General features: G+C 40.5%; 1 protein-coding gene across 3 annotated transcripts; it reads right to left on the bottom strand.

Moving 5' to 3' along the window:
* Positions 1-15,338: 15,338 nt before the first annotated feature.
* On the bottom strand, positions 15,339-80,536 carry LOC140465868 (zinc finger protein 652-like). Of its 3 annotated transcripts, none has more exons than XM_072561736.1 (7): positions 80,423-80,536; positions 79,858-79,971; positions 46,146-47,347; positions 34,497-34,644; positions 20,160-20,275; positions 18,563-18,707; positions 15,339-16,473 (listed from the first exon to the last, which is right to left on the bottom strand). In XM_072561736.1, the coding sequence occupies exons 3-7, from the start codon at positions 47,274-47,276 to the stop codon at positions 15,995-15,997; spliced, it is 2,019 nt and encodes a 672-aa protein (XP_072417837.1). In that variant the 5' UTR covers positions 47,277-47,347; positions 79,858-79,971; positions 80,423-80,536; the 3' UTR covers positions 15,339-15,994. The 3 variants fall into 3 exon arrangements, with proteins under 3 accessions (XP_072417837.1, XP_072417838.1, XP_072417839.1); XM_072561737.1 differs by having other exon boundaries at positions 80,482-80,498; XM_072561738.1 differs by lacking the exon at positions 79,858-79,971 and having other exon boundaries at positions 80,423-80,534.
* Between the last annotated feature and the right edge of the window lie 39,510 nt (positions 80,537-120,046).

The following is a 120,046-nucleotide window of genomic DNA, read 5'->3' as shown; positions in this document are numbered from 1 at the left end:
TGGCCCACAAGTAAAGCAGATATAATCATGTAACCTTAGGAAGTCTACAGCACTCACCTCAGAGCACTTACTGTGAAATAGAAGATCGGAGCCAGCAGCAGTTATGAAGTTGGTATATCATTAAAAACTCTTTTGCACCTTATTGAATAACTTTTTAAAAAACAAGTAGTTTACAAAGCAAGACAAATGTATACATTTAAGAGTTATCGGTAACTCTACTGATTTCCATAAATTGCAGTCTGTGGGTGCGCTTTTAAAATTGTACATTCTAGAAAAGTGCATAATCACTGATCACATAGGTTTTCATGTTATTCTGAACAAATGCGGAATTTGAAAGTTGTTGTCAATTTCAGTGATTGCTAACAATTTTGTCATTGCAATGATCAAATATGGGCCAGTGAATTATTGAATCACTGACACATTCTGGGGTTGGAGCTGTGTAGGGGATGGGACCAAAGGAAACGTTTTGATGGCTTGTTTGCCTGCAAGATCCTTTGGCTCAGGTTTTGGTTTCCAGGTGATTCTCTCCACAATAATATCTTGCACATCACACCAGACAAACAATTAAATTACATTATACAAAAGAAATATAAATTTGTACAGTCATGTTATTGTTCTTGTTATATTTGAATATGCTTTAACAGATCCACCTCTAAATAATACTTAACACTTATTACCTGACATTTAAGGTCCTGTCTTGCTATTTTTGTTATTAATTTGGTTGTTAATCAAATATTTGATTATTGGATGTGTTATCATGACAATGCTTTACAACTGAGCGATAACAGCTTACTTGCCAAGAACACTGAACCCTTTCTCTTTAATTTATACAGGCAAAACTTGAGAAAACATCTAGTGACCTAAATGGCCTTTTAGTCTGGTTTGGTTTTAAACCTTCTCTGTGGAACTGGGGGTTCTGATCCACTTCTGACTGATAGGATGAAGATTTCCTTTTTGTTCCAACGGCTATTAATAATAAATTACAGAAGGTTCAGCAGCATTTACCTATTGGCCATTGAGTTGAGAACATAAAACCGCTCATTGTAGGGAGCTAAGTAGGTCAATTTACAGAGAATGCTAAAGTGGGTAGGATGAAAGGGGCTATCGAATGCAATGAAACTACAGTTCTGAGAACAGAGAGTTCATATTGTTGGTCAGCATAAAGGACTACTTACTGTATAAAAATATGACAAATCCCAATCAGTGCGTGCAATTGACCTTAAAACACTGCATAAAAAACAGAATGTAAAATAAATTTTAACGCTGACTTTTAATAAATCTCATGGATGAACTGATGTACATCTAGTACAGGCTCTTTACAAACATTTTATTCAATTGACTTTTCTTCAATCTTTCAAATTTTAAGCCAGTACAAACACTGGATTCACCAGAATTAAATGGGAAGCATGAGCTATGCACCACCAGTCAAAAATACTTTTCACCAAAATCTATGATTAGTACAAAGCTTTTTTTAAAACACTTTCATGCAATAATAGACACTACTGAACACAAATATATATTGAAATATAATATCAATGTGATTAAATTTCTCAAGTTCAGTTCATTGCCATAAATGGTAGGGATTCTTCCATGAATCAAGTTTTACTTCCTACTAAAATTGACAAGTAATCCATTATACTAAAAGGGGAAACGTCATAAGTTTAATCAGCAATATCTTGAGAAATGTTAAATACAGTAACATATTCCAGTGCAAATAAGCTACACGTAACATTGCTTTTGTGAATATAAAAACAAATAAAGGGTTGCATAAAGTTGCATTATTTTGCCTGATGTATTTCACTCTAAAAACACACAGTTCTGAATTTTACACAAACATTGGCTAAGTGCCAACGTCAGCAAGTTTCGTGGAAGATTTCTCTCCTTGATCACGTGAGTTGTCTCACATGATTTTCCACAGCTCACTTCATTAGCCATGCACAACACCTTTATGGCACCAAGCAAACATCGTCTTTTGCTCATTGATGGTGGAGGTATATGTCAGTTAAGGTCCCAGCTAGTTAAGTTATGCTTTCTTAGAACCCTAAGGGAATGTTGTCCAGTCTGGCTTGTTTCACTTTTTCCTCCTGTTCAATGATTTAATATTCCTCCTCAGCTGTTTGGGAATATGCAGCATAGTGGCTCAGTGGTTAGCACTGCTGCCTCACAGCGCCAGGGACCCGGGTTCAATTCCAGCCTCGGGTGACTGTCTGTGTGGAGTCTGCACATTCTCCCTGTGTCTGCGTGGGTTTCCTCTGGGTGCACTGGTTTCCTCCCACAGTCCAAAGGTGTGCAGGTTAGGTGAATTGGTCATGCTAAATTGCCCATAGAGTTAGGTGCATTAGTTAGGGGGGAATGGATCTGGGTGGATTACTCTTCGGAGGATCGGTGTGGACTAGTTGGACCGAAGGGCCTGTTTCCACACTGTAGGGAATCTAATCTAATCATGCAGCAAGACCCAGATGCGCAAGTGATGAGCTGGAAGCAACTGAGTACTCATCCTTCCATGTCAGGCATTATCACAATCTAAGTGAAAAGACCACTCCCTCTGTGACTCCCACGTCAGGTCCACACCCCCCCACCAACCCAACCTCCACTCCCGGCACCTTCCCCTGCAACCTCAAGAAATGCAAAACTTGTGCCCACACCTCTTCCCTCCAAGGCCCCAAGGGATCCTTCCATATCCGTCACAAATACACCTCACCTCCACACACATCATTTACTGCATCCGCTGCACCCGATGTGGCCTCCTCTACATTGGGGAGACAGGCCGCCTACATGCGGAGCGTTTCAGAGAACACCTCTGAGACACCCGGACCAACCAACCCAACCGCCCCGTGGCTGAACACTTTAACTCCCCCTCCCACTCCGCCAAGGACATACAGGTCCTTGGCCTCCTCTATCGCCAGACCATGGCAACACGACGGCTGGAGGAAGAGCGCCTCATCTTCCGCCTAGGAACCCTCCAACCACAAGGGATGAACTCAGATTTCTCCAGTTTCTTCATTTCCCCTCCCCCCACCTTGTCTCAGTCCCAACCCTCAGACTCAGCACCGCCTTCTTGACCTGCAATCTTCTTCCTGACCTCTCCACCCCACCCCCTCTCCGGCTTATCTCCCTCACCTTAACCTCCTTCCACCTATCGCATTCCCAACGCCCCTCCCTCAAGTCCCTCCTCCCTACCTTTTATCTTAGCCTGCTTGGCACACCCTCATTCCTGAAGAAGGGCTTATGCCCGAAACGTCGATTCTCCCGCTCCTTGGATGCTGCCTGACCTGCTGCGCTTTTCCAGCAACACATTTTTCAGCTATTATCACAACCTAGTTTATCATTGATGTGTGGGAAGAATAGGGAAATATATATCAATAAGATGAGATTAGGTACGAATGGTATGCAAATACATGCATCTTGGTGCACACTAGTGACATTGTCATCTCAGTATTCAATACGTAGTTGCAGAATCAGACTTTTTGAGTTGAGAATCTCATTTCTGCTGCTCTCATTATATTTTCCTAATTGGCACACCTGTTGTTCAGTGGCTGAAGGATTTCACTCACAACTTCTAAGTAATTTGTTTTGAAAAGTCATTTTGAAAACTGAGTATTTAATGTCCCAAATACATGTTTTGGATGCAAAATGCACAAAAGTATAGGTTTAAATTGCATTTCTTTAGGATATCTTGATCTCTGTAAAGTAATTCACTTTAATCCTGCAGGTTTTCAATTTTAATTTGAAATGCTCTTGCACATAGAGTCATAGATTCATAGAGATGCACTTCATGGAAACAGACCCTTAGGTCCAAGCCTCCAGGGTGGAGAGATAAATGGGGGGGTGGCGCTGGGGAGAAGGTAGCAAAGAGTACAATAGGTGAATGGGGATGGGATGGAGGTGATAGGTCAAAGAAGAGGGTGGAGCGGATAGGTGGGAAGGGAGATTAGCAGGTAGGACAGGTCATGAGGACAGTGCTGAGCTGGAAGGTTGGAACTGAGATAAGGTGGGGGGAGGGGAAATGAGGAAACTGGTGAAGTCCACATTGATGCCTTGGGATTGAAGTTGAGGCGTTCTTCCTCCAGGCTTCGGGTGGTGAGGGAGCAGCGGTGTGGAGACCCAGGACCTGCATGTCCTCGGCAGAGTGGGAGGGGGAGTTGAAATGTTGGGCCACGGGGCAGTGGGGTTGATTGATGCAGGTGTCTCAGAGATGTTCCCTGAAGCGCTCTGCGAGAAGATGTCCAATCTCCCCAATGTAGAGGGGACCGCATTGGGAGCAACGGATACAATAAGTGACATTGGTGGATGTGCAGGTAAAACTTTGATGGATGTGGAAGGGTCCTTTGGAGCCTTGGATGGTGGTGAGGGAGGAGGTGTGGGTGCAGGTTTTGCAATTCCTGTGGTGGCAGGGAAGGTGCCAGGATGGGAGGGTGGTTTGTAGGGGGGGGGGGGGGGATGTGGACCTGACCAGGTAGTCACGGAGGGAATGATCTTTGCGGAAAGCGGAAGGGTTGGGGACGGAAATATATCTCTGGTGGTGGGGTCCGTTTGGAGGTGGCAGAAATGTCGGTGGTTGATATGGTTAATGCGAAGGTTGGTAGGGTGGAAAGTGAGGACCAAGGGGGGGTTCTGTCCTTGTTACGGTTGGAGGGGTGCGGTTTGAGAGCGGAGGTATGGGATGTGGATGAGATGTGTTGGAGGGCATCTTCAAACACAAGAGAAGGGAAATTGCGATCTCCAAAGAAGGAGGTCATCTGGTGTGTTCTGTGGTGGAACTGGTCCTCCTGGGAGCAGATACGGTGGAGGCAGAGGAATTGGGAATACGGGATGGCATTTTTGCAGGAGGTAGGGTAGGAAGAGTTGTAATCCAGGTAGCTGTGGGAGTCGGTGGGTTTGTAAAAAATGTCAGTGTCAAGTCAGTCGCCATTAATGGAGATGGAGAGGTCCAGGAAGGGGAGGGAGGTGTCAGGGATGGTCCAGGTGAATTTAAGGTCGGGGTGGAATGTGTTGGTGAAGTTGGTGAACTGCTCAACCTCTTCGTGGGAGCACAAGGTGGCGCCAATGCAGTCATCAATGTAGCGGAGGAAGAGGTGGGGCGTGGTGACAGTGTAACTATGGAAGACGGACTTTTTCCACAGGATTTTCATTACTAATTAATTTCACAAAACAAACTATGTGGTTGGGGTCATGAAGTAGCGGCAACAACGATGAACTAATAACTCAGAAGCCCAGTTTAACGGTTTGGGGACATGGGCTCAAACCTCACCATAGCAGCTGATGGCATTTAATTTCAATGAATAAACCTATAATATGAAGCTAGTCTCAATAATGGTAACCATGAAACTATCAATTGTCATTAAGACCCATTGTCCACTAATGTCCTTTTCAGAAAGAAATCTGCCATACACGTGGTTTCAGAACCATAATAAAATGTTTGACTCTTATATGCCATTTGCATTGTCCTCGCAAGCCACCCAATTCGAGGGCAATTAAAGATGGACAACAAACACTGCCTTTATCAGTGATGCCCACATCTTTAATAATTTCTTTAGAAAGCCACCATTAAACAGTTGACAACTTTACTGGTATTATTGAAAGTAGACATCTCATCTCTTGCTGTTCTAGTTTGGAATCCTCCCAAATTAATTGTCGAGGTCAAACAGATTCTCCAGTCTCGTATTTGAACACCCCAGGTTATACCCTCATGAATCTTTGTCAATTCCATATTATTGGAAATGGACAGCAGAGTTTATGTTTACAGCAGTTTTATGTCAACCAATTCAACATACAGGAACGATACACATCGATCTTTTCAGTTTTAAAATCTATGAGAAAGTGAAGACTGCAGATGCTGGAGATCAGAGTCTAGAGTGTGTTGCTGGTAAAGCACAGCAGGTCAGGCAGCATCTGAGGAGCAGGAGAATTGATGTTTCAGGCATAAGCCCTTCATCAGGACCCGAAACGTCGATTTTCCTGCTCCTCAGATGCTGCCTGACCTGCTATGCTTTTCCAGCAACACACTCTCGACACTTATAAGAGAAATCTCATTACTTCCTCAATCTGACCAGCAGAAAATTATTTGAAGATACAAAATTTTAACTTTATTCTAGAAATTGATTGCGTACAAAGTGGATAATTTTTATTACTAGAGTAATAATCCAACAAATGAGAATTCTAGTTCTGGAATAGTTTGAATATTTGAATTCATTTTCAAAAATGATATAAAAAAGAATTCACACATATCAATATATATCATACAACTGTTAAATTGATGTAAAAACCAACTAGTACACAAACGTTCTTTGGGGAAGGAAGTCTGACAACTGTGTCCAATCTGTTTGGTGGAACCGAAGCCATGTACAAATATGTTTGACGTTTAAATGCCCTAAAGAGTGACCAAGTAGGACAATTCATTAAATTCTAACAGTATGTCAAGGTAGTCAAGGATAATGAGAGATAAAATGGTCAGCAACATAGCTTGTGATGCAGTGGTAGTGTCCCTAGCTCTGAGTCAGGAGGCCTGCATTCAAGTCCTACCTGCTCCAGAAATACATAACAACATCTTTGATCAGGTTGATTTGAGAATAAACAAAGAATGGGATGCATTGCCTAACTCCCAAAAATGGATTTTAAGTGTGAGAGGGTTGTTAGGATGGGAAACCAGAATTCAAATTATGAGGCTTTGTTACAAACAAATTTTTTTTTTCATTTCGTATTGGGCAACTACAGAAGACTGTCCAGCAAAGAACATGAGCAGGGTAGGCATTCTCACTTAGGGGTTGCCACTGGTTAGATCCCAGTGATATTTGGTAATAGTACATCAGCTATACCATACTGTAACTTCACATATATACATAACTACATATTAGCTCATAAAGCAGTTAACCATTATCATGGTGCATCCTTTGATCAAGCTTCCTTACCTGTATGCATTGTGGCATCACTTGGTTCTTAAATTGTTTTAGCTATATTTCACAGAAGAGGAATAGAGAGATGTGAATTGAGTTTACTACTAAATAAAATTATGATTTTCATTGAGTAATAAAGTTATGTTCCAAAAGGTGTTTAAACTGTGAGTAAAAAACATTGCAAGAAATCTGGAAGAGGTCTTAGACCAACAAGCTCAACGTAAAATCAAAGTAGATTATTAATTGATTAGTACTTTGGAGCCATTGATTACAGCAAAATTTGAGAGTCATAGTTGCTGTGAGACAAATTTAAGTCTACAAAAAGGTGAGCATGAAGACACAATAATTAGGTTGTATACTAGTTACTGATGGACCGGAAAGACAAAAAGATGTTGGTAATCTGAAAGGAAAAATGAACACCTTGGCCATATTCAGTATGCGTGGAAACAGGAGCAAAGCTAACATTTCAGGTCAATGAAATACCTTCACAGATCTAACAGAAAACCCACAAAGATTGAATCTTTAGAGCTGTACAATAATCTCCAAAACAAGGAGGATTATCCACTTTGGTCAATAGCTTTACATCAAAACTTTGTTCAGAGATGCAGAGTATTCCCAAATATAGGGCATCATGAATAGATTTGTTTCCATAACCTTAGCTTACAAATGTACCACAGAAAATGTTGCATTACTCCTTGATGAAGGGATGATCCTTTAGAATTGAGATGAGGAGGAATTTCTTCAGCCAGAAGGTGGTGAATCTGTGGAACTCATTGCCACAGTAGGCTGTGGATGCCAAGTTATTCAGTGTTTTTAAGATGGAGATTGATTGGTCCTTGAGTAGTAGGGAGATCATGGGTTACTGGGAGAAGGCAGGAGAATAGGGTTGAGAAACATATCAGCCATGATTGAATGGTGTGAGACAAAAAAACTGCAGATGCTGGAATCCAAGATAGACAAACAGGAGGCCGGAAAAACACAGCAAGGCAGGCAGCATCAGGAGGTGAAGTCAATATTTGGGGTGTGACCTTTCTTCAGGACTGGGGGTAGATGTAAGGGGAGCTGCAGACAAAGGGGTGGGGGTCAGGGTGGTGAGTTGGAGATAGGTGAACACGAGTAGGGTGTATAATCTGATTGGTCGATGGGAGGAATGGATGGGAGAAGGAGGGGCAGGTAAGGAAGTCAGGTGATAGAGAGGTTATTTGAAATTGGAGAACTCAGTGTTGAGTCCTCCAGGCTGTTGGCTGCCCAGGCAGATCAGGTGTTGTTCTTCCAATTTGGCCAAGGATGGTCGTGTTGGAAAGCGAGTGGGGAGAATTAAAATGGGTGGTGACTGGGATGTCAGGTTGGCCCATGGGCCCGGCTGAGATGCTTGGCGAAATGTTGTGGTCTTCTCGACATTAGGGATACCAAACGCATCTGGTGGTCCCGATGTGGTCGTCTCTACATTGGGGTGCCCAAACATAAACTAAGGGAACTGAGCATCTCAACTGGGGCCAACCTGGCCTTCCAGTCACCACCCAACTTAATTCCCCTTCCCACTCCCTTTCTGACATAACCATCCTTGGCCTCCTCCACTGCCATAACAAATCAGACCTCAAATTGGAAGAGCAATGCCTCATCTTCCGCCTGGGCAGCCTACAGCTTGGAGGACTCAACACTGAGTTCTCCTTCAAATGATCTCATGTCCTATCACCAGCCTTCCCACACCCTCCTCCTCCATTCCATTCCTCTCATTGACCCATTCTCTCAGCCACCAACCAGATGTTTTTCTCCTATTAACCAAATAAGTATCCTCTATCTGTGTTCACCTCTTCTTTCCTCACCATCTTGCAATCCTCACTCCCTTTATCTGCAGCTCCCATTACACCAACACCCTGATCTGAAGAAGGGTTACACCAAAACATTAACTTCTCCACCTCCTGACGACTGAATGGTGGATCAGACTTGATGGAGCAAATGGCCTAAATCTGTTCCTTTATCTGGTGGGGGCCTGCAATCAGCAGAATCTCTCAATGGAGGCAACCAAGATCTTGATTCTGTCATGTTGATGTCATTATCATTAGATGCACTTACTTCAAGCTATTGAGATGAGGCAGTGAGTGAGAATCTGCTTGCAAGATAGGGGTGACACAGTGGTTAGCACTTCTGCCTCACAGCACCAGGGACCCGCATTTGATTTCAGCCTTGGGTGACTGCCTGTGTGAAGTTTGCATGCTCTCCCTGTGTATGTGTGGGTTCCCTTTTGGTGCTCCAGTTTCCTCCCATAATCCAAAGATGAGCAGGTTAGGTGAGTTTGACATGTTAAACTGCCCATAGTGTTTAGCGATGTGTAGAATAGGTCCAATAGTCAGGGGATAAATGTAGAGTAATAGGGTAGCTGAATGGGTCTAGGTTGGTGACTCTTCAGAGGGTTGGTGTGGACTTAAGAGTCATAGAGATGTACAGCATAGAAACAGAGCCTTTGGTCCAACCCGTCCATGCTGACCAGATATCCCAACCCAATCAGTCCCACCTGCCAGCACCCAGCCCATATCCCTCCAAACCCTTCCTATTCATATACCCATCCAAATGCCTCTTAAATGTTACAATTGTACCAGCCGCCACCACTTCCTCTGGCAGCTCATTCCATACACATACCACTCTTAGTGTGAAAAGAATTACCCCATAGGTCTCTTTTATACCTTCCCCCTCTCATCCTAAACCTATGCCCTCTAGTTCTGGACTCCCTGACCCCAGGGAAATGACTTTGCCTATTTATCCTATCCATGTCCCTCATAATTTTGTAAACCACTATAAGGTCACCCCTCAGCCTCCGACGCTCCATAGAAAACAGCCCCAGCCTGTTCAGCCTCTCCCTATAGCTCAAATCCTCCAACTCTGGCATCATCCTTGTAAATCTTTTCTGAACCCTTTCAAGTTTCACAACATCTTTCCAACAGGAAGGAGACCAGAACTGCATACAATATTCCAACAGTGGCCTAACCAATGTCCAGTACAGCCACAACATGACCTCCCAACTCCTGTACTCAATACTCTGACCAATTAAGAAAAGCATACCAAACGCCTTCTTCACTAACCTATCTACCTGTGACTCCACTTTCAAGGAGCTATGAACCTGCACTCCAAGGTCTCTTTGTTCAGCAACACTCCCTATGACCTTATCATTAAGTGTATAAGCCCTGCTAAGATTTCCTTTCCCAAAATGTAGCACCTCACATTTGTCTGAATTAAACTCCATCTGCCACTTCTCAGCCCATTGGCCCATGTGGTCCAGATCTTGTTGTAATCTGAGGTAACCCTCTTCGCTGTCCACGACACCTCCAATTTTGGTGTCATCTGCAAACTTACTAACTGTACCTCTTATGTTCGCATCCAAATCATTTATGTAAATGACAAAAAGTAGAGGACCCAGCATCAATCCTTGTGTCACTCCACTGGTCACAGGCCTCCAGTCTGAAAAACAACCCTCCACCACCACCCTGTCTTCTACCTTTGAGCCAGTTCTGTATCCAAATGGCTAGTTCTCCCCGTATTCCGTGAGATCTAACCTTGCGAATCAGTCTCCCATGGGGAACCTTGGTGAATGCCTTACTGAAGTCCATATAGATCATAACTACCGCTCTGCCCTCATCAATCCTCTTTGCTACCTCCTCAAAAAACTCAATCAAGTTTGTGAGACATGATTTCCCATGCACAAAGCCATGTTAGCTATCCCTAATCAGCCCTTGCCTTTCCAAATACACATACATCCTGTCCCTCAGGATTCCCTCCAACAACTTGCCCAACACCGACGTCAGGCTCACTGGTCTATAGCTCCCTGGCTTGTCTTTACCATCCTTCTTAAAACAGTGGCACCACGTTTGCCAACCTCCACTCTTCTGGCACCTCACCTGTGACTATTGGTGATACAAATATCTCAGCAAGAGGCCCAGCAATCACTTCTCTAGCTTCCTACAGAGTTCTACAGTACATCTGATCAGGTCCTGGGGATTTATCCAGCACTTCTCTGTAATATGGACATTTTGTAAGATGTCACCATCTATTTTCCTACAGTCTATATCTTCCATATCCTCTTCCACAGTAAATACTGATGCAAAATACTCATGTAATATCTCCCCCATTTTCACCAGCTCCACAAAAAGGCTGCCTTGCTGATCTTTGAGAGGCCCTATTCTCTCCTTAGTTACCCTTTTGTCCTTAATGTATTTGTAAAAACTCTTTGGATTCTCCTTAATTCTATTTACCAAAGCTATCTCATGTCCCCGTTTTGTCTTCCTGATTTTCCTCTTAAATATACACCTACTTCTTTTGTACTCTTGATAAGGACTCACTCGATCTATCCTGTCTATACCTTACATATGCTTCCTTCATTTTCTTAACTAAACCCGCAATTTATTTTATCATCCAGCATTCCCTATATCTACCAGCCTTTCCTTTCACCCTGACAGGAATATACTTTTTCTGGATTCTCGTTATCTCATTTCTGAAGGCTTCCCATTTTCCAGCCGTCCCTTTACCCATGAACATCTGCCTCCAATCAGCTTTCGAAAGTTCTTGCCGAATACCATCAAAATTGGCCTTTCTCCAATTTAGAACTTCAATTTTAGATCTGGTCTTATCCTTTTCCATCATTATTTTAAATCTAATAGAATTTTGGTTGCTGGCCCCAAAGTGCTCCCCCACTGACAGCTTAGTCACCTGCCCTGCCTTATTTCCCATGAGTAGGTCAAGTTTTGCACCTTCTCTAGTGGGTACATCCACATACTGAATCAGAAAATTGTCTTATACACACTTAACACTATGGCAGTCCCAGTCGATGTTTGGAAAGTTAAAATCTCCTACCATAACCACCCTATTATTCTTACAGATAGCTGAGATCTCCTTAGAAGTTTGTTTCTCAATTTCCCTCTGACTATTAGGGGGTCTATAATACAATCCCAATAAGGTGATCATCCCTTTCATATTTCTCAGTTCCACCCAAATAACCTCCTTGGATGTATTTCCAGGAATGTCCTCCCTCAGCACAGCTGTAATGCTATCCCTTAACAAATATGCCACTCCCCCCTCCTCTCTTGCCTCCCTTTCTATCCTTCCTGTAGCATTTGTATCCTGGAACATTAAGCTAGCAGTCCTACCCATCCCTGAGCCATGTTTCTGTAATTGCTATGATATCCCAGTCCCATGTTCCTAACCATGCCCTGAGTTCATCTGCCTTCCCTGTTAGACCTTTTGCATTGAAATAAATGCAGTTTATTAGTCCTACCTTGTCCCTGCCTGCCCTCACTGTTTGATAGAGCTGCATTTGCTGATATGAGCACACGCACACTATGCGCTACTTCCATTCATGCATACACGTTTAAATGGGCCCTCCACACTGGTGAATTGTCTTTCACTATCATGTTTCTCAGTGCATTTGCAATGCAGCCTTTGCATATGACATTATCAACGTTAAGGTGATAACGTACAGGGTATACATGTGCATTTCCAGTATAAGTGGCTTTAAGAACCAGTCTCAGATTCATCACTTTTCTCACTATCTCCACAGGTTCCCCCCCCCATCACCTTACTAGTTTAAATCCTCCTGAGCAGCTCCAGCAAATGTCCCTGCCAGTATGTTATTCCCTTTCCAATTTAGGTGCAATGCGTCCTTCTTGTACAGGATACTTCTATCCCAAAAGAGATCCCAATGATTCAAAAATGCGAATCCTTCTCCCAAACACCAGCTCCTCAGCCATGCATTCATCTGCTTTATCCTTCTATTCCTGCCCTCACTAGCTAGTAGCACCAGGAGTAATCCAGATATTACTACTCTCGAGGACCTTTTTTTTAAAACTCTGCCTAACTCTGTAATCGCCCTTCAGAATCTCAACCTTTTCCCTTCATATGTCATTGGCTCCAATGTGGACAATGACCTCTTACTGGCCCCTCTCCCCTGTGAGAACATTCTGCGCCCTCTGAGGCATCCTTGATCCTGGCACCAGGGAAGCAACACACCATTCTGATTTTTCATGCTGGCCACAGAAATGTCTGTCTGTACCTCAGATTAGAGAATCGCCTAACACAATTGATCTATTGGAACCCGAAGTACCCCTTGTTGCATTAGAGCCAGTCTCAATACTAGAAATTTGGCTGTTCGTGCTACGTTCCCCTGAGAATCCATCACCCTCTACATTTTCTGAAACAGCATACCTGTTTGAAATGGGTAGATCCAAAAAAAAAATTCCTGCCCGAGGTGTCTACCTCTCTTACCTTTCCTGGAGTTAACCCATCTATGTGACTGTATCGGAGACTTTGCCCCCTTCCTATATCCATCACATACTGTTGCTGTTGCAAATTCCTCATTGCTTCCAACTGTCTCTCCAGCTAACCCATTCGATCTGATAAGATTCACAAGGCCTGTTTGAACACTGTAGCGATTCCATGAATAACTAGGTTTCACAAAAATCAAAACAAAAAGCACTTTCCTTTCCCTTATTTTTGATTTCAACCATCGGACTTCTTATCGCATCTGAAACATTTTTAAAATGATCCCATCAAAAACTGAAATATGGGCCAATATGGAAAAATCTCCCATTAGAAAAACATTTGTTGTTTAAATCTGGTTGTGGTTTGTCCTTCTATTGAAATAGCTCTGAATACAGACAACAAAATTGGCAATCAGACTAAATTAAATGAATTTTCTCTTCTGGAGCAACTATTAAAGTTCACCTTCTACAAACCTGAAAATGAGCATCTTGTGTTTAAAGGCAGATCAGACTACAGCCTGATACAAAACCAGTTTTCCTAAAGACCCATTTAGCTTTAGGGAGGCAGTGAAACAACTGCAAGAAATACTAGAAAACAACTATTTTAAATTTTGAATAAAGTAGAATCTTAGAATAAAAAAAAAGATCAAACGTGCCTTTGTCAGCTCTTTGGTAGAGCTATCTCATTTGGCTGCATTTGCTGATATGAGCACACGCACACAGTGCGCTACTTTCATTCATGTATGCACATTTAAATGGGCCCTCCACGCTGGTGAATTGTCTTTCACTATCATGCTTCTCAGTGCATTTGCAATGCAGCCTTTGCATATAATATTATCAAAGTTTTTAAGGTGATAACATACAGGGCGTACATGTGCACTTCCAGTATAAGTGGCTTTAAGAACTCACCACTCTCAGTGCCTTTCTATTCTTTGAAGTAGCTGATTAGAGGTAAAGATCTAAAGAGATGTTTGGAGAGGAATTAACTAGCTGTATTTAGGGATAGTGAAAGTGATTGGGGTGTTCATCCCATTTCACAAAATCTTTGCAATTTAGTTATGATATAGCAAAGGATCCATTTCTGACCAGCAACCACAATTTTATCATTTTGAGATACACAGAATTAAATTTACCTGAGTAACTCTGCTCCAAGTGGGGCTGTAGGAAAATCTGAGCAAATGTTTATGAATAAATACATGCTACACCAATTCAAAAACATCAAGAGCAGAAGGTTCATCATTACATAAACATTATTGCTTTCTATCTACCCGGAAAGAAATTTATAATAGGTAAAAACAATGACTGCAGATTTTGGAAACCAGATTCTGGATTAGAGTGGTGCTGGAAAAGCACAGCAGTTCAGGCAGCATCCGAGGAGCAGGAAAATCGATGTTGCAGGCAAAAGCCCTTCATCAGAAATTTATAATATTCTTGTTAAAACTAAAGACAACATTTTCTTCCATGTTTTCAGTCCAGAAACAGATGGCTTAAGTGCCAAGGCACTGCAGCCACAATCAGTGTTTAAACACTCAAATGGTGCATGTCCCTATCATTGGAAAGAAATTAGGAACTCAGGAATGGAAGAAGTTATTGTAAATAGGGAAATGTACACAGACTGGATTTCAAAAAAAAAATTTAAGGAGCAGAGGAGAACGTGATTAATGCTATTTCTTTAACAGGAAGAAATGGTTTGTAATGAAGCAAGACTGAATTAGTTTGATTTGGAAGCATTGGAGCAGATATTGGCAGATATAGTATAATGTTAAAATAATGTTATTTAGATGGCTGTTGATGTCTTCAATTTGAAGTAACGTTTTAAAAAAGTATTAACTTCTCAATATTGAACATCTGTAGCGGATTTAAGTATTTTGTGAATTATATTATAACTACTTAAAAGCTTGGTCCACATTTTCTCAAAATGAAAATTTATGTATTCACATTTGTTTTCCTTTGTAGATTGGAGGCATACAAATTTGGACCCTTGTGACAAAAAGTTAGTGACCTTAAAATGCATCAAATTATCTTTCTTACAATTTCTTTTGCATAAAAGCCGGTGTTCTTGAATTACAGATATGAAAGTCGAAGAATGCAGAGGTATGTATCATGACTCATCTGTAATTGTGCACACTTTTACACTCAAAAAGGTTATCGTCTCCGCAGAATGTTTGGAATAAATGTGCTCAGTATTTGTAAAACTGAATTTTATGTATAATACAGCTACAAGAACAAAAATATAATTATTACAATAATGACATACATTTATCTCTTAGAATTATTTCTACATATTCTACACAGACATTTAAAAACTTTAAGTCAAGGGAAAGACATGTATTGACAGGATTTTTTCATAATGCTTTATCCGGACAGGTTAGGCTAGAACATGATCTAGTCTCAACTACTAGCTTCAGAAAAATTTTTGCACAGTGATAATATGTAATGCTCTCATGTTTCGTAAGAGAACGTAATTATTTAATTTAGTAGATTAAATTTCTCCAGAATATCTTAATGCAATAGAAACTGTACTTTAATGCAAAAGGAATAGTCTAACATTTAAAAAAGCATATCTTATCAACAGATATGAAGTGACAAAACTGGATACATCTGAGTTTTCTTAAAAAATGATAAAAACCTTAGTTCATTGTACACAGACAGCTTAATTGTCTTACACAATAGATTAGATAAAAATTGTTTTGCTAGTTCTACAACTGCAATAAGTACGTGGATGTTTAGTAAAATAATATTTGTAGTTCACAATGATTGCTCAGTCTTTGCTTTGCCGTTTAGTGCACAGTTAAATTGGAATATTGCCAAACAGTCGGCACAGCTTAAACGTCAAGTAGAAATATCCATGTTTCAATGATGATGGCTTCCACCTGCTACAGTGTTTTTTTCAGAAATGTGGTGCAGGAAAGTGCTTTCATTTTGGCATCTATGGTTCACGGCTTCAGCATTAAAAAGGGTAGGTGGCGGTGGAAGATGTGCAACAGCTGGAATTGAAAGCGTATGATGGGGAGGATGAAGATGCAGATGGGAAAGAGGGTGTGGCATTGGTCGAGGGGGAAATGAGCTATGGGAGCTTATAGTGACTGGTGGAGGAGAAGAAGAAGAAGTCGGTTTGGTTGTGACAGATGCAGTAGGTGGGAAGTTGACAGGGCTGCTGACCCGGAAACATTTCTGTTTGTGAGCTTTCAACATGTTGGAGAACCGGAATCGTTGACCACAAACATCACAGGGGTATGGTTTCTCCCCAGTGTGGGTTCTACGATGGCGCTTCATGTTTGGTCGGCTTGTGAAACTTTTGCCACAGATTTCACAGATAAATGGCTTTTCCCCTGAAAAGATAAATATAAAATAAGTTTGGTTACAAAAAGGAAGAAACATATGAATTTTGATCTTGTAAAATACATTTTGAAATATGTGTGTAGTATACTGTTTCCAATAACAAAATAAAAAACTCACTTGAATGGATGTCAGGCTATAAAAAGGATTACAGTAGCACATTTAACAGTTAAAAATCAGAACTAAAAAAAAATGGTTGTCTCAGCAGATTATATATTGCAACAAGCACTTGGGGTTTAGAAACATTGTAAACCGTACAGTGTTGCTTTGAACTTAAAATGGATTACCTCTACTCCATAGCATATATTTAAATTAAAAGTCTACAGGATTCTGAAAAAAATCACATGCTACAGTCTTCAAATTAAAATGCCTAATTATTGGGACTGATATTATTTGTATTGACAACTCTTTCCTAACGCAAGAGAGATTAATCAGGAAATATAATTTGCAATAACACCAGTTTATATTTTAAAGGGCTAGATACCATCATTACAAAACCTGTAAATAAAAAAGGCAAATGGTTGCCACAACAACATAGACTGGAAGCCCAGATTGGCGTCACTCTACCATATATGTGTTAATTCACCATTTGATACATTGCGGAGAGACACTGGTCACAAGCAACAATTACTTTAATATGAAATTGAAAAATGCACAAGTGTTTAAAAGGGACATTTTATGACCACAGAAGAACAAGGTTATATGTCGACTGACTTTTAAAATAATATTTAATACAATGGGATCTAATTTTACTTCTGTTCTCAAACTGGATTGTCACAAAATGTATTTGTTTGCTGTGAATAGAACATAACCGCATTTTTAAGCTTATTGACATTGGAATTTATTACAGAAGCAGATTTTGAATTTTAAAAATGTTATATCTAGCCAGTATGTGCATTTAAAGAAAAATGTAATTCTGTGCTGAAATGTGCTGCATTTTTTACAGCAACGTTTTTTGCAAAAAATCAAATTATGATATTAAATAATGACACATGCCTAGAATTTGGTGATTATTGGTTCCTCACAAGCTGTTAAAGCATCAATAAGAAATGCTAGCATCTGAATTTTCAGATATATGTGGCACTTTTGGAGTAGTATTCAAAACCGTTGAAAGTGATCAATACTGTATTGAAGATGGTGAGATTTTATGTCCAGTTTTTAAACAGTTGTGAATTAAATTGTATTTCTTTACTCAAAGCCATTTGTCTCTATTACAGATCTATTCAGCTAACAAATAACATATGCTGAAAATCAAAACACTCCCTAATCAATTCACAGAAAATCTGTAGAAATGCCACCCAACTTGAAATGAAAAACAGCTTGTAGACTGTCATAATGGAAAATATAAGTCATTATATTTTCTGACAACTCATTTGATCTTTCCAAGATTGTTTTCTTGTGGCCCATAACCTTCAGCTCTCAAAATAAAATTTCTTGCACTGATATTTTTTCGTGTCCCAAGATGAGCAAACTTCACAGACAAAAAATAGCTACAGTATTGGGTTTAAGTTTCCCACCAGGAAAATAATTTTTTGTTTGCAATGCATTTTAGTCACAATGCATGATCAGGTACTATTTATGTCCAAATATATAGAATTTTAACTCTCAAAATCAGATTTTATTTTGCCAGCTCTGGTTCCTGATAACATCTACAGTGCAAGGATGATATTAGCCAGAATACAGTCTATGCAACAAAATAACATTCCACTTCATGACACAAATTGTGGGTCATCTTTCCAAAGTAGTTATGAGTTGGATTTCTCCAAATAAATCCACTTTGGCAAGATGATACACAATTTGTGTCATGAAGTGGCATGTTATTTTGTTGTACAACAGGTTTAATTGGAAGCACCAGCTTTCAGAGTGCTGATCCTTCATCAGGTGGTTGTGCATAGTCTATATTCTGGCTAATATCACATTGGACTGTAGATGTGCTCTAACCTTATCTTGCCAAAGTGGTTATGTTTGGGAAAAATCCAGCTCACCTACCGAAAAAACTCATGCTTCATCGTATATTGCAAATTTCAATTAACCACATAAAATTAAGAATATAAATATCTAACAGCAGTATCATGTTCTTACCAGTGTGAGTTTTCATATGCTCATCAAAATACTGCTTCATGTTGAAGTCCTTGCCACACCACTGGCACATGAACTGTTTATGACCAATATGAATACTCATGTGAGAGCGAAGTTGGTACTTGTACTGAAATCGTTCATCACAATTCTGAAAGATGATTAATCTACTTAATTTTTCAATATCTGGATTATCGGTTATACATTGCAAGTTTAATGGTTGCTTCAAGAGTGATAACGTTCTGATGTAAACAGTGCAACATTTAGAAAGTGACAAATCATTTTAAGCAAAATCCGCTTCATGCAAATTACCACTTCAAAATGATATTAAAAAACATTTAATCATTTTAAAGCCCAACTTATTTTAGTTATCCATTTATGCATCTTTAACGAACAGATAGTTTGCTATTAGCACATTAGCCTCATTTTCTTGGTTGATCGAATACAGAAACAACTCATCTTAATTAGGTCACGATCACTTCTCACTAGGTCCAAGAACAACAACAACAGATCGACCATCCAACCATGAACAGATATTGCAGGAAAGAAATTGTTCATGATGCTTGAAATAATTCCTCACATTACTGTTCATTTTAGCTGTAATTCTGTGAGGAGAACTGATCCTAATGAAATTGAATATACTACCTATTTTTGTTTCAGGATCAATTTCTAGTATTCTATTCAATTATGGTTAAGTACACGCAGCTTCTTTAATTCTTTTAGATTGCTTCATAAGTATTATGCACATGTGCACTGTGACCTAAAAACTAGTTGCAATGCACAATATCCAGCTATATTAATAACCATTTGAGTTGGAGTTGCCCTTCTAATTTATCTGTGCTTTAGCAACCTATTGCCTTGTTGGCAGACTAATCAGCGATCCATATTATTTCATATGAATTATTCATAACCTTGATTACTTTTTAAAAATAAAAGCATAAATTAGTAAATGGTCTCAATACAATATAAATTACCTTTAAATAAAATAAAGTTCCTAATACATTCTTAATTTGAATTGCTAAAAGGGTCTCACTAGCAAGCATATGTGGTTGGATTTCAGTGTATCTTGTACTGAGAATCTCTGGTTTTAGTTGTAACTCTCCAGCAAGATAAAAGTGAGGACTTTCATTTGATAATCACATGTTGTTATTATGTGAATACATTTCATAGCCAGCGATTGGTGTTAAACAGAATTCAAAGTTATTTTGATCACAGAATTAAACTTACTTATTTATATATATCAAATGGTGAAACAGGCTAAAATATGGAAGTGCATCAGTGAGTGCTTCTGTCACAGGCAGCAAATCTGATTCAATCAGTAAACAAATTTATAATTTTGAAAGAAATATCTTTCCACAGGTTTCAGAATGTCTGCTCAGACACAATTTTCATGTTATGTTTAGACTGCAGTTCAAAAAACAAATATGATTAGGTATCAATTTGTGATATTATAATTGCAAATACAAAAAACCTAATTAGAAACAAAAACAGAAATTGCTGGAAAAACTCAGCAGGTCTGGCAGCATTTGTGGACAGACAGCAGAGTTAACACTTTGGCTTGATTGACCCTTGCTCAGAATTCACAGCTAACATAATTACTTACCTCGCATTTGAAAGGCTTTTCTCCTGAATGCTGAAGAGAGTGAACCTTCAATGACATACTACGCTTGAAAGACTTCCCGCATGTTTCACAGGTGAATGGCATATCTTTTGTATGGGCTGAAACAACAAATGTCCAAATGCTACAGAACAAAATTTATTGGAACCTTTGTATCATTACAGCAGTACGCATTCTTTTTCTATGTAAAAAAAACTCAATATTGCAAATAGTGTAAAATCTACAGGATCTCCTAAATTAAACATGGGTTAAAAGGTTTTCACTGTCATAAATCTTCAATTCAGCATAAAGTCTTTATATTATGACAAGTTACCATGATTATAGCCATGATTAAAATTATTTATTATCTACATTTAGTACGCAATTTTTAGGTATCTCAGTTGCAGCTATTTTGAGCAGAACCTGAGAAAAGCATTTATTTTAAGTTATTTTTAAATCAACCTGTTTGAACATCTTATGACACAGCTGTGGCATGCGAGCATGAACCTAGACCTTGTAATGCAGAGGATGAGACATTGCCACTGTGCCAGAAGACTCCTGTAGCATTGCATTGCTGAATATTAAATATCTACAAATGTAACCATTCTGTACATCTGGAGTCAATCCAATTTGAAATTACTTACTTAAATAAAGATACAGGGGAAGCTAAAAATTTTCTAATAGGAACATATCAACAAGAGTAAACATTCAACTTTTTTAACCTGCTCTGCCATTCCATCACACCATGACTGATCATCTACCTCAACACTATTTTCTTGCAGCATCCCATCTGCCTTGATATTATTAATCTCCTCTATCTCGAACACACACAATGATTGAGCTTCCAGCCAACCACAGCCTTCGGGGTACAGAAGTCCAAAGATTCACCACCCTCAATGAGAAATTCCTCAACCATGATTTCAAAGGCCTATCACTTATTTTTACATTAGTCCCCAGCTATAAACTCAAATAGGGACAAATGTGTCCACATTCACTCTGTCAGGCCCCTATGAAACCATTGTATGTTTCAATTAGATCACCTGTCATTCTTGGAAACTTTAAAGAACTTAGGCTAAGGTTCCTCAATCTTGCCTCTTAAGACTATCTTTCTGTCCTGGAGATTAGTTTTGTGAACTTCCATTGCACTCCCTCAAATGGGACATATATCCTTCCTTTAAAAAAGGGGACCAAAGCTGTACAGAATACTTTACGTGAAGTTTCGCCAAGATTAGCTGCAATTGCAGCTTTACTTCTACTGAAATCCCCTTGTAATAAAGGCCAGCAATACTGCTGCACCAGCAAGCAAGCTATCTGTGACTCAAGAAGGATCCTCAAGGACACTTTCTGACACAACCTTCCCAGTAAAGAAATGTTCTGGGTTTTTTTCCCTACCAACAATGAACAACTTTACACTCAGCACGTGCCATCTGTCATGTTCTTGCCCTTTTACATAGTCTATCCAAGTCTGCTTGAAGCCTCTTTGCATTTTTCTCACATTAAAGCATAATTTGATGGATATCAATATAGATTCAGTATTCTGCCTTTTTTAGAATAACAGAACATAAGAAACAGGAACAGAAGTGGAGCATTTGAGCCCTTGAGCCTAATGCACCATTCAAGATGATATTGACAGTTCTGACTAGCTTGAAGTCGACATTTTTGTCTGCCTGTCGTGGTCCTCAACTCTTACAAGTTAATAATCTGTCTAATTTATATTTGAATACACTTAATTACCAGGCCTCCACTACTCTCTGGAGTAAAGAATTCCAATGATTCAGCCTATTCTCCCAATGAAACTGTTCCACCTGAAGAAATAAGTAGTAACTGCCCCATTAAAAGAAAAGGTGAAACAGATCAGAGAAGAGAAAATTCTGTTTAGCTGAGATGACAGAGCAAAGAAGCAAAGCCATGAAAGGAATAATTGGATCATAGGAAACAATACACATTCAGTACCACTGACTAGGAAGAGGAAACATTCAAGGGTTTTCGGATCTGAAAGTGAATGAGCTAAAGGCTCTGCTCAAAAACTAAAAATGTTATTTCAGGTACAGGTCCAGAAAAGGATTACGTTCAAAAACTGACAGATACTATAGAAATTCTGATTTTAGTGGCAGTACTTTCACATAAATGGAGTACAACTACTGCCAGAGGTGCAAAGAACTATTCAACGGTCAGTGTTTGACTGCAGGTGCAAATGTTCAAACAACTATTTGTGCACTATTTACAGTTGTTTATATGTTCCTACTAGGGAATCCATTCACAACAAACATTAATTCTACAGCACTAATGGCTCTAATATATGCCAAAATCACCTGCTTTTGAAAGATGCATTCAATGCATTGTTATTTTTGGACAAGCAATTTTAAGAAGTTAATTACATCTAATCCTTATTACAGAGAAGGGTTTTGGGCATGGTCTCCTCCAGATTAAACTGCATTTAGGGAAGTAAAGTTAGCGGAGTTAGCTGGATGGCTGGTTTGCAATGCAGATGCTAAGAACAGATTCAAAACTCACCACCATCTGTCCCTCTTTAAATGAGGAGGACGGGAAAAGAGAAGAGATTGCATATAGAGCTGACCTTGGAGTACACGGCAAGGCATATAACAAGGATCAAGTGATTTCAAATGCTCTGTGTTAGACCCAACATCTGCAATTGTTTTAACATTAGCTTAAGTAGACAATTCTGTCCTTTAAGAATATTAAATAAATTCTCAAAATGTAGACCATTGACCATAGAACATAGCCCAGAGCAGAGAACACTATCCTGTATTTTTGTTGTACTGAGTCAAGATCAAACCATGCACACACTTTGGAAGTACCTAGCAGGGGTTGTGAACGATGTTCTCTTAGATTATAACAATTATTCTAAAGACCATGTAGGATTGTCAAAACAACCTCTTTATTTAGCTTTATACTCTGTCAAATATTCTTTGCATAGTCAATGAATGCCAGTGCCACCATACTGGCCTATTTCAAGAGTCACACATGCTTAATCTATCAAGGATAGCTGTCTATAATTCCGATATGTCAGGTACGATGTGGACAGAATACAAATGTAAAACTGTTTATTTCATTTATGCAAGTTCAGTAGGAAGGGTTCCAATCCAAAGTTTAAAGACACTAGAAATAGCACGTTGAACTTTTGGTGTCATTGATCTCGACTAAGTCATTGTATTTGTAATTTTCATCCAATAATACAATTCTTTGACCCACCTGCATCCACCTATTTCCTTCTCACCTACCTTCCCCCCAGCCCCACTCCCCTACTTATCTCTCATTCCCCTTCACCCCCACATTCCTGAAGGGCTTATGCCCAAAACATCAACTCTCCTACTTCTCTGATGCTGCCTGACCTGTAGTTTTTCCAGTGCCACCCTTTTCGACTCCAATTTAAACATCGGTCAATCTTGCACCAAATTAACATCACAGAGATCTTGTCCCAAATCATCCAAGGTTGGATGAGACGTTCTAAGGTAGGTACTGGGATCTTTTCTAGTTATTGGATTGACCCAGTTCTCCCAATCATATTCATTTGGTTCTCAGTGATTCAGCCAGCTGAAGGGTTTTATTCAAAGAATTACAGTAATCACTAAGTGGGTTCCCAGCCATATTATCTGTACAGAATGACATAATTGGCTTGTTTACTGTAATGCTTCTCTACAGATGTCAGGAAGTCATGCCAATGAAAATGGTAAGGGTGAGAATTATATCTTTCATTTGCTTTCTGTTTGCCGAAGAATTGTAAAACTCAGGATTGAGGTGTTTTTAGTATTTATAATAACTCAAAAGTATGTAGGAACAGATCTAAGAGATTGCTGTAATGTGCGAAAGACAAGGCAGAACTGGGGGGAGATATACACAAGGAGGCAGAAATTATTTTTTCTCATAGTTCATTGAATAAAGAGTGCACATTTTGGATGCTCAGGAGAGGTTATGGCCTATTGGCTAGACTATTAATTCAAAGGCCTAGGTAATGTTCTGGAGACCTAGGCTTAAATCCACAATTGTAGATGATGAAATGGGAATTCAATAAAAATCTGGAATTAAGAGGCTATTGATGACCATGAAATCATTGTTGATTGGATTTTTTGACAATTGAGGTTCATTGATGCCCTCTTCGGAAACGTGCCGGCCTGACCTCGTCTGATATGTGTGACTCTTGACTCAAGACAACATGGTTGCCTTTTTAACTGGGATGGACAATAAACACTAGTCTACACTAGTCAAGCCAATGCATGAATCAAAAAAAAAGTTAGTCTGATTGTACAAAGAAAAAAAAAGACAGTAGCATAGTTAGATTAGATTACTTACAGTGTGGAAACAGGCCCTTCGGCCCAACAAGTCCACACCGACCCGCCAAAGCGCAACCCACCCAGACCCATTCCCCTACATTTACCCCTTCATCTAAAACTACGGGCAATTTAGCATGGCCAATTCACCTAACCTGCACATTTTTGGACTGTGGGAGGAAACCCACGCAGACACAGGGAGAATGTGCAAACTCCACACAGTCAGTCGCCTGAGGCGGGAATTGAACCCGGGTCTCTGGTGCTGTGAGGCAGCATTGATAACCACTGTGCCACCCACGGAGAAAACAATACTGTTTCTGCCTGATTATTACACAAATATTTGCATTTGGAAATCAGAAAGTAAAGATCCTTGCTTGAATGTGAATATTTATCTATAACATTCATTTAAACTCAACATAAGAGCTAGAAATTAAGTGTAACAAGCTAATACGACAGCCACAGAACGAGAGAATGAATGAAATCCCCGAGTTGTAGGCTCGCAGTTAATATAGCAGTTTTAATACAAAACAAATCACGTTTTCAAGGAAAGTACCAATTCAAAGTGGCTGTGGAAAACCCTACCTAGACTAAAAGCGTGTTGGAAATCAAGTCTCTGATGATAGAGAAACTGGAGATTCAGTGCAAGTCCTGGGCTTGGCTAATAAAGTGGTTCAACAATGGAAAGGAGGGGTTGGGTTGGAGAGGGACTTCTGAGTAGAGTGTAACCCAGGCTTAATAAATTAACATCTCTTTGTTGCATAAATTAACTTAAGCCTCGTCACCAAAGCCCAGACCTGTCAAAAGGCAAGGGATACCAAACTGTTAATTTAGTTTAATTTATTTGTTGTGGATGCACAGGGGAGATGCTGTTCAAGTAACCCCAAGAGAAAACATTTGCAGGGTACAGAAGGCAAGGGAGTGGTATCAATAGATTTGCTCTTGCACAGAACTGGCAGATAGGAGTGTCATAATGGCCAATTCTATTCTATTGCTACATTGTATACTCAGGCTACAGGATGCAAAGGCACAGCATACCAGCTATAGAAGATCTGGTCACAGAGTCCTGCTCTGTCCTAGCTGACACGGATCATCTCCAGTGTTGATAGTATTAAGTTCATCCAGCAGATAGTGACCGATGTATCTTACACTTACTGCAGCCTTATACACAATAGACTTTGAGGATTAGCAGTTGAATGAATTACTGCAGAGCACTCAATGTTTTCTCTGCTCTTGTACCTATGTCTGATTAGAATTACATATCCAGTCAATGGTGACCCACAAAATGATTTTTGTAAAATATTTTTTCTTGAAAGAGATTTTTTAAATATTACAACAAATTCAAAACAATACAAAAAGAGAACAAAGTAAAAAAACCCAACCCTCCCTCATGTACAAATGTATTTAAAAACTATTTAACTAAATAAATAATAATCAAACTGATAAATAGTAATAACTAAGATCACCCAAACAAAACACTTTCAGTCACAGTTCTTCCTCCCTCGATATTGGACTTAAAGCACAATCATTATGGCTATATAAAAGCCCTTATTAGCGTGGCAGATAAATCCGTGTCCAGGTAGTCCAAAAAGGGCAGTCAGGTCTTACAGAAATTCAGTTTTGTGGTGTACCATACTGGTGAGGAAATCCAAGGAGATATGCTCCATAACAATCTTCCGCCAACCTGACAGGCCCAGGGGATTTTTGGATGACCAACCTGACAAGATATTCTTTGTGTAGAAAGTGAGGATGTTGAAAAGTTTGTTCTTATGCACATCTACAGGGAACACACTGGGCTGGCCAAGAAGAGGAGAGATTGAGTCCTTCTCCACCCTCACATCCAAAATTGCACCCGCCACAGCACTCCAGTATGTTTGAAGCCTACCACAGACAATGGGTAAGAGTGCCCATACCAACCTTGCACTTGGGACACTTTGAAGATACCCTGATTTAGATTTTGACAAACTGTCTGGTGCCAAGGGGACCCTGTGGAGAATCTTCAACTGTAAAGCATGGGTCCTATTGCAAACTGATATCTTTCTTGCATTTTCCCAGATATCTTCCCATGCCTCAGAGGAGACCTTCACGCCTAGCGCTCTCTCTCTCCCACACCTTATAGAGTCGATCAACCTCATCTGAGGGGGCACACCCCAGCTGATGATATAAAGTGCTGACAGAAAGTGTACTCTTAGCAATGAGCACCCTCCTCTCTGTCGGATTTGTTGGGAGCAGTCAAAATGTAGTCATTATTTAAAATCCCTAACTTGAAACAAAAAAATGAAAGAGGTCCCTATTAGATAGCTCTTATTTCCGTGCTAACTGATCAAAGGACATCATTGTGTCTCCCTCAAATATACTGCTCATGCAAGACACCTCTAGCTGCCCAATGTTTAAACCCTGAATCTATCATCCCCAGTTGAAAGTCTGGCATACCCATTATAGGCGTAAGAGAAGATGTTTTGCCAATATTGCCTTCTCTCTGCCGAATTACCCTCCATGCTTTAACAGTGTTGATAGCTATTGGGTTTATGGCAATATTCCCAACTGTCCTCATTTTGTCCAAAAACAGCAAACTAGTAAGGGGGCACCCTGCCAAATGTTTTGATGTCTAACCATATCGAAAGAGGGTCTCCGCAAGCCCACTCACTCACCTCAGATAAAAGCGAACTTAGTTGATAGCTTTTAATGGGTGAGAGGTCCACTCCCCCCAATCTGTGAGGCAATTGCAGTTTGGCCAATTTAATAAGAGACTGCTTACGATGCCAAATAAAAGAACTCAACCAGTTGTTCAGTCTCCCGAATGTTTGCTTATCAAAAATCAGGGGGAACATCTGTATAGGGTACAACAAATGGGGGGAGAATATTCATCTGACCCAACCACAAGACTGGAAGCACCTCCCATCTTTGAAGCTCTTGTTTGATTTTGTCAAATAATTGAACAAAATTAGCTTTGAAAAGCCAATCCAGAACTGGAGTACTGAATATGCCCAAATACACAAAACTCCCGTGACTACTTAAATGGGAAATCGATATTCTTGTAAGAGCACCCATTGGCATAGCCTCTGATTTTGCAAAATTAATCTTGTACCCCAAAAAGGCGTCAATTGTACTGATGCATTGTATTAGGCGAGGCATCAAAACTTCTGGATTTGACAAAATAAAGACGACATCGTCCACGTACAACAAAATCTTATGTAACTTTGACTCCACTTCTGGAGCTGATATATTGGGGTCCCTATGAATGGCCTCTGCCAATGGTTCAATCACCAATGTAAAAAGCAGTGGCATGAGAGGACAGCCCTGCTGGCTGCCCCTAAAAATGTTAAAATTGCTTTATTGCTCCCCATTGGTGATGACTGCAGCGAGAGGATCACTGCAGAGAACCTTTACCCATTCTATAACGACTTCATCCAAGCCAAACCACTCCAGAACATAAAAAAGGTACAGCCACTCAACTCTCAAATGCCATCTCAACATCTAGAGAAATCACCAATCCCCGTATTGACTGTTGTTGACATGCTTGAATTACATTAAGCAGCCTTCTAACATTATTGGAGGATCTGCAGCCCTTTATGAAGCCTGTCTGGTCCTCTTTAACAATAGAAGGTAATACAGACCTCCAGCCTTAACGCAAAGTCTTAGAGGGGATTTTAAAGTCCACAATTAAGAGTGAAATGGGCCTGATTGAAGCACAGTCCTCCAGGACCCTCCCTTTAAGAGTAAGTGAAATATTCTCTTCTCAGAGTTGGCAGTATACAATCATGGCTGTATGAATCACTGAACATGTTGAGCATCAGGCCTGACAATGTGTTTATAAATTCCTTCTAGAATTTGCTGGGAAGGCCATCAGGACCGGGCGCCTTTCCACTCTGAAGCTGCTTCACAGCCTCCTGCATGTCTTGCTCTGATAAGAGGGCATTGAGAAAAGACTCTCATTTGGGGATTACACCCGGGAACTCCAGATCCATGAAAAAGGATTGCATTTTGGCCCGCCCCTCCTCACAACCCTCCGATTGATATAACTTAAGAGTAAAATCTCTGGAATGCCACATTCATCTTTTTTGAGTCACATGTAAAAGGTTCCCAGATCCTTCCCCAATTGTTGTAATGGCTTGAGGGGCGCTCCTGTTCCTGCTGAGATATGCTAAGTATTTGCCTGGCCTGTCACCATGCTCACATAATCTTTGTTTTGCAGAAGTAAGCTCCTTCTTTGCTGTCTGCGTGAACATAGAACAATACAGCGCAGTACAGGCCCTTCGGCCCTCGATGCTGCGCCAACCGAAGCCTACCTAACCTACACTAGCCCAATAACCTCCATATGCTTATCCAATGCCCGCTTGAATGACTTGAAAGTCCACCACTGATACTGGCAGGGCATTCCATGAACTCACAACCTGCTGAGTAAAGAATCTACCCCTAACATCTGTCCTATACCAACCTCCCCTTAATTTAAAGCTGTGTCCTCTAGTAACAGCTGACTCCATACGCGGAAAAAGGTTCTCAGGGTCAACCCTATCTAAACCCCTAATCATCTTGTACACCTCTATCAAATTGCCCCAAACCTTCTTTTCTCCAATGAGAACAGCCCCAAGTGCCTCAGCCTCTCCTCATACGATCTTCCTACCATACCAGGCAACATCCTGGTAAACCGTCTCTGCATCCGTTCCAGTGCCTCCACATCCTTCCTATAGTATGGCGACCAAAACTGTACACAATACTCCAGATGAGGCCGCACCAGAGTCTTATACAACTGCAACATGACCTCAGGACTCTGGAACTCAATTACTCTACCAATAAAGCCCAGTACGCCATATGCCTTCTTCACAGCACTATTTCCCTAGGTGGCAACTTTCAGAGATCTGTGTACATGGACACCAAGATCCCTCTGCTCTTCCACACTACCAAGTAGCCTACCATTAGCCCAGTAATCCATCTTCTTGTTACTCCTACCAAAGTGAATGACTTCACACTTAGCTACATTGAACTCCATTTGCCACCTTTCTGCCCAGCTCTGCAACTTATCTATATCCCGCTGTAACCTGCCACATCCTTCTTCACTGTCCACCACTCCACCGACTTTCGTATCATCCGCAAACTTGCTCACCCAGCATTCAAGCCCCTCCTCCAGGTCATTTATAAAAATGACAAACAGCAATGGTCCCAAAACAGATCCTTGTGGAACACCGCTAGTAACTGCACTCCAAGATGAACCTTTACCATCAACTACTACCCTCTGTCTCCTTCCAGCCAGCCAATTCCTAATCCAAACCTCTAATGCACCCTCAATGCCATACCTCCGTAATTTTTGCAGTAGCCTACCATGGGGTACCTTATCGAACGCCTTGCCAAAATCCATATACACCACATCTACTGCTTTACCCTCGTCCACTTCCTTAGTCACCTTCTCAAAGAATTCAATAAGGTTTGTGAGGCACGACCTGCCCTTCACAAAACCATGCTGACTATCCTTGATCACATTATTCCTATCCAGATGTTCATAAATCCTATCCCTTACAATTCTCTCTAAGACTTTGCCCACAACAGAAGTGAGACTTACTGGCCTATAGTTACTAGGGCTGTCCCTACGCCCCTTCTTGAACAAGGGGACCACATTCGCTATCCTCCAGTCCTCTGGCACTATTCCTGTAGACAACGACGACATAAAAATCAAGGTCAATGGGTCTGCAATCTCCTCCCTTGCTTCCCAGAGAATCCTAGGATAAATGCTATCAGGTCCAGGGGACTTATCTATTTTCACCCTTTCCAGAATTTCCAACACCTCTTCCCTACATACCTCAAAGCCATCCATTCTAATTAATTCTGACTCAATATTCACATCAGCAACAACGTCCTGTTCCTGAGTGAATACTGACAAAAAGTATTGATTTAGTGTCTCTCCAATCTCCTCTGCCTCCAAGCACAACTTCCCACTACTATCCTTGACTGGACCGATACCTACCCTAGTCATCCTTTTATTCCTGACATACCTATAGAAAGCCTTAGGGTTTTCCCTAATCCTACCAACCAAGGACTTTTCATGTCCCCTTCTCGCTGCTCTTTGCTCTCTCTTCAGATCCTTCCTGGCTACCTTATAACTCTCAATCGCCCCAAATGAACCTTCACGCCTCATCTTTACATAGGCCACCCTCTTCCCTTTTACAAGGGATTCCTTATTAAACCACGGCTCCCTCAAGACCCTTTCCTCCCTGCCAGGTACATACTTATCAAGGACACCCATTAGCTGTTCCTTGAACAAGCTCCACATATCATTTGTGTCCTTCCCTTGAAGCCTATTGTTCCAATCCACACATCCTAAGTCATGCCTCACCGCATCATAATTTCCCTGCCCCCAGCTATAACTCCTGCCCTGCAGTGCGCACTTATCCCTCTCCATCACTAGAGTAAAAGTCACCGAGTTGTGGTCACTGTCCCCGAAGTGCTCACCTACCTCCAAGTCTCACACCTGGCCTGGTTCATTACCTAGAATGAAATCCAGTACGGCCTCACCTCTTGTTGGCCTGTCTACATATTGTGTCAGGAAACCCTCCTGCACACATTGGACAAACACCGACCCATCTAACGAACTTGAGCTGTAGCTTTCCCAGTCAATATCAGGAAAGTTAAAGACCCCATAACAACCACCCTATTACTTTCGCTCTTCTCCTGAATCATCCTTGCAATACTTTCCGCTATGTTCTTCGGACTATTAGGAGGCCTGTAGAAAACTCCTAACAGGGTGACCTCACCTTTCCTATTCCTAACCTCAGCCCAAACTACCTCAGATGGCAAGTCTTCCTCCATCGTCCTTTCCACCGCTGTAATACTATCCTTGACAAGCAATGCCACACCTCCCCTTCTTTTACCCCCACCTCTGACCCTACTAAAACATTTAAACCCTGGAACCTGCAATAGCCATTCCTGTCCCTGCTCTACCCACGTCTCTAATGGCCACAACATCGAAGTCCCAGGTACCAACCCACGCTGCAAGTTCACCTACCTTATTTCTTACACTTCTGGCATTGAAGTATACACACTTCAAGCCACCTTCCTGTGAGCACAGAATTCCATGCAGATCGCTGTGCCTTCATCCTCTGTAGCTTGACCGAGTGCCTGTCAAAGCAAGCCTTCTCGGCTGCCTTCAACTGTGCTTCGAGATGACGTTGCTGCTCATCCTTCTGCCGCTTCCTACTGGCAGAGTAGGAAATAACTAACCCCCTACACAGGTTTTGGCAGTTTCCCAAAGGACGGATGGGCTACTAACTGAGCCTGACTTAATGTCTAGGAATGCCTGAAGTTCCCTAGGGAAGTACTCCACAGACTTATTATCCTGAAGGATAAAGGGATCCAGTTGCCAGTGCCTCGGACCCACTGTAACATCCTTAATCTTAACAGGTACACTGGTGCATGACTGGAGATGGCAATATTACCAATAGTACAAGATGTCACCAAGTCCAGGGTTGCCACGGGGGTCAGAAACAAAAAAAAAAAAAAAAAAAAAAAAAAAAAATCAATCCTGGCGTGACATCTGTTTGGATTGGAAAATATGTAAAATCCCTGCCTGTAGGGTGGAGACAATTCCAGACGTCCAACCCTAAGTCCATACACAGATCCACTAATTGTTTAGTTTGTACAGAGTGTATCGAGGGGCCTTTGGGCAACCTTTCTACTGTGGGATCCACGACACAAGTAAAATCGCCCCCTATAAGGATATGCTGGGACTAGAGACTGATCAGTTTAGAGAACGCATCTACCAGAAATTTGAGGGGATGGGCCGGAGGGCAATAGACATTTAAAACACCATATTCTTCCCAGTTTACCAGGGCTTTGAGAATTACAAACCTCCTTTGTGTCTCTTTAACACATTCTAGTAACTTAAATGGGAGATTCCTCCTAACCAATATAGCCACTTCCCTCCTTCTGGTATTAAAAGATTGAAAGTAAACCTGATCTCAGCCATTCTGTAGTTTCAAATGCTCCGACATCCAAGTGTGTCTCCAGTAACAAAGCAGTATCCACCTTTTTCTTTCTAAGACTCAAAAGTACCTTCTTCCTCTTAATTGGTGAGTGACCCCCCTTGATATTCCAGGTAACCATTTAATTAAGTCATTAGCCATAACCTTCTGCAGTAACAGTTAAGTTCCAGGGAGGAGGAACTTTAACCACAAATTGCTGTGCTTTAGTCTCACAAGGTCCATCAAACATAAAAACTACATAAACTAAAACCACTACAGTTAACAAACCTATAAAAGCTGTCAAAGATTATATATACACAACAAAAACCAAAAAGCAAACCTACATATAAAGCACCAATGGTGCTGAATAGAGGAACTCACCCCCTGCTAAAAGGGGCCAACAGCCATCCCAAAACCCAATTTCCTATCCCGCTGCCAAGACTGCAGCACAGTCATTTAAATACCTGAACCGGGTATAAACTGCCAATAAGTAGGCATCCAGCCATCTCAACCATTTTCCCCTCCTCCTAGCAAGAGTCGCAACGCAAACACAAGCAGAAAAGAAAGAAAATACACCATGGAATAGCAAGATGAATAAATAATTTTTTTTTTAAAAAGGATAAATATAAATATAAATATACCCACCCATGCTTGGGCATAACTTAACTTAGAAATTGACACATCTCAACTGCCACCATAAATTTGGTTTCAACTATTACCAATAACAAAAAAAAAAGGAAAAGAAAGCCCCAACCGGACTTCCTCTGTTCTTTAAAGAAAAAACAAAGACATATCCAAACAACACTACTATTCATACATATTAAATTGTTCAGATTAACTTAATTTGTCCACAAACTCTCTTGCTGTCTCTGACATGTCAAAGAAATGTACAGATCCATCTTAGATGACCTGAAGCACTGCTGGATACCTCAGAGTACTGGATCCCAAGCTCCCTCAGTCTTTTCTTGACACTGTCATAGGATTTTCTTTTCTGGATCACTGCCACTAACAAGTCCTGGAAGAACATTATGTTAGAGCCCTTGTAAATTAGAGCCTTCGGATCCTTCCCCTGGATTTTGGAAGTTTCCACAATTCTCCTCTTATCTCTACAAGAGCTGACCTCCATGCTGTGACCCGGTGAGTCCTCCCGATCTTCAAGCCTCTCATTCCAGTCTCCAAGTTAAGGAATTTTGGCAACCAGTCCTCAAATTCCACCGGCTACTCACATTCCTAACTCTTCAGCAGACCAATGATCTGAATATTTTTTCTCTTGCCTCTGTTCGAGATCAACTTGGTCGCGCAAATTATGGACCTGCGTCTCCAGTGCTTGGATTCTATCCTTGGAGGAAGTGGTATCAGCTTCCACCACTGGGACTCTATGTTCAACCTCATCTGTCCTTTTTTTCAGGTCTCCCAGCTGCTGTTCATGCTTCTACAACATGATAGAAATCGGGGCCAGCTTCTCTATCTGCTTACCCAACATCTCACGAGATTTCGTGAGCTCCGTCAGCAGAGCCTGATAAGTAATCAAGTCCAAGGATCCTGCAGGCTGGGCTGCGGGCCTACCCTTGGACACTCCTCCCTTTTTCGGCAAACCTGGACAGCAAAAACACAGGTAAGTTGATTTTCAACAGTTTCCTGGGACTCCACGTCCTTTCCAGAATCCCATGATATCGCGATGATCTGGGTTGGGTAGGATAAAAGTTCATCCCGCTTGTGCTGCAGTGCAGAGTTCTGCTACGCAATCCTCCTAGATTGCCACGATCTCGGATCCCTCCCTCAAAATGTTGACCATGGCAGATTCAGTAACTCATGGAGCTTTTGAAGAAAGATTAAATTCCCAGATTCCACTTGTTCCAAGTATTCGAAATGGTCTGAATATAATGGACTAACATTGGTCACATGATTTTTATCACCTGTAGTTATCATCTTGAATAATTGTTAGACATGATTGCACATGATAATATACTGGACTTCAGTGTATTTGAAATTGTACTAGAATTCACATTTTAAATTTTATTTTTAATCATGAATTAAATTAAGAAATATTACAAAGCATTTTACTTTCCTCAATCCAAAGCAATACAATCATATTCTTAACTCACCGACCATATGTTTCCGAACGTGAGCCATTGTATAGAATTTCTTCTCACAAATCTCACAGGAGAACTTCTTTTCAGCAAAGCCATGAACAACTTTAATGTGCTCATGGAGGGACCAAAGCTTCTTGAAAGATTTACCACAGGATACACACTATGTGGGGGGAAAGAAAAGGAATATTTTACAATTTTGACTTACAATGAGAGTATCTGGCTATACAAAATGCTTTGTCTGTCCTGCATCAAACACCATTTCATCCCTCCTCTCCTTTAAACAAAAAAAAAGTGTCCCATTTTAGGATACTTCCACAGGCATTGCTACTCCACTAGCACTTCAGCCAAATGACCATTGAGGCTAATTAGCTGCTCCTCAAAATGTACCCTCAGCTCGACCTAAAAAGTGACACAGTCTGTGATTAACTCTTATTCACACTTGGTCCAGAGTAAGAAGTGGTGCTCAATTTTACCAATAGTATTTGCAAAAAAAAAAAAAAAAAAAAATTCTCAGTACTACTACTTCTACTCTCAGGCAGTTCATTTAAATTTTTATAACCTTTCATTAATGTATAGAACAAAATATAATTATGCACAGTGGAACAATATCCTTTCCAAGTGTGATGCCATCCACTTTAAATCAAAAAAATACTGATCTGTCTTTTTTTTTTAAAAATGGAGCGGAAATAGGAATTTTTGAGAATATTGAATATCTAAGAAAACAAATCCAAATCACAAAGCGAGTGCACAAGTACAACAGGTATTTTATCAAAGCAAATGAAATGCTAGCCTTTATGTCAAGGGAATTGGAAAGCATTTGTTGTATACAAGACCTTGGTCCAACCCCAGCTCGATAGAATGGCATTCATTTTCAGCATTGTACCTCATACAAGAGGTATTTGGCCTCAGCAAGAAAACAGATTTACTAGAATGATACTATACTGTAAGGAATAAATAACGATGCAATTTTGTGTAAACATGTCTTGTACTTCCTTCTGTTTAGGAGGCCGAGATCTAAAAAGCTGTGGATGAGGAGTCAATGGAGATAAGATACAGATCAATGATCTAACTGAAAAGCTGCACAAGTTCAAAAGGATTGAATGAGACCTCTCCAGGTTTCTATGTTCATTTTGACTAAGTAGGTTACTTGATCCAGTGACTCAGTTATGCATTAGAGAATCTATATCCAGGGATCAGTTGAGAAAGTTAAGAGATCCAGATAAACACACACCATTTATGTTGAAGTTTGTGTCAACCTAAATTCGCTGTTTACACAAATCAATTCATCGTTTCTTTCATCTACACAGTTTAGATGCAGTTTACCAAGGTTTAGGGTTCCAAATATGACAAAAAAAGGTATGTAGTTAAACCAGCTAAAACTGCACTTCAAAACACAAAATTTCCCACTGCCCACGCAGCTTTGGTCACCCCACCTAAAAGGAAGCAGTTATTTAGAGCTATTTATCAGCCCATCAGTAACATGGAGGAGTGGTGTGATTTAGTCTGGTTCAGATGTCATTCACCAAGTTGTCCATGCAGGTTTGACTTGTTTTGAAACTTCCCATCATGTAATCTTTGGGCCACTTGATCCTTCTAGGAGGATAGTCGCTAATCAGCCACTAAACAACGCAAATAGGGACAGCAGGTACCAACGATTCATCGTCAACAAGATGGCTGGCCACTCCTCTCACCAACATGATTGAATGATTATCTTCAGACAAACAGCATGGATGTACTGTTCAACCACAGAAATTTACAGCCACATCATTTTTCCCATTAATAACATGAAATATTTTGAATGAATAATTTTCTGACACAAAAATATTGTCAATATAATAAAGCACAAACGTATGAGACAATAAATACATGGAGATACTTAACATTTAGGTTTGCGATAAAAGTTGGACTCCTGTGCCATCTATGGGCAATATTAGGCAACTGCAGAGATGCTACAAGCAATGCAAAACACTTAAACACTGTAGAAGTACTGAGAAAATTGAAGTGCATGTGCTTTGGCGATCTTTAGTTTAAGCGCATACAGTGCATTCATTTTGCAAAGTAAAAAAATCACAACACCAGGTTATAGTCCAACAGGTTTAATTGGAAGCACACTAGCTTTCATTTTGCAGTATGTCAAGGTACTTTGCCTAAAAAGCTAACTACAGGATGTGTTTCTTTTTTAAAAACATACACCTAATATACAGTACAACACCCAAAAGATTAAGCTTATCTTCAAACTGTGGTATTTCATTCTATAGTAAAAATTATTTCAGTGTGATTATGTGCAAAAAAATGTTTTTTAAACTTTTGAAAACTGAGCAATTATTCAAAATGAAGCAACAATTCTAAAGATGTGGAGTTACTTTATGTTTATAATTCTGCAAATACATCATCTAACCTGATAGGACAGTGGAGTCATACAAGGGCACCTTCACTAATTGACAGATGTTTTGAGTGAGGGACTTGTCCACCTGCCAGTGATTACTAGAGAATCGATAAAACTATTGAACAATACAAGGTAACTCTCCTGGCAACTTGGCCAATACTCCTACAAATCATTAACAACAAAAATAGGTAACCTGATGTTTATCTCATGTGAACTTGCATATAATTAAGTATTGCTCAGTCCGCCAAGGTCATGTCCTTGTGATCATCCTGGCAAGACAGTCAACTTTAAAGAAATAAACTGCCCAGCAATCAACCTAAATATTTGCATGAATTTCATTATTTTTATTGTAAGTAACTGAGAGCAACACAGATGAGGTATTATTTAGTAGACAACCAATGCACAAAACTACAGAAAAAGTATCTTCCCGTTTACTAATTAATGCAATCAAAAGCTTTACAAACCGCTGGTATATTACACGAAGCACTCACCAGATGAAGCTATCAGGGTCTACAAAGTCCAAATCTCTCCTCACTTTTTCATGTTTTGTGCCACATCAGGGTGAATCCTAGTGTCCTGTTACACAGCATTCTTAGTATCCTCAAACTGATTTCCAGCTGCAAGATCTACTCTGGCAACCTTTTCTTAACTCACCAGAAGTTGTGTCTTTTAAATCTTCTTTCTGACAGAAACAAGCATCCTGCTCTCAACAGTAACTTCTCTGCTTCTTCACCCAACATCACATCTTTCCTCAGGTCTCCTGATTCTGAGCGTTTGTGTCAAGTTGAGAAACTGGCACTTTATTTTCCTTTGGCTTTGGCCTGGGCCTCTTACCCTATGACAACCAAATTGCATAGATGGATCTCAGGGCAGTTAAGGAGGATTTCACCAACCCCTAGACCTGTATCACTGTAAATTATAAGAGGTAACTGTATGATAAAGTTCCACATTTGTTCGAATTTTAAAAATTACACGTGGAGGAAGTACCAAAGGGGCATTAATCTGCATTGAGAGAACTGGTTTTACAGCACAAGTTCATTCCATGTAAGAAACCTTTACAGCTGAGAGAAAGAAAACTTATCTTTCCAAGCTTGAAATAGGATCAAATTCACATGTGTCAGTGCCTAAACTTTAATGTTGTTACATTTTAATTTGTCCAAACAAAAGTTGTAACAAGTGTTAGAATTGGGCAAATTAAAAGTGTACTTTGAAAATATCCACTAGGGTTTGATTCAAATCATTTCAAAAACCTAAAACATAAATGCATCACAATAGGTAGTTTGAAGGATATCAAGTGGATTTAAAACAAAGTCCCAATAAAAATCAATGAAAGGAGTTTAGGGTATAGGTTTGCTCACTGAGCTGGAGGTTTGATATCCAGACATTTCATTACCTGGCTAGGTAACATCATCAGTGGCAACCTCCAAGTGAAGCGAAGCTGTTATCTTCTGCTTTCTATTTGTATCTTTCTCCTGGATGGGGTTCCTGGGGTTTGTGGTGATGTCATTTCCTGTTCAGGAGGCCTGGCACTCCAACCACAACGCCATAAACAAACACATAGATCTAGATGCCATCTATCAACCCCTCAGAAAACAAACAGGAAATCACATCACCACAAACCCCAGGAACTCCATCCAGGAGAAAGATATAAATAGAAAGCAGGAGACAACAGCTTAGCTTCACTTGGAGGTCGCCACTGATGATGTTACCTAGCCAGGTAATGAAACGTCTGGATATCAAACTTACAGCCCAGCGAGCAAACCTACACCCAAAACCTCAACCTGAGCTACAAACCTTGCAAAAATCAATGAAAGTTAAATCTCACTAAATTAAAATTTCATGTTTCATACATTGGCCTTCTTTAGAAGCCATTGCTCATTATGAAGAATACTTTTTGTTAGGTAAGGAAAATCTATAAAAGGATAGAGATTTATGGCAATTGTTCTAATTGTTTGGATATTATGGCCATCTTAACAGTAAATTTAGATTCACATTATATGATGGTCCACATCTTCAAAAATTAAAAATTAATGGCCTTAGTTATGTTTGCTTAGAAGTGTAAAAAAATTTGCATCTAACACTTTAGATCAAAAGTAAACCAGTAGAGAAACTTAATGTAAGTTGGAGGCCCATTTTAACAATATCATGTTGATTCATTCAGCATCACTTTATGCAGGATCCAATCACCACCATTTTGCGTCAGCCTTTTCCGATCCTGAAGACACTATGAACTTTATCCCACTCCCTTCCTAACTTTCACCTTGTTCCTCAGCCTCACGTAAAAGAAAGAGTTCAAGAGAGAAAGCAGTGAGAAAAAGAAAGACAGCCTGCATGAGAAGTTACAAAGACAGCATTTTTTCGTCACTATTTTAAATGTATTAGAAATCTTAAATGTACTAGAATTAGATTGTAATAGAAGTTAATTCATTTACTAATAATAGGAATTCTGGAATGCACAGTATTTCAGCATATAGTGAATGCTTATATTTCGTACAGAAAAAAGGTCCTATAGAGTGTAACTAAAACTTTAACAGATTTAAATTAAAGAAAATCTAATTTCCATTAAAAATAAGTTGCAATTTTTGAAACTCACTTTACAGTATTAATGTACTGGTGTAACTAAGTTCTCCCTGTACAAAACTTGGGGGAATTCAATAACATTGTAAATTGAAAACAGAGTGTAGGTATGGACTAAGTCAGATTTTATCAGAGCAATAGCAAATTGTCAAATGCCAATAAGACCAAGGTGATGGGAGAGTGCAGTAGAAACAACTGCAGGAGAGAAAAAAAAAAAAAGAGTGTTGCTGAGATGGACTTAATGGAATAGATGATGATATTGCGAGGTGCACACAGAAAAGCAAAATAAGTGTAGTAATGAGTGGAGCTAGTAACTAGTCAAGATTTTATAATCATTAAGTTGTTTTAAGAACAAAGTAATCAGAAACGCAGTCTTCCTTACTAAGGGTTACATTGTACTTTGCTCAAAAACTACATGAATTCATGCAAAACTCTGTTATCTCACTTTTTAGATTAGAATCAATCTAAACATCATGGCATAGACAGAGAACATAGGGGGCTAACACCTTCAACATATTGTCTAGCTATCACCATTGTTAACAGCTAACCTGAGAATGCAACTTTTTTTTTAAGACAGAAGAAATTTTGTGATTTGCACATGAAAGAAGTCAAACGGTCATGGTATTCGAACAGATGAAAGACAATCAATTTTTCAATATATAATTTCAGTTTCATCACTGTAAATTTTTGCTATAAATTCTGTGTTAGGATTGAGCCCTCCACTACCATCTGATGAAGGAGCAACGCTCCGAAAGCTAGTGTGCTTCCAATTAAACCTGTTGGACTATAACCTGGTGTTGTGTGATTTTTAACTTCCTTACTATAGGTATAGTAGACAATTTAGCATGACCAATCCACCTAAGCTACACATCTTCGGACTGTGGGAGGAAACCCACACTGATAGTTGCCCAAGGCTGGAATTGAACCTAGGTTCCTGGCACCGAAGCAGCAATGCTAACCACTATGCTGCCCTCATGAATACATTTTCAAACAGGAAACAGAAGAGCTCCTAACTCGGTCCAGGAATGACGTTCGGCTGAATAAACACACTGTAGGTTTCAGTCAGTCGGTCGTATTAAAGGATATTGGGGGAGAGAGGGGGAGGGAGGGAAGAGGAGAGGAGAAGGGGGGGGGGGGGGGTGGAAGGAGGAGAAGGTGGGAGGGGGGGGGAAGGAGAAGAGAAGAAGAGGGGTGGGGGGGGAAGAAGAAGAAGAGGGGGGGGGGGGAAGAAGAAGAAGAGAGGGGGGGGGGGGGGAAAGAGAGGGTAACCTCCTAGAATCATGACCAGAAGACATCATAGTAAATCTCCCCAATAAACAAAAATCAATATTAACTGCTAATTATGGAGAAAGAAACAAATTGAAGCTTATTCAAAAAGTTAGGGACTACCAGACTCTGTTACACAGAGGGATTCTGGGAGATGACAACCCAGAACAGATACTACTATGCCAAGTCAGAAAAACAATTTGCTTTGAAAACAAAACAGAACACTGGTGAGATGAAATTCCAATTTGGAGAAAGTAAGCTTGTAAAGTGTTAAACACCATAGAAAATTGCCAGAGGGTACTTTGCTATACTAGAAGTCTATTTGATTAAGCTTATAAAAAGGTTGATTAATGGGAACTTTATTTAAGAAGAGACTGAAATACTCACCATGCAGGGTAAGGGCAGGGAGAAGAGATCCTATTAAATCATAAGAGCTCAGGACTCAACACGATAACAGTTAAAAATATGGTGTAATGCATTAGGCATGTTTTTTTAAAAAACTGTATTAAGACATCAAAGGGAATACCATTTCTGCAGTTTGGTGCAGGGCTTCCCAAAGTGGGTCAAGACCCCAACTGGGGTTGCGAACTAAAATTTTAGGCTCACAAGATCCAAAGCAATAATGGACCATTATGGTGTTCTGACTGAAGTATAGCAACTGCACACCATACTAACAGACAGGCCCAAACTTACAAAGGGCTACCCCTTACTCTCGCAGGTCTCTCTTCAGTTCTCACTTGGGTACTACGATAGTTTTCAAATCTCAAAGTGGGGTTGTAACAGGAAAATGTTTAGGGAGCATTGGTTTAGTGTATTATTTGCCAACAAGGAATTTTTAAAAACATTCATTCATTCTTCAGATGTGAGCATCACTGGCTGGAACAGCATTTACTGTCCATCTCTATATGCCATTGAGCTGCAACAGACCCAAAATACTGTTAGAGATGGAGTTCCAGAATTTTTACTTTGGATCTCTTAAATGCCAGGGTATGCTATTAGCATTGTATCAAATAAGTGTCGATGCATCCAAATTTTTTTCAGATTACCTTGATCCTCAAAAGTAAAAAGGAACTAGTGTATTTATCGATTTTCACAACCACCAGATGTCTCAAAGTGCTTTTTCAGCCAATCAAACCTTTTTTGGGTTGTTGTCACTGTTGTAGTGTAGGAAATAACCGTAACTAATTTGGATGCAGCAAACACTCACGATTAGAATGCGACAATGAGCAGATAAGCCATTTTCGTAAAGTTTACTCAGGAATAAATGGTGGTTAGGAAATTTCCCCCACTCTTTGAAATAGTGTTACAAGATCTTTCACATTAATCTCATCAGATAGATCAGGCCTTCAGTTTAACTTATTTCCAATAGTACAATATTCCCTTCATCCTCCTTTGGACTGTCAGCTTTAATTTTGATAATAAGCCTTGCAGTGCGACTTTGAAATCAGTACCTTATGATTCAGCGAGTGCGCTACCAAAATAAAGGTTGCAGCTAACTATATTCAAGGAGTATAATAAAACAAAGAAGAAGCATATATACTAGAGTTCTGAAACAAAAAATTGCTGGAAAAACTCAGCAGGTCTGGCAGCATCTGTAAAAAGAAAACAGCATCAATATTTCTTCAATGCATGTCTGCACTGCCATAATCCCACTCAAATACTCCATGTATGAGCACTGATACCAGGAATGCTAGAGAGTAATTTCACTGCAGAGACCCTGACAGCCAAGTACAATCCTGCACTTGCTCAGTTCACCAGATCGGATTCTACATTTTTCTTCTACCCAACTCAGAGATGCTGAAGACAATGGTAATGCCCTTCACTCAGATTATTAGAGTGTGAACTTGGCATTTTCCTAATGTGTATGGATTAGATGAGTATTCCTTTTTCTGGAAGAAATATTTATTAGATATAACTTTTCTTATGTTGTCAAGTTAATATGCTGATATAGAAACATGTCAATGCAGCTTTTCCTTTTTAAAAGACAGTAATAGAATTTTTACGTTACATTCTGGCATGCTAGTCACCTGCATCATCATTTGTGGTCAACTTGCGGTATTATTTTCAGAATTGTTTCAACTTTTGCAATCCAGGGTCAGCACGAAACTGTTCAAGTCTGGACATACTACAGTTTGATGCTGAGTAAAGGAGTGAACACACTGCAAAATTTAATAACATTATCTTTACATAATACATTAAATCTCTTGCTTGCACAGTGCCAATTTGGTAGTGTAGAATTTGAGCCTGTATCCGCTATAAAACAAACAGTCTACACTAATTCTAAGTAATTCCCAGATTAAGACAGTTTATTGGCAGTTTATTAAATCACCTAGAACCTTGACATACAGGGTATAAAAAAAATGGTTCCACTGAATAGGACGTGGAGGTGCCAGTGTTGGACTGCAGTGGACAAAGTCAGAATTCACATGGAACCAGGTTTTAGTCCAACATGTTTATTTGAAATTACCATCTTTTGGAGCACTGCTCCTTCATCTTCACTTGGCAGAGCAGTGCTCTGAAAGCTTGTGATTTCAAATAAACTTGCTGGACTATATACTGGATTAGTGGTGCTGGAAGAGCACAGCAGTTCAGGCAGCATCCAACAAGCAGCGAAATCGACGTTTCGGGCAAAAGCCCTTCATCAGGAATAAAGGCAGTGAGCCCGGATTTCGCTGCTCGTTGGATGCTGCCTGAACTGCTGTGCTCTTCCAGCACCACTAATCCAGTATTTGGTTTTCAGCATCTGCAGTCATTGTTTTTACCTTGCTGCACTATAACCTAGTGTCATGTGACTTCTGACCTTATCCACTGAATATGGCATACAAAAAAATGGATATGAATACTCAAACAAATTCGAAATAACTAAACAATTCTCACAAAATTTGTTATATCTGGATAGGCACTGTTCATAGGAATCCTGGACGTGATAGGGGATTAAATTGTGAACAAGAATCACTCTTTGCACCTGCAGTAAACAGATATGTATGACACAAATGCTATCATACACATTCAAAAAGTCCACTCTTCCTATTACCTTAGAGTCCAGACAGCTTTTAGGAAGAATCCTCTTACCCAGAGATACCCCCCATCTGCACTATCCTTAAAAAGAAAATTAGGATTGTTGGACAAAATAATGAACCAAAAGGTTTATTGCCGATTCCATAATAAAACACACTGCCAAATTTAATAAATTATCTTTATGTAATACATGTTAAATCTCTTTCCATTAACATTATGCTACTGTCAAATTAGCCTGAATGGGCATATTTTGGAACACATTTTGAAAAAGTACACCGGATTAGGTCAAAGGAAGAGTAGATATCTAAATTATCATTACTAAGTAACAAACAATTAATATTTATTTGGATTTTTTAAAAACCGTCAAAGCCAGTATTTAATATCATAAATTTTACAAAGCTGAGCACTTAAAATGTAATAAATTAGACTAATGATCTTGCATTGTATATTCAATTCCTATAAATGTTGTTCCTTTCCTTTTCGGAATGCTTGTAGCCTACACTAACTTATATTAAAAAAAAGTTTTAATTGTTGAGATTTAGTAAGAATAACTTAGCATATCTACTCTTAACTGTCTTAAAAAGAACTGCATCACCCAAAATTAGACACCCCATTATTTATAAAAAATGCTAAACAATATTAAAACATTTAAAAAAAAATAAATCAATGAATTGATTTTACAACTTGGAGGGACACGAAAAGCATTGTATAAAAAAATGATATTCAACAATTAAAAAGTAATGACAATTGTACAGTAAATAAACTTAGAAAACTGACTTCATTTAGAAAAGGAGTGCAGATAGTTCTTCTATAAACGTGATGGTTGCATTCTCATGCAACACCACATTATTTAAAAACGTGCTGTTTCTAACTTGCGTAAGTGTTCGCGATGTAATCACGTTACAGCCAACACACATTTCAAAAGTTCAATTTTAGAAACAGTGTCCCCAATTCATCAATCGCATTACAGCAAATTCATGTTAACAAAATGAGTGTTATAGAAGAGCAACATGTACACACAAAATTCCAAGCATCCTATGCATATAAACATGTTTTGGAGTATTTAATTTTAAACTTAAGATCAAGGGAGAATTTTTTTTCCTCTTGACACCCTCAAATTTTGCAAAAATAGTAACAAAGATGAGCATTTTAAAATCAATTGTTTACTAAAGACGTAAAGATGATCAAAATCTAAATTCATTAAACAAACTGGAAAGGACTTTAATCATGCAACATCAGCCAGTTGAGAGAACCACCCCTGAATATACAATGACAGGTTTTCCAGTTTAAAAACTATTTCTCAAATTGGCCCTAAATTGTACATCGAAATGTTAGATTTACACAACAGAAACAAACAACTGTGATATTCAGGATATCATGCAAAATATATGAAATGAATTGAACTTCAACCATATTACATTGAAGTCATTTGAACAGAAACACTATCAAACAAAAGAAAAGGTTGACTAGAGACTAATTCAAAAGAGAAATAAAATAGCTGACTCAGGAATTCATTCTATGTCTAGATGAACCTTTACTGATGTCACACTTCAAGATAGCAGTTGAGACAACTGCTATAATGGTTTTGCTAGACTAGTACCTTGCTAGTCCTTGCTGACACACAAATAGTTTCTCAAGTTGTTATTCATTACATTCTGATCACATTAAATCTCATAGGAAAGCATAAGCAGCTAAAACAATGAATTCGTAATTGCATTGATATTCATTTTTTTTAAAACATAACATTGGTTATTATCAAGGATAAACACCAATGTAACCAAATCACAAGGATAATACTGATTCAATATGCACAATGTTATCTCAATTGCATCCATTGTCCATATTCCATTAAATGATAAAACAGTTTCAACATCCTTTGATATTCATATCAGGTCCATTTTAATTCAACTATATAATCACACCAGTTTTGAAAGTTACTCAAATCACAGAAAACAAGCTTACTTTTCAGGACCAGAAATTGCTATGGTGTGTTAAAATTCTTTGTAAGTAAACAGGACGTACTGAATCCACTAAACCAGAGGGGAACATTGCTAACTGTAGCTTCCAGTCCACTGAGACTTCTACTTCATCTCAGCTATAGGACTAACTGCTTAGTGAAAGCAGTGTAAAATCAAATGAAATGTTGAAAAAGTGAGAAAAAGAAACATAAACCAGTTGGTCATTACACCATTATATAATTTTCTTGTAATTAACTAACAGCATCACAGTCTGCTTCTAGACCAGCTATCATGTTGGCACGCAGGAAAAACCTTGTAGCCTTGAGATGACATCTTCAAAGGGAAGCAGAACCTGTAAGACGTTCTGTATGTCTTCAGATTCTGTCAGATGATTTATTCTGTGCTTAACTTAGAAAATATAAAAATGAACCTTGCCAATACAAAAAAAAAGCCTACCTGAATATTTTTTTCACACTCAGTTTGTTGATGAAGGACAAGTTCACTTTCGAGCACAAATTTTTTCCCACATTTATCACATATCTGCATTCGGCTGTGAGTGACATTCATGTGCTTTTCAAGATACCAACGATTATTGAAGACTCTGGGGCATTTCTCACAGGTGAGATGCTGTTTTTCTTCAGTCGGTTTTTCTTTCTGGGTTGGAACTTTGGGGCTTTTTTTTCTTTTTTTCTTAGGCATATTAATCTTTGCACTTTCCCTTGAAGGAATTGCTTCTGCTCTCCCCATTTTGCCGGTTTCCTTGGCTTTTCTGTTTTTAATGTAGTCTTCAATTTCTTCATCATCTTCAGTATCAATATCATCATCAAGCTCAACATCATCCTCTTCATTATCCCCATCGCTGGAGTCCATCCTTGCAGTTTTTTCAGACTGTGAAGACACACCTTCTGTCCCTTTTGACACGTTTAAAGTTTGATTGTTAAGGTTTACCTCAACTATGATTTGTTCTTGGTTATAAGATTCTTGATCATCCGAGTCATTAGAGTCTTCTGCATCTCCTTCCATTCTACGATTATCTTTGTCTTGCTTGCTTTCCTCATAATATGTTTGATCTCTTGCTTTCAAATGTCGTTTTGCCATTGTATCCTCCACTTTCACCAAATACGATTTATTTCCTTCTCTTGGATAAATCTTGGTGGATAAATCAAGTTCTCTATCAGCATTGCAATAAAACGGAGGAGAGATCTGAGAACACGGTTTTCCCTCATGGGCCATTCCAGAAACATGCAAAGCACAACTGTTAAATAAATTCTTGCAAGTGTTGGCAATATGACTCATCTGAAGGCCCCCAACTATATTTACCCTCTGCTGTACATTACTTACAATCACATTAAGCCTAGACGCACAAGTGAAGCATAGTATCAGATTGAAACTTTGCAATGTTAGGGTTTCATTAAGGAGATCAAATTGCTGCAGCCACTTGGTCTGTGTGAGGAGTAATAGAAAGCAGCTATAAGCAGTCAACGTTTGTTTGATAGCAATAAACAATTGCTTCTGTTTTATCACAACGATGTTGTCGTCACAGAAGTGAGGCTCAAGCGTGCATTGCTCTCTTTGTTCATCAAGCATGTGCAAAGGCAAGTGGCATTCTCCAAAAGGGTGTTTTCCAAATGGTTGAGAGAACTCTTTTCAATCATTAGCTGCAAGAAGGAGAAACAAAAAATCTGATTAGCTATAAATCACAAAGCTTGGTATTACATTTACACATTTGATAAATAATCAAAAACGTGCAAGTCAATAAATAACAAAAGTTCAGCATGCCTCTTTTAAAGATGTAGAACTCAAATCTTCAGCTTGATCAAAATTACAAAAATAAAACTTTCCTGCAATTCAGATTTAGTTATTTATAATAATTTGTAACATAATACCCATTGGTCTGTAAATAGTGTATCATTACAGTCTCTGAAATATCCCACTTTAACACTGATTAAAGGAAGTAATCCGCCAGTGTTAAGTCAAGAGAATATAAATTCCTTGGGTACATCAGAAGTAGATTGTTTTTATAATGCTAACGAATATCTAAATCATTCATTTTATTCTGCTAAAATCTAGATCCCAAATGACTCATTGAGTACCGGAGAACATATTTCTCTTGGTCCTGAAAAGTCTGCTTCAAGAATACCTGGAAGCAAAAAGTGTCCAAAAACACTTGCGCAAAAATTAAAGCGAGCTGGTTCATGCTGTAACAATTCAGTTGCAATACAGAATGCAGAATACAAAAAAGTAACAAACTGTATCTGTTTCAACTCAACAAACTAGGTGAGAACTATTATCTAGTTTGAGATCAATTCCTTGACCAGAGTCAAACTGGATCACTTAGAATTTAAGCAAAAGACTAAGCAATTGACTATCAGCAATCATTTACTGGTGCATGCTCCATGGCAACACCTCGGTCAGGGTCCACGTGCAAGATAATTGATAAAATTTCATGCCTTGGGAAGAAAGTGTTATCCCTCACCTTAGATATTTCTTGCAAATTGTCATGGTGCTTCAACAAAACATGCTTTCCTTCAGCAATACCCAAAGCTATTTGACCTATAATTAAGCTCACGGAGCTCATTGATCAGCTTTTGATGTTATAACAATTCACTGCATCATCCTTTAGCATTCAGTAAATCATTCACTTAACATAAAGAAGAAAAATGGCAGATAATTGACAGCCAAATCCTACTTTTCAGAGGAATAAGGGAGCAACCTTTACTATAAGAATATGGAAATCACCGCACACAACTTTATTTCTGGAACAGAATTTCATACTCGAGCATTGCCTTTGGTGGGTGGAGGAGGTGGATTTGTGTCATTAACATCAAGTGCTTTTGCTGAGATCTGTGGGACCACTGATTGCATTTGCTATGCACTATAGGTGTTTGAGTACAGTTTATTACTGATATTTGTGATGTTAATTCTGACTTTGCAATGAGTTGCACACGTGGATTGGATTTCTGTACTGACATTGTAAAGCTTTATTGGTTAAGTTTATTGTTTGTTCAAAATTGCAGAATTTTGTGCATTTATTCTATTTTCTACTGTCTACATTAAAAATAAAAAGTTACTGGTCCCGAGCCAGACTGAAATATAAATTTGATGACCAGGTCTGGGTTTATAACACTTCATAACTCCGTAGCCAAAAGCATCAGGGCTTAATTGAAACAAGGATCCAAAGGGGACTTTTGACCCTGTGAATGCTGAAAAGGGTGTTTTTTTTAAGTGGAGGATGTAGAGCTAGGAGTCATACTTTAAAAATAATGGATTATCCATTTAATGGAGAGATAGGAAACACATTTTCCCCCACTCAGAGGGTTTAGCTTCTTTGGAATTCCCTTCAGCCGAGCACAGGCTGATAACCAAGTTTGGTACCCATGGGGATGGCCTCAATCAGGACCTTGGGTTCACGTCACACTACAGGCAAGCCCATTGCATTATACACACCCTCTCAGACACTCATAAACCACCCCCCCACCACGCCACACACAAAAAAAGGTTGGGGGGGGGGGGGGTGAATTTGTACTTGCAGAATTATATTTTACTTCTCTCAAAAACTGCATGAATCCATGTAAGATTGTACAATTCCATTTTTTAAGATTAGAATCAGACTGACCATTGGCACAGACAACCTCCCTTATCTGGGCCAACATGACACCAATTGTTAAAGTGCACTTGAGAATGTAACTTTTAAAATTGGTTTTGTGATTTACATATGAAAGAACTGAAACCAACATAATCATTCTAAAAGATGAGAGACTTGAAAAACAATCCAGGTCTTTTTCAGTATGTAATTTCAGTTACATCACACTGTAAACTTTTGCTATAAATGCTGTGTCTTACAATCTTATTCTCCACAATCACGTGAAGGTGCAGCACTCCTAAAACTAGTGCTTCCAAATAAGCGTTTTGGACTATAACCTGGGTTGTGTGATTTTTAACTGTCTGGAAAGGGTGAACAATCAAACTTCAAGTACACTGGACAAATGAATGATAATGAGAGACAGTTAATACAGGACTGAAAATGTTATATCTGAATGCACGCACTAGAAAGGAATAAAGGTAAATGAGCTTCTGGTGCAGATCGAAATCGACAAGTATGATGTGCAGTCATCACGGAGGCGTGGGTGCAAGGGGATCAAGACTAGGAGCTAAATATTCAAAGACATACATCCTATTGAAAAGATACGCAAGTGGGCAGAGGGGGTGGGGTTGCCTTATTAATAGGAAATGAAAATAAATCAATGGTAAGAAATGAAGTAGTGTCAGATGGTGTAAAATCTGTGTGGGTAGAATTGAGGAACCATAAAAAAGGTTTAAAAACAAGCATACTTTGAGTCATGAATAGGCCTCCAAATAGTAGTCAGGAGCATGGGTTTCAAGATACACCAGGAGCTAGAAAAGATCTGTAGGAAAGTCAAAGTTACTGTAGTCATGGGGGATTTCAATATGCAGGTAGACTGGGAAAATCAGGTTGGTAGTAGTTCGTAAGAAAAAGGCATTGTGGAATGTCTACAAGATGGCTTTTTGGAGCAGCTTTTGGTGGAGCCCACGAGGGAACAGGCAATACTGGATTTAGTTTTGTTCAATGAGGCAGACTTGATAAGCAAGCTTAAGGTGAAGGAACCCTTAAGGAAGCAGTTATCATAACATGATCGAATTTACTCTGCAATTTGAGAGCGAGAGCAAGAATGAGAGAGAATAGAACTAGAGGTAACAGTATTTCAGCTGAATAAAGACAACTACAGAGACGGAAAGGAGGAGCTGGGTAGAACTGACTGGGAGAGGAGCCTAGCAAGAAAGACAATGGAACAAAAGGCAGGAGTTTCTGGGTGTAATTCAGGAGACACAGCAGAGATTCGTCCCAACGAGAGAGCAGCATGGTACAGGGAGAATGAGGCAACCATGGCTGACTAGGGAAAAATCGGGGATAGCATAAAAGCAAAGGAGAAAGCATGTAACAGTGGGAAACCAGAGGACTGGGGAGTTTACAAAGATCAGAGGGCAATATAAAAAAAGGGAGAAATTTAAATATTAGGGTAAGCTGGCCAGTAATAAAAGACTGTAAGGGTTTCTTTAGATATCTAAAAAGGGGCAAAAGAGAAGCATAAGTAGACATTGGGCTGCTGGAAAATGACGCAGGAGAGAAAATAGTGGGGAACAAAGAAATAGTTGAGGATCTGAATAATTAGTGTGTCAGTCTTTACAGTGGAAGACAAGAGTAATATCCCAAAAATTCAAGAGTGAGGGGCCAGAGATGAGTATGGTGGCAAACACAAAGGAGACAGTGCTAGAAAAACTGAATGGCCTGAAGGCAGACAAATCACCTGGACCAGATAGACTCCTTAGTCCCAGAGTTCTAAGGAAGATAGCTGAAGAGATAGTGGAGGTGTTAGTGGTAATCTTTCAGGAAGCACTTGAATCAGGAAGGGTTCCAGAAGAAAAATCGCTAACATAACATCCATGTTTAAAAAGGGAGTAAGGCAAAAGATGGAAAATTACAGACCAATTAACCTAACCTCTGTCGTGGGTAAGATCCAGGAATCCATTGTGAAGGCTCAGAAGCATATGGTAAAAGAGTAGAGTCAGTCTGACGAATTCCCTGGAGTTCCTTGAGCAAGTAATGAGTATGTTAGACCAAGGAGAACCAATGGATTTTATCTACCTGGACTTCAAGAAGGCCTCTGACAAGGTGCCACATAAGAGGCTATTGAGTAAGACACGGGTCATGGTTTTGGAGGTAAGGTACTAGCATGGATAGAAGCTTGGCTGTCTGGCAGAGAGTGGGTTAAAATGGTCCATCTCAGGTTGGTAGCCAGTAACAAGTGGTGTTCTGCAAGGGTCAGTGTGGGACCCCAACTTTTCACTTGATACATTAACAATCAAGATGAAGAAACTGAGGGCATCCTGGCTAAGTTTGCAGACAGCACAAAGATAGGCAGAGGGACAGGTAGCATCGTGAAGGCAGGGAGGCTGCAGAAGCATTGGACAGCTTAGGAGAGTGGGCAAAGAAGTGGCAGATGGAGTACAACGTGGGAAAGTCTGAGGTCATACACCTTGGTAGGAAGAATAGAGTCATGGATTATTTTCCAAAATGGGGAGAAAATTTAGAAGTCTGAAGTGCAAAGTGCCTTGGGAGTTCAAGTCCAGCATTCTCTCAAGGTAAAACTTGCAGGTTAAGTCAGTAGATAGGAAGGCAAATGCAATGAGGGCATTTCTTTTGAGAGGACTTGAATACAAAAGCAGGGATGTACTTCTGAAACTATAAAAGACTCTGGTTGGGCCACATTTGGAGTACTGTGCGCAGTTTTGGGTTCCATATCTCAGGAAGGATATACTGGCCCTGGGGGGTGTTTGGAGGTACACGAGAATAGTCCCAGGAATGAACAGCTTAAAATATGGAGGAACATTTGGGGGACTCTGGGTCTATATTCAATGGAGTTTAGAAGGATGAGGTGGATCTAATTGAAACTTCCAGAATACGGAATGGCCTTGTCAGAATGGACGCTGGGAAGATGTCTATTGGTAGGAGAGACTCAGACCCGAACGCATGGCCTTAGAGTAAAAGGGATGATCTTTTAGAACAGAGAAAAGGAGAAACTTTGTCAGCCAGAGAGTGGAATTCACCACCACAGAAAGTTGTGGAGGCCAGGTCATTGAGGGCAGCACAGTGGCTGAGTGGTTAGCACTGCTGCCTCACAGCACCAGGGATCCAGGTTCGATTCCAGCCTCAGGCAACTGTCTGTGTGGAGTTTGCACGTTCTCCCAGTGTCTGTGTGGGTTTCCTCCAGGTGCTCTGGTTTCCTCCCACAATCCAAATATGTGGGAGTCAGGTGAATTGGCTATGCTAAATTGCCCATGGTGATAGGTGCGTTAGTCAAGGGGGAAGGCATCTGGGTGGATTACTCTTTGGAGGGTCAGAGTGGACTTGCTGGTCTGAAGGGCCTGTTTCCATACCGTAGGAACTGTAATCTATATAAAGGAGATATATAGGTTCTTGAGCATCAAGGGTTACAGGGTTAAAGCGGGAGACTGAAGTTGAAAATCTTATCAGCCATGACTGAATGGCGAGCAGACTATGGACTAAATGGCCTAATTTCAGCTCCTATGTCTTATGGTATTATGCTAACATTAGGCTCAAATCACAAGCATTGTTCACTTCCTAAATCAAACAAACTTTTATTGTTTGTTAACTGTAAATTCAGGATATTTCAACCAACAAGAGACTAAAACAGCAGATTGTGGGCCCTGATTACGTTATTTCAAAATGCCTGACTTTTCCTTCCTGAAAGCCAATTAGGAGTCATGATTCAAATCTCAACCCCGAACTAGATAAACTGGATCATGGTCACAAGAAACTATTTGGAAAAATATAGGATTTATAAATTGCATTATAATACTCAATATTAAAACTTCACTCTTGCTTCAATCCTTCCAAATCTAACAAAATTCCAGTCAATGCACTTTTTAAAAAAGATCGTTTGTGGGATGTGGGCATCCCTAGTTGCCCTTGAGAAGGGAGCAGTGAGCTGCCCACTTGAACCGCTGCAGGTCACCTGCTATGACCCACAATGCCATTAGGGAGGGAATTCAAGGATTGTGATCCAGTGACAGTGAAGGAATGCAATATATTTCCAAGTCACGATGGTGAATGGCTTGGAGGTAAACTTTTAGATGGGCTATGTTCCCATGTATCTACTGCCCTTGTCCTTCTAGCTGGAAATGGTCATGTGTTTGGAAAGTGCTGCCTGAGGATCTTTGGTGAATTTCTGCAAGTGCAGCTAGTACACACTGCTGCTCCTGAGTGTCAATGTTGAAGAGAGTGAATGCATGTGGATGTGGTTCCAAACAAGCAGGCTGCTTTGTCCTGGATGGTGTCAGATTCTTAAACATTGTTGGGGATACACTCATCCAGGCAAGGAGGAGGAGTGTATTTCATCATACACCTGATTTGTGCCTTGTAGATGGTGGACAGGCTTTGGGGATTCAGAAGACTAGTTACTCCCTGTAGTATTCCCAGCTTCTGACCTACTCTTGTAGCCACTATTTTTATGTGATGAATCCAGTTGAGTTTTTGGTCAATGATAAACCCCAGGAGGTTACTAGTGGAGGATTCGGTATTGGTAACAACATCGAATGCTAAGGGGCAGCGGTCAGATTGTCACTTATCGATTATGGTCACAACCTGATATTTTTGTGGCAAAAATGTTACTTGCCACTTGTCAGCCTAAGCCTGGATATTGTCCAGGTCTTGTTACATTTGAACATAAGACTCCTCAGATACTGAAGCAGTCTGAATGGTGCTGAACATTGGCAAACATCCCCACTTTTGACCTTACATTGGAGGGAAGGTAAGGGATTAAACTGCCGAATTAGTGCTTCAGAGATGTTCTGGAGCGGAGATGACTGACCCCCAACAACCATAAACATCTTATGTCACATATGGCTCCCAACAGCAGAGAGAGAGTTTGCCTCTAATATCTATTTGATTCCAGTTTTGCTAGGGTTTCTTGATGCCACATTCAGTCAAATGCAGCTTTGCTGTCAAGGACTGTCACGCTCACCTCACCTCTGGAATTCAGCTCTTTTGTCCATGTTTGGACAAAGGCTGAAATGAGGTCAAGAGCTGAGTAGCCCTAGCAGAATCTAAACTGGGAACTGATCGAATTATTGCTGAGCAGGTGCTGCTTTATAGCATTGCTGATGATAGCTAATTACTGCCCCAATCTATTCTCCATGTTGAACTTGTCCTGCTTTTTATGTAGGATTTTCCACATTGTCAGGTGGGTACTGGTGTTTTAACTGTAATGGAACAGCTTGGCTAGGGGAGTAGCAAGTGCTGAAGCACAAGTCTTCAGTCCTATTGCCAGAATTGTTAGGGGCCAAAACCTTTGGGGTATACAGTGCCTCCAATGGTTTTTTGATATCATGTGAAGTGAATCGAAATAGCTGAAGATTAGTATCTATAAAGCTCGGGACCACTGTAGGAGGCAGAAATAGATCATCCACTCAGCACATCTGGCTGACAGCTTCATCTTTATCTTTTGCACTGATGTGCTGGGCTCTTCCTAAGGGTGGGGATATTTGTGGAGCTAGATAAAAACCTGTGGAGCTAGGTAAAAGCCCTTCCTGATGAAGGGCTTTTGCCCGAAACGTTGATTTTCCTACTCCTCGGATGCTGCCTGAACTGCTGTGCTTTTCCAGCACCACTAATCAGATATTTGTGGAGCTGCCTCCTCCACGGAGTTGTTTAATCGTCCATCACTATTCATGACTGATGTGGCAGAACTGCAGAGCTTGGATTTGATCCACTGGCTGTGGAATCACTTAGCTCCGTCTATCACTTGCTGCTTATGCTTTTTGGCATGCAAGTAGTCCTCTTTGGTAGCTTCACCATGTTGACTTCCCATGTTTAGGTATACCTAATGCTATGGTATGCACTCCTGCACTCTCCACCGAACTAGGGTTGATCCCTGGCTTGATAGTAATAGTACGCTGGGCTATGAGGTTAGATTGTGGAGTACAATTCTGCTGTTGCTGATAGCCTTCAGTTCCTCATGGATGCCCAGTTTTAGGTTGCTAGATCTGGCTTGATGGGGGAAAGACCATAAAAAAAAACAGGAATACATGAAAACAAAATACTGCTTGTGTTCACAGAATTAACTGGTTTATTACATTCTTACTGTAAACAGAGACATCTTGCACTGAGCAAACATTACTAAATGTTTTACTCCTTTAAACACATTCCCTTTATGCAAGTGAGATTTATCATCAGCTTTCCAATTTTCAAAATGGCCTTCATATAAAACAGATATTTGTTTCCAACTTCTGATTTGTTCTGCATTGTTCAGTTTTGAAGATAATTAAACTGATAAAGATTTGAGATTTTTGTTCACAATATCTCCTTAGGTTCCACATCACTGCTCATTTCTGCAAGTTGTATCATATTCCTGTCACATAATTTATGCATTTCTAGGTACCAAAACACAACAATGTAGACTCCCCTAGACTCAGCTTTGAACCAGGTCACTCTAAAATGAACAAGTAGTGCAAAGTTATGAATTATACATAAACCCATAGACTACTCGATGTTCCCACTGAAAAGGCCTAATTTCTTATTAAGTGAAATAGGCTATCACACAAAAATCAAAATCAATTTAATAAAAATCAAAAGATCCGTGGGTGCTGTAAATCAGAAAAAAACCCAGAAATTGCTGAAAAAGCAAGGGGCATTCTGAGGAAGGGTCACTGGACTGGAAACATCAACTCTGATTTCTCTCCATAGATGCTGCCAGCTGTGCTGAGCTTTACCAGCAATTTGTTTTTATTTCAGCTAATATGATGGCTGGCCCAACACTTAGTGCTGAAGTTGAATTCGGATTGTGAATCGATTCTCAGATCAAATAAGCTTCTCAAATACAATGCAACCACATTTGCAATTATATAAAAGGCAAAAGGCATTTCTCAGTAGGGGAGTACAACTGTGAGAGGTAGACTTTGCCAGCCAACTGAGAATATCTGGAAATTTGAATCAAAATGGGAATTCAATGCATATTGATATTTTAATAAACTTTACTTAAACTAAGATCTCAGCTGGCATCGTATTTGAGTTTACCAAAGTAAGTTTTAAAAAAAAAAAGGGTGCTGAGAGAGACATTGTGAAGGATGGAGAGGAGATGCTATTTTCCATTACATTTTTCAGCCTTCAGCTGAATTTTCTGCAGTGATTACCTTTATTAGAAACTAAGTATCATGAGCAAGTATTGTATTATTTCATTAGTATCGTAAAGCTTACTAGCAGTGCCAAAACATTTTGTGAGGTGTATGCTATATTCATTATAATCAATTAATTAGCAATGACCAGACAGGAGATGGCAGGGCAAATAAGGTGATTGCAGAACATAGGAGATTCTGGCATGGATGGCTGTGAAACAGTGATAGTGTCCCAGCCTTTGAGCCAAGAGACTCAGATTCAAGTATCACCTGCTCCACACAATAACATCTCAACAGCTTGATTAGAAAACACAGAAGAGATTCTGGTTGTTGATAAAACCCAGGGCAAACATGTGCAAGTACTGAAGGTCAGATTTATTGAGCTGGAGGCCAACCGGCAGACACTACAGTTAATTAGGGAGGGAGCAACTTACTTAACCCTTCATTTCAGGAGATTGTTCTTAGGTATGCGAGTGTCTTCTGATTTGGACAGTGGTCAGAAACAGGAAGGTCAGACTACAGATGAGGCAGGCAAGGGGAACCAGAAGGCAGGAACCAGAGCCTTTGCAATATTCCAACTGGTCTGACATTCTCAGCTCAGCTTTAACTTCACACTTTTAAAATGCATTGCCTGAGCTGAGAGTTCACTTTTTTTTAAATATATAAAACCATAAGTTATCTCAGAAATGTGACTTGAAAAAGGAGTTCTGGGATTTACATATTAATCAATTGAAACCTGCAACCCATCCTAAAAAATGAAAGACTTAACAACAATCTAGGTTTGTTCAATATATCATATCAGTTGCATAACAGTATGATCTTGTGTTATGAATTCTGTGTCTTATGATCCTGCCCCAATGGCTATCTGATGAAGGAGCAGCACTCTAAAAGCTTGTACTTCAAAATAAATCTGTTAGTCTATAATCTGATGTTGAGAGAGTTTTAACTTTGTCCACCCCAATCCAACACCAGCACTTCCTCATCATCTGAATGATGATGATGAGAGAGTTCCACAGTGGATTAGCTCATTGGCAATGGCACCATGATATAGGGAGCCTTTAAAGATTGAGGAGCGAGGAGGAATGTAGCAGTAGCAGGAGACAGTACAATGAAGGGAAATTGACACAGACACTGATTATGCAGTCTATTTGCAGTGAAGAGCGCAAGTCCAGACAGCTGAGTGTCTGTCAGGTGCCAGGGCTTGGGATACCTGCTGGGCTGGAAAAGTAACCCTGCAGTGGGAACGGTATAATAAACAAATACACATGTTTATCAGATGATTGTCGTGCTGTGTGCAGATTTTAGTCAGCGACTTAATGTTTTTCCCCTGGAAAATCAATATTAGCTTTAAAAATGCATATCTCAGTTAATTTTGAAACTTTAAGTTAGACTAACAAAAATGATTATAGCTAGAAATGTATTTTCTAATTTCAACTAGACCACCAATTGGGTTGTATGGATCACGTTACCAATTATGAATTTATGACATTTTAGTGCAGCACATTAGGATAGGAGTAAAGGAATATGATGTAGTGATAAATTTTAGGGGTCATGTGAAATTACCATGCTATTGGATCTCTAAGTGCTAGTGGTTATCTTGCTGAGACAGGAGGGAAACATGCACATCACTGGTGAATTTGGAACGATGACAACTGACTTAAGGCTTTCAAGCAAGACATTTTGTTTTAAAAAAAAAGTTTGACCAATCCACTGTTGGTAACAAAACCAAAAAGGTGACTTGTAACAAATGGAAGCAGTTCTTTTATTTCACTGCTCATTTGTTTAGGATGAAATTTTAAGAACAAAGATCAATAACAAAAAGTCTAGCCCAAGCCAATGCAACCAGAGTACTCCTCCAATACAGTTTGTTTCCACTTCTGCATCACCACTTAATTCCCTTCATGATTTTCCCTTTCCAGTGGTACAGTGAGATACTCTTGAGATAGACTCTCACCCCACTTAGCATGGTCAAGGTGTAGTAATTAAATGAAAAGTCAAATCCAGTTTAGAAAACTTATGGACTAATCTCAGTACATTCAAAATTGAAAATACATTTTCATATGTGAGAGAACATGGTAGGTGTATATATCTATGCAGACAACATTCTTTCCTCAGCAGATTAATCAAGGAACCAAATGACTGGTATCAGTCGCAAGTGTAAAGACACATTATTAATGAATAGTAAGCATCCATTCTATTTCCTCAGAAAATAGTTACATCTTTATCTGATCTTTATGCTAACACTTCACATAAATTCAAGCTTTCATAAACGTTTATTTAAAAGTGGTTTCTGAGATTGTTGTGGTAGTTTTCCATTAGTAGAAATTAGAGTTACAACAGTAACATATGGTACATGGCATGAATAGTCAAGTACGATCTATTCCTTGAAATCGTACACAGTCTTTTCAGTAATAAATTGGAGATGGATTAGGACTAAGTAGGACTAAGGACCTACACAAACATCTAGCCGAACTCAGGTACAGGGTTTTAGTTATATGTTTCAACCATTTGTAGTTTTTAAAAAAAAAGTATAAGCATTCAATAGATAGCACTGTCACATGAATTTTAGAAATAGAAAATGTAAACCCTTTCTCTAGAAACCTAATTCTCTGATCTGAATTCCAAATTGAGAATTAAATGTTACAGCCTCAGTTACACTCACCATTTTCTAAATATTCTCTATATGTAAAGCTGCTCCTTTTAAAAATCTTGTGTAAGCAGCAGAAGTTATGTGCCAATTAAATTAAAACTAGTCATTTTCTCATCAATACTGGTGTAATACATTACCTTTGTAGTTTATAAACTGGGCTCTAAAAAAATTGGTTTTGGTGCACAACATGTGTATCATTAAAACTGCCAGTAAGTTCAACAGAATTATTTTGCAATTTGGATCAGTTTGACACGGTTAAGTCGAATGATATATTCTTTGAATGTTGGTGTCTATTTCCCAACAAAAAAAAAAAATATCAGGGAGAAATTCAAACTAAATATTCTTCTAATCATGGCTTCAAATAAAGCCTTCAAAATGAAATCCAATAGAACAAAAACATTATCAGAAGTTATTATTGGGTTTATTCTCAGATCATGCATTAATTTTTAAATATACAGTTGTTAGCAGATATGTCTACGCATTACAATATTTGCATACAATAACATTTTAAAGCTATTTTAGTACTATGCTTTAAAAGAACGTCTAATTAAGATTTCATGATTAAAAAATGCACTGGAGATACAATTAAGTTACCAGAAACATTTTACACAATTTGCAGTAATTCTGAAAAACTATTATACTGTGGATTTCACTATATAACAAATGCTTTATACAAATGCAAAAAGCAAAAAACGAATTGCTGGAAAAGCTCAGCAGGTCTGGCAGCATCTCTAGAAAGCAGAGTTAATGTTTTGGGTTGAGTGGAAGCTGAGGAAGGGTCACTCGAACTGAAACATTAACTTTGATTTCTTTTACAGATGCTGCCAGACCTGCTGAGCATTTCCAGCAATTTGTTTTTGTTTCTGATTTACAAAAGCCACAGTTCTTTCAGCTTATATGCTTTTTGCAAATTGCTATATATTTCATGGGATCAAGTACAAGAAAAAAATTTTCATCTGTAGCAGCAAGTCAACAAGTAAATATTATGAAAGCAAATTAAAATATTTCAAATGTATATCTTTAAGACTTCAAATAGAAATATGCATCAATGCATGGCTTCAGACAATTTTCAATGGAAGGTGAATAGAAGTTCATTCATCTTTGGAAGGTACTGTTATTATATCACACGTAGCCTATTAGTCATTCTAAAACTCAATTCAAGTAGCTTTCTTTAAGGACAAATAAGCACAGTAAGAAAATAAGCTTCTTAAAACTCCAGTATCAATATAGTTTCCATTTTTACTGGAGTTAAACCAAAACAAACCTCAACTCCAGACAAGTGTGTGGCACCTTGGCTAGGGCTTGGCAGTATTAGTTTGACTTCAAGTCGCGAGAAGCTTACAGAGACTAAAAATCATCAAATCACTGAAAGGACCACTAAAAAAAAAGGGTTACACAGTACCATGCTTCCTCAGTAAAATTTAAACAGGTAGAAATTTAATAAATGTTGTACTAAAAAAAAAGTTATGACACTATGAACAGTCATTCCTTTAGTCCTGGTTCTGCTCTGGACTAAATATATCACCACAAGGAATTGAGGATGATGAGCTGCAGATATTTTCTCCCATGGTCTTTGACAACATGAAACAGAATTCAAGATACCAACTGTATTAGCTAGCCCTAATTTCTTGGCAGATAGTTGCATAATACTCACAGTACTGAAGGAAGAGTTTCCTCCTTTGAGTCAATGTCATTTGTACAAGTTTGTCATTTATTCATTGCACATTATTATTTTCCCCCTACAGGCAATAGGACAGTTAATTTTTGTATTTCCCTATTACTTTGCTGAACCCAATTTATTGAATTACCATTTCACATAATTATGATGAGAAACGTTGGAACTAATAATATCTCACCATTAAGATACTCAAGAAAACAACAAAATTATGGCTGGCAAAATGACTGTGCACAGCAATTCTATCACAGTCTGAAGAGTAATAACATCATAAAGAACACTGATCTCATTAAAATGCTGCTGATAATTTGAACACATTTACTAATGGCGGTCCATGAGCCACAAACCCAAATTTCTCAATCATAAATTCAGCATGGCCAATTATATCCATCTCTACGCAGCTGGCAAGTTTGCAGCATATGCTCAGTACCAATACATCTTGATGAAAATTGGGCTGAATGAAATGGTTATGCATTTAAAATATATGAGAGAAGACTAGACAAGCTATCCTCATAAAAGACATTACACAAGCCAGTTATTTGCCATAAACATGCAGGATCTCCCTACTTACTGGTCCAATGACATCATTTCCTCTTAAAATAAGAAGTGGTTAGGAGTTTGATACAAAGTCACACTGTCCATCGGACTTCAATAATTTATTAATTCACAATAGCAACACTTGATTAAGTTAGCAGTTTTTCTCAATTACCACGATTTGGATGCAAATACAACTGTTATGCTAGGACTATTTTCTTCTGTTTTGCAGGAATCTCTATCTTCCAATTTTCCTTTAATAATAATACAGCAGCACAGTTTTGCATTAACTCTGCATCACATGATAGGAAGAGGGTAGCCTTCCAATGTAAACCAGCAAATTACCTCGGTCAGATGTTAGAAAGAGTAGATTATTTTTGATTAATGAGTTATAACATTTTGTCTGAGATAGATAATGGTCTTATTTGCAAGATGGCCTTTCATAAAGAGCCTGGTTAACTGCTTCACTTTAATACATTGTATATACACATGAATTGAAGTTGAGACTAAAGATATTAACATAATTTGAGAGAATCTCTTGTAGAATTGCTAAAATAATTAACTTTGAAATGGATAAGAGGTCAAAATACTCATTTTGATATGGAAGTAAAAAAAATCACATGAACAGTAAAATACCAGAAGTAGTATTTATTACAGCTGTTAAAGAACATTTTTTCCCTGTAACACAGTTAACATTCTTGTTTAGAATCTGATTACACATTCAATTAGTTAACTTACAAAATAACTGTTTAAAGACCTTCTCTACAAGAGCTGTTCATGGTTAGTACAGGAACTGTAGTACAAAACAAGAGCAATTCTTGTATAATACATATATTATATGCCTAGACTTGGACTATTTTCCTCTTTAAAAAGGATCTGCCTTAATTATATATACAAGTAGCAAATGCTTAACCAGGAAGTTCAAACAACGGCACACCACTAGGCTTGACATCTAGTGGGAAAAGTGGAATGCAAACTCTGCTAAGTTATCAGTTATTAGATAGGGACGTAGGATAGAGACACATTTATGATCTATAATTCAGCAATTCACTGCGCTATCAAATGTTGGAATGGAATCAAATTTGTTTTAAAGTCACACAATTCAATACTTCGAACATGGCTCAAACTTGACAAAGATTTTTGGATTCCTTCATGTTCAATGTTGCAGTACATCAATTTTTCTAATCATTAAATTTATTGTTTGAAATAACAATTTTTACAGAATTTTTTGAGCAAACCCAAGTACCTCAACATTTTTAGTATTTTGAGAATGGAAACATAAAGACAAAATTTAAATATTATGAAATACCATTTTTATTCTTGCTTCAGGATTCTACACTGCTGCTTCTTGCCTTTTTAAAAAAAAACTTGTTAATTTTTGGGAAGGATTTTAGCTTACAAAAAAGATTTTACCAGCAACATTATACAAACTGATTTTCTGACTGTATTTCATTATACCTATGGTTCCTCTGCTTACTTTGCTGCTTTTGACAGAAATCTATTTTTGCCTGGACCGCTGTTGGCCTCAGGATCTTATTGTCCTCCATAATTGTAATCTCTGCAGAAAGCAGTGACATGGGCCATCTGAATCCTTGTCCCTATCTGTGTCCTTAGCTTTTTGCGAATATAGTGTGACATTTATATTATACTGATCTAGCCCTAACCTGCTCCAGCTGGTCATTCCCTGCTTGAGATCATGCTCCCAATTACCTTTCTTTTCTTCTCCTCTACTGGTTTCCAATTACTGGCAAGTTCACTTGTGTTTCAGAACTCCTGGACCCTTCACTTAAGTTGCTTCTGTTATGTGACTTTATCCATCACGGTCTTCCTGAGCTTTACTGCTCTCATTCCTTGGATTTTGCTCCAGCTGCTTCTCCTTCTTCTACTCTAGTATTGGGTCAGTTGTATATATTATGAAATCACCAAAGATCACACTCTAATTATCTTATTTTATATTGAACTATCGCTGGTAGCCTGACTTCTTATACAATTACCTTTTACAACTGCCTCTAAAATTTGAAATTTGAAACTGGACTCAAATGCTCCAAGCTGGTGTTGACAAGTAAACTTCATTATAATCACTAACTCTGACTTTAGCTTTGAACTTACGAACATTCTCTCCTTCATATCCTACATTTACAATAAGGTAATATTTGCATCATCTATAACTACAGGTGAGGTGTCTGATGACTGGAGGGAGGCTAATGTACTTTTAGGAAGGATTGCAAGGAGAAATCGGGGAACCATATACTTCAGCTGTGGGCAAATTGTAGGTGGTGATTCTAAAAGATAGGATTTATAGAGAGCTACAGGGAGAAAAATTGATTAGGGATAGTCAGCATAGTTTTGTTTTGCAAGGAAAATAGTGTCATAAACTTGATTCAGTTTTCAAGACTAGAGGGCATTTTTTAAAGGTGAGAGGAGAGGGATGTTAAAAAAGACAAGGGGCAATTTTATTTTATACAGAGGATGGCTCATGTGTGGAATGAATTTCTCACCACCTGAGGAAGTGGTGGATGTGCCAGAGATAAAATGTTTAAAAGACATTTAGAATAAGTACATGAATAAGAAAAGGTTTGAAGGGATATGGGCCAGGACCAGGCAGGTGGGACTAGTTTAGTTTGGGATTATGTTCAGCACGGACTGGTTGGACCGAAGTGTCTGTTTCTATGCTGTACAATTCTATGATATGGGCAAGAGATAAATTGAGCGCGCCATGGAATTTAAATACTATATATCCAATGATGTCTACATTGTCATTTCAGACCAGAGCCCAATAAATCAACTTTCCTTCCTTCCCCCCCACCCCCCCCCCCCTTCATGTAACTCAGTCACATTAGATTTTATTTTTCCTCAGAAGTACTTCACCCTGCAATCCCTATCTCAACTCTTCAATTTCTTCTGCTTTCATATCCATCTGTCACTTTACTGAGCTCGAATCCCACAGTTACTCAAATGTACCTCTCAACATTCTCCAAAAGCCCCTATACAAGTTTGTTTCCTTATAACCATTAGCTTCAACAATTCCATCTCCCTCTCAACATAGCTGCTGTGGGTAATTTCACCAAACTGCTTAACATTCTGCTCATTCATCCATTGTTGCCCCCAGCAGCTTATCCCAGATCACACTGCTGTTATTAGCACATCTTCTTCCACCATGTCCACTCACACACTGAAGTCATTGTAATCTATGACTTTAGGACAGTAAAAAGTTTTATTCATGGATGGCAACGTCTTGCCTTTTAATCAACCCTCCCTGAAATGGAAGCACTAGCTTTAGGAGCACTGCACCTTCATCACGGGTCACAACCACATGATGAAGGAGTAGCGCTCTGAAAGCTAGTGCTTCTAATTGAACTTGGACTATAACCTGGTGTTGTGATTTTTAACCTTTGTACACCCCAGTCCAACACTGGTATCTCCAAATCATCCCTGAACTGGCAAGCCTTTCTCTACCTCAATCCATTTGCTGTTGAAACCCTCATCTATACTAAATATAATTTCCAGACTTTACTCTCCTGAATGACCTCAGTTTGTAATCTCTAGAAACTTCAGCTTCAAGATTTTGCTGCTCCTAGGCTAAAGTACAAACCTAACTCACCAATCCCTGCGCCTACTAATATGTTGGCTGCTAGTCCACAGTGGCTCCAATTTACAATTTTAATAATTGTATTAAAATCCCTCCATAGCCTCTCCTTTTCCTTTTGCTAATCTCCTCCAGTCCTACAATGCTATCATACATTTTCCAATCCTTTAATCCAATCAGTAGCCATGCCTTCAGCCAACTAAACTTCTAAGAGCTAAGCTCTGGAATTTCATCCTTAAACCTTTTCCTCATTAAAACCTATTTAACCTAAGTCACCCCTAATCATAGCTCCTTCTTTGATTCTGTATCAATTTTTTCTGATTACATATCTGAACTACCTTAAGATGTTCATCTTTGTTAAAAGACACAGGCAATTTAGTTAGTGTAATGTATGTTTCTTTCTTCTGAACTGAATTTCTGTAACCTCTAACCATATCCTGATCAGACATAATTCTGTATTTAATGTGTCACTCATTTCAGCAGACAAAATGTTTGCATTACAATTACTCATTTCCCTTTATTCAATTAAAAAGGAGAGATGTTAGAAAACACTTCTACACAAAGAGCAGTGGAGGTTTAGAACACTCTTCCTCAATGCTAATTCAAATTGTTATATTTAACTTGGAGATAAAAGCAATTTTTATTAAGCAAGAGTATCAAGGGATATGGGTCCAAAGCAAGCATATGGAACTAGGCCACAGATCAGCCATGGTCTGGTTTGGATGATTGAACAAGCTTGAGGAGCTGAATGGTCTACTTCAGCTCTGTGTTCCTTTAAATACAGGCATTAAAAAAGGAATAGAGTAACTTAAATCTCATAACATTTAAGTAGTTTATGTCACTAACGTAAAAGCTGAAATATCTAATGTGCAAATAGTGTACTATAAATGCCTCTTTAGTATCGATTTCACTACCTATAAAATTACATTTTATCAATTGAGGAATGCAAGATAATCTGCATACAAATATATGGTGAAAAACTTCTATATGCCAAAACTTGCTGCTCCATGTTTTCAGTACCAACTTAAATTTTTCCCATTGGTTATTGCATTGCTCCCCAATACAAAATTAAACCCCCTCCAAATTTCAGCCCCAATTCCTGCTGTCATGTATCCTGAAACATGCCTCTTTCAAGATTCATGCCCGATTCTCCCTTAAATCTTAATTACTCCAACAGTTTTCAATGACTCATAAGCTATTCTAAACAAACGCAGCAATTGCAACAGTTGTTGCCCTGCATTATCCAGTGTCTCTCTGTAGACTTAGACAATCAACAAGCCTTCCATTATCACTGTTCAATCCAATGGGACTGTTCTCCTTGTGAGCTCAGCCCACTGATGGTGTTCATTTCCACCCCTGCACAGAAAGTTATGGAATCGCCTAAAGACCAGAGTCAGCCCCTCTTCGTCATCTACACACTCCCACTTTACAACATTATCCATAGATAAAGTCAGCTTCCACACGTCCTACACATTCATGACACCCAACAGTCCCTTTCACTACTTCTCTTAGCGTTGTTATGAGAATATCTAGGTAGAGTGTAACATTGGGGCTGCAGGGATTAAAGTTTAACTGTAGAAAATGTGATAAATGCAATGGAAGCACATAGAAGTCAATTAAAAATAACAGGCGAGGGTCATATTGCTTCAAGGAGGTTAACAGTTAGAAAGGTAGGATCAACAGCAGCAGGTGGGCTCAGCTGGAGATATGGTGTGTACACTGCATGCAATAATGACAGCCCAGAAAGTCATTGTGGAGTTAAAGCCAAGTTAAACTAATTCAGTGAAGTATGAAAAGCTGTAAAATCCATTGTCAGATCAAAAGGAAAATTGTAAAGAAGACATTCTTAAAAACTAGAAGTCAGATTAGGAACTGCTCAAAGCATGCTGCATAGTCATGGAGATGACTGAAGTTTAAGGTGGTTTGCTGGTTTCAATTTTTTTTGAGTGTGTTTGTTGAGAGAAGTTATTGCATTACAGAGTTAGCAGAGTGCTGAAGCTGAAGGAATGACTCTAGGCAAAAGGGGACAGCATGCTCCTTTTCTTCCCTTTTAATCTTCCATTTATTCCAATATTTAAAAACTTTTGGTTCATCAAGCCAAATGAGATTAATGAGCCAGCTCTTATAACAGCCATTATACTGCTGGTCCAATATCCAACCTGTGTGCAACAATTTCAGTTTGAAAGGCCAGAGTGATCAACTTTGATTCAGTACCCTAATACTGGCCTACTTTCATTCTCAATCTCAAATTGAGCTGGCCTTGTACGTGAATCTCAGAATTAGTATGCATACAGCAAGTCATTAGAAAGGCAAATGGAATTTGAGCCTTCACTGAAAACACAGAGTACCAATGAAGTGAAACTTTGCTATAATTGTATAAGTTATTCGTGAGACCACTCCTAGAGGACAGCACACAATATGTCTCTTTTGTTAGGGAGCTGCACACGAGCACTGGAAATAATTCAGAAATGGATTACTAGGCAAACTCCTTGGACACCTTTGTTGCCTCGTGAGAAAAAGGTCAACAAGTTGGGCCTAAAGTCATTGGAGCTTAGAAGGGCTGACATTTTTGAGACACAGGTAGGGTTCTCATTTTAGGGAGGTGGGAGCAAGAGTGACAGTGAGAAGAGGAATTTTCTTCCCCAAACAGTAGTGGAGGCTAAGTCACTGAAGATATTTTGAATCAGATTCTAAAACCCAGCTCATGCTGGTAGGACCATCCACTTTTGTTCCAACAAGGAGGAACAGATTAAAGCAGAACAATATTAAAGTAGTTTATATTGCACAAACTGCCACATTTATGTATAAAACTAGGACACTCAAAAATGTAACTTAATTGATGTTCAGCAGTTTTGTGCTGAAGCTGTTGTGACCCAAAATGACTAATTAATGAAATAAATTCATCATTTCTAGTTGATTAACATTTTTCATTATAATTCTATGAACAGATTTAGACAGATTTTTTGATCTATAAAAATGTCAGGGTTATGGGTAAAGACTTGGCAAATGGAGTATAATGGGGAAAAATCTGAAATTGTTCATTTAGGAAAGTTAATAGAGTTTTAATAATGACATTCAATTCCCTTTGTAAGTCATGTAGAGATGTTATGCTTCAGTTATACAGGACATTGGTGAGACCACATCTAAGTGCTATGGTCAGTATTGGTTTCCTTATTTAAGGAAGGATATAAGTGAGTTGGAACCAAGTCAGAGAAGATTTACCAGACTAATACCAAGAATTGATAGGGGCTCTTATGAGGATAGGTTGGGTAGACCAGGCTTGTTTCTGGAATTTAGATTAGAAAGATGCAACTTAATTGAGTGTTTAGGATCCTGAAATGCCATGACATGGTGCACATGGAGAGGATATTTCCTTGTAGAAGGTGTTATCATTTAAAACAAAGTTGAAAAATTTATTCTGAGATTTGAGGTTTTGGAAATCCCTTCTACAAAAAGCAGAGAGACTTTGAATATTTCCAAGTCAGAGGCAGACAAATTCTTACTAAGCAAGGAGATGAAAGATTCTTGGGGGTCAGTGAGAATGTGAAGTTCAGGTTAGGCGGAGACAATTGGTGCAGAAGGCAGAAGAGTAGACGTAAAGCCATGCAGCCAAAGTTTTTTTTGGGGGTGGGAAAAAAAAAGGTGTGTCCCAATTTCTTCTGATTGATTTGCGTACAGCCTTATATCCTTCAAACTTTGCAGATAACCTACTTTCACCTTCACAACATAATTGACTTGGACCTCACTACTTCATCCTACTGCAGACGGATGTCTGACTACGTTCTAACGTTCCACTGGACAATTTTCTATCCACCGTACTGGAGTTAATCCAAAACTCTGCAGCTCATCTTGTACCACATCAGCTTTTGCTCATGCATCCTCAAACCAAATTGGTTCTTAGGCTTTCTGCCTCTTGCTTATAATCCTTTATTTATAAATCATGTTCACGAGTTTAATTCTTTTCCATTATTTCAACCCTTTTCTTTCATCCTTACTCTGTTTGGTGCTATAGTCCAATCCATGTTCTCCATATTCAGAAACCAGCTTGTATGTAAATACATTTTTCACCTCACCATCAGGAGTTCTCACTACAATCACTTGGGCTTACTACTTTGAAATTTTTTTGAAAGTCTTCCATCTCTCCACTGTTCTCTCCTACAACTGATAAGCAGGGACAATATTGTTGGAGAGTATAACTTTGACTAAACTATTACTCATCTCACCTTGCTGCGTGGTCATCAATTCTGTTTCTTACACCTGTCGCTTTGCCAAAGCATTTTACATCAAAAAGATGCCAGATAAAAAAAAAGTTTCTAATTTATTCATTCCACTGGACCATGTACAAATTTTAAAGAGATCAGCAGTGAAAGCCAGGATTCTAGTCAACACTCAGTAACAACAGTTGCGTTTAAAGTATCTTAGTACTGAACAAACAGATTAACAGTTGACAGGAACACACTGTATTTCTCCAACACTGATATATAAATGGCAGTTGTCCTGTGGCCTCTCCTTGCTGACTTTAATCTCAGCTTGGACCAAGCCTGCAGAGCTGTCTGATTTAAACAAAAGTAAATCTGATATTTACAAACTTTATCAATGGCAGGAGTCAGAACTAGTTGAGGAAAACAAATAGCATTTAAATATCTGCATTCTGGAACAGACAGGGTTAAGAACTACAATGGTATGTTAGGGGGAGGCAGCAGCCTAATGGTATTATTGCTGGACTGTTGATCCAGAGACCCAGGTCACGTTCTGGGGACCCAGGTTAGAATCCTGCCATGGCAGATGTTGGAATTTGAATTCAACAAAAGTCTGGAATTAGGAGTCTAATGATGACCATGAATCCATTGTTGATTGTTGGAAGAGATCACCTGGTTCACTCCTGTCCTTCAGGGAAGGAAACTACCACCCTTACCTGATCTGGCCTACATGTGACTCCAGACTCTCAGCAATGTGGTTGACTCTTCCCAGCCCTCTGGGCAATTAGGGATGGGTAATAAAGTCCTCATCCCAAGAACGAAAAAAAAATTCCAGTAGAAATAAACAGAAACAGACAAACAAATTGCAAGACCCATTCGTGATGAAAGAGTGTTCAACAGATGTGAACACTTATTTCCCCTTTTTGAGTTAAAGGATAGGTATTTAAAAGATAAACAAAATTTAGTACTTTTTTTTTTAAATTGTACAAATGCCTAATTACTTCTACAACTAGAAGAAGCCCACAAAAAAAAAACTGACTCAACAGGCATTAAGACGTTTAAGTAGAGCAAAGACACAATATAGATGGTTCTGAAACTGTGGACAACCCCAAAGGAAAATAACTGGAATTAATGCTCGAAGGTTGCCAAAGGAATAATTGTCAATAATCAACTGAATGTGAAATGGCATTTTTTTACTCCAAGTCAATAGTCATTTCAGAACTCAGTTTTGATCAGTTACTATGACTCTGCCTTACTGCAAATCAGATGAACTGTGGCAATTTAACACCTTTTCAGTTAATCTATTGAGGGAAAATAAAAGATTGAAGTCCTGTTATATCAGAATCCCTGACACTTGTAGCAGAAATATTGACAAATTTGGTTTAACAGCGTTAAATTCCTAACTTGCCAACTCAAATCCTTAGGAAGGTCAAGTGACATATCACCTAGTTTAATCGAGTGCTACAAATAGGAAAGTTAAGATACTATTTTCGGAACTATTTATTTATTGTAAACTTGGGTAATGAAGGATTCATGTGACCTGATCCAAATTCTTAGGACAAGCAGCTTGCATGGCTTGGTTGCTAAACGGTGTACAGCTTAAACTTAGATAAGTCTCACTGGAAGGTGTTAGGAATATCTATTCAACTCCAAAAAAATATGGAGTTGGGAATTTGTAAGATAGAAACACATTAAATACAAGGCCTATTTAATTCACTTTACCACACAGAAGGGCTTTGAGAGAAGAACTCAAAGTAATGTCTGCTCACAACATTTCCTTCAAGATACCCTGAACCTCAAATAAGCCAGTATGCAAGAAGCTAAGAGAAAAAAAAAGGGGGCAGAGAGATAGCATACCCCTTTTCCATTGTTCACCACTTTGACAGTGAGTGGGACCTTGCACTCAAACTAAAGAAACCAAGTTTGTGAGGAATTAAACAAGACTGGAAAATTAGCCAAACTTTAGAAGGAGATCTCCAGGGTAATTCTCATCATAAAAATGTCAATTGAAGGATTAGACATTATCTGATTGGAAAAGAAAGCAAATGGAGAACAGCTTTGGATTGGTTTTGGGAGGATGTAAGTGCTCCCAAAGGTAAGGTACAAATGTGAAAGGGATTTTCAGTCCGTCGGTCAGTCATAGAAATGTACAGCACATTTTTAAAAAAAGGTTAAATTGTGGGTCTTCAAGAGTATAAAACTTACCTACTAAAGAGCCAATTTTTGAGTAAAAGTCTTAACTTGAAATTTTGCATAGTTCTTTTCATTAAAAATTAATATTTTTAATAAGTTATGGTTTCTGTAAGAATTGTAAAATGAGAGCAATTTATATGGCATTTGTGCAGCATCTTTACAAAATGCTCTAAGATTTTAGAAGATTTGTAGCTCAGATTGTGGTTCCAGTTATAAGTTTGCTCGCTGAGCTGGTAGATTGATTCTGACATTTTGTCAACATGCTAGGCACCATCAGTGAGCCTCCATTGAAGCGCTGGCATTATGTCCCACTTTCTATTTGTTTGCCGTGGTCTGTTGTGGTGGGTGATATCATTTCAGGTTCTTTTTCTGAGAGGTTGATAAATGTGGTCCAACTCAGTGCGGTTATTGATGGAGTTCCGGATTGAATGCCAGGCCTCTAGGAATTCTCCTGCTTGTCTTTGTTTAGCCTGTCCTAGGACGGACGTATTGTCCCATGACAGATGTACAGCACGGAAACAGACCCTTCGGTCCAACTCTTCCATGCTGAGGAGATATCCCAACCAAATCTAGTCCCACCTATTGGCACCCAACCCATATCCCCTCCAAACCCTTCCTATTCATATACCCCCAGATGCCTTTTAAATGTTGTAATTGTAATAGCCTCCACTACTTCCTCTGGCAGCCCATTCCGCACATGCGCAACCCTCTGAAAATATTGCCCCTGAGGTCTCATATCTTTCCCCTCTCGCCCTACAACTATGCCCTCTAGTTCTGGACTCCCCCATCCCAGGGAAAAGACCTTGCCAATTTACCCTATCCATGCCCCTCATGATTTTATAAGCCTTTATAAAGGTCACGTCCCAGCCTCTGACACTCAAGGGAAAACAGCCCCAACCTATTCAGCCTCTCCAGATAGCTCAAATCCTCCAACCCTGGCAACAGTCCTGTAAATCTTTTCTGAACCCTTTCGAGTTTCACAACATCTTTCTTAAAGAGGGAGATCAGAATTGCACACAATAGTCCAAAAGTGGCTTAACTGATGCCCTGTACAGCCACAACAAGACCCCCGCCCCCCCCAACTCCTGTACTCAATACTCTGACCAATAAAGGAAAGCATACCAAATGCCTTCTTCACTATCCTATCTAACTGTGACTCTACTTTCAAGGGTGCTGAAAATGTGTTGCTGGAAAAGCGCAGCAGGTCAGGCAGCATCCAAAGAGGAGAAATCGACGTTTCGGGCATGAGCCCTTCTTCAGGAATGAAGAAAGTGTGCCAAGCAGGCTAAGATAAAAAGGTAGGGAGGAGGGGCATTGGAAATGCGATAGGTGGAAGGAGGTTGAGGTGAAGGTGATAGGCCGGAGAGGTCAGGAAGAAGATTGCAGGTTAGGAAGGTGGTGCTGAGTTCGAGGGTTGGGACTGAGACAAGGTGGTGGGGGGGGGGGGGGAAAATGAGGAAACTGGAGTAATGAGTTCATCCCTTGTGGCTGGAGGGTTCCTAGGCGGAAGATGAGGCGCTCTTCCTCCAGCCATTGTGTTGCTATGGTCTATGCTATGCACCTCCAAACTGACCCCACCATCAGGAATATATTTCCCTCCCCTCCCCCATCAGCGTTCCGAAAAGACCACTCTCTCCGTGACTCCGTCAGGTCCACACCCCCCACCAACCCAACCTCCACTCCCAGCACCTTCCCCTGCAACCACAAGAAATGCAAAACTTGCGCCCACACCTCCCCCCTTACTTCCCTCCAAGGCCCCAAGGGATCCTTCCATATCTGCCACAAATTCACCTGCACCTCCACACATCATTTACTGCATCCGCTGCACCCGATGTGGCCTCCTCTATATTGGGGAGACAGGCCGCCTACTTGCAGAACGTTTCAGAGAACACCTCTGGGACACCCAGACCAACCAACCCAACCACCCCGTGGCTCAACACTTTAACTCCCCCTCCCACTCCACCAAGGACATGCAGGTTCTTGGACTCCTCCATCACCAGACCATAGCAACACGACGCCTGGAGGAAGAGCGCCTCATCTTCCGCCTAGGAACCCTCCAGCCACAAGGGATGAACTCATTACTCCAGTTTCCTCATTTTCCCTCCCCCCACCTTGTCTCAGTCCCAACCCTCGAACTCAGCACCACCTTCCCAACCTGCAATCTTCTTCCTGACCTCTCCGCCCCCATCCCCCACTCCGGCCTATCACCTTCACCTTAACCTCCTTCCACCTATCGCATTTCCAATGCCCCTCCTCCCTACCTTTTATCTTAGCCTGCTTGGCACACTTTCCTCATTCCTGAAGAAGGGCTCATGCCCAAAATGTCGATTCTCCTGCTCCTTGGATGCTACCTGACCTGCTGCGCTTTTCCAGCAACATTTTAAAACAAAGAGAATTATGGCTGCTGGCCCCAAAGTGCTCCCCCACTGATACCTCAGTCACCTACCCTGTCTTATTTCCCAAGAGTAGGTCATGTTTTGCACCTTCTCTAGTTGGTACATCTACATACTGAATCAGAAAATTTTCTTGGAAATGCTTAACAAATTCCTCTCCATCTAAACCCTTAGATTTAGTTCCAGTCTATGTTTGGAAAGTTAAAATACCCTATTATTTTTACAGATAAAGAGATCTCCTGACAAATTTGTTTCCCAATTTCCCTGACTATAAAGGGATCTATAATACAATCCCAATAAGATGATTATCCCTTTATTTCTCAGTTCCACCCAAATAACTTCCCTCGATGTATTTCCTCCCTCACTACAGTTGAAATGCTATCCCTTATCAAAAACATCACTCCCCTTGTCCCTCTCTTCATCTGTGTGCAAGGGTACTTGTGATTGGTGATCACCAGCTAGCCACCAAAAAAATGACCATGTATCCTGGTGGCTAGTTTCCTGCCTGTCAGTCCAACCTAAAATGTTTGTTGCAGTCCTTGCAGGATATGTTGTACATGACATTTATTTCCGCTGTTTGTTGGTGCAGGGCCCTTTAGGTTCATCTAGAGATGTTGGTATGTTTGTGGGCTACCATGGTACCAGGGGCCGGAGTAGTCTGGTCATCATCGGATATATGGTAACATGGCTAGAGTCTCTGGAGGTGTTGGGTCTTTGTTTAGATTTATTGTTTAAGAATTGGCAGACTGTGCTTATCGGGTACTCATTGTTCTTGAATGGGTTGTATAGGTATTTTTCTTCTGCTGCTCGTAGTTCTGCAGTGTGTTGTGGCTCGTCTAAATAATATCCTGATGCAGCTGTTTGTGGGTGTTGTGATGATTGCTCCTGTAGTTCAGTATCTGGTCTCTAGTGTGTTGCTTTCCTGTAGACGCTGGTCTGCAGTTCGTTCCACTGTGACATCTAGGAAGGGGAGTCTGTTGTTGTCATCTTCCTCTTTGGTGAGATTTATGCCAGTAAGGATGGTGTTAATGATATTGTAGGTTTCTTCTAATTTGTTCAGTTTCATGACGACAAAGGTGTCATCCACATAGCGGACCCAGAGCTTGGGTTGGATCAAGGGGAGGGCTGTTTGTTCGAGTCTCTGCATAACTGCTTCTGCCAAGAATCCTGATATCGGTGATCCCATGGGGGTCCCATTGATTTGTTTATTTGTTTGTAGGTCTTGTCGTTGAAGATGAAGTGGGTAGCAAGGCACAGGTCTACTAGTTTGAGGATGCTGTCGTGTGTGTGTGTGTGTGTTAACTAGTAGTGACGTCCATGTTTCTTTGGCCAGGCTGATACGAATAGGGCCGTTATGTCGAAGGAGACTATGACTTTATTGTCATCATCTATCTTGGTGTCTTCACTGATGTTAAGCAATTCTTGGGTGGACTGGATGGAGTGGCGAGAGTCTTCTACTAGGTATTTCAGCTTACAATGACGTTCCTTTGCTAGTCTGTAAGTTGGCGTGTTGGGAAGAGAGACTATGGGTCTGAGGGGCCCCAGATTTGTATACTTTAGGTAAATCTGTAGAAACTGTGTTGGATCCATCAGGTTTCATCATTCTCCTTCAGGAGAACTGCAGACCAGCATCTACAAGAAAGCAACACACACAGACTAGATACTAAATTATAGGAGCAATCATCCCAACACCCACGAATGGAGCTGCATCAGGACATAATTTAAAAATGAGCTACAACACACTGTAGCACCCAGGAACTACAAGCAGCTGAAGAAAAATACCTATACAATGTATTCAAGAACAACGGGTACTCTATAAGCAGTCTGCCAATCCTTAAAAACAACAAACGTAAACAAGAAGGCACAACACTCCCAGAGACTCTAGCCACACAACCATACAAAGACATATCTGAGATAACAACCAGACTACTCGACCTCTTGGTACGGCAGCCCACAAACCTACTAAAAAAAAAAGCTACTGATGAACCTAAAAAAAAGACCCTGTATCAACAACCAGCAAAATAAATGTCATATACAAAATACCTGCAAGGGCTGCCACAAACATTATGTTGGGCAGGCAGGCAGGAAACAAGCCAACAGGATACACGAGCACCAACTAAGCACCAAAAGACATAACCAACTATCACTACTATCTATACACACAGACGAAGGAGGACACCACCGACTGTGACAATACATCCATCCTAGGACAGGCTAAACAAAGACCAGCACGGGAATTCCTAGAGACCTGGTATTCAAACCACAACTCCATCAACAATCACATTGATTTGGACTCCATTTACCAACCTCTGAGAAAAAGGACCAGAAATGATATCATCCACCTTAACATACCAAGACACACAAATAGAAAGCAGGACAACACCAGCACTTCAATGGATGTTCACTGATAATGTTACCTAGCATGATGACAAAATGTCTGAGAACAAATCTACCAGCTCAGTGAGTAAAATTAAAAATCAGAATTATTGGCTTTTCTTTGCTGCCAACTTTGGAAATGTGTTTAGATCACCTGGCCAAAGGAGCCTGTCTGCAGTGTTCGTTTCTGTCACTAGTATGCAGATATTTCCAAACCTTCTCATGTTTAAAGTTCATAAATACCAGGCCTAATCTAAATTATATAAGTGATTCACTTCTTGATTTTATTATGGAGAATATTTCACCATTCCTTTTTCAAAATTGGTAAAAACTTAAGGTGAGGAGTCAGATAAGAAAATCTTACTTCTCTGCATTACGACTTCTTTGATATAAGTGGGAAGTATCAAAAACATCTCTGCTCCATTGACATTAATTTAAACAATCCCACTATGGTAAGCAGTAGCAGAATACCAAAACTAACCAGGACACCAAATCAGAGATTTAAGAAAACTGAGTAAACATTTTGCTGGCACCTGCATCACCAAAGCTCTCATTTTTTTTAAAAAAAAGTCTGCAACTCATTCTTTTAAAAAATGAAACTAGACAATGAACTCTGCCTTAAGCCTCAATGCCAGCAAAAATTTCTTTTAAAAAAGAAAATCTTTTAAAAAATCAAAAGATGCTTTCAGTGACTTTTTATTCATTTCTTCTGCAATGACAGATTGTAGATATTTCAAATTGTGCATGTTAACCCATCTTTAGAAGAATAAACACTCAATAATACTAAACGTGGCCCATTAATACTCCCATTGACGTTACATTTAAAATGAGCAATAGAAATTTTATTTGAATTATTGCCAACATAGTCAAGAACATTAATAGTATTGGACTGATATACATCAGTGCAAGGGTTACAATACTTTCTCCTGAACTGTACAGATATTTTCCTCGGGTGACAAAGACTTAGTCAGAATTACCCAAAAGTTATAATTGTCTGTGTCATTTCATTTAAAATTGAAAGCTAAAATAACTGCTAAAAAACAAAGCAAATTCAAATAAGTAAACTTACCATCAATACAGTGCCTTAAATGTTTCACCTGCATTTTCAACTGCAATTAATATTTTTAAGAGTACAATCATAATAGAATATCAAACTACTGTCCAAGTATGCAGTTGAAACTAAAAAGCAAAATACTGTGGAGGCTGGAAATCTGAAATAAAAATGGAAAATTCTGGAATTCAGCAGTTTCGCCAGCATCTGAGGAGGGAGAAACAGAATTAACTTTGGAGACCAGTAAAACTCTTCAGAACACAATACAAACTGGACTCAAAACATTAACTCTGTTTCTCTTGCAACGATACCGTCAGACCTGCACTGTTTCAACTGCATTAAAACAATCTGACTGACCAAAACATATTCAGTATCCAGTGTACAGATACTTTATTTTTGCTTGTGTTTTTCTTCAAAAAGTACAGGTCACTAAGAACAGAACTATATGAAGGCCTGAGGTTAATCTCCAAAATGATGCATGACTAACACTGTAATGGACTGAGCAAACACACTTGGCCCCTGAACCTGCCACAGAGATGTAACACTGAATTGTTTTAAATCAACAACTACAGCAGATAAACAACGCACGATTTAAACAGCAGTAACGCAAGGACAAGAGGGAACAATATTTTACAGCCGGCCGAGTTGTAGCAACAATCAATGCAAGACGAATGGCTAGATCAGAAAAAAGTAGTGAATATCACGACTGGAAGTGATAAATGATCAGTGTCCTCCCGTTATGAAAACAACGGGTTAATTTCACTATCAAATGAGTTTATATATTTTCAGTAGGTAAACACACATTCTCCCATTTATTCTGTACTATCACTCGAGTTAAACAACATTTCAAATCACAGCTCATGAAATAAATATAAATTGACGAATGTACACGGACCACAAAAATCCGCCCACTTGCATTCCTTTAACCTGCTACGTGCATGCAGCTTTCAAACTTGGTTTATAGTAAACCAATTCACAAAATTAATTCCACCAATGTAGAACAAAATAAAAAGAGATGCATAATGTCAAATACAAGTTACACTTCTGAAATTTAGGGGTAATGGTGGTGAATGAGGCTGCTCAACAGTACTGCAGTCAACACAGTGTTAACATACACTCGACATTTGCACAGGGGCGTTAACTATGAATGAAAGTAAAATGCTATTGCCCAGTATACTTTGCAAATCAAGACTTGGAAAGCCGCAAAGCTTTTGACATCAATACATTTTTTTAATATTTAGACGAAAACGACACGAAATGATTCGCTAAGCCTCGCTTTCCCCTCTGGAAAACTGCCACATCTGATGTGGAACTGTGCAGCGGGGAAAGAACTCAAGATAAATTTATGGCGTTCATATTTATTATGCTCCTGAAGAAGGATTTAATGCCTTCATGTATAAGATATACGATTATAAAAGAGATATTTGAATGTCCAGTTATCAAGTACCTAAGGAATTCAAATGAAATTGACATGGAACACGAAATGGGGTTTAGTGAATGTTCGAGGAAGTGATCGTGGAGCATTCATTACCAGCTGCATAGCTCGGTGATGGTGTCTGACACCCATCCCAAAGCCCCTCCATCCCTACCCCAAATCCTCCTAAACTTTTCATCTGCCCCGTTCTGGGGCTGTCTGCTTCCGTCACTCTCATCCAATCTCTTGCTCCACTCTGGGACGCCCCTCTCATTAAGCACCCCTGTGGTGTTTCCCCCCCCCCTCTCCCCACGCTCACAATCGGGGTGGCTGCACACAGGCGTTCTGCCCATTCTCTCCGATCGCAGGATTCTAGGGGTGGGGGAATTGTCTGCCCTGACACCAGTTGTATCCCTTTTCCATCTGGTCAGCCACTGATTGAACAGTGTCCGAACTTCTGCATATATCTTTGGGGGGGGGGGGGGGGGGTGCCTACTCACCACCACCCGCCCATTTCCCCTCCCTCAAAAAAAAGGGGGTGTATCCTCATTACAACTCCCTTGGGGGAAAGTCTGTCACTATTTCGCCTCCATTGTGGAGGGGGTTCTGTCCCCACCACCTCAGGGAAGTGGGACATCTGTCCCGGCATCCCCCCTACCTCAGGGAGGGGAGGGCCTATCCCCCATATCCCGCCCCCACCTCAGGGAGGGGGTGGTCTGTTCTCATATCCCCCACCCCACCGAGATGGGGGGGGGGGGGAGCCTGTCCCCATATCCCCCCAGCTCAGGGAGGGGGGTCTGCACCTATATCCCCCACCTCAGGGAGGGGGTGTCTGTCCCAATATCCACCCCTCGCCAAAAGGGAGGGGGGGGGGGGTTTGTTCCCATATCCACCCCTCACCTCGGGGGGGGGGGGGGGGAAGAGTTGGGGGTTTGTTCCCATATCCACCCCTCACCTCAGGGGGGGGGTCTGTCCCCATTATCTCACCTCATGGATCAGTCTTTATATCACCCCCTACCTCCCTCATCGGGAAGGGGACAGAACGTTTGTTGTGGTGTCTGTCCTCACCCCCACGGGGTGGGGTGTGTGTGTGTGTAAATTCCCTGCCCTCTCCCTCCCATCCAGCACTACTCCCCCACCCCCACCACGAAACAAGAGAGGGGCTGTGTCCCCTTGTCGGTTTACCCCCTTTTCTCTCCCCCCACCCCAAACCCGCTCTTTGGAGTTAGAGGGTACCCGCCCGCAGGTGTCATGAGGGGGGAGGGGGAGGGGGAGGGGGAGGGGGGTTCAAAGCCTCCAAACCCTCGCCCTGTCCCTATCCTGGAGGGAGGGGGAGGGATAGAGGAGACAGGGGCTCAGCCCCGTCAGTCAGTCAGTCACTCACCCGCCGGGCCCGCAGCAGCCACACAGACACTTCCTCAGGCACTGGCCTCCCCTTGGATCCTTCTCACCGGAATAATAATAAATAATGATTCATAATAAACTGGAAGTGTTTGCACTGTTGAAAAAAAAGAGGTGGGAAGAGAAAGGTTGAACGTATGCGGTGGTGGTGGGGGGGGGGGGGGGGGGTGTGGAATTAGTGGTGCGGTTTAACACTTTCCTTCCAGAAAGATCTTTCCCCATGTCTCCCCCCCCCCCCCCCGCACGCGCGGGGGAGAGGCCGGGCCGACGTGGCCTGTCCCAGTGGTTGAAGGTAGAAGGGGGGAGGCGGGGGTGTGTGGAGGGGAATGGGGTCGTTGCCAAATAATGAGCTCTCCATTGACCAGCAGCGGCGGCGGCCGCCGTGCGCCTGCGCACTGGCTGCCTCCCCGCGCACCTTTGCCCAATAGTGGCACCGCCGCGGGGCCGGCTCGCGATCCGTCCCTTCCCAGAGAGAGAGAGAGAGGAAAAAATCTCCCCCCTCAACACACGCACAGCCCCTCCCCAAGAGCAAACTCCCGGCCACGCACCTCGATTCGACTCGGAATTCGGCGGCGGCGGAGCGGGGAGGGCAGGAGGATGAACGCACCCATGACATTACAGATATCCGGCTCCGGGAATTACGACGCTCCATAACCGGCATTTAAAGAGACCGCCGCTCTGCGCCTGCGCAGTAGCCCGCCTCACACCCGAGCTGTCAAGTTGTCAATCACTGTCCCCGGGTCTGGCTACACACCGATGTGTGCACTCGCACACCTGATCTCTGTGTGTGTGTCTCCCCAGTGCAGAGTACATTGAATTCCACTGACAGCTACGTTCTCAGTGTCCCCGCTTCCGAATGTATTTAGTACTGCCATCCAAAACCTGAGTTAGCAACTTTATAAAACTGCTGCAACTACCCATTCCCGTTTCCTAACACTTCGGTTCTTTCTCTGTGACAGGCACAATGTGGCTTTGCTGTGCGAGCTCTTGTTACATGCTGTAATTGCGTCAAATGAGTCCAATTGGGTTCAAAATCCACGGAGACAAGATATTTGCAAACACGCCCTCCGATTTTCAGAGAAACTGTATTCCAAGTGTGCTCATACTGTATTTTTAAACTCGCGGCTCAGCGCTGCAAGTACTTAACAGTAAATTGCAGCAAGTTATGTGTCATTGTCGAAATAATAATCGCATTGGTCTCTATTTGAGTCCATTGTAACTTAATACAGAACATTTAAACTGAACGTCTCTGTTTTTCCCACAGTTATCTGGCAACCATCCCAGTTTGTTCAATTTGAACGTTTCGATTTACTTAAACAGCCAGCCAGCTCCTTACATTTAGTGCCCCTATGCTAGTAGAGGTACTAGTGAAATTGTTATCCATTTTGAAAGCATGTCGCCTTACTTTAAAAATAATTGTACGACTTTGTACCACACAATTCAATTTACAATCTGTTCAAAAGGGGCAACGATAAAATCTAAACTAAAAACGCATTTGTTTATTTTTGACTCAAAGCATCAATATAAAATCACTTTTAGATGAACACTCTGGTTGAGAACTTCAAACAGTAAACAAAACAGCCGTGTCGTTAACAGTAATCGCTTTAGCACATCTATTTTGTACTTTAGGAACCGTCCCTTGCACCTTTATTTACAAGTTTCCAGTCTGTAGAAGCAACACCCCGCTGTAGAAAATGACGTATTACAGCATAGGCACATCGAATTTAAAATTTGGGATTTAAAACAAGTAGGCATTTTGACATCCAGGGGCACATGAATTTTTAACAACACGGTTTACTTTTTAAAAGCACACACTCCGGGAAACCTTGCTTAATAATCAGTGCCATAGACTTGCCCTGATTATCTGCACATCGGTTACTTGCAAGCCTGACCAATAAATCTCTTGCAGTTCGCTCTTGAAGCATGGAATTGGAACTACTGCATTACACCGAACTTGACGTATGTATCCTCCAATGTAAACTTTGACAAGTCACAAAAAAAGTTTACCTCGCACGACTATCTTACCTTTGAACGGATCTTTAACAGTAGAAAGCAAAGATGTGACCTGGGTTTGTGATATAGTGATTTTCACATTACTCATATGTGGGCTGACCTCGCAATCATGCTTACATAGCGTTATAAATAAGCTATACATTTACCACGCATTGTAGGATGGGCAGCAGTGAAATGGAGTTTCCATGGGTTCTGCAGCCTCAGATACTCATTCTTGTAGGTGTTTTCCCCACTGGCCATAGACGTAAGAGAGGAGGGGGTGTGTAGTTTTTGATAAGGGATAGCATTACTGCTGTACTTAGGGAGGTTATTCCTGGGAATACATCCAGGGAAGTTATTTGGGTGGAACTGAGAAATAAGAAAGGATTGATCACCTCATTGGGATTGTATTATAGATCCCCTAATAGACAGAGGGAAATTGAGAAACAAATTTGTAGGGAGATTTCTGTTATCTGTAAGAATAATAGGGTGGTTATGGTGTGGGATTTTAACATAGACTGGGACTGCCATAGTGTGAAAGGTTTAGATGGAGAGGAATTTCTTAAGTGTGTACAAGACAATTTTCTGATTCAGTATGTGGATGTACCTACTAGGGAAGGTGCAAAACATGACCTCCCCTTGGGAAATAAGGCAGGGCAAGTGACTAAGGTGTCAGTGGGGAAGCACTTTGGGGCCAGCAACCATAATTCTATTCGTTTTGACATAGTGATGGAAAAAGATTGACCAGATCTAACAGTTAGAGTTCTAAATCGGAGGAAGTCTAATTTTGAAAGTATTAGGCAAGAAGTTTCAAAAGCTGATTGGGGGCAGATCTTCGCAGGTAAAGGGATGGCTGGAAAATGGGAAGTCTTCAAAAATGAGATAACGAGAGTCCAGAGACAATATGTTCTTGTTAAGCTGAAAGGCAAGGCTGTTAGGTGTATGGAATGCTGGTTGACTACAGAAATTGAGGTTTTGATTAAGAAAAAGAAGTAAGCATATGTCATATATTGACAGCAGAGATTGAGTGAATCCTGAGAAGAGTATAAAGAGAATACTTAAGAGGGAAATCAGGAGGGAAGAAAGGAGACATGAAATAGCTTTGGCACAAAGGGTTAAGGAGAATCCAAAGGGAGTTTAAAAATATTTTAAGGACAAAAAGATAACCTAGGGAGAGAATAGGACCCTTCAAAGATCAGCAAGGCAGCCTATGTGTGGAATCACAGGAGATGGGGAAGATGCTAAATGAGTATTTTGCACTAGTGTTTATTGTGGAGAAGGACATGGAAGATATAGAATGTGGGGAAATAGATGGCGACGTCTTGAAAAATGTCCATATTACAGAGGAGGAAGTGCTGGGTGTCTTGAAACCCACTAAAGTGAATAAATCCCCAGGTCCTAATCAGGTGTACCCAAGAACTCTGTGGGAAGCTAGGGAAGTGATTCCTGGGACCCTTGCTGAGATATTTGTATCATTGAAAGTCACAGGTGAGGTGTCAGAAGACTGGAGGTTGGCTAATATAGTGCCACTATTTAAGAAAGGTGACAAGGAAAAGCCAGGGAACTATAGACCAGTGAGCCTGATATCAGTGGTGGGGAAGTTGTTGGAGGAAGTCCTGAAGGACAGGGTATTCATGTATTTGGAAAGGCAGGGACTGATTAGGGATAGTCAGCATGGTTTTGTGCATTGGAAATCATGTCTCACAAATTTGATTGAGTTCTTTGAAGAAGTAACAATGAGGATTGATGAGGGCAGAGTGGTAGGTATGATCTGTATGGACTTCAGTAAGGCATTCAACAAGATTCCTCATGGAAGACTGATTAGCAAGGTTAGATCTCATGGAATACAGGGAGAATTAGTCATTTGGATACAGAACTGGCTCAGTGAGAGTTGCTTTTCAGACTGGAGGCCTGAGACCAGTGGTGTGCCACAAGGATCGATGCTGGGTCCACTGTTTTTCATCATTTATATAAATGTTTTGGATGTTAACATAGAAGGTAAGTTAGTAAGTTTGTCGATGACATCGCAATTGGAGGTATAGTGGACAGCAAAGAAGGTTAGCTCAGAGCTCAAAGGGATCTTGATCAGATAGGCTAATGGGCCGAGGAGTGGCAGATGGAGTTTAGTTTAGATAAATGCGAGGTGCTGCATTTTGGAAAAGCAAATCTTAGCAGGACTTACACACTTAATGGTAAGTTCCTGGAGAGTGTTGCTGAACAGAGACCTTGGAGTGCAGGTTCATGGTTCCTGGAGTCACAGGTGGATAGGATAGAAAAGGAGGTATTTTGCATGCTTTCCTTAATTGGTCAGAGCATTGAGTATAGGAGTTGGGAGGTCATGTTGCGGCTTTACAGGATATTGGTTAGGCCACTTTTGGAATATTGCGTGCAATTCTGGTCTCCTTCCTATCGGGAAGATGTTGTGAAACTTGAAAGGGTTCAGAAAAGATTTACAAGGATGTTGCCAGGGTTGAAGGATTTGAGCTACCGGGAGAGGCTGAATAGGTTGGGGCTGTTTTCCCTGGAGTGTTGGAGGCTGAGGGGTGATCTTATAAAGGTTCATAAAATCATGAGGGATATGGATTGGATAAATAGACAAAGTTTTTCCCTGGGGTGGGGTGTCCAGAACTAGAGGGCATAGCTTTAGGGTGAGAGGGGAAAGATATAAAAGAGACCTAAGGGGCAACTTTTTCACACAGAGGATAGTGAGTGTATGGAATGAGCTGCCAGAGGAAATGGTATGATTACAGCATGTAAGAGGCATCTGGATGGTATATAAATAGAGGGGTATGGGCCAAGTGCTGGCAAATGGGACTAGATTAGGTTTGGATATCTGGTGGGCATGGATGAGTTGGACTGAAGGGTATGTTTCCATGCTGTACATCTCTATGACTCTGTGATGGATGACAAAAACAACATTTCAGTTTGAAAATTCTATTCTAAGTCAATTTCTGTAGAAAGCTGTTCCATTTAATAAGGTTATGCAGGTGAAATATTATCTTCAAGATTCTGTCGTTTTCTCACTATAAATTATGTACTTTCTGTTTTAGGTCTACTATTGGGCTGAGTGTCCACATGGTCTTAAAACCTGACCTGAGAAACAAAAGGAGAGCAGTACAGCCTGTCTTTTCTCTCAGATTGTCTTCCCACATCATTTGTTTGTCTCTCACCTCTTCCTCATTCCTTGCCCTACCCAAGAATCCTCGAGACAACTTGCTCAAAATCAGGTTGAAATCACTTTGAGAGGAATTAATATCCCCTACCTCTCGCACTATGAACATTGAACACCTGTTTGTGGTAGCGATAGCCAGTATAAATGTAAAATTATCATGGTTAACTTGTTTCTTGTTGGCTCAAGAGTGCATTAACTACATTAGGAAAGTAATGTTTTATTTATGTCCTTTGGGTACCTTGCTTGATATTAATTCTGCTGAAATTTGGAAATTTGAGAACATGGAAACAATTGTCTTTGACTAGATTTGACTGCAAAAAGAAACACAAGTGTGTCATTGACTGATGTGCTTTATGTAGAGAATTCACTTTAAATCTATTTATCATTGCTTAGTAAACAGTATGGACATAAAATCTAGGCATACATATCACTGAATTTCAAACACTGCACAGTTCTTGAGTCTATATTATAGGAAGGATATAGAGATATTGATACATTTTTAAAAAGATTGACAAAGGTGGTAACTGAACAAAGATAATTTACTTAGCGAGAGAGGCAAACATACAAGGGCTCTTTTCTTTAGATGAGAGACTGCTGAATGGTGATCTGATAAAGGTTGTTAAGATGATAAAGGATTTGATAGGCTGGAGGTAAAAGATAGGGCTTTCACTTATGGAGCAATCCAAGACAAAAAGACAAAAATATAATTCAGTCACTAATAAACCTAACAGCAAAGTTATCTTTACCAAAAGCGTAGTATGAATGTGGAATGCACCTCGGCAATTCTACAAGTTACAGAATTCTTACCAGTCTCCTGCATTTTATTTATGTCATAATTTTTTCGTATTGTTCAAACAGTTTAAGAATAAGTTTAAGAATGAAATCAAGACATTTTATTCTTATTTTTTCAAAAGATTCATTTGTTTTAAAGAGGTGCTTGAAGTTCAGTTCAATTACATTCTAATTAATTGTTCAGGGAATGTGGATGCAGCAAAAATAACCACCTGTATTGACATAGTGTCTTTAGCATTGTCAGCATACCAAGATGTTTTACACGAGTGGAAATCTGACAATAATTAGCATTGACCCAACAAAGGAAACATTAGATAAGGTGGCCAAAACGTTGATAAATATCTAAGGTGGACTTGAAGAAATATGTTAAACAATGACAGAGAACTGGTAATATTTGCAGAGAGAATTGCAGAGAACAAGGCCTCAAAGACTGAAGGTATGGCCACCAAGGATGGGGTCATGGAAGTGAGTATATACAAAATGTCAGTCTGTAAGGAATGCAGAGTTCATGGAGGATTGCAGCATTGCAGAGAAGCTTGCATTAATGATCCACCACTACTTGTCCTTGTCTACATCATTATAAATCCTAACTGCTGCTGTCTTTGTGGTCATGATGCTTCCTTAATGGGGCTAGGTATGGACTTCCAGAATACTGATTCAGTAATTGAGAAGCAAGAGTGATTTTTGTCTACGTTGAAATGGATTGTGACTTTCTATTCACACAATATTGGCATTCTTGGCATCCTCGCAGGTAGAGGTTGAGGGAACAGAATTATTGCTAAAATAATCCTCGTGACTTGCAGCAGTGGATCCAATTGATAATGTAACCAGAGTGTGTGAATGACAGGTGGGATTGATTTTGTCTTATAAGCATGAATCACGTATTCAGCTGGAAAATAAATGTAAAAGAACACTCTTCATAGGGTCAGTAGCTGTATTGTGGCGATAGAATACTGGAAAAGACAATACTACTGACAATATCACTTTAGTTTTTGAAGTTTTTTTTCCTGATATACACCTTTAAAATACACATAAGTTAATTAATTGCTTATTGAAATACAAAGTAAAATTTCGAAATTTGCTGAAGCCACCAAACTTGGAGGAATGGCAAGAAACAAGGATTATATTAATTGACTGTGATAGGATATAGGTCAGGTTAGCATTATGGGCATGCGGGGGGCAGATGAAATTTAATACAGAGAAGTGTGAGGGCATGCATTTTGGGTGAAAAGGATCGGCGGGGTCAATATTGATTTAATGGCATATTTCTAAAGAGTACACAAGTTGAGAGAGACAGAAGGACTCAGATAGACTTTTGTGAAGTCAGCAGAACATATTGAGGGAATTAATAGTGAAGCATGTGGAATCTTTGGTTTCGTAAAGAGAAAAAAATGAGGACTGCAGATGCTGGAGATCAGAGTCAAAAAGTGTGGTGCTGGAAAAGTACAGCAAGTCAGGTAGCATCTGAGAAGCAGGAAAATCGATGTTTCGGGCATAAGCGCTTCATCAGGAATGCTGGGGGTGAGGGACGGGGCTGAGAGATAAATGGGGGACTGGGGAAAGGTAGTTTCGAAGGTGGTAGGTTGATGCAGGTGAGGGATGATGGTGATAGATTAGAGCGGAGGGTGGAGCGGACAGGTGGGAATGAAGACAGTTCAAGAAGATGTGCCACATTGGAAGGTTGGATCTGGAACGAGATGGGGGGAGGGGAGATGAGTGTAAGGAACAAAAGCAGGGCAGTTATGCAGAACCTTCATAATGGTCTGGTACATCACAATTATGTTTGGTATCCACATCTAGCCACCGCATTTATAAACATGCAAACATATAAATTAGGAGTCGAAATAGACTATTCAGCCCCTCAAGTCTGTTCCATCATTAGATAAGGCCATGGTTGGTCCATTTATGTTCCAAATTCCACTATCCCTGATGATATTTGATTCTCTTGCCTAACAAGAATCTATCTACCTTTGCCTTAAAGATATTCAATGACACTATGCAATCTTCTAAGGCAGAACTTCAAAGTTCCACAACCCTCACAGAAAAAAACCCCTTCATTTCTCTCCTCAAAGTGACCCTTAATTTTAAGACAGTTCTTCTTGGTTCTAGACTCACCCACAGGTTTCAACATTCCCTCTCTATCCAACTTGTCTGACCATTCTGAAAGGATGTGTGCTGGTGAGGTTAAAGGAAGATTTATCAAAATAGTTCAAGGGATGAGAGATGTTAGCTACAAGGTTAGAAGAAGCTGTGCTTGTTCTCCTTGGAGAAAAGATGATTTAGGTGGATGTTATGAATAATTTAAATTAGGTAGATAAAGTAAGACTGCTTGTATTATTTAAATGTACAGGTGTAAGATTTTGGCGAAGAATTGCTGGGAAGAACTTTAAACTGTGAGTGGCAATGCCATAGAAAGCAGTGACCAGGATTGGGATTAAAAGCAGTTTTGAGATTCCATGTCCCAGGTGCCAAGACTGAGTACATGTAAGTGTGTCAGTCTCTCTACAGGCCTGTCACTCTGCATGCCTATCACTCTTATGTCCCATGGCAGAGAGGCATGTTGAAGTCTTAATGACGAGGGTATGCCTGCAATGTAGACCTTGGAAGTAAGGAGGGGGGGATGTGGGGCACCTGATGTGGATAGGAAAACCCATTCGGGAGATGCCAAGGCCACTTTCCTGTCTGAGCCTCGAGCAGAGTGAACTGCTGAGATTTTCTCCTGCCCTGAACACAGCCTCTTAATTGTGGTCAGGTAGGAAGTAGCCCTTGAATGGCTAATGATTGGCTCTAGGCTTTACCTGTCTCACACAAAAGTGTGGGTAGGTTGGAGGCTGGTGTGAGGGTGGCAAGAAGACCATCTGGAAATTGTACAGACCCTCCCACCTGCAAACCTGTGATGGAGGACCTTACTTCCCATGGGAAAAAAAATCAGCTCAACTTTCTTGGAAGGCACTGACAAATTAAAGAGAAAGGGAAAACAGCTCCCTGCTCACTCTCACCATTAGCAAGCACACAGCTGTAACCACAGCAATGTTCTTGCCCCAAATGCCCTTAAGCATTTTGGAATGTCAACAAAACAGGGGGAAAAAAACGAGCAGACAACTTACAAAAACAACCTAATCTTCAAAACAAACTTTCACAAACACCACCTGGACCAAATGAAACCAAAACAGATCTCCCGATCAAAGTAATGGTACAACAATTAATGCACAAACCTAGTCAATCAAATAAGAACTGATTATATTACAAGTACGGTAAGGCCCCGGTCGTTAGTATAAATCTCATTGTAGAACAATTTTATTTTGATCAGCTGGAAACTGTGAAAATTCATTAGGCTTAATATTCTTTAAACTAAAAATTCTATGAAGGTATAATATTAGTTTCTGACTGAAGAATAAGTGACAGACATGCTTCACGAATTTCATCCATTCAGATAGTGAAAAGGCTATATAAGTTATAGGAGGCATTCTAAGTTCAATCAGTCACTAGGACACATCAGTCGATGAAGAAAATGGTAAGCTGACCTATATTGGCAAATCAGTAAAACAAATGTGTGGGGCAGTCATCTTAACATTGTATAATGCTTTGGTCAGGCTGCAACTTTAATATTGCATTCAATTCTGGCTGCTGAGAAGCAAGAGAAATATCGAAAACCTGGAAAAGAACCTGTCACAGTGTAAAATTATTGTGTATGAATAACAGATAAAAACTTGCAACCCAATCTTGCAAGGTAAGAATGAAGACAGATCTTAGAATGATAAAACAGTTGAACGATAGAGCACAGAAGAGGGTCCTTTGGCACCTTTTGCCTGTGTCAGCTGTTGGGTAGAGTATTCAATTAACTCCACACCCTCGCTGTTTCCCATATTTTTTTTTCCCTTTCAAAAATGTATTTTATTGTTTTAGAATGTCATTACTGAATCTGTTTCCAACACCTTTTCAGCCTATTTTTTCCAGATCATTGCCGTCTCTGAATCTTTTGTCAAGTGTCTTAAATTTTTGTCTTCTTGTTACTGATTTTTCTGCCACTAGAAATGATTTATCTTTATTTATTCTTTCAGAACCATTCATAATTTCAAACAAGGAGAAAGTGAGGACTGCAGTTTGTTGGAGATCAGAGTTGACAGTGTGGTGCTGGAAAAGCACAGCAGGTCAGGCAGCATCTGAGCAGTAGGAGAATCAACATTTCGGGCATAAGCCCTTCATCAGGAACCATAATTTCAAACAAGTCGATCATAAATCCTCATAACGTTCTTTGCTGTAAGGAGAAAAGCCCCGGCTTCAAAAAAATGAGTACCCTCAAATTTGGAGTTAAAAGTTATGAAGAAACAATGCAGAATAAAAAGGTTTGAAGCCAAGCATTGCTTCAAATCAAATCGTGGGAGTCAGACAAAGGAATTGTGGATACAAGCATAGAACATTACAGCGCAGTACAGGCCCTTCAGCCATTGATGTTGCGCCAACCTGTGAAACCAAAAGAAGCCCATCTATCCTACACTATTCTATTTTCATCTATATGTTAATTAAACGACCATTTAAATGCTCTTAAAGTTGGCGAATCTACTACTGTTTCAGGCATTGCTTTCCATGCCCGACTACTCTCTGAGTAAAGAAACTACCTCTGACATCTGTCTTATATCTATCACACCTATGTCCCCTTGTGCTAGCCATCACCATCCAAGGAAAAAGTCTCTCACTGTCCACCCTACCTAACCCTCTGATTATCTTTTATGTCTCAATTAAGTCACCTCTCAACCTTCTCTCTCGCGAAAACAGCCTCAAGTCCCTCAATGTTTCCTCATAAGACCTTCACTCCATAGCAGGCAACATCTGAGTACATTTCCTCTGAACTATTTCCAAACCTGTTGTGGTTCTGTTCGCCGAGCTGGGAATTTGTCTTGCAAACGTTTCGTCCCCTGTCTAGGTGACATCCTCAGTGCTTGGGAGGCCTCCTGTGAGCTTCACAGGAGGCTCCCAAGCACTGAGGCTGTCACCTAGACAGGGGACGAAACGTTTGCAAGACAAATTCCCAGCTCGGCGAACAGAACCACAACAACGATCACCCGAGCTACAAATCTTCTCCCAAACTTATTTCCAAACCTTCCACATCCTTCCTATAATGCAGTGACCCGAACTATACACAACACTCCAAGTGCGGATGCACCAGAGTTTTGTACAGCTGCAGCCTGACCTTGTGGCTCCGAAACTCAATCCCTCTACCAATAAAAGCTAACACACCGTATGCCTTCTTAACAACCCTATCAACCTGGGTGGCAACTTTCAGAGATCTACGTACATGCACACAGATCTCTTTGCTAACAAAGGACAAGTTCAGGACTGTTAACATAAAGTATTTTTTTCTAAAAGAAGGTGATTATTACTCAGGGTAGTTTTCTTGGTAGTGCGATAGAAAAACAAAAAGTTTAAGTCTGTCAAGACACTTTGGCACAATGATAAGAGATGTTGGATGTTTCCGTAGATAAATGAAGTGACTGGCCCCCTTCATCTGTGCATCTCCATGATGTAGGGTGCAAACTTAGTCTCTCTAAAGGATTTACCTGATTTATTTCAATGCAGAAAGCAAGGCTCAGATCATTACAGCCATGATTTGATTCTGAAATACATGCAGGTTGAGGTATGGCTGGAATTTAACTGGTTAAATAGACCGATGGCTATCATTAATACGATTCTTGATGCTTTTCAAATCAGTGCCATGTTTTTTGTTAGAGTCAAGGAAAATAGGAGCATGTTACTATAGATGCTGGAATCTGTACTGAAAACAAAAATATGTTAGAGATCACAGGGGGTGTGGCAGCACCCATGGAAAGAAAGGAAGCTAATATTTCGAGTCTAGATGACTCTTCATAAGAGCTGTGAAACAACCCTTGATATTGATGCATATAAATCAAGATTAGAGTGGTGCTGGAAAAGCACAGCAGGTCAGGCAGCATCCAAGGAGCAGGAGAATCGATGTTTCGGGCAAAGACCCCTCATCTGGAATGCCCGAAATGTCAATTTTCCTGCTCCTTGGATGCTGTCTGATCTGCTGTGCTTTTTCTGCACCACTCTAATCTTGACTCTAATCTCCATCATCTGCAGTACCCACCTCCACCTACTGATACATATAAAGAGAATTAGTACAGATCAAATGCTTTGTCAAAAAGGTATGTTTTAAGTAGTGCTGGAAATGAGGAAAGAGATAAAGAGGTTTTTGTAAGATATTGGTGAGATTAGGACATCAGGTGCAGCATCCAGCAATGAAGAGGTTAACATAGGGGCATTAAAAAGACCAGAATCGGAGAAGTTCAGCAATTCTGATGAGTTGTAACGCTGGTAGAGGTTGCAGAGATAGATAGGAACACTTGTAAATGAGGCGATAACTTTGAGATCAAAGTATTGCTAGATTCAAAACCAATGTATTTACCTTGTGTTTCTGAGGAGCAGCATGAGACTAAGGATGAAAAAGAGAGGTATTGTGGCTTTGACTGGATGGGTAAGAATTCAGTCAAGTGAAGGAAGTCTGACTAAACAGGAAAACAGAGGAGAGGTCTTGAAGGAGGATTTTGTAGTCAACCATATTGAAAATTATAACAAGGTCATGGAGGCTGAGAAAGAAAAGTAAGCCACATTCTCAATTAGGAATGTTTGGTACTATAATGGAGCAGAAACCTGATTAAAGTGATTCAAAGAGGGCATTGTGCAATTATGGTAGGCTTTGATTTGGAAGGTTCCAAATCATTGAAGGTGTCTGGAGAAGAAAATGAAGTGAGTGATGAGGCCAGAGATTGCAAGGACTGAAAGTTCAAGGGTGAGATTTCTAAATCATGGTAACAGCCATTTTAATAAGAGACTAGGGACAGTACTGGAGGAACAATCTCAGCCAGCGCGGTCCAGAAAGTGAATTGGAGTTTCGTGTGCATCAGGTGAAAGGGTGCAGGAAATGGTTCTTAAGGACAAGGTGAAATTCAACATCAGAGTTCAAGCAGGGGCTAGCTTGAAGTAGGACTGGCTTAGTAAGCACAAAGTTAAAGATCAACAACACCAAGTTATAAATCTGCCACATCTGCTCCCAGGTTCATAGATCTCTGAAGGTTGAGATTAGATTAGATTAGATTAGATTACTTACAGTGTGGAAACAGGCCCTACGGCCCAACAAGTCCAAACCGCCCCGCCTAAGCGTAACCCACCCATACCCCTACATCTACATCTACCCCTTACCTAACACTACGGGCAATTTAGCATGGCCAATTCACCTGACCTGCAATTCTTTGTGACTGTAGGAGGAAACCGGAGCACCCGGAGGAAACCCACACAGACACGGGGAGAACGTGCAAACTCCACACAGTCAGTCGCCTGAGGCGGGAATTGAACCCAGGTCTCTGGTGCTGTGAGGCAGCAGTGCTAATCACTGTGCTGCCCACGTTGTTAGGGGTGTTGAGAAGGCATATGGTGTGTTAGCTTTTATTGGTAGAGGGATTGAGTTTCGGAACCATGCTGCAGCTGTACAAAACTGTGGTGAGGCTACATTTGGAGTATTGTGTACAGTTCTGGTCATTGCATTATAGGAAGGATGCGGAAGCTTTGAAAAGGGTTCAGAGGAGATTTACTAAGATGTTGCCTGGTTTGGAGGGAAGGTCTTACGAGGAAAGGTTGAGGGACTTGAGGCTGTTTTCATTAGAGAGAAGGTTGAGAGATAACTTAATTGAGAGACATAAGATAATCAGAGGGTTAGATAGGTTGGACAGTGAGAGCTTTTTCCCTTGGATGGTGATGGATAGCACAAGGGGATATAGCTTTAAATTGAGGGTTGATGGATATAGGACAGATGTCAGAGGTAGTTTCTTTACTCAGAGAGTAGTAGGGGTGTGGAACGCACGGCCTGCAACAGCAGTAGACTCGCCAACTTTAAGGGCATTTAAGTGGTTACCTGATAAACATATGGACAAGAATGAAATAGTGAAGGTTAGATGGGCCTCAGATTGGTTCCACAGGTCAGCGCAACATCGAGGGCCATGTTCTATGTTCTATGTTCTAACCTCCGGATACACCACATCATCCTCCGCCATTTCCAACACCAATAAACAGACCCCACCACCAGTGATATATTTCCCACCCCACCACTATCTGCATTCTGTAAAGACCATTCCCTCCGCGACTCTCTTTTCAGGTCCACGACCCCCACCAACCCACCCTCCTCTCCCGGCACCTTCCCCTGTCACCGCAAAAAATTGCAAAACCTGTGTCCACACCTCCCCCTTTCACCTCCATCCATGGCCCCAAAGGATCCTTCCACATCCATCAGAGATTTACTTGCACTTCCACATATGTCTTTTACTGTATCCGTTGTTCCTGATGTGGTGTCCTCTACAATGGGGAGACAGGATGCCTACTTGGAGAACACTTCAGAGAACATCTCTGGAACACACACGCGAAGCCCCATGGCCAAACACTTTAACTCTCCCTCCTACTCCCCCAAAGACATGCAGGTCCTGGGCCTCTCCATCGCCAAACCCTTACCACCTCCCGCCTGTAGGAAGAATGCCTCATGTTCCGCCTTGGCACCCTGCAATTATATGGTATCAATGTGGATTTCACCAATTTCCTAATTTCCCCGCCTTATTCCAGATCCAACTTCCAACTCGGCACTGACCTATCTGACCTCTCTTACCTGTCCATCTTCCTGCACACCTATCTGCTCCACCCTCCTCTCTGACCTATCACCTTCATACACATCTTCATCTACCTATCGCACTCTCAGCTACTTTCCCCCCCCCCCCCCCCAGCTCCATCCCCCTCCCATTTTTATCTTAGTTCCGTTGGCCCACAAACATTGATTCTCCTGCTCTTCGAACGCTGCCCGACTGGCTGTGCTTTTACCAGCACCACACTCTCAACTCTGATCTCCAGCATCTGCAGTTCTCACTTTTACCAAGTTATTTATACATCTCACCTGGTGTTGTGTGATTTTTAACCCAGTCCAACACCAGCTCTTCCACATCATTAGTAAGCACAGGAAGGGAGAAAAGTTGCAGAGAAATCTGAAAGAATGGTTTCAATTTTATTGGTGCTCATGACTATGAGCTCCTAGTGGTTGTTGGAATTATGAGTACCCTGGTGGAGTGGAAGGGGGAGGAGGCAGGGCAGTGATCTGCAGGCATGCTGCAAGAAGCCCTCCCTGACTTCAGGAGTTGCTGCCAGTGGAGAACCTCCTTCCCTTCATTCCTCCATCATCCTTTGCCACGAGGTGGCTTGCCGAGAAAATCCTTTTTAGTTTAAGCCTCCTTCTGTCTTCCCTCTTTATTAATTCTCTCCTGCAGCCAGTTGCTTTTTTAAAAGAAGTCTTTGATTGGTTGACCAATTTTCAGGGCCATCCCCACCCCCTGCTGATCATCCTTAATTTGAGGGGCAGTTTTGGGCAGGAACCAGTCTTTACCTGTGTTTGAAGCCCTGGATGGAACATCTTGTCCTTGGTGCCTTAAATGGGATGGGTTCTATTTTCTAACACTCATTCAATTACACCAAATCCTTCTATAATGCATGGATCTTCCATTAAGTTTTGTAATAAAGATTGGCACGGGCTATACGTCTTGTACAGTGCACCTAGATAATTAGCTTTTTTAAACTTGATTTAAAGAATTTTTCCTAAAGGCAGTTATAGCAGAACTACAGCTGTTATCTTCCTCTGACTATATTTAAACAGACGTGTTCCAGCTTGTGACCATTTACTGGCATATAGTTTTGCTTTGCATGCCAAAAATGTGCACTTAAAAATGTAGCCCATGTGTGGATAAATGTAAAATCACCGAAACATTGTCACATGCCATGAAACACTGCTCAGCTTAAAAACAAATATCACCAGGTTAGATTATAAAATCATAAGCATTGTTTTTTGAAAAGAGGAATGTTACTGTGAATACAAAGGGTAAAGTTATGAAACTGCTAACAAAGTAAGGTCTTTAAAATACTGTTAATTTTAACCTGTGAATGGTGCTATAAGTCAACATTGACTGCTATTCAATGTCTCAGGATTGTTGCCTAAGGCCATCTAATATCCCAGGATTATTGTTATAGCCAACTATATAACATAAGTGACCCAGTGTCGGTTTGTCAGAAGTTTGAAAACTCCTTATTTGGCTTTAGTTTCTCTCTAAGAATTAATTAAATGACTGCTGCCAATAGCAATTGCATTTATTCAGGCTGTTCATTTTTACCATTGCTGGTCTCTGTGAATTTTCTGCAGACTTTGGGAAAGTTTGTGGCTAGAATGATGTCATTGAATTTTGTTGCAACTTCTTTCAGGTAAGAATTTCCATTTTACCCTAACTGAGAGTGATTCTGCATTAATTATACCATTACTATGTAGAACCAATTCTATCCAAGGTTCTTTAATAAATGGAATATGAAAATGCTGAAATCTGTTAAATCAAATCAACAATACTTGATGGAGAGCTTCTAGAACATACATTTATTGAGAGAGAAAGCATAATAGAACTCTGTCTGTTACTTGCTTCTTTGATCATCTGACTCTGCTGTACATCAGCTCATCTGCTGTTACATCTAGGCTTAACCATGTCAATGCTCTCTTGATTACTCTCCTAATTTCTCCCCTTTATAAACAAGTACTTATCCAAATTCTGCTTTTCATTTTCTCACTAATACCAAATTCTTATCCATCAGTCCTATGCAAGCTGAGCTACACTGGTTCCTTGTTGGGATCACCTTTGACTTAAAAAGCTGTTTGCAATTCCCTCCATGGCATTGCTCCTCATACTCTCTGCAATACCTTCCAGATCTGCAGCCCTCCGAGGTTTCTGCACTCTCCTAATTCCAGCCTTTTTTGAATGCCAATCTTTATTGTTTCACGTTTAGCAGCCATACCTTTAGCTGCCTAGGCTGCAAGCTCTGGAACTTCCTCAATGAATCTTTTCCACCTCTCCACATCACTATCGTCTTTGACTTTATGTAGGTCAAAACAGTAGTCAGTTTCACACAATAAGATCATTGTTATTACCATTCAAGTAGAGTGAGCTTTTGGTAGCAGCACTCTCACTGAGAAGGTGTAGGGTTCAAACCGTGCTCTAGACAGGCCTTTGAGTGGATCAGAATATCAGGTCTGGATTAACACATAAAATGACACTTGCGTCCAACGTATTTACCTTCTTCACTGTTCTATGAGTTTGTAAAGATCACAATACCCCTATTGCGTACAGGACTAACTATAATAAAACAAAGAACTCTGGATGCTGGAAATCTGAAAAACAGAAGTCGCTGAAGACATTCAGGAGGTGTGGCAGAATCTGTGGAGAGAAATCAGAGTTAACATTTTGAGTCTTTTCACTCTTAGTTCTGAAGAAGGGTCACTGGACTCAAAATGTTAACTCTGCTTTCTCTCCACAGATGCTAAATTTCGGTTTTTCGAACTAACATATTGTCTGAAATGAAGATGGTTACAAGCACAGACTGAGTGTTCACAGTGAAACCTGTCAGACTGTCAATAACGAATGTTAATCAGTATGCAAATCCTACTACTTAACGCTCTTATCCAGCAGAATATACAAAAATATCATTAATCAGTCATTGAACAAACAATGTTGACAAGGATAGTGGGAAATCTCATTACTATCTTTAAACAGATCCAGGAGTTTTTAATTGAGGTAAAACAAGGGTGATGCAGTTAACCAACAGGTTGTTTAGCAGCTTAAATATTTTGAAGAGACTGGAAGCCTTTAATTTAACCTTCTTTGAGGTTTTGCACGTTTTGGAATTTTGACAACTGAAGTGAGCTGAGCTTCAGCTTCAAGGGGTAGTTAAGCATCTTTGCAGAACACCTTGGGGGAGGGGGTCAGAAGAAACAATAATAGTTTCCCCAGTGGCCTCTCCTTCACATAGGTCCCCAGGGTCCAGGATCAGACCATACCAGCAAGAATTGAGCCAGCACCACATCCCTGAGGATCCGACTCCTTTCCTGCGGAATCAGTACCCCTGACCTCTTAGATTGGACAAAAATGCATTCCTGCATCAGGATTGATGTCCACTCCCAAACACAAACACACACACCCCATCCCAGCACCCAAGATCAGACTGTACCATTGGAATCATGGGTGGAACAGATCTACTCCCATGGCTCGCCCTGGAGTGCTCCCTTCCTGACTGTCAATCAGGCTGACTTCTAGATGGCGAAACCACTGACGCAAAAAGATGTACACTGTCGGGGAGAGCCGAGACCTCCGGTGTTCCTGCCTGAAACTCCAGTCTACAGATCCTGACCTTGTTAATATCCAGCCTGAAGGAGGTGAGGATCATTGTCAGGCCTCCTTCAGATCAAAACAGACTGAGGACTGATGCAAGCCCCACCTGTAAGGTGAAGTGCAAACAGCATTCAATTCCCTGGTGAGCTTATTTGCATAACTATTAACAACACCAGGTGTATGCTTAGCCAGGTCCATGGGGACGCTGATGGTGAACCAGACGGATTGCATGCGAGGCAATTTTAAAGGGTTGGAGACAATTAAAGGGGAGTGTCACTGCAATGGGGGAAAGAAAATCTACAAAGCTTTGAAAAGCTTTCAAAAGCAACTAAATCCAGCAGCAGCTGAAAGGGCTGGAGTTTTAGAAGCATTAGATAAAAATAAAAAGAACCTGGATGTCTGGGCGGCTATTGATCAACTCTTCTGACCTTGTTTTCTAACTGCTGAGTTTGATGCAATGCCTCAAATGCTTGCAAGGGAGGGTTTCAACACCTTCACAGTAGATCAACATTGAAAAGAGCTGCAAGGAAGTGTAGCCACATTCTAGGTACTGTCCCTGCAAGTGCCAGCCCATGGTGTGTGGGTAGCTGCACATGTCCTTGCAGCAGATAGAATATCAATGTATCTGATTAAGGCCCTGTAAAGCTAAATTGTTATGTAATTGTGTCACCGTCTACAGCCTTCATTGGTGGCATTTTGGTGACTGCAGCCAGAGAATGTAATCTGCACTGCATTGTTTCATTCAATATTATATGCATTGAAAAGCCTGTAAAACTGTTAGCTAAGTATTGGAAGGTGGACTGGTGTAGCTTCTTTTTGAAAAGAGGAACAACTGTCGATGTTACCTCTGACAGTCATGACATAATCTCATCTCCTTACAGAAACAGCCTGGAAGGTATTGCAGGCATGGACCACCTCAAAGACGTGACAAAAGCAATCCAAAAATCATTTATCGGTTAACTTCCGAAATGACCCACCTGATGACCCAAAGCTCATGCTTGCATTTCATGTCCAATGGCGTGAGGGCCTTGCCTGCCCATTTTTAAGTATTGAAATGTTGTGCTATTTGTCTTTCAATGGTCACCCTGGATCCACTCAGAAATTTGGGTGGAGAAAATAGAAGCAGAATTAATTTTCCCTCATTTTTGCATCTTGTCGGTAACCAATCGGGTGTAATAAATACCAAACTCATTTGTGGCATTTACAAAAGGAACAGAACGCTTTGGCCCAGTATAAAAAACCTCCTTTAGAAGGTGAAGTGAAATCTGAGGAAAAAAGAATGCATAGGAATTCATTTTAGATCAAGCTGCTAAAGGGGATTTTGCCTCAGTAACTTTCTCCCAGTGGATAATAGACTTTTCCTGGTACACATGAGAACAGCAATTGTAAGAGTTTATTTTTAGAACAGCTATGTATTCTAAAGCAGAAAGAAATCCTATAAATTGATGGCTGAGACATTTAAAGCTTCCAGAACGTTTCTGTGTTTGAAATATAATAAACAAGTCAGTGCAACTTTTTCCACGATTTAAGATATTCTTTCATCAGAGGAATCAGAGAAAATGCAAACGAGATAGTTGTGGGACTGTATTTTGAAAGCACAGCAATGATGTAACTATGATCTTTTTAAAGACAAACCCACAAAAGAAACTAATTTAGGAGACCGCATTTTTCAGGCAAAGAATCTAGAAACTTTAACCGCCACATAGAGCTACTACATGTGGGTCTATGTCAGTATTGTGGTCATCCAGTAAGCTGTGCTATAGATGATGTATTTAGCAAGGTGTTACAAGTGTGAAAAATGAATTGAAATGAGTAAACAAATATTGTAAGCAACAATTCATATAGATTTATAATAAATATTGATTTATTTTTAAAGATATATTTAACATAAGGTCGACCTTAGGTTATTTGAGAACAACATTGTTTGCCTGCACGAACATTGTACCATTCAATTAAGCATGTGTCACACTCTCAGATGAAATTGCAGCTTGCAAATTGTGTTCTGTGATATTTAATATTACTCAGAATTTCCTTTTACAATGAAAGGTACCAGTAACTTGGGATTATTATATACCTCAGATTCAAATCATGAAATAATAGTTCGATTGGGAGGAACTGAAGTAATGAACACTTTGATTTTTATGGGTTTGAATTTGAAAAGAAAAACTGGAAGAAAATCGGGAATAACGAGGAAATATATGCACAATCATAGTGTTGTATGGGCTGTCAAAATAATGGTGGGGCTATCTGCGATTGCTGTGTTCATGTGCAATTGCTACAGTAAACCTCAGTCAAGGAAACGCCTTGCTTAAATGCAGAAATTCAGTTGTTGTTGTCGGAGATGGGCTCATGCTTCGCTGTTGACTTCTTGACTTCTTGTTTAGTTCACTGTTCTAATATGGAGTGACGTTGCTGTAGTTGCGTATTAGGTACAACGAGATGCATGTCAACAAAAGTAAAGCTGGGGGGCATTTCATTCTGGGTCATTATATAAGGTCTTAATTAACAGCCAGTCAATCTTTTTTGCAATGTAAAATAACTGTTGCAAATTCAAGTTTTAATTGTTGCTGGACATTCTAGAACTGTAAAATTTTAAATTTACATTTTTCCTTTTTACTTTCTGTCTCTTTTCTCTCTTTTAATCCAGTCTTTTGTCTGTTCCCTTTATTTCATTTCTGTACCCAATTCTGCATGGATATCACCAAATCCAATTTACTCCTCCTTCCAATCTTCATAATCATTGAAACTGATTTGTGTCTAGATCAGGTTCTAGATATCTGCTTTACCTCATTGTTGTGCTATCAGCTCACACTTAGACCAACTTTCAGCGAGAGGTGATGGCATAGTGGTATTATTGCCAAACTACTATCCAGAACTCATGTAGTGTTCTGGTGTCCTGATTTGAATCTGACTACGGCAGATGGTGGAATATAAATTCAATACAATATCTAATGATGACCATGTATCCATCTATGTAAAAATATATAAGGTTCACCAACACCCTTTGGGGAAGAATTTCAGATCCACACCCGCTTTGAATTCTTGCATTAATTTTTAAAAATCCCTAATATATGGAATGAAACTGGACAGTATGTCTGCATTGACTTAGATACCAGAATAAACAAAAGCAAACTCAATCCGTCATGCCTGAAAAGCCCTTCTTGCAAATATTTGGGGGTTAATATTAAAATTTCGAGAGGTATCTGTCACACTAGTCACACCTGACATACTCACAGAATCATAATTTTCACACTATGTCCCAGGCAACACCAGCACCAGCAGAGGTGACAGCACGGTATTTTACAGTCGGGACAGAGTTGCATTGGGATTCATCTACGTTGATTCTGGACCCCATAACATCTGAAGACATCAGGTAAAATATGGGCAAGGAAACCCCTACTGACTATCATGCACCACTCCACCAATCAACTGATGAACCCGTGCTCCTCCATATTGAATACCACTTAGCGGAAGCATTGAGGTGTAGAATGTAGTCTGGATGAGGGACTTCAATGTCCACTCTCAAGAGTATATCTGTAGTACTGCAACTGATCAAACTGGTCGAGTCCTAAAGGACATAGCTGCTAGACTGTGTTTGCAGTAGGTAGTGAGGGATCCAACAAGAGGGAAACCATACTTGACTCCAACATTACCAATATGACTGCCTGACTGTGCCTGTCACACAGACCTTAGAAAGATAAAGTCCTGTCTCCACATTGAAGATAGTCTCCATATGTTGTGTAGCATTGTCACCATGCTAAATGGAATAAACAGAGGTGAGATGAAAAGAGTCATGTAAGGGCAAATCACATTAATATTAATGCCACTTCTTCAGTAAAACCTGCCGTTTCATCACAGAAACTCCAAAGAGTTGATTACGGTAGTAAAGTAAACAAGTGGGACAGCCACTTTGTGCACAACAAATTGCAAGGACATGAAAAATCAGTTCAATTTTGCTTTATAGATATTGAGGGAAGAAGCAATACCCAAATACCTTGAAAAACAGAATGGAATATTTAAACAGCCATGTTACACAGCTTGTCAATGTGAAATGAAAGAAAAGCTATGGAATTGATCTCTTCTGATTTCCCATTATGCTGCTGGTGCTGTGGTCAGATCTGCTCAATGGATAATGCAAACATTGAGCAGATCATACGTGTTTATCTTAAGCATAGCTTAGTTTTAGATGCTTTAGTTGTATGGACTTGTCTTTAGTTTCAATAATTGTAATTAGCTTAGAATTTTTCTTTGCAGAAATAGAAGACACTTTCTTCTGAATGGGGTTTTACTGGGCTAGATGGCTATTCAGTCATTCAGGATAATATCAAAATAGGACAGGTTCGATTCCTGCTCTGATTGAAGTAAACATCGGACCAGTATCCTTCCCCTGGCCAGAGATTAGAAAGCAATGGCAAACTCCCACTGACAAAAACTGCCCAGGAAACAAGACAGGATGAAGCATCAACAGACAATGAGCCAACATGTACTTTTAGGCAAAGTACACAATCATAAATTCTTCTGTATGTTGTCATTACTTGTTTGTGAAAGTGCTTTTTGTGAGATTTATAGTGCTGGGGAATCTGCCCAGTTTATGTTGCTGGCTAACGCAGTCAACGTAACAGGTAAGAGACAAGATCATGCTTGTATAAATTGCTGAAAATGTTTGCAATCTTGCTTTTCTAGTTGTGAAGCTTCTCCCATATGCTATGGGCTTAGTGGGTGAGGGGTCATCTCATCTCCAATCTTAGAAAAAAACAACCAACATCTGTTTGTGGTATCGGGCAGATCAAAGGATGTTGTTGCCATTATTTTTGCCCTGACTGGGTCTAAGGGCTTATTTGGTTCACAAGTGTAAGGGAATAGCCTCTAGAGAATTGTAACGAAAAGAGGCTCTTGTCTTAACAAGATGTTTTTGCAAGATAGCAATTAGGTGCACAGTGGAAGTGTCCCTGCATCTGGGCTGGAAAGTCTGGATTTGCATTCCACATGCCCTGTGAGATGTATCTAAATGGATTGATGCAAAACACTGAACTTGACAGTGCTACTAAGACTATTGGGAGACATAGATGGCATACCGGACCCCTTCAAGGCCTTAAGCTATTATCCTGATTTCCCCACCCAAAGGCTTTCTGCATCATCAGATTTGGTGGAACTTAATGTCATCTCCACCATTAACCCTTTCAGAACCATTTCATTACACCGTAGCAGCATGTTGCCTACAGAGATAGTACAGGCAAAAGGTATATCTCAAAGTAAGGTGCAGTGCTACGAGAGCTGTTAGTACAGTCTTGATTAGATTAAAGTACTGCTTCCAGAATTTGGGGCTGACACTAACACTAAGATCAAAATATCAACACCAACTTGCATTTGTTACCTTTCATGTTAGAAACCACCACAAGGTGGTTCACAGGAACATTATCAAATATGACATCAAGCCATATAAAGAAATATTTGCATAGATGTCCAAAAGCTTATGTGATCAAATTTTACCTTGCGCATAAAATAGGAAAAAACAATTCGAGAGATTTCATGGAAGAGTTTCACACCTTGGCCAATTAAGCCATGGCCAGTGACCAGAGCAAGCAGGAATGCTCAACAGACTGAACTGGAGGAGTGCAAACAATGAGGACGTTTAAGGCTAGACTATCCAATGCTGATATTGTTTCTCAAATCTGAAAAGCAGTTTCCACTGTTACTTCCTTAAGCTTGTTGTATCTAAGTCAGATCTCAGTGCTTTGTCAACTTTTAATTATCGCAGGCCTATCCAACACATTCTTCTTGTCAGTTTTGTCCCCTTCCAGAGAGAGTTTTTTTCTGTGGCCTGTGTAGCACCTATTTCTTTGGTAGATACAAAGTATTCATTTAACATTATGGACATGCTCTTGCTATCATATGCCAATCCTCTCTTTTGGTCTTGAATTGGCTCTATTTCCACTTTTACCATCCTATTACTCTTGATGAGTCTGTAGGAGACTTTAGGATTCCCCTTTATTGTGGCTGTCAGTCATTGCTTTGAATTTCATCTCTTTGCTTCTCCGATATGCTATTTTCACCTTTCATCTGAACCTTCTGTATTTCTCTTGGTACTCAATTATATTTTCCATCTGACCATAAGGCCATAAGAAACAGCAACAGGAGTAGATCTGCTCCTGCTCGAGCCTGCTGCACCATTCAATAGGACCATGGCTGATCCAGCATTCCTCACACCTACTTTTCTGTCTTTTCCCTTTAGACTTTGATTCCACTCCTGATTAAGAATCTATCTATCTTAGCCTTAAATATATAAAAGCACTCCATATCCAAAGCTTCTCTGTGGCAAGGAGATACAAAAACACACTGGCTTCTGAGAGAAGAAATTCCCACTCATCTCAGTTTTAAATTGCATCCCTTAATTTTGAGACTATTCCCTCTGGTCCCAGACTGTTCCATGAGGGGAAACATGTGGGCGGCACGGTGGCACAGTGGTTAGCACTGCTGCCTCACAGCGCCTGAGACCCGGGTTCAATTCCCGCCTCAGGCGACTGACTGTGTGGAGTTTGCACGTTCTCCCCGTGTCTGCGTGGGTTTCCTCCGGGTGCTCCGGTTTCCTCCCACAGACCAAAGATGTGCAGGCCAGGTGAATTGGCCATGCTAAATTGCCCATAGTGTTAGGTAAGGGGTAAATGTAGATGTAGGGGTATGGGTGGGTTACGCTTCGGCGGGGCGGTGTGGACTTGTTGGGCCGAAGGGCCTGTTTCCACACTGTAAGTAATCTAATCTAAATGTCTCAGCATTGACCCTGTCAATGAGATCGCCCCCACATTCTACTAAACACCAGTGAGTCGAGTCTGAACTTGTTTAACCATTGTTCATAAGGCAATCCCTACATGTCAGGGATCATGCAAATGAACTTTCTCTGAATTGCCTCCAAAGAAATATTATATTTTCTTAAATGAGGGACTTTTTTTTGCTCCCACAATCCAAACGATGTGCAGGTTAGGTGAGTTGGCTATGCTAAATTGCCCATAGTGTCCAGGGATGTATCGGTTAGGTGCATTAGTCAGGGGTAAATATAGAGTAATGGGGAATGGGTTTGGGTGGAATATTCTTCAGAGGGTTGTTGTGAACTTGTTGGGCTTAAGGGAATGAATTGACGGAGGAAGTGTGGACGCTGGCGCATTTGTAACATTTAAAAGGCATCTGAATGTGTATATGAATAGGAAGGATTTAGAGGGATATGGGTCAAATGCTGGCAAATGGGACTAGATTATGTTCGGATATCTGGTTGGCATGGACGTGTTGGACCGACGGGTCTGTTTCTGTGCTGTACATCTCTATGACTCTATGACTCTAAGAGTTTTGAGAGTTTGCAATGAGTCTTGCTGTGAAAATAGTTGTAAACAAGGGTGTGAATTTTAAAATCAAAGTGTTGCTAAAACGGAAGAACCAACATACGATCAACAATCACACGATTTTTGCATGAATAGGACTTGTTAAAGGATGACATATGGGCACCAATGTTCTTATTAATCTCAAGGATTATAGACAGTAGAACATGGGAGTCCAGCCAGAGTATTTCGAATGACCGTGTTTGGAGATGACAAAAACAGGAATGAACAGTTCAACAGCAGATGAGCTGAGGCATAAGCATCACTGGCTGATATTCCAGTGGTGGAATTAGAAGCTCTCAGCAAAGACAAGACTCAAGTTCACCTTGGGATCAAATATAGCACCAATGATGAGAATGGTTTCAGGAGTTTTACAGATTTGTAAGGGATAAAGTTTGTAGGTAACCAACATGGAAACCCAGGGTAGATAAATTAGGCGACGAGCAATGTAGTTAGAGGAACATAGAGATGAATCCTGCAGGTAAGGCATGAGGAGGAGATGAAAGAAACAACAGGGAAAGATACAAGTTCAGGATAGGGTTCGGGGAAACCTTTTCGGATGTTTGGTCCTGCGGTGTGGAGAGGTGGCAGAGGCAGCTGATCAGATGGTCTCTAACTTGGTGACAGAGGCCAGCTCAAAGCACCTTGCATTTGTTACAAGCAAAGAAGAAGGCAATTGGGAGAGGGATTTGAGAAGACAGTTTGTAATAGAGGAAAGAAAGCCCATCGTATCAGCAGTTGTAGTTTGGCGCTCTGATCCTTACATTGTGTAGGCTCAATGCCAACTCTCAGACACTTCTTCCTACCTCTCTCTGGACCATGACCCCACATCTGAACATCAAGTCATTAGTGCCAGGACTGTCACAGACTTCATTCCCTCCGGTGATCTTCCCCCGCTGCCTGCAACCTTATTGACTCTCAACCCTGGACAGCTCGCTTCTACCCTCTTCCCAAAATGCACAAACCTGACTGTGCCGGTAGGCTCATTGTGTCAGTGTGTTCTTGCCCCACCAAGCTCATTTCCTCCTACCTTGACTCCATCCTCTTTCCAGACCCTGCCCACCTACATCTGCAATTCCTCTGATGCCCTCCACCATATTGACAATTTCCAGTTCCCTGTCCCTAACTGCCTCCTGTTCACCATGGATGTCCAATCCTCTATTCCTCTTTTCCCCACCAGGATGGTCTCCGGTTTCTTGGCTTCTTCCTTGACCATAGACCTGAAAAATCTCCATTTACCACCAATCTCCTCCACTTGGCTGAACTTGTTCTCTCACTGGACAATTTCTCCCTTAATTCATCTCACTTCTGTCAAATCAAAGGTGTGGCCAAGGGTACCCGCATGTGTCCCAGTTATGTGTGCCTCTTTATCAGTATGTGGAACAAACCTTGTTTCAATCCGAAACTGGTCCACTTCTCCAACTTTTTTCGGTACATTGACAACTATTTCAGTGCCACTTCCTGTTCCCACCTGGACCTTGACAAATCTGTTCACTTTGCTTCCAATTACTACTCCTCTCTAACTTTCACATCATCCATTTCTGACAATTCTCTTCCTTTTCTTGACCTCTCTGTCTCCATTTCGGGGAATAAACTGTCCTGTTTTTAACTACAAAGCTATTGACTCCCATAGCTACCACCACTACAGATCTTCACACCCCACATCCTCACAGTATTCCATCCTTTTCTCCCAGTTCCTTTGCTTAAGTCATGTCTGTTCGGATGATGCCACCTTCCAAAATTAGCATTTCAGACATTCCTTCCCTCTTCTGTGGCCATGGTTTCCACTCACTGTGGTTGGCAGTGCTCTCAACCACATCCGACCTATCACCCGTGCTTCTGCCCTTGCCCCTTCCTGTCACTCACAACAGCGTGATCGGGTCCCCCTTGTCCTCACTTTTCGTCCCATTAGCCTTCAAAGGATCATTCTCTGCCATTTCTGATAACTCCAGCAGAATACCACCACCAAACACATCTTCCCCTCACTCCCCCTGTCTGCAGTTCGCAGGGGTGATTCCCTCTGGGACATCCTAGTCCATTCACAACCACCAACACCTCCTCCTCTCTCCACGGAACATTCCCATGTAACCACAGAAGGTGCAACACCTGACCTTTCCCATCCTCCCTGCTGACTATTCAAGGGCCTAACCAATCTTTCCAGGGGAAGCAGCACTTCACATGTATTTCCTCCAATCTTTTGTACTGTGTTTGCTGAGCTCAATATGGCATTCAGTGTGGCCTACACCATATTGGAGAAACCAAATGGGCGGCACGGTCTTATTGGGCGGCACGGTGGCACAGTGGTTAGCACTGTTGCCTCACAGTGCCAGAGACCCAGGTTCAATTCCCGCCTCAGGCGACTGACTGTGTGGAGTTTGCACATTCTCCCTGTGTCTGCGTGGGTTTCCTCTGGGTGCTCCGGTTTCCTCCCACAATCCAAAAAATGTGCAGGTTAGGTGAATTGGCAATGCTAAATTGCCCGTAGTGTTAGGTTAGGGGTAAATGTAGGGGAATGTAGGGTGGGTTACGCTTCGGCGGGTCGGTGTGGACTTGTTGGGCCGAAGGGCCTGTTTCCACACTGTAAGTAATCTAATCTAATCTAATCTAATCAAACACAGACAGGATGATGGCTTTGTAGAACACCCCTGGTCTGCGTGCAAGCAAGATCTGACCTTCCCATAGCCGGTCATTTTAACACACCATCCTGTTCACATGCCCACTTGTCTGTCCTCAGCATGCTGCAATATTCCAATGAATCATGGCACAAACTGAAGGAACAATATCTCATCTTCAGACTAGGCACTTCTGCACTTAATATTGAATTCAGCAACTTCAAATTGAACTCACTCCCATTCCTTCTCTTTCTTTTAGCTTTGCTTGTTACATTCTCTGACACCTTGTCTTCACTCCCCTCCCCCAGCTCCAGTGGGACTGTCTGCTTTTTCCAGTCTGGCAGTTAGACACACCATTGTTCTGCCATTCTCACATTCCGATCACTGAATCTGCACTGTCAATATCCTTTCTCTCCAACACTCCACCCCGTGTATTTCCACCCATTCACCCCCAATATAGCATAAATGCTGCTCCCTCCACACCACATCAGCTCTGATGAAGAGTCATCTAGACTCGAAACGTTAACTTACTTTCTCTCCACGCATACTGCCTGACCTGCTGTGATCTTCAGCATTTTATTGCTTTCAGTCTTGACCAGATTAGACCCTAGTCCAGAGTGTGGTGCTGGAAAAGCACAGCAGGTCAGGCAGGTCTGAAGGGCTCTTGCCTGAAACGTTGACTCTCCTGCTCCTCGGATGCTGCCTGACCGGCTGTGCTTTTCCAGCACCACACTCTCGAGTCTGATCCCCAGCATCTGCAGTTCTCACACTCTCCAAGTTTAGACCCCAGCTGATGTGCAGGGTCGTGAGATCAGCAGGATGAAGCTTTTGGTATTGCTGATTGTGAAAGTGATAAGTGCCACAATAGGCAGGATACCACAAGGCAGCAAGAGAAAATGTATACTCCTACTGGACAGACAGTGGCAACTGGAGATTTGGGAATTTGATGTGTTCTGAAAAGTTGTATACAGATTTGAGACACTGAGTACTTGGGAGGGATGGAAAGTGTTGTTAAAGGGAATAAGGGTCTGAAAGGTTTAACACCAAGGATTTCCTTAAGCAACCTCCAACCCCCACCCATGACAATGTTATATGTTATAGGCTGAACATCTTAGGATTTCGAAGGACTAAGACAGAATATCCAGGTTTTCCTCACAGTCTCTGCAATGATGTCTATGTCAATGTAAACAAAATCTCGTTGCTAACATGCAATAAACTACATGATTTAGAGTCATCGAGATGTACAGCACAGAAACACACCCTTCAGTCCAATTTGTCCATGCCAACCAAATAGGTTAAATTAATTTAGTCCCATTTGTCCGCACTTGGCACACATTCCTCTAAACCTTTCCTATTCATATACCCATCCAGATGCCTTTCAAATGCTGCAATTGTACCAGCCTCTACCACTTCCTCTGGCAGCTCATTCCATACACGCACCATTCTCTGCATGAAAACGTTGCCCCTTAGGTCTCTTTTAAATCTTTCCCCTCTCACCCTCTAGTTCTGGACTCTCCCACCCCAGGGAAAAGACATTGTCTGCTCACCCGATCCATGCCTGTCATGATTTTCTAAACCTCTATAAGATCATCCCTCAGCCATTTGATTTGATTTGTTATTGTCACATGTACTGAGAGACAGTGAGAAGTATTGTTTTGTATGGGCTAACCAGACAAATCATACCTTACATAAGTACAAAGTCAGAAGTCACACAACACCAGGTTATAGTACAACAGGTTTATTTGAAATCACAAGCTTTCAGAGCGTTGCTCCTCCATCAGGTGAAGTCAAAGGAGCAGTGACTTCTGACCTTGTCCACCCCAGTCCAACAATGGCTCCACCACATCATTACATAAGTACATCAGGGTAATAGGACAAAATGCAGAATATAGTGTTAAGCTACAGAGAAAGTGTAAAGAATAATCAATTATAATATGAGAAATCTGTTACTAAGTCTCATAACAGCAAGGAGGAAGTTGTTCTTGTTCATGAAACTGTTTCGTTTAGTTAAGTGGCTTTTCCACTATCAAACAGGCCCTGTAACTCCTTGCAATTAAAAGATGGTCGTGGCAGCTACTTAATGGCGAGGTGCACATTTGGTTTAACTGCTCAATGGAAAGGAAGCATAATGATGAGGAGAAAGGGGAATATGAGGAATTAAGATCAAATAAGTAAAACAGAGGAAGTATAAATCTGAAGATAGTGTCAGTTCTTGTCTGGAATCACAGGCAGGACATACACATGAAAGGAGCATGATAAAACTCCGGGTCTGGTATTGTGAAGATGCTTGTATTCAGATAGTAAACAGGGAAAACAGATAAAATACAAGGAAGTCTGAAGTTAATGTTGGTGGTTCTGTAATGAGGTAATGTTGACAGAGCTGGGGTGGAACTGGCAGAAATAATTTATTAACAGTTGAGAGGCAGAGTTGGCAGCTTATCAGATTAGCCACAATCTTATTGAATGGTTTAATAACCTACTGCTCCTACAATGTATGTCCTAAAGCTATTTGAAAGGTAGTTAGACCGTCATAGGATGCATTCTTCATAATCTATTGGGAATCCTTAGATCCTGAAAAGGTGCCAGAGGATTGGAAAACTGCCGATGTAGCATCTTTATTCAAAATGGAAAGTAGACAAAAGCAGGTAGCTATATGCTGGTTAGCTTAACATTTGTAACTGGGAAATTCTTAGATCCTATTATAAGGGATGTAATAGCACAGCATTTAGAAATGAATAATATCATTGCTTCTTGAAGGGGAATTCATGCCTGACAAATTTACTAGAATTCTTTGAAGAGAACATACTGGATAGATAAAGGGGAAGCATTGGATGTCATATATTTGAATTTTTAGATGGTGTTTGATAAGGTATCAGATATTAGGCTATTTAATTACATTACAGCCCATGGTGTTGGAGGTAGTGTATTAATATCGATAGAAGATTAGCTAATGAATAGAAACCAGAGAATTGGAATAAAGGAAGTATTTTTCAGGATGTCAACCTGTAACTAGTGGTGTGCTACAGGAATCAGTGCTGAGGCTTCAATTATTTATAGTATACTTTAATGGCTTGAAAGAGGCAAATTAATGTAATATAGCCAGGTTTGTATATATAATCGAGTAATAGTCGAATTTTTTGACTACAGTTTAAGGTTAACTTTATGGAGTCGACTATTACATGGATACTACTTTTGAGGGGCTGAAATTCATGCCCGTCAAAATTCATACTATATCATTAGCAGAAGCCCAAATGACCTGTAAATGAATAAAGGAAAAAAACGTATCATGGTAATTCTGAGAAACCGGAGTGGAACACAACAGCCCACGGACTGGAAGACCAGGAGCAGAGTGGAACAACCGGCAGACTGGAATTCTGGAGCGGGATGCGACAGTCGGGATACTGACTCATAAACATTGATTTGTTATCTGTGAAAAACTAGGGTCGACTTTTACACCATATATAAGGAAAATTCCAGGTTATTTGGCCAAAAATAGGGGGTCAAATTTTACATGAGTTTGACATATGGTATATACGGTAGGTGGAAAGGCAAATGGTGAAGATGACATAAAGAATCTGCAGGAGGATTGAGACAGATTAAGTGAGTGGGCAAAATCTTGGCAGATAGAATATAGTGCGGGAAAATGTGAGATTTTGTCGGGAGAAGAGGAGCTAAACATTAGTTAAACATGGATTCAACATGGATTTAGTAAAGGGAGGTCATGCCTGACAAACCTGTTGGAATTTTTTGAAGAGGTAACAAGTAGGTTAGACCAGGGAAACCCAGTGGATGTGGTCTATCTAGACTTTCAAAAGGCCTTTGATAAGGTGCCACACGGGAGGCTGCTGAGCAAGGTGAGGGCCCATGGTGTTCGAGGTGAGCTGCTGGGATGGATTGAGGATTGGCTGTCTAACAGAAGGCAGAGAGTTGGGATAAAAGGTTCTTTTTCAGAATGGCAGCCGGTGACGAGCGGTGTCCCGCAGGGTTCGGTGCTGGGGCCACAGCTGTTCGCATTATATATTAATGATTTGGATGAGGGAACCGGGGGCATTCTAGCGAAGTTTGCCGATGATACGAAGTTAGATGGACAGGCAGGTAGTACTGAGGAAGTGGGGAGGCTACAGAAGGATCTAGACAGGTTGGGAGAGTGGTCCAGGAAATGGCTGATGGAATTTAACGTGAGCAAGTGCGAGGTCTTGCACTTTGGCAAAAAGAATAAAAGCATGGACTACTTTCTAAATGGTGAGAAAATTAATAAAGCCAAAGCACAAAGGGATCTGGGAGTGCTAGTCGAGGATTCTCTAAAGGTAAACATGCAGGTTGAGTCCGTGATTAAGAAAGCGAATGCAATGTTGTCTCTTATCTCAAGAGGGTTGGAATATAAAAGCAGAGATGTACTACTAAGACTTTATAAAGCTCTGGTTAGGCCCCATTTGGAGTACTGTGTCCAGTTTTGGTCCCCACACCTCAGGATGGACATACTGGCACTGGAACGTGTCCAGCAGAGATTCACACGGATGATCCCTGGAATGACAGGTCTAGCATATGAGGAACGGCTGAGGATACTGGGATTGTATTCGTTGGAGTTTAGAAGATTAAGGGGAGACTTAATAGAGACGTACAAAATAATACATGGCTTGGAAAAGGTGGATGCTAGGAAATTGTTTCCGTTAGACGAGGAGACTAGGACCCGTGGACACAGCCTTAGAATTAGAGGGGGTCATTTCAGAACAGAAATGCGGAGACATTTCTTCAGCCAGAGAGTGGTGGGCCTGTGGAATTCATTGCCACGGAGTGCAGTGGAAGCCGGGACGCTAAATGTCTTCAAGGCCGAGATTGATAGATTCTTGTTGTCTAGAGGAATTAAGGGTTACGGGGAGAACGCTGGTAAGTGGAGCTGAAATGCGCCTCAGCCATGATTGAATGGCGGAGTGGACTCGATGGGCCGAATGGCCTTACTTCCAGTCCTATGTCTTATGGTCTTATGGTCTTAAACAGAGAAAGATTACAGAAAACTAAGGATCACACAACACCAGGTGATAGTCCAACAGATCCTACCTGTTGGACTATAACCTGGTGTTATGTGATTTTTAACTTTGTACACCCCAGTCCAACACCGGCATCTCCAAATCAAGAAAGCTAAGGAGCAGAGTAATTGGGGAATCCTCCTATGGAAATCACAAAATGCTAGCACCCAAATTCAGTGGGTAATAGAGAATGCTAATGGAATTTTGGCCTTTATTTCAAAGTGAATGGAGTATAAAAGTAGGGAGTTTCACTAAATTTTACAGAGAAATAGTGAGACCACAGTTGGAAATCAGTGATTTGTTTGGGGCCTGTCTGTGGAAAGATGTACTGACATTAGAGGCCGTCCAAAGAAAATTCGCTCGGCTGATACCAGAAATTTTCTTATAAGGAGAAGTTGACTAGGTTGGGCTTGCACTGCTTGGGATGTAGAAGAATAAGAGGCAACCTTATTGAAACATGCAAAATTCTTGAGGGACTTGGTAGGGTAGATGTGGAAATGTTGTTCCCTCTAGTGGGAGAATCTAGGGTGTAATCTCAGACCAAGGAGTCGCAAAGTTAAGACAGAGATGAAAAGCAATTTCTTCTCTCAGAGAGTAATGAACCTGTGGAATTCTTTACCACAGAAGTTGGTTTGATAAATATGTTCAGTGCTGAGATAGACAGATCATTAATCAAGAATTATTGTAAAGGCAGGAAAGTAAAATTAAAGGTTATATGATCAGATTGAACGGGGGAACAGACATGATGGGCTGAGTAGCCTCCTTCTGTTCCTATGCTGTACAGTAGTATGGTCTTAATTACATTGATTGAGGTTATTTCCACAAATATCCAAGAAATGTGCTAAATTGGTCATGAGAAAGTAAAACAAAATAGCACCAACGTTTGGTGGTTAACAAGTTCCAAAGCATTGAAGAAATGCACTTCAGCTCATGAATGTGAAACTTTAGCCAGGAACTGAAGCTGAAAAACCAGTTGAACCAGCAGCCAGTCACAAACACATTCAACAACAATAGCGATAGGGGCAGGGCTGTGATAAACAAAGCTACTTCAAAACTTAAGCGACCGAAACACAGTAGGTTTATGGTGGAGTGGAAAGTGGTCTAGTGCAGAAGCAGAGTGTTAATATTCGACAAAGGTCTGACAAGTTTGAAAAAATATCCAGTACTCATATACAGGGAGCTGGGCAGTGGTTTTTTGAACTAACTATTAACTCGTAGGAATATGCAAAAATGCGTTCAATTATGGAGCCAGGAGATTTACATGAAAGTGCGGAGATTGGAGTTGTTCACTCCTCATATCTGGCACATATAATTAACCTGAATTCCTTAATTAAGTTGTAATTCATTCATGGACATTTAGAAATGGAGCACAAATATATTTTTTAATTAAATGTAGTCAATCATAGTTGCATATTTCAGAACCATGATTTTTTTTCCAATTTTCTTCCCTTCATCTCAATCTATTGCTAAAGTTAGTGACTTAAAGTGCAGATTTTGTTCATTCATTCATGAAATAAGTGCACTGTAGATGGGCGGTATTTAATGCCAATTGTTATTGCCTGGAGTGATAGTGAGCTGCCTTCTTGAAATGCTGCAGTGCTTGGAGTATTGAGGCATGCACAATTCTATTAGGAGGGGATTCCATTATTTTGGTGATGACCATTGCCAGGGATTTGGGTGACACTTTCCACTTATCAGCCCAAGCTTGGATGTTGTCCAGGTCTTGCTGCATCTGGACACAGACTGCTATTGTTGTTTGTAAATCATCACAAGCTACCTTTAATTCAGCTACTTATTAAGAAGTCTCACAGAAAATCTTGCTACCTTATCCAAAGTAACTCCTCTGCTCCTTGTTACTTTTGGCCTTAACTGTCTGCTTGAAGAAATCCACATTGATCCCATGTGGTTACAGGGTCCCAGCGCGGAAGATGAGGTGTTCTTCCTCCAGGTATCGGATGGTTAGGGTTTGTTATGGAGGAGGCCCGGAACCTGAATGTCCTTGGCGGAGTGGGAGGGGGAGTTGAAGTGTTCAGCCACGGGGCGGTGGGGTGAGTTGGTGTGGATGTCCCAGAGGTGTTCTCTGAAACGATCCGCAAGTTGGCGTCCAATCGCCCCGATCTAGAAGAGACCACATCGGGTGCAACTGATACAGTAGATGACCTTGGTGGAGGAAGAGGTAAATTTCTGGCAAATGGAGTTTAATGTGGAAATGTGTGAGATGATTCAATTTGGAAGGAGTAACAGGAATGCAGACACTTGGGCTAATGGTAAGCTTCTTGGGAGTGTAGATGAGCAGAGAGATCTTCGTGTCCAGATACATAGATCCTTGAAAGTTGCCACCCAAGTTGATAGGATTGTTAAGAAGGCATACGGTGTGTTAGCTTTTATTGGTAGAGGGGCTGAGTTTCAAAACCATGAGATCATGCTGCAGCTGTATGAAACTCTGGTGTGGCCACATTTGGAGTATTGCGATCAGTTCTGGTCATCGCATGATAGGAAGAAATTGGAAGCTTTGGGAAGGGTTCAGAGGAGATTTACTAGGATATTGCCTTGTATGGAGGGAAGACCTTATGAAGAAAGGCAGAGGGACTTGAGGCTGTTTTCGTTAGAGAGAAGAAGATTGAGAGGTAACTTAATTGAGGGTTAAATTGGTTGGACATTGAGAGCCTTCTTCCTCGAATGATGATGGCTAGCACGAGGGGCCATAGCTTCAAATTGAGGGGTGATAGATATAGGACAGATGTCAGAGGTAGTTTCTTTAGTCAGAGCGTGGAATGCACTGCCTGCAACAGTAGTAGATTCGCCAACTTTAAGGGAATTTAAATGGTCATTGGATAGGCACATGGAGGAGAATGGAATAGTGAAGTTAGATGGGCTTCAGGTTGGTTTCACAGCTCAGCGCAATATCGAGGGCAGAAGGGCCTGTACTGCGTTGTAATGTTCTATGTTCTATATGGCTGTCAAGAATTAACTCCTTAAATTTTTCTGCAGGGTAATCATTTGTCCTTGTGGCAAAGACAGCCATTTATCAAGCAGAAGTTAAAACAGTCTTGTTATGTAGCTTTCGACACCTTTTTTTTCCCTAGACACGAATAATTATTTTCAATCCCCATATAACAGTGTGTACCAAACTGAGTTATTTCAGAGTTATTTCAATCCATGAATAATTATTAAAGTTCAGAAGTTCCCAGTATCACACTTTAGTATGTGAGGAGCTGTGAATGATGCTGAACATTGTGTATTCATCAGTAAACATCCTCATTTCTGACCTTATGAGTTTGGGAAGGAGCTGGAGTTAGTTGGGCCTAGGTCACTACACTACCCTATGGTCTCTACCCTATGGAACTCCTGGAGATGATTCATGCCCAATAACCACAACCATCTTCTTTTGTTATGATTTGGAGATGCTGGTGTTGGACTGGAGTGTACAAAGTTAAAAATCACACAACACCAGGTTGTAGTCCAACAAGTTTAATTGGAAGCACTAGCTTTCAGAGCGCCGCCCCTTCATCAGGTGGTAATGTTGAACCTGATGAAGGAGAGGCGCTCCAAAAGCTAGTGCTTCCAATTAAACCTGTTGGACTATAACCTGGTGTTGTGTGATTTTTAACTTTGTACATCTTCTTTTGTGCTAGGTATTTCCATCCCGTGTCTTTGTTAACAGTGAGTAGTCACTTGACTGTTAATGATCGATCAAGTAAAGTTTAATCTAATACGCTGAGAGATTAATTCTTCTTTTAAATTTCCATTCTCACAATTTTTTGCACATCTGCACAGATTATTGATAAAAGTATCACTGAAGGTGTTAATTGAATTTAGCCTGCTTGATAACTTTAGACATTGAGCACTTTTAATATGATCTCATATTTAGCTTTTTCTTCTTTAATCCCTGGTCTGATTAGGACACCATCTATATAGCCACCTTGCATACTGAGCTGCTCAGTGTTTGGTGTTGTAATAAATTTAGGTGCAGCACGATACCTTGCAAATGTGCAGCACCAACGTAGCCAGACTTCTTGCTGAATTGAGATCTGAGACCTACTCAAAAATTTACGGTGATGGCAGAGACTTCCATATATTCTTTCACTCATTATCACCATTTAATATTCCTTGTCTTGATGCACTGCTAAAGAATATTGACAAAGTTTGTTGAGGTTAGGAAAACATTCAATTTATTGAAGGAGTATCTTATTGTAGCTTCATCTTGCCATGAGGCTGAAAGAAAGAACATGTTACTACATCATATCCTGTGATTAGGTACAGAGTCTCAATAGGAGAAAATGATAATTGCAGATGCTGGAGTTCAGAGTCGAGAAGTGTGGTGCTGTAAAAGTACAGCAGGTCAGGCAGCATCCGAGTGATGAAGAGCTTATGCCCGAAACATCGATTCTGCTGCTCCTCAGAGGCTGCCTGACCTGCTGTCCTTTTCCAGTGCCACATTTCTGGACAGTGTCTCAATAGCATATCACACAGTCAGTCTTAAATGCTTATTCTACAATTATCATTACGTAAAGCAAAACACTGCAGATGCTGGTAACTTGGAACAAGCATTAAGAATGATGGAGAAACTCAGCAGGTCTGGCAACATCTCTGGAGAGAGAAAGCAATAACAGTTCAAGTCCAATATGACCCCTCTTCAGCATGAGGGCAGTTCTGAAGAAAAGTTATACCCAATCTAATTAGATAACCATTTCGATTTTGGTTTTGGTAATTGAGGAGTAAGTATTGGCTAGCCAACTGCAGAGAACCCCTCTACATCTCTTCAGATAATGCCCTAGATTTCTTTTACAGTAGATCTGAAAGGGAAGAAGCAACCTTGGCTTCACATCTTATCCAAAGATTGCAGCTCAACTTAGAGTCATAGAGTCATCCATGCCGACCAGATATCCTAACTCAATCTAGTCCCACCTGCCAGCACCCCGCCCATATCCCTCCAAACCCTTCCTATTCATATACCCATCCAAATGCCTCTTAAATGTTGCAATTGTACCAGCCTCCACCACATCCTCTGGCAGCTCATTCCATACATGTACCACCCTCTGTGTGAAAATGTTGCCCCTTAGGTCTCTTTTATATCTTTCCCCTGTCACCCTAAACCTATGCCCTCTAGTTCTGGACTTCCCAAACCCAGGGAAAAGACTTTGTCTATTTATGCTATCCATGTCCCTCATATTTTTGTAAACCTCTCTAAGCTCACCCCTCAGCCTCCGACGCTCCAGGGAAAACAGCCCCAGCCTGTTCAACCTCTCCCTGTAGCTCAGATCCTCCAATGCTGACAACATCCTTGTAGATCTTTTCTGAACCCTTTCAAGTTTCACAACATCTTTCCGATAGGAAGGAGACCAGAATTGCACGCAATATTCCAACAGTGGCCTAACCAGTGTCCTGTACAGCCGCAACATGACCTCCCAACTCCTGTACTCAATACTCTGACCAATAAAGGAAAGCATACCGAATGCCTTCTTCACTATCCTATCTACCTGTATAGCCGCAACATGACTTCCCAACTCCTGTACTCAATACTCTGACCAATAAAGGAAAGCATACCAAACGCCTTCTTCACTATCCTATCTACCTGTGACTCCACTTTCAAGGAGCTATGAGCCTGCACTCCAAGGTCTCTTTATTCAGCAACACTCCCTAGGACTCTACCATTAAGTGTATAAGTCCTGCTAAGATTTGCTTTCCCAAAATGCAGCACCTTGCATTTATCTGAATTAAACTCCATCTGCCACTTCTCAGCCCATTGGCCCATCTGGTCCAGATCCTGTTGCAATCTGAGGTAACCCACTTCGCTGTCCACTACACCTCCAATTTTGGTGTCATCTGCAAACTTACTAACTGTACCTCTTATGCTCGTATCCAAATCATTTATGTAAATGACAAAAAGTAGAGGGCCCAGCAGCGATCCTTGTGGCACTCCACTGGTCACAGGCCTCCAGTCTGAAAAACAGCCCTCCACCACCACCCTCTGTCTTCTACCTTTGAGCCAGTTCTGTATCCAAATGGCTAGTTCTCCCTGTATTCCATGAGATCTAACTTTGCTAATCAGTCTCCCATGGGGAACCTTGTTGAATGCCTTACTGAAGTCCATATAGCTCACATCTACTGCTCTGCCCTCATCAATCTTCCTTTGTTACTTCTTCAAAAAACTCAATCAAGTTTGTGAGACATGATTTCCCACGCACAAAGCCATGTTGACTATCCCGAATCAGTCCTTGTCTTTCCAAATAAATGTCCATCCTGTCCCTCAGGATTCCCTCCAACAACTTGCCCACCACCGACGTCAGGCTCACCGGTCTATCGTTCCCTGGCTTGTCTTTACTGCCCTTCTTAAACAGTGGCACCACGTTTGCCAATCTCCAGTCTTCCGGCACCTCTATCGATGTGACTATCGATGATACAAATATCTCAGCAAGAGGCCCGGCAATCACTTCTCTAGCTTCCCACAAAGTTCTCGGGTACACCTGATCAGGTCCTGGGGATTTATCCACTTTTAACCATTTCAAGACATCCAGCACTTCCTCCTCTGCAATTTGGACATTTTGCAAGATGTCACCATCTATTTCCCTACAGTCTATATCTTCCATATCCTTTTCCACAGTAAATACTGATGCATAATATTCATTTAGTATCTCCCCCATTTTCTGTTTGAATTCGCTGGACATCGGAGTGCATCTGGGAAAATTAACAAACAATGAAATTCACAACTAATCTTGGAGGAACTATTGGGCGAAGTTCACAGCACAGAATCAGATAAGTTAATTGTTGTTTTAAGTCTGTCCAAGAGAAAGGCTGCAGTAGTGGATACAGTGGATTCTTTCTTGATTATATGTTTTTGGAGATAAGTCTCTTGATTAACCTTAAAATATAAACCATTGCTCTTAATTTAATCTGGGGCAGTGTTTGTAGAGAATAAGACGGTGTTATTTTCTGGGTCTGTAGATTGTGGAGGAGCAAAA

The sequence above is a fragment of the Chiloscyllium punctatum genome, chromosome 42 (genome assembly GCF_047496795.1).
Source record: "Chiloscyllium punctatum isolate Juve2018m chromosome 42, sChiPun1.3, whole genome shotgun sequence".
Lineage (NCBI taxonomy): Eukaryota > Metazoa > Chordata > Chondrichthyes > Orectolobiformes > Hemiscylliidae > Chiloscyllium > Chiloscyllium punctatum.
The sequence above is the reverse complement of the archived record's forward strand: the minus strand, read 5'-3'. Positions and strand labels throughout refer to the sequence as shown.

Excerpts from the sequence above, each read along its gene's own strand:
- LOC140465868 (XM_072561736.1), bottom strand. The coding sequence starts at position 47,276 with ATGCTTGATGAACAAAGAGAGCAATGCACGCTTGAGCCTCACTTCTGT. Across the intron at positions 20,276-34,496 it reads CGTTCGGAAACATATGGTCG|CCCATACAAAAGATATGCCA; the intron begins GTGAGTTAAGAA and ends TTGTTGTTTCAG. Across the intron at positions 16,474-18,562 it reads GCATATGAAAACTCACACTG|GGGAAAAGCCATTTATCTGT; the intron begins GTAAGAACATGA and ends TTATCTTTTCAG.